Here is a 107,875-nt window from a genome sequence, read left to right as displayed (position 1 = left end):
TTAGCATCAAAACAGCAGCTCTGGGAGGCTATTCTGACATCCTGCAAAGAAATTCAATCAGAAACTATCCAAAAACTCACAAGTTCAATGGATGCAAGAATTGTGAAGGTGATATCGAAGAAGGGGTCCTATGTTAACATGTAACTTGCCCTGTTAGGATGTTTTTGATTGAAATAGCTTTTGATTTCAGTAAATATGACCTCCTAATGCTGCAAATTCAACAAATGACCATTTTCAGTTTTTTACAACCTATGAAATGTTTTCAAACTCTGTTGTGCATAATAATTTGGAACAGTGCATTTTGAGTTTTTCATTTTTTAAATAAATACTGTTGTCAGTGGGAGGTTTGTTCAATAAAATTCCAAATGTACCCTAACTGTTGATTACTAGAAAATTATACTGACTGTCATTTGCATCGACAAATTAGGAAAACCAGAGAAAGATATCATTTGCATAATAATTTGGAACGCAGTGTACATATGTCATCAGGAAACTGTCATTTCAAATCACTGAAACATATCAAAATGATCCATGAAATTATTGTTTGTTAATATGAGTAGGCTATTATGGAGGACCGGAAGAGTCATGTGTAAAGTAATAAAGCATTTCATAGTTTTAAAGTAATTCTACAATAAAAATAGGCATTAATGCATTTTTTTACAACTTCATTTATCCAAATATTAATAAGCGAATTGATAAAGTCATTCATTATTTAAAGTTTTAATGGGCAATAAAAAGCGTGATTATAAAAATAATTGATAAATGAAATATTATTCCATCAATAAATAAAAAAAGTACTTCAAATTAAAAAGGGAATTAAAAAAAACTACATAAAAAACTCAATAATTACATTGTTTTAAAGTGCATTAATTAATTCCTAAATAAATAGTGGAATTTCAAAATGTATTTGAAAATGCGACTTAAAAAGAGGAATAAATAATTGGATTTACAAATTAAACTACTTTATTCCATCATTTAAAAGGCAATTTCTTTTACAATTTGCATTTCTTTTCCACGCTGCCTTTCCTTTTCCGATTTGCTATTCGATTAGCTTAGTCATTTAGCTTTTCCTTTTAGCCTCTCCATTTAGCATTTCCCTGACACTTTGGGCCGTGCATTGGTAAAACGAGGTTAAACAATGCAAATTAGCTTTGGCGAGAGAGATGTAACAAGCTCTCTGATTGGCTAGTTCCTTGTACGTCATGTTCAGAGGTATGTTAGATGAGCAATGGAGAAGAGGATAGACCTGTTGTTCACTGCACGTGTAACCAGTGCGTTATCAGCGCCTGCTTTTTCTCTAACAGAATCCAAGAGCAGCGCACCACACACCCCCTCGCATTCCGGTTTCCCCGGTCTGCTCATGCACTGCAGTGGTCCACCGGTGCTGAGGGAAACAACTGCATCATGCTGTCAATCGAAACTAAGCAAAGCCTTGTCTTTCATTGTAATCTTCAGAAAACCAACACTACATTTACACATCATGTTCATTGCTTATGTTATGTTATTGTATTTGTATTTAAGTTATTGTATGAGAGTAATGAGACTCATATACTATGAGTGAGGGGAAAACGATTGCATCACACTATCAATAATCTAAGCGAACTCTCCATCTCAATATAACATTCAGAGAAACAAATAAAACGGAATATACACAGCATGTGATATGCTTTATGTTGGAGGGGGAAATGATTGCATCGCACTGTCAATGATTTTCTTCTGCTGTGCTCATCATCATGTGTTTTACTAACATTTCCATGTAGCGTACTGTATGTCGTCTGCTAAAGTATGTCAGATAAGCATAGTTGTAATTTGCAGGTGGGATAGGTGGGACGTACATGTACACGTCCCCACCACTTTTAGAAAATAAATGCTTGTGGAAGGTGTGTCTTTTTATGGGCCATTAACATCTAAAACTCGTGGAAAATGCAGGATGCACCGCTTTCTCTACTTGCCAAAGCGCTCACCATCCGTTGCTCACACTCGCTGTGAACACGAGTTTTCTTTTCTTCAGGCGCGTTTGTATACTACTCTATCTTGAATGCCCTGGCCGCGCATCTGCATAAAAAAAATTTCTGTGCGAAATGATGCGAGTAGAAGTAGACCTGTTTGTTGTTTACTGCTTGTACCACTAGAACAGTGTGCTCGGATGTTGTTTAAAACACATGAATTAAAGCTTTTCCGGATTATATAGATAATACAACTGATTTTATCCGTGTACTGTGAATTATAGTCATCATCACATTTTTTCTGTTGCAATGAAAGACAAGGCTTTCCTTAGTTTCGATTGACAGCATGATGCAGTTGCTTCCCTCAGTACCGGCGGGCCACTGCACTGCATGAGCAGACCGGGGGAACCGGAACGCGAGGGGGTGTGTGGTGCGCTGCTCTTGGAGAAAATGTCCAGGGTCACTTTTTAATCCTGCCCTAGACAGTAGACAGTACACAGTAGCATCTGCTGCTTCCACGTGCAGTGTGAATGTTCTAACCTGGTCTAACAATATGTTTCCTTTTATATGATTTCTGTTAGAGAAAAAGCAGGCGCTGATAACGCACTGGTTACACGTGCAGTGAACAACAGGTCTATCCTCTTCTCCATTGCTCATCTAACATACCTCTGAACATGACGTACAAGGAACTAGCCAATCAGAGAGCTTGTTACATCTCTCTCTCCATAGCGAATTTGCATTGTTTAACCTCGTTTTACCAATGCACGGCCCCAGAGTGTCAGGGAAATGCTAAATGGAGAGGCTAGAAGGAAAAGCTAAATGACTAAGCTAATCAAATAGCAAATCGGAAAAGGAAAGGCAGTGTGGAAGTGGAAATGCAAATGGTAAAAGAAATCGCCTTTTAAATGATGGAATAAAGTAGTTTAATTTGTAAATTCAATTATTTGTTCCTCTTTTTAAATCGCATTTTCAAATACATTTTGAAATTCCACTGTTTATTTAGAACGATGTACTTATTGAGTGTTTTATGTGCACTGCAAAACAAGCACACTCTTGGTCATCCATACTCCATAGGCTATAGGGGTAGAATGGAAAATATCTATAATGATGTCATTAAGTCTAGCTAGAGTGTAAGGATTTATTCAGTGTATGGATAATATTGTTGAGTTAATCCTTGTATCATTCAAAATTTTAATAACAATAGTTAAAAAATGGTTTCAGATCAGCTGACTTCTTCTCTGATAAGTATCTCAAATCATGCATTTATGTAATTACTACCTTATTACACTTTTATATACGTGACCCTGGACGACAAAACCAGTCTTTAGGGTCAATTTTTTGAAATTGAGATTTTTACATCATCTGAAAGCTGAAGAAATAAGCTTTTGTCATGGCTCTGCTTCATTTAGTCATGTTTTTCTTGGTCCTGTAGCAGAGTCATGACAAAGCCTTTGGTTATGTGTGGAGAGAAACATATTATTGTCCTTTTGACAATACGTTCTCTCCAGTGTCTCGTCTCTGTTCCCGCCATCTCGTTTCCTCGTTATCTTTCCCTGAGTGTTTAATTACCCACACCTGCCCCGTGTCGTTATCCTTTGTCTGTCTTCCCTATATAATACCCTCATGTTTCATTGTCCTGTGTCGGTCATTACGTATGTTATGTGCTGCTTCGTGTCATCGTCTTGCCTTGTCCTGTCATCTGTTCCTCAAGAGTGAGTTTGTTTGTTCTACCCTGTATTGTTTGTATTAGATGTTTGGTGGTGTCATTTAAGTTTAGTTTTGCTGTTCTTGTTTTCATTTTGCCCCCTCGTGGGAAGTCTTTGTTTTCTGTTTGTTTCTTAGTTTAGTTCCTGATTTATACCCACTCGTGGGTTTTTGTTTTGTGTTTTTTGTCAAATAAAGTCATTTGTTAACCCCTTCATCCCCGCTGCCTGCAATTGGGTTCTTTCCTGCGTTTTCGTGACAGAATGACCGACCCCAATCAGAACCCAGCGGGCAGCAAGATGGAAGGCACGGCGTCGTCCTCACGGTCCGCTCAAGCCCGCTTGCTGCTAGGTTTCCGCCAGGGGAACTACGGGAATCGGGAGTTCGCCGGGGCATTCTCGGCGGTGGCTGAGACGGCTGAGTTCAACGAGGCAGAGTTGAAGACGATCTTCAACTGCTGCCTCACTCAGCGCCTCACCCCGTCTGAGAAGAGGCTGCTGGGTCCCCTAGGGTTCACGGCAATGGTCAGGTTCGTGGCCAACCGGGACGATCCCGGGGGTGGGGTTCCACGTGGGACTTCCACCTCGCGTCGATCACGCCGGAGGGCCTTGACCTGACTGCCGCTGCCCGGGGGGACTCGGTACCCTCCGGCTTGAGCTCCACGGTCCCCGTTCACTCTGGTGGCGCCGGGAGCGAGCGGAAGGGAGGGGATCCGGGGATGACGTCAGCTGATTCCTCCACTGCGGAACTCCCTCCGGTCCCCACGGATTCGCCAAGGTCTATGGATCCGGTGGTGCGGAGAAGGAGGGAGAGGCGCAGCGGAGGAGCGTCCAGACCGGTGCAGCCGGCATCCAGTCCGGTGCAGCCGGCATCCAGTCCGGTGCAGCCGGCATCCGGTCCGGTGGTGCAGCCGGCGTCCAGTCCGGTGGTGCTGCCGATGTCCTGTCCTGTGTCCAGTCCGGTGCAGCCGGCGTCCAGCCCGGTGCAGCCGGCGTCCAGTCTTGTGTCCCGTCTTGTGTCCAGTCTTGTGTCTAGTCTTGTGTCCAGTCATGCGTCCAGTCCGGTGGTCCAGCCGGCGTCCAGTCGGCATCCGGTCCGGTGGTCCAGCCGGCGTCCCGTCCAGTGGTCCAGCCGGCGTCCCGTCCGGTGATCCAGCCGGCGTCCAGTCCGGTGATCCAGCCGGCGTCCAGTCCGGTGATCCAGCCGGCGTCAAGCCCTGCCCAGCCGGCGTCAAGTCAGTTCCAGCCGGCCTCCAGTCCGGCAGCCAAGCCGATCCCTGGGAAACCCCCAGGGCCAAAGACTGTCCCCCCCAGGACTCCCCCTAAGTCCCCCAGGACTCCGCGCCCTCGAGCGCAGCCGGGGACTGGGACTGTTCCCCCTTCTCCCCTCCCCCATGGACTGCCTCCTATGGGCCCTGGTTTGGCCCCTCCCCCCTCCCTTGTTTGTTATTTTTGTTAAGTCACCCCAATCCCTTAGTCTTGTTGTCTTGTCTGCCCCTTGTCTTGTTCACAATGTTTGTCTGGTTTTTGTCACTGTCTCAGTCGTCTTGTCTCGTCCGTCTACCCCTTGGTGAGCACCTGGAGGTGCTCATTAAAGGGGGGGCTTTGTCATGGCTCTGCTTCATTTAGTCATGTTTTTCTTGGTCCTGTAGCAGAGTCATGACAAAGCCTTTGGTTATGTGTGGAGAGAAACATATTATTGTCCTTTTGACAATACGTTCTCTCCAGTGTCTCGTCTCTGTTCCCGCCATCTCGTTTCCTCGTTATCTTTCCCTGAGTGTTTAATTACCCACACCTGCCCCGTGTCGTTATCCTTTGTCTGTCTTCCCTATATAATACCCTCATGTTTCATTGTCCTGTGTCGGTCATTACGTATGTTATGTGCTGCTTCGTGTCATCGTCTTGCCTTGTCCTGTCATCTGTTCCTCAAGAGTGAGTTTGTTTGTTCTACCCTGTATTGTTTGTATTAGATGTTTGGTGGTGTCTTTTAAGTTTAGTTTTGCTGTTCTTGTTTTCATTTTGCCCCCTCGTGGGAAGTCTTTGTTTTCTGTTTGTTTCTTAGTTTAGTTCCTGATTTATACCCTCTCGTGGGTTTTTGTTTTGTGTTTTTTGTCAAATAAAGTCATTTGTTAACCCCTTCATCCCCGCTGCCTGCAATTGGGTTCTTTCCTGCGTTTTCGTGACAGCTTTCTATTGATTTATGGTTTGTTAGGATAGGACACTATCTGGCGGAACAACAACTATTTACAAAGCTGGAATCTGAGTTTGCAAAAAAATCAAAATATTGAGAAAATTGCCTTTGAAGTTGTTAATCTGAGGCACTGTAGCAGGCCATCCACTCACAAAAATAAAGTTTTATACACATACAGTAGGAAATTTATAAAATATCTTCATGGAACATGATCTTTACTTAATATCCTAATGATTTTTGGCATAAAAGAAAATCGTAAATTTTTACCCATACCATGTATTTTTGCCGATTACTAAAAATGTTCCCGTGCTACTTAAGACTGGTTTTGTTGTCCAGGGTAACATATTATTTAATTTCTGTGTAGTAACAATTTAATCGAGTTAATGTTTTTTAATCAATGGACTTAATAAGCATAAACCCAGTAAACCCTTATAACATTGTCAATCGTGTTACTCTCTGTCAGCTGTGTTACACTTGATGGGTAACATAGTTGACAAGTAACATAGTTGACATTTCCTCCATTTTAGGCCCTACAGACCTTAAATATGTCACCATATGACCTTGATCAACTTATATTTCTATGTACTTTCTTTACATTTTGTTGATTATAACATCTAAGGTAAATACACAAGAAAATGTTGATAACATAGTTGATGAACAATTAATCCACTCCATATGCAGACAATCATTTTGATTAAATATTGAAGAGGAGGAGTTGAAACTTACCACACTGTCTTCAGAATTCCTGCCAAAAAGGGCGTGGCATCACACATTGTTGATTATTTGAATTTGGAGCAATACATTGCTGATTTATAGGGGTTATATAAATGGGTAACATAGTTGACAAAGATTTCTCGGACACACACAAAGTGAATAATTTTATGTTTATTAAGGATTCAAATAGTTTTAAAAACACCTTTATCATGTTTTAATGATTATTTTGAACAAATAATGCTGAAAATAATATACACAAACATGTCTTCTAGGGTTAATTTTGAAGAGCAAACTTGAAATGTATGAAATCAGACAGCACAAAAACTGCAAATTCCAGTATATAATAAAGCAATAAGCCCCGCGAAGCAGTGGGTTACAGTGCATTTTATAACAGCTAAGGGTGTTGTGGCACGACGCGAACCCACTGCTTCGCAGGGCTTATTGCTTTTATAAAACGGTTATTCCATATGCTTAGCAAGGTTTCATAAAATAAAGTAAATAGAATGATATTTAGGCTATGTGGTGCGGTCAGCCGTTATATATTGAGGTATTTTATAACGGCTTAGAACTCCGCTCAGCCAATCAGAATCAAGGACCAGAACTGACCGTTTTATAATTTGCATTTTTTGCTAAATAAATTAAAGAACTTGCTAACTTTCTTTATTAAAAGAAAGAAATATCACCTAATATAAAATTGGTGATTGCTTGAAATGAATATTTAGTCAAATTGATAAATACACCCATGGACGTGGTATGTACCCGTAATTATAGAATCACTCATAAGCACCATAAGCAATAGGTCCGTTTTTTTACGTAAACCTAAAATTACAAGGATAAGCTTTTTCTTTCTTTGAAAACATCTTGGAGCTTATAAAAATATCAAATATAATCAAATATGTATAATTTTGTTATACATAGTTTTAGCTTAATCAGTTTTTACGCATATAAAGCATTCATTTTAAACACCTTCCAGTCAATCTTCTATTCTGAAGTTCTTATCTCTCCATTCTTTCGGGCTCTTGTCAACAATTGTCAATTGTTTTGTTGTCCTTTTTCTCAAAATAATTTATCCAAGTCAAGATGACTCGCTGTTGCTGTGACGCTTATGAGTTCTGGTTCTTAGTTTCCCATTGTTTATGGCCATGTTCTTGGGGGTTTATGTTAGCATTAATTAAAAATGTTTTTACATCTAAAACCTTATTTGACGTCTGTTTTTATGTTATTGTTTTATTATTTGTTCATTACTATATATTTTGCTAATTTATTACATTAATAGGAATACATAGTATAGTAATATATTAATTTATACTTTTACCTTGTACTACTGTCTCTATTTGACACTATAAATGTTTAAGTTATAAACAGTATAATGTTGACTGTTAGCTCAGATGTATTTTTATGTAAACACTGCATGATTCAGATTCTTAGAAAGTTGTCTACAGTGTCAACTTGGGGAGAGTTAAAAAATAATAATAATGTAAAATAGAAATAAAGAATCATGGCCCCGGATCCTTTTGGATATTCCCCTGTCGGACATATTAAACGTAAATGAATCCAAACTAAATGACAACCAGGAGATTTAGAGAGGGGGAAGGGTTTGAGAGGTTAGTCATCTGAACACCTAAACTGTATTCAAATGTTAGACAAATGCGGTTGAGAAATGGAAAACTTTTAAGTTCTGTTTAGTTTCCAACACACATGCACGCGCTCCAGGTTTGTTTTTAATCAGCTTTTCTGCATGTATTGTGGCAATTCCATTCCAGCATCTGTTAAATTTGAACAGAAACAAACCGCATGAAAGTCTGACAGAATGCAAAGATACCTGAAAGGCTTATTCCATCACACATTTTTTTTATATATCGTCGCTGTCGGGCGGAAACCTCCTATGTCCAAATTTGGTCAATTTCATATTTTTTCACAAATCGTTGCTATTGGTCAGTCCCCATGTGGGTCTGTTGTTTTTACAAATTATTAACCAATCTAAAGTGTTGAAAATAGTTTAAGAGCAAATCTCTTAACTCCATTGGACACGTCAACTGTCTGAGAAGACTCGTAACTCCACCTCTTCTTCACTCCGCGGGAGATTCTCGGCATTACGTCTCCTGATTGAAAGTTTTTTAGACAATAACGAGTGAAAATAGTTAGGTTAGATACATTTGAATAGGTCTGTTTTGTTAAAAATCGATAGCTGTAATGCTTCAGTGCAGAAGGAACCCCGTGAGCCACGAAGGTAAATTTGCGAGCAGATTTGGCTAATTTCCGCCTATTAGACAGCCTAGTCAACTCATCGTTTTTTGTATTACATCACTTATAGTTCTTAAACCTTTAAAATAAAGTTTAGGAAGATGTATGTAACCACAGTCGTTAGCTTTGATTAACAATTGAAGCCTTTTCTCTTGTCAAGAGGCTCAACGCGACCGCCGACTTTATTTGCGTGCAGATTAATTTCCGCCTATATTAAACAGCATGTTTAACGTTTCATTTTGGTATTTCATCACTCATAGCTCTAACGTTTAAAATAGAGTTTAGGAAGATGTATGTAACCACAATCATTAGCTTTCATTAGCTCTTAAAGCCTCGTCTCTTGTCAAAAGGCTCAACGCGACCGCAGACTTTGATGAACACTGCTGGCAGCAGCGACGTCTGTGTCCGTACCATTCTTATCAATGACAGCGTAATCTCGTATCTCCCTGCTCCCAAGTTATAAACCTTGTATCTCCGATTAAACATGGTTTTGGGGAAATGTTGTGTTAATGTTGGTACACAACAGTATATGATAGCAATATAAGGTATAATACCAACTTTAACGATACAATGTTTAATAACTCAAAAAATATGCAGTTTTTTTAATTTCCTGAAAAATAATGGTTTTGGAGATACGAGGATTCTGCCCGACAGCGACGATATGTAAAAACATTAGTATTGTGTTGTTTAAACATGAACATGAACTTGTTTTCTTTGCAGTATTTGAGATCTGCAAACATTGTATCTTTTTGATTTTAAATTTTCTGCAAACAATTAAAGATTTTCATTTACAATGTGGCAGGAATGTCTGTATTTCACAGAATGAAACAAAAATAAGTATTTTACCTAAACATGTTATCGGTCAAAAGTTTGGATCACTTACTCCATTTTAAAACAATGCAAAAATCAGTTAAGGAGCTATTGGTTTGGTTTCCCTCTCATAGGTTTTGCTCACATAAAGTTGTTTTTCAAGTTGTTTTTCCTCAAAAGCAAGGCCATGCGGAATCTGCAGACTTTTCATGTTAATTCTGCACTAAAATTTGGTAAAAATCTGCAGAATTCTGTGGAATAGTATCAAATGTGTTTACATTTGTCCACAAATATAATTGTGTGTAAATGTGTTCAAATAGTCTTAAAATGCTGCCTGTCTATACTGTATATTTTAATGCAGTTGATAGCAGATTTGGTTCTGCTTATTTAAAAAGAGACAGAGAAGCCCCAGCAAGCAATAGCCGTCATTTCAACGTCTCGGATAAGTATAGACCATATATAGTCCGGCTATGAGTAACCCATTTCTAGCCCTTCTTACCTTGAATTTGGTCGGGGAAAAAAAGCGAATGATGTATGATATTCCATTATGTAAACCAACAGTGTTTAAGGCGTTTGGTTTAATTTCTTTGTCATGTTTTGTGCGTAGCCACGATTTATCTCCAATTCAGACCGGCTATTTGTAGCCCACGTATAGTCAAGACTGGTTCATTTTCATTCTTTGGCCAGTTAGCGCAGAGATTGTTGATGTATCTTATCATGTTCTATATTTAAAAAATATCAGCAAGATGTAGTGTCATTACATGGTGGATCTGTAGTCACTGTAGGAAATAAAAAAAAGTTGTTGTTGCTGTTGTTGAATAAAGAAGAAAGGAAAGTTCGAACCAAGTCGTCTTTTCAGACAGAACAATTGGCGACGAGGATGGCTGATGATGTTCCCATGCTGTCGTTATCTCCCCCGAGCCCTTTTTTGCCCCATCCTGGCGAGCCTACGGCCCCATGGGAACAATGGAAAACGTCCTTTGAAACATACCTGTTGGCAATGGGCCTCGACGCTGTCCTGACAATGCGGAATATAGCCATACTTCTTCACTGTCTTGGCGCCAAAGGACAGCGTGTCTTTCGCACGCTCGGAGACTGCGGATAATTACGCTGCTGCAATGACATTGTTGGATCACCACTTTGAGAAAAGCAGAGTCTTCTGCTGAAACAGCTGCAGTTCCGACTGCACAGACAGCGTGCTGGTGAGTCGATTGCTAAATATGTTGCTGATTTAAGGGGTCTGGCAAAACTGTGCTGTTTTGGTACTTTATCGGACGAGATGATACAAGATCAATTAATTGAAAAAACAAACAATACACTCGTTCGGTAGCAGCTGTTATTGGAGGATGATGACCTCACTTTGGAGAAAGCAGTAATTCTCGCCTCACAAATCGAGTCTGCAGCACAGTGCGCTGCTAAATTAAACACAGTAACATTATATGAATCAAGTGTAAACAGTGGGGGCGTGATACAATAATGCACACGGGGCATGGGGCAGAGGCAAAGTCCATTGGGCAGAGGCAGATTTATCTTCCAGTGCTGATGTACAATATGCACGTTCAGAAGTTCCACTAGACACTCAACATGTGCCTTTTACTCTCCTGCATGGTGGCAAACATGTCGCTGTCAAAAGTTGAACCACTTTGCAAAATGGTATCGGGCTGCTCCAGATCAAGTTCCTACACACCAAAACCCACGTGCTAAATTGGGAAGCCCTACCATTATTCATTCAATTAACACAAACTCTGCAAGTTTTTCCACATGCGCTGTCAATATAGCTGACTCTTGTATCCCCCTGGTTCTGGACACAGGTGCTAAAGTCTCGCTCCTCAGTATGGCCACTTACGAACGTTTTCTGTCACACTTGCCCCTTCAGCCACCCTCTCTGAATCTGTTTGGATATGGGAGTTCTGCAATCGATGTTATTGGTCTTATACATGCGCCTGTCCAGTATGGCAACAAGAACCTGCCCAACTTCCCATTTCACATTACACGCCACGACAGCAACATCCTTGGACTTGACCTATTCATGAACCTAAATTTTTCTCTGGCAACAGGAATGGCCAACACTGTTTAAAGGCCTTGGCTGCTTAGTTGCATTTGCTAACCAGCCTCTTGAGGATCCTACGGTGAAACCAGTCATTCAACCTCTTTGCCGCATTCCGTGGCATTACGTGATGAAGTCACAGCAGAGCTAGGCAGACTGCAAGCAGAGGGCGTCATTGAACCTGTCGATGCCTCCCCATGGGTGTCCAACTTGACTGTAACCAAGAAAAAATCCGGCGGTCTGTTTGCATGGATTTAAGGTTCGTCAATAAAGCAGTAATTCCAGATCGTTACCCTCTGCCGTCAATTGAAGAGCTGACTACACACTTTCATGGGTCAACAGTCTTTTCCAAACTTGACCTTCGCCAAGGCTATCTCCAGGTTCCCCTCCATCCGGATAGCAGAAATCTTACTGCTTTCATTACACATGTTGGTGTCTTTCGCTATACAAGAATGCCTTTTGGACTCAGTTCGGCTCCTAGCTGTTTCCAGAAAATAATGTCCACCATCTTGGCTAGCATCCCTGGTATCGCCATCTACCTTGATGACGTCATTGTCCATGCTCCGAATGCAGTGATTCACGAACAGCGCTTGAGAGCCACTTTTGCTGCCCTCAGCCAACATAATCTAACACTCAATGTGGATAAATGCCTATTCGTTGTACCAGAGGTTGACTTTGTTGGCTTTCACGTCTCAGCCATGGGCCTTTCGCCATTGCACTCCAATGTCAAGGCTATACATCAGGTGCCGGAGCCTTCATCTGCAGCCCAAGTCGCATCGTTTCTGGGGATGACAACATACTATATGCGTTTCCTACCTCAGTATTCCACTGTGACATACCCTCTTCGCCAGCTGCAAAAAAAGATGCTCCCTGGAACTGGTCTCCGGCTTCTGCGCACACTTAAGGAGCTGTTGACCAGGCCCCCTGTCTTGGCCCATTTCAGTCTTGACTGCCCCACACTGGTAACTTGTGATGCTTCAGCCACCGCTGCTGGCGCTGTTCTTTCCCAACTCCAGAATGGCATTGAACGGCCAGTTGCTTTCGCTTCTCGTGCATTCAACCTGACAGAACAGAAGTACTCAGCTGGAGAGAGGGAAGCGCTGGCTTGTGTATGGGCCTGCGAGCGCTGGCATGTGTACCTTTATGGACGGAAATTCACCCTTCTAACTGACCACCAAGCCCTCAGCGCACTTATGTCTCCTTGTGGGTCGGGCCACAAACCCCTGCGCCTGTACCGTTGAACGGACCGTCTTCAACAGTATGACTTTACCGTACAGTACACATCAGGCAAGGATAATGCAGTTGCTGACTTGCTGTCCCGTTCTGTGTCATCACCCACTTACTTCCTTATAGCTGAGGAAAATGACCTTATTCAACTGGTGCATACACCCCTCACCGCTTTTGTGTCCTTGGAGGAACTCACAGAGGAGTCAGCTGCTGACTCCACCCTCTCGGCTGTCCGCGAGTATGTCCTGAGGGGCTGGCCGGCTCAAGTGGCGACAGATATCCAGCCACGAATTGTCATGCTGGAATGATACATGCGTGGCCCATGGACACTGTGCAATTATTCCTGCTAAACTCAGAGGACGAGTGCTGACCATGGCTCATGAGGGCCATCTCGGTGTAGTTAAACTGAAGCAGCGTTGTAGGGACCTCATATGGTGGCCAGGGTTGGACAAAGACATCGAACAGCTCGTTCGGGACTGTACTCCATGTCTTCTCAGTGGGAAAACTGGCCCACCACCCTCGCTGCCCCTGGGGTCTTTGCCCTGGCCTACTCAACCTTGGGACCACATTCAGTTGGATATCTGCGGTGAACTCCATGATGTGCCCCACCATTTGCGTTTCCTTGTAGTTGTCTATGATCTACACTCAGAGTGGCCGGAGGTTGCACCTGTGGGCTCTGTCACATCCAGTTCCATCATTGCGTTTCTGGTAGGGATGTAACGGTATTGTAAATATCGAAGTATCGCGATAGCATTTTTTTTCGATACTATCGTGGTCGCATGACGATAGATCTTCCAGGCAAAGTGTAGTTTTTTCAGCCGAATGGAGCGAGTTGAGGGAAGCGGGAACTACAATTCCCATCAACCCATGCGTGCCCATCATCCTCTGTGCTCTGCTGCCGCCCGCTACAGATCAAGTTGAGCGAAAATGGCGGATGCCGCTAGTGGCATAGAAACGGATTTACAAATTGTTGAAGCTAGGGCTGGGCGGAATGACGGAATATTCTGTTACCGCGGAATAAAATGTCAACCGTAAGAGTTTTTTCTATTCCATGTATTCCGCGGAATGTAAATAAGTGGGCGTGGTTAACTCGGCGCTCTGCAAATTAAGCGCTATTCTGAAAAAAACTAATGAATCAATCCACCCGTAACAAATGAACGTATCAAACATTCTTTTGACCTTCTTTCAGTCAATAGTTTAGTGATCCGCTCCAGTCCGGCGCGTTCTCTCTCACCCGCAGTGCTCGTGCAGCGATCTGCGCCAGCATTTAAAAAACCTCATTCTCAACACGTATTTCAGAAGTCAAGTTGTTTTGAAAAGCTGTTAATAGTTTTATAAAGTTTAACTTCAGGTGAGCCAAGGTAAAACTTGCGTTGAAATGCGCGATGATGCGCGTGAGCGCTTTGATGTGACGCGCTTCTACCTCCAGTTTTGGGAGATGCGTGAGGAGTCACCAGAGACTCGCAGTGCAAAAACAAGCCCCAGAATAAACTAACCTAAAGACAGAGAGTCGCAACACACTAAAAGTGCTCATCTAATAGAGAGTGAAGAGCGATAAAGACCTACAGTACAGACCCCATGAACATCAGTTTAGTCATATACTGTACTCTCATTGTTTGTGCATATTCATACTTTATTGTTATATATGTTGTCTATCTTCCTACTGTATACATATGATATAGCCAGAAGATAAATATGAATAAATAATACATCTGATTATCAGAACTTAATTTGATATCTTTAGTACATTTTCATAACTTACCTACATTTTAACTATGGTGAGCATTTAAATGAACTGTAATAAATAAATTAGTTAAATCAATCTAAGAAAAATGAGGTATAAAATATAAAATTATAATGGGAGATTGTTTCATGAAATATATCGTTACCGTGAAATAAAATTACTCATTCCTTGAAATAGATTTTTGGCCATTCCTCCCACCTCTAGTTGAAGCTAAAGCGAATTATAAATCGCATGTGTGGAAGCATTTCGGTTTTCCCGTAACAAGAAACGAGAAAAGGTGACGGACAGACAAAAAACAATATGCAGACACTGCCAGACTGCGGTGAAGTACAATTCGAGGAATACGACTAATATGAAGAGCCATTTGTTACATCACCCCGAAAAGTTTCATGATGATACGAGGAGAAAAAAATAGCAGTGAGTGAAGCAGTGAATGAGGTGAGTGTGTGAGTGAAGCAGTGAATGAGGCGAGTACCTGACTGGTTGTGAGTTGTTAAAAGTTGACAAACAACTCAAACTTTTTTCATTTTAATTTTTTCATGTTTCATGTTCTCAATTTTTATGTTATTAATTTTTATACTATTATATTACTGTTCTTTGCACTTTAAAATGACCTAATCTAAAAATAATAAATGTGATCTTTGTTCAGTCATAGTTTAATAAACACTTATACCACATTTTCCCAAGTCTTCATTTGTTTTTGTTTTTTTCCTGCACAACATTCAATAAATACCGTACCGTAGTCTTCATATCGAGGTACTATCGTATCGTGAAATGTTGATACCGTTACATCCCTAGTTTCTGGAGTAACTGTTTGCTCGCTGGGGCCTGCCAAGCACCCTGATGACAGACAATGGCCCTCAACTGGTGTCTGCTGAGTTTGCTAGTTTCATCCAAAGCAAGGGGATCAAACACATTTGAACATCTTATTTTCACCCACAGTCAAATGGGGGCGTAGAGAGATTCAACCAGTCACTGAAAAACGGTTTGAGAGCCCATTTGGCACAAGGGTGCTCTTTCAACGAGGCCTTGTCTCAGACTCTTCTACACTACAGAGCAGCTCAGCATGCCACCACGGGGGTATCACCAGCAAAACCGATGCTAGGGCGGGAGCTGAAGTTACCCTTACATAGACTTTGCCCTCCTACTTCTCACGGTGGAAACCCTGTGGTGAAAGCCAGGGTGCATGGCCAACAGCTCAAAGCGCAGGAAAGATACAATACAAAAAATAGGCCAGAGTTCCCCAAATCTTCCCGTTGGACTGGGTGTGAGTTCTGCGGTCGCACCGGAGTAACAAACTCCACACTTTCTGGTCACTGCCACAACAAGTAAAAAGGTCTGATGGTTCCCGTTGGCATGCCAATCGACTTCGGAAAGTCCAATGCCCTTCTGGTACGGATCAAGCTCCAGGCACTAGGCTCTCCCACTCCCTGCTTAGTCCACCATGCCCTCTGTGTCATGGCTCTGCTTCATTTAGTCATGTTTTTCTTGGTCCTGTAGCAGAGTCATGGCAAAGCCTTTGGTTATGTGTGGAGAGAAACATATTATTGTCCTTTTGACAATAATATACGTTCTCTCCAGTGTCTCGTCTCTGTTCCCGCCATCTCGTTATCTTTCCCTGAGTGTTTAATTACCCACACCTGCCCCGTGTCATTATCCTTTGTCTGTCTTCCCTATATAATACCCTCATGTTTCATTGTCCTGTGTCGGTCATTGTTCCTGTGATCCTGTTTATAGAACCCAGTCCTGTCTTAGTAAGTGTTAGTTTAGTTTCTGTCAAAATATTGTCTAGTTTATTGTTAAGTTAGTCTTGGTCCTGTTGCTCGTTGTATTATTTCGTTACTTTTTGTTTACCCCCTCGTGGGTGTTTAGTTTCTGTTTTTTGTTAAAAATAAAGTCTTGTCTGTTAACCCCTTCACTGCCTGCCTGCGCTTGGGTTCTTCACCTCGTACTCATGACACTCTGCCCCTGGCGCAGTATCAAGTGCTTCCGCAAGGAACAACTCTCCCAGCATCTGCAGCACTGCAAGGCAGACCCACAAGATCGCTCAACCGGCCTGCACGTTTTCAGGACTATTTAACATCTTTTCATACTTAGTTCAATGGGAGGGGAGGGGTAATGTTGCATGACTAATAATCCGATGTTTGAGTAAAGTTATTTGGTTGTTATGTCATAAAGAGAATGAACGTCGGTCACTTTAAGAGGTATGTTAAATAGGAAATGACGTTGACGCTGTAATGTTAGAAACACAGTTGAGAAAATAAATAATATAAGAATAAAGAAGAAAGGAAAGTTCGAACCAAGTCGTCTTTTCAGACAGAAAACACTCTCGTTCTGCGTTTGGGGGTAAAACGAAGCTCGAAAACGTTGCGAGATGGTATAGTGTTTTTGAACAATCCAACACCCCTTTGTTTCTGGAGGCAGGGTTTACATGACATATGCAAATAGCCTCTGCGCACTTGGCCACACAAACAACACACCCACCTGTTACGTAATGGCCATGGACCAATGGTGGCTCGAGAATGTTTACCGGCTGACACAAACTTTCCCGGAGAGTTCTGTTTGGTTTGCTGCAGCGAACTAGTGAAACGAATTGTCGTTTGGACCAGATTTTGTTCGAAAACACTTTTAAATAGTGTGTATTTTATGGAAGTAAAATAAAGACAAATGTGTTTGAAGCAAAAAGACGTGCTGAATGGCACTAACTGAAAAAAATGCATTGTATAAACAGTGCTTGCATTTTAAGGTTCTGCAATTCAACATGGTTGCATATTTAAGGTGTGATTTTTTTTCAAATGTAAAAATTTCACAAACAGTTTCACCGTTTAAAAATTCAATAATCAAAATTCACCTTTTAAATTTCGTTAAAAAAATTCAATTTGTTTTAAAATACAACCTTTAATATTCGACAGACAAATTTCAGTTCATATTATTTCGGTTTAAAAATTCGCTTCCACAAATTCAATGGTTCAAATTCGGCTTGAAATTCAAAGTTTCACATCCGGGAATCCCAGGAGAAGCAATAGAGCGCCGATTCCGCCAATGCATGATCTCTACCTGCTGCCTGACCGCTTCACCAGCAGCAGGTGGTGCAAGTCGCTTCTGACGAAGACCAAAGCAAGAAATGCAGATACTTTTTATATGTTTGCAGCACAGTCCACTCATCTGCTCAATTAAGTGAATTTATTTGATCTCATAGATCTCTTCTTATGCATCATCAACATCAGAAATGTTAGGTTTCCTGCTCTGGCTCGAAGGAATTAAGTTATTTTTACTTCAGCAGATCGTGTTCACATAAATACATCATCAGCATTTACAGGACATGTATTGTGTTTGAAGCGGTCAAATAACTGAGATCTCAACTAGGAGCTTATTGACAAATGCTCTGATTTTAACGCGTACTCTCCCATGTGCTTCTGTTTATATGACGTAGCTGCAATCTCAATAAACATTCTTTTTATTTTCCTCGCATGATCTTGTTTTAATTTGGGACTCTCAGAAAATGCTGAATGTTGTGGAATTGTGGAAACGTTCGTTTGTTAATACGAGACAGAAAAGCTGATATTTTAGCCAAGCGAACTTCTTGAGCAGGCCAGCTAGACCAGATAAAAATAGACAGCACTTTCTTTAGAACCCGACTAGACCTGAAACGTCTTGTGCAGCCAAGCAAGATACCTCACGGCGTTATGGATCTATACAGCTGTAAGAGTGCAAAGATAAAAACTTTTGTTGCATGCCTTGTGCGTTTCCCAATAATGTGCCACACACGAACATGCGAGTATGACTACACGCCAATTGCTTGAGTTGCTGTCTGTTCATTAAATGCTAAAATGTCAATCACTCACGGTATATTACCTAAGTATGTCTTGTAAAGTTTGGCGTAACAAATATTTGTTGTTTACCTAACCATAAAATGTATTTAATTTGTGTCTTTCGGGGCGATTGGTAAAAGCACATTCATTATAAATTACCAGAGACCCGATGCCATATCGGACACGACCTGTGCCCAAGGCATATTTTGTCAACGTTTTAGACCCGAAGCCGCAGGGACACATGAGGACCTCTCTAACATACACCTCAATGCAAGTCAGTTTGCATGGCCGAGCAGTGAAAAAATATATTTAATTACTGTTCAGAAAACAATATGAGTGCTCCATGGCAATATACACAACTATCTGTAGATGTTGCTGTTTGGCTCATTGTATTTCGTATACTTTTATATTAGGCTATAGCCTTTCTTTTTAATTAGCTTACCCAATACTAATATAACATATCAAAACGAAATTACGATTTAGTATAATAATTTTTAATCTATATGCTCACATAATAAGTCAACATATTGTTAAATTTATGCATTTTAAATGACAGAAATACACTGAAACCACGTTGGAGAAAGCACGTAATGTACGTGTCTCATGTGTACAGTTTAGTTAAATGATCAAATTTACCCTCTTTGAACTTATGCTAAACATTTAGCTGAATATCCACAACATGTATGGTGGCATGGTGGAACAAAAACGTTATAAGCTTGGAAGATTTGCTAAGTGCCTTTAGCCTATGTCGTGGCGAAAAGTCGATCAGCCAATGTAGAAAGAATTCACGAAGACCAGAGAGCCAGGTTTCAAGAGGTTTCCATCTTTATTTGCTCGAGCAAGCAAAGTGAGACATACGGAGTTCATCTGTAGATGCCCAACGAATACATGTCTGACTCCATCTTTTATACATTGTTCTCAAGTTGTTATCACAGTTCAAACCAATCATGTTTTACCTGACCTCATCTTCTACCAACCAGTTTTTACATGACATCACTTATTTTTATTAGTCCATCCCCTTATGCCTCGTTACAGTTATATTTCATCCTGCACTTGCTACAGTTATATTTCCGGCCTACCACATTAAGATCTCCGGCCTACCATATTAGGATTTAATTGTAGGGAGCACTCTCAATAACACATACGTATATCATGTGCAATAACACATACGTATATCATGTGCTCTTTATCTTGACACCTTTCGGGATTTCCAGCCTACCATACTAGGATTTCCGTCCTACCATTTTAGGATTTAATCGTATGGAGTGCCTCTCAATAACACATACGTATATCATGTGCTCTTTATCTTGACACCTTTCCGGGGGCTTTCGGACGATACATGATTTAACATTGGTTTTATTAAAAATGAACTCATGGTTTAGCGTGATAATGATAAACAACCCAGCGTTCTTAATTAAACTTCTCTACAAAAGTGTGTGTGGTGTACGTGCAGTTCCTGTCTTAGTTTGATAAGATATTTGGTGTGTACGCAGGTGTTCAAGTGTTCAAACTCATACATGAGGCCCATAGCCCTTGTTACGATCAGATAAGTACATGAGCTCCAATAACTACCTTTAAATGTATTATATTATAAGAAAACTATTTTATATAAGAAAACTCGGTAATATATTTAGAATATAAAAAGTCAATAATATGTCTAGAAAAACCACCATACCTACTGTTAAGAGTTGTAATAAGTGTGCTCCCATATGTGCATGTCATTTGAGTAAATGAAACGTGATGTACCTTATATGGTTATATGCAAATAAAAGAAGGAAAAAGATTTTTTTCTTCTTCCGGTTCAAGTGAAACTGATGTGTGTGAGCGTGTTTGTTACCTCCGTATAATATTAAGTTATTGCCGGTTACCATACGCAAAAATGTCTGCGCTAACAGGTTATGGGCCCAGGAGAGAAGTAGGTAACCGATGGAATAGACTTTGTTTTGACGGGGATGAAAAGAATTACGAACTTTGGGAGACTAAGTTTTTGGGCCATCTGCGACTGCTAGGGCTAAAACAGATTATTTTGCGAGCACCTCATGCAGATGATGAAGAGGACGATGATGATAAAAACGAGGAAGCATATGCTGAATTGATTCAATTTTTGGACGACAAAAGTTTGTCTCTTGTAATGAGAGAAGCGGTGGATGACGGAAGAAAAGCTCTGCAGATCTTGAGAGACTACTATGCGGGTAATGGAAAACCACGTGTAGTAAATTTGTACACAGAGTTAACGTCATTGCAGAAAGCTGCAAATGAAACTGTTACAGATTACATTCTTCGAGCAGAGACCGCGATTACAGCACTGAGAAATGCTGGAGAAACTCTTAGTGATGGGCTGTTAATTGCGATGATTTTGAAAGGATTACCCGATTCATTTAAACCATTTGCCATTTACGTCACACAATGTGATGCAGACCTAACTTTCGCACAATTCAAAACTAAGTTGAGAAGTTTCGAGAGTACTGAAAAGTTCCATACTAGCTCGAGTGATGACAACGTGATGCGAGCAAGCGCCTCAGCTCCAGATATCAGGGGGAGAGAACGAGTCGCTGATGGCGACATAACCTGCTACAGCTGCGGTCAAAGAGGACACAAATCCCGTGCATGTCCAAACCAGCGTCGCAAGAGACAGTGGTGCAGTTACTGCAAAAGTCCAACTCACAAAGATACATCTTGCAGGCGCAAAAAAGAGAGACAACGTGAAACAAGCCACAGATAAAGATGAAGATGATCACGCGTTTGCATTTAAAATAAGTGACTGCCAGATCTACGGATTGCAACGGAAAGGACTAATGGTTGACACGGGAGCGACTTCGCATATTATCACCGACATTCGGAATTTTAAGGAGTTTGATGACAAGTTCCATGCGGAGAAATATTGCATCGAGTTAGCAGATGGAACCAGAGCAAATGGAGTGGCGCTGAAACGAGGTGATGCCGAGGTGTATCTGATTGATAGAGAAGGTCGTCAGGTGAGGACGACTCTCAAGAAAGCCCTATACATCCCATCGTATCCTCAGAACATTTTTTCTGTCAAGGCAGCGACCGCGAACGGAGCCTCAATTAACTTCAGGGAAGGATGTGACGAACTCATTCACAAAGACGGTACCAAGTTCGACATACAACAGTACAATAGACTTTACTATTTGAACACTGTAAATGAAGAAAATGATAGTTGTACTGTGTGTTATGATATTCAAACTTGGCACGAGATTCTTGGTCACTGTAATTATGATGATGTTTCCAAATTGCAGAATGTTGTTGAGGGAATGAAAATCAAGGGCAAAGTTGAAAAGTCCAATCTAGAGTGTGAAATTTGCACACAGGGGAAATTTGTGCGGAGCAGAAATAGAGAACCTGATGCACGGGCTAAAGCAGCACTTGAACTAGTGCATACTGATTTAGCTGGTCCTATTGAACCAGAGGCTAAAGATGATTTTAGGTATGCTCTCGCATTTACTGATGACTATTCAGGTGCAGTGTTTGTGTACTTCCTTAAAGCTAAGAGTGACACTATGAAAGCTACTGAAAAATTCATTGCGGATGTGGCACCATATGGAACCATAAAGTGCATTAGATCAGATAACGGTACAGAATTCATGGCAAAAGAGTTTCAGTCACTGCTCAGCAGAAATTGCATAAGACATGAGACCTCAGCACCTTACTCGCCCCATCAAAATGGAACTGCTGAGAGAAATTGGCGAACCCTGTTTGAAATGGCAAGATGTATGCTCTTAGAGAGCAATTTGCCCAAGTTACTGTGGACATATGCACTAATGACAGCTGCAGCAATCAGAAACAGGTGCTATAACAGTCGAACGCAGCAAACCCCATACTATATGCTAACAGGGAGAAAACCAAACCTCTCTAGAATGAGAACATTTGGTTCAGTGTGCTATGCATACAAACATGATAAGAAAAAGCTAGAGTCGAGGTGTGAAAAGGGGATTTTTATAGGTTATGACAAAAACAGCCCTGCCTACCTAGTCTATTATCCAGACACTGGAAAAGTACTCAAGCACAGGCTTGTTAAATTCTTCACTAAGTGTGTTACAGAACACCAGACACAAACTGATTTTTCAGATGAGAATTTCTGTAGGGAGGACTATATACCCACAGAGCCAAAAATAGTTGCTACTGCTCAGAGTCCAAAGACTACTGAAGAGTGTAGACTTGATGGTCAAGGGAGTGCTAGGAAAGAGAGAAGCGACCATGATGTACGTTACCCAAAAAGAAATAGGAGAGCTCCTCAGTATTTGTCAGACTATGTGTCGGATGTTGATTCTAATGACCAGATTCTAACCAATGTTGATTATTGTTACAGGGTGTGTAATGTACCACAGACTTACACAGAAGCTATGAGTTCAGACAAATCGTGTGTTTGGGCTAATGCCATGAAAGAAGAAATGGACTCTCTTAAGGAGAATGACACATTCACCTTAACTAAGCTACCAGAGGGTAAACATGCAGTGGGGGGTAGGTGGGTTTATGCCATCAAAAACAATGCAGATGAGTCTGAAATTTACAAAGCCAGATATGTTGCTAAGGGTTATAGCCAGGTAATGGGAGTAGACTATAACGAGACTTTTTCTCCCACTGCAAACATTACTTCAGTACGTGCTTTGATGCAAATAGCGGCACAATATGACCTTGATCTCCATCAGATGGATGTAAAGACTGCCTACTTACATGCTCCAATTGACTGTGAGATATACATGGAACAACCAGAAGGATTTGAGGTTAAATCAGACACAAGTGAAAAACTAGTCTGTAAATTAAACAAATCGCTGTATGGTTTAAAGCAGTCAGGAAGAAATTGGAACAAAGTGCTACATGACTATCTTACTGAGAATGATTTTGTGCAAAATCCTGCCGATAATTGTGTGTACACCAAACAAACTGCAAAAGGCAGAGTAATACTGATAATCTGGGTTGATGATTTGATCATTGCTGTCAGTAGCGATGATTTGCTGAAGAATGTGAAAGCAATGTTGTCCGCAAAATTCAAAATGAAGGACCTGGGAAAACTAAAACATTTTCTAGGTATTGACTTTCAACAGGCTGAGGGAGTTGTAAAAATGAACCAAAAAAGGTATACTACCAGAATACTGGAGAGATTTAATATGTCAGATTGTAAACCTAAATCAACACCATGTGAACAAAAACTGGATTATAGCAGTGATGCTGATCCTGTTGATCCCAAAAGGTATCGTGAGGCAGTAGGAAGCCTGATCTATTTGATGACATGTAGTAGACCTGATCTAAGTTGGGTTGTTAGTAAGCTATCTCAGTTCATGTCTGACCCAAATGTACAGCACTGGACTACAGTCAAACAGGTAATGAGATACCTAAAAGGGACAATCAGTTATGAACTATGTTACAAAAAGAGTGATGAAAAACTCAAACTTGTGACATACAGTGATGCTGACTGGGCGTCAGACCTAAATGACAGGCGAAGTACAACTGGGTACTGTTTTAGCCTTACTGAAAACGGTCCACTGATTTCCTGGAGATCAAAGAAGCAGCCAACCGTAGCTTTATCTACATGTGAAGCAGAATACATGGCACTGGCTGCGACAGCACAGGAAAGCATGTATCTTGTACAGTTGTTGGATAATTTGGAAGGTGATTGTCAATACACGCCAGTTAAAATCTGGGAAGATAACCAAGGTGCAATTGCTCTCTCCAAGAACCCAGTATGCCGTCAGAGATGTAAACATGTTGACATACGGTATCATTTCATTCGATCAGCACTCCGTGATGGCAGAGTTGCAATTGAGTACTGTCCCACAGAAAGAATGGTGGCAGATGTTATGACCAAACCAATGTCAAAAGTCAAACTAGAGAAATTTAAAAGGTTTCTGTTCGGTATGGAAACCTAATTGTAATAGTCAATAGTGGGTTATTTATGCCATATTGAGTATATTGTGTTCACTGTACAGCATGTTGTATTCCTATGTTATGTTACAGAAATATATATACAGTGTTTGAACACTCAAACATGAACAAAATACAGATAATCAACTGTTACGACTCGGATTGCTAAATATTAGATCTCTCTCTAATAAAGCACTTTTTGTTAACGATATGATAACAGATCATAAAATAGACATGCTCTGTTTGACAGAAACATGGCTAAAACCAGATGATTATATTGCTTTAAATGAATCTGTCCCCCAAGATTATTATTATAAACACGAGCCTCGTCTAAAAGGCAGAGGGGGAGGTGTCGCAGCACTTTACAATAACTCTCTTAGCATTTCCCAGAAGTCGAACTCTAAATATAATTCTTTTGAAGTCATGGTTCTTCATGTTTCAACACCTAATACTAAAGATAAAACTCTTTTTAAATTGATTCTAGCTATTGTATATAGGCCTCCAGGGCACCACACAGATTTTATTAAAGAATTTGGTGGGTTCTTATCAGAACTAGTACTGGCCGCAGATAGACTCCTTGTCGTTGGTGACTTTAACATCCACGTAGATAACGTTACAGATGCCTTAGGAATGGCTTTCAAAGACACTCTTAACTCCATGGGCATTAGTCAACATGTGTCAGGACCCACTCACCTTCGTAATCATACTTTAGATTTAATACTGTCTTACGGTATAAATGTGGACGACGTTAAAATCCTTCAGCAGAGTGAAGACATTTCGGATCATTATCTGGTATTATGTTTGCTTCACTGGCCTACGGCTGCAAATAAAACTCATTGTTACAAATATGGTAGAACAATAACTTCAACTACCAAAGATGCGTTTCTCGATAATCTGCCCGAATTGTCTCAAATCATGAGAAATAACGTTGAAGATCTTGACATTACCACTGAAAATTTTAATTCCACCTTCTCGGTAACGCTAGACAAAGTTGCTCCACTACGGTTTAAAGAAGATTAAAAATGGCAGCCCCACACCGTGGTATAATGAACACACTCAGCTCTAAAGAAAGCGGCCCGAAAAATGGAGCGCAACTTTAAGAAAACTAAATTAGAGGTATTTCGTACAGCATGGAAGGATGAGTATTCGAAAATACAGGAAAGCCCTAAAAACTTCTAGATCCGCCTACTTTTCATCACTAATAGAAGAAAACAGCACAACCCTAGGTTTTTATTTAACACGGTGGCTAAATTAACAAAAAATAAATCGTCAGTGACTTCTGATCCTGTATATCAGCATAGCAGTGATGAATTTATGAACTACTTCACATATAAAATCCAAGATATTAGAGAAAAAATTATAACAATGCAATCAGAAGTGAAACCCGCTGAACAAACTAACTACAGCGCCCTTAAGGAGAAAATGCAATTATTTTATACCGTAGATCAAGATGAGCTGTCTAAAATTATTAGATCATCTAAATCAACAACATGCATACTAGACCCTATACCTACAAATCTACTGAAAGAGATGCTCCCAGAAATTATAGATCCTCTTCTTGGTATTATTAACTCATCTCTGACATTAGGACATGTGCCTAAAGCATATAAGGTGGCTGTTATAAGGCCCCTTGTCAAAAAAACCCCAACTCGACCCTAGAGAACTAAGGAACTACAGGCCTATATCGAATCTACCTTTCATATCTAAAGTTCTGGAAAAAGTAGTTTCAACTCAATTATGCTCCTTCCTCCAAAGGAATGACATCAATGAAGAATTCCAGTCTGGATTTAGAGCATGTCACAGTACAGAGACTGCTTTGATCAGAGTTACAAATGATCTGCTATTGGCGTCTGACCGAGGTTGTATCTCGTTATTGGTGCTGCTAGACCTTAGTGCTGCATTCGAAACCATTGACCACAGCACACTCCTACATAGACTCGAAAATTATGTCGGCATTAAGGGAATAGCTTTGAAATGGTTTAAATCTTATTTATCCGACCGTTTTCAATTTGTAGCAATAAACAATGAGGTGTCACGCAAATCGCAAGTCCAGTACGGTGTACCACAGGGCTCAGTCTTAGGGCCTCTGCTCTTCGCATTATACATGCTACCTCTAGGAGATATAATAAAGCGACACGGAGTTAGCTTTCACTGTTATGCTGATGATACTCAACTTTATATTTCCTCGAAGCCTCATGAAACACAGCAGTTCCATCGAATAATGGAATGCATAGTCGATATAAAAAACTGGATGAGTAACACTTTTTATTACTGAACTCGGACAAAACGGAAGTGTTACTTATTGGACCGAAAACTGCTATAAGTAACAACCAAGAATACTGTTTAACTATTGACGGATGTTCCATAAAACCCTCGTCGTCAGCAAAGAATCTTGGCGTTCTATTCGATAGTAATCTGTCATTTGAGAGCCACGTCGCCAACACCTGTAAAATTGCGTTTTTCCATCTTTAAGAATATATCTAAACTACGTCATATGCTGTCAATGTCAGATGCAGAGAAGTTAATTCATGCATTCATGACATCAAGACTAGACTACTGTAATGCACTGTTAGGTGGTTGCCCTGCAGGCTTATTACAAAAACTCCAATTGGTCCAAAACGCGGCAGCTCGAGTTCTTACACGTACAAAAAAGTATGAACATATTAGCCCGGTTCTGTCAACCTTGCACTGGTTACCTATAAAGCATCGCGTTAACTTTAAAATCTTGCTTATTACCTATAAAGCCTTACATGGTTTAGCTCCTCAGTACTTGAATGAACTCCTTTTGTATTACAGTCCTTCACGTGCATTACGCTCTCAGGCGTCCTGTCAGTTGGTAATACCTAGAATTTCAAAATCAAGTGCAGGTGGTAGATCCTTTTCCTATCTAGCGCCTAAACTTTGGAATAGTCTTCCCTGCACTGTCCGGGAGGCAGACACACTCTGTCAGTTTAAATCTAGACTAAAGACGCATCTTTTTAATCTTGCATACACTACTCTTCCATAATATAAATCTTCGAGGGTTTAGGCTGCATTAGTTAGATCAACCGGAACCAAAAACACAACTGATGTACTTGTTGCATCAAAGAGTACAGAACAGTACTCTACTCTCAGCCAGTCTTGTCTCATTGTTCCAAGGTTACCACAGCGAGCAGGATGCAGTTCATGGCCTGACCTGATGGTAGAGCGGAGAATGGGAAGTGGGACCTGACAAGAGCTGAGATGATAGAGCTGGATCAAAGAAGGACGCGGTCTCTTGACATGTCTTCACCACAAAATTTCAAATGCTATTAGATTATTAATGATAATCTTAAACTATAATTTATTTTATTATTAAGTTTATTTATTTTATTTAGCCTTGTTGTGCAAGTTCTCTGGAGCTTGTGCAGAGGCAGCAGCTTTTGCCAGAGGGGAACTGGAATCCCCTGGTTGGGCCTGGGTTCTCCTGAGGTTTTTTTTCTCGATTAGAGTTTTGGGTTCCTCGCCACCGTTTGCATACTGTTTTGCACTATCTGCCTGACCGGGGGGCTGCTTTAGAATTTTAAAGTTTTACTTAATTAATATTGCATATAGGAATTTATAGTCTGTTATATTTGACCTGTGCTTCTCTCTTCCTTTATCCTAAATGTGTGCTCTCACTGAGCGTGTGTGTCTGTGTGCTGTGCGGTCTTGTCGTGTGTGTGACGTGTCGTGTTGTGTGTGTGCGTACTTGTCTGTGTACGTGTGTGTGTGGTGCGTCTGTGTGCTGCGCATCCGTGTGTGTGTTCTATGTCTATGTGTGTTAGTACGTGTGCATATTGTGTGTGTGGAGTGTTTTGTATGTGGGTATGTTGTCTTCTGTGTTTTCACCTTTTTCTTGTTTTTACAGGTACAACTTTAATTATTTTGCTTACAGTCAATATGTCTCATGTACAGCTGCTTTGTAACAATGAAAATAGTAAAAGCGCTATATAAATAAAGTTGAGTTGAGTTGAGATGTGTAAAGAGAGCAAGTGGGGGTGTTAAGAGTTGTAATAAGTGTGCTCCCATATGTGCATGTCATTTGAGTAAATGAAACGTGATGTACCTTATATGGTTATATGCAAATAAAAGAAGGAAAAAGATTTTTTTCTTCTTCCGGTTCAAGTGAAACTGATGTGTGTGAGCGTGTTTGTTACCTCCGTATAATATTAAGTTATTGCCGGTTACCATACGCAAAAATGTCGGCGCTAACACCTACTCTGTCCCTTTAGCGTCCACGGACCACGCCATCACGGCCGGTGTACCGTGCTAAAACGCTTAATGTTGCTTAATCTTCAGACCAGATGACTAAAATTAGTATAGCCTACACCTTTTTAATAACCGTAGGCTATACAGAAATGCGGAAGAGCCCTAAATATGAATGCAAAAAGCACAAAATGACACAATAAGAATTCTAGCATGTCCCGCCGTATTTCTCACATAATACCAGAACTAATAGGTATAGGTGTCTTTATTGTTGCAGTATTTCAGTTTGTTTTTTTATTCATTCGTTCATACAATAGGCTATAATTGGCTTTATTTTGTTTGCGTTCTGAGAGTTCAGATGAAAAGTATAGGCATAATTATTTCCATTGATATTTTTCTTTTAAGTGGTGTAGTTATTCGTTTAAATTACATTTATATCCTACATGTACTACATATTTTACAATTACGTTTTTAAGAAAATACTTTTTTATATTGATATATTATATTGAAGATTTATATTGTAGATTATTTTACGTTCTGATGAAAAATTGTTCATGGCTTGTTCTTACATCTGTTTACACTACTATTTTAGTTAGCCTACTACTATTGACTGTTTAAAATGTATAAATATTGCTATTTTTCATATTTAGTTTTAAACCGAAATAAAATGTTTTATTTGAATTTAAATGTTAAGTTTATTGTGATGGTGTTATGTAACTAATGTAATGCTTTAAAATCTTGTCTTGTTTTCTGGCACATTTATTCAGATACCATTGCATGTGTCATTCAAATAGCTTCATGCAATTAGCTTATTTCATTTAAAAAACTCAGTCAAACTCAATCAAACACAGTATGATTCAGTAATTCACTGTAACATATACAATTTTCCTCATCCCCGAAACTCAAATCATTATTTGATGACTTAAGATCCTGCTTATCAAAAGCATGATTTTATGTTTGTATTTAGCGAGCTACAGAAATGACCTTTTGCGTGCATATGATATGCATGTGTTTTGCGTGCACTTTTTATGTACATACCGACTTAACCCACACCATCTTAACCAAGGGGGTAATCATAAGCACGTAAAAAGTAATGAATGCGTATAAATAGCAAGCCAAATACAAACATAAACTCTTACTATAGATAGGCAGTACTAGTAGATCGGGTAGGATATTTAAATAATTAAATTAATATTATAAATGTATGACTAGTCCACTAATTCCAGGCCACCTGGAATTGTCCCCCTGCTCCATGTCCGTTCCAGGGCTGATAGTGGTGAGCTAAGCTGCCAGTACGAAACAATACATTTTTTCTTGATGATGCATAAGAAGAGATCTATGAGATCAAATAAATTCACTTAATGGAGCAGATGAGTGGACTGTGCTGCAAACATATAAAAAGTATCTGCATTTCTTGCTTTGGTCTTCGTCAGAAGCGACTTGCACCACCTGCTGGTGAAGCGGTCAGGCAGCAGGTAGAGATCATGCATTGGCGGAATCGGCGCTCTATTGCTTCTCCTGGGATTCCCGGATGTGAAACTTTGAATTTCAAGCCGAATTTGAACTTCAAGCCGAATTTGAACCATTGAATTTGTGGAAGCGAATTTTTAAACCGAAATAATATGAACTGAAATTTGTCTGTCGAATATTAAAGGTTGTATTTTAAAACAAGTTGAATTTTTTTAACGAAATTTAAAAGGTGAATTTTGATTATTGAATTTTTAAACGGTGAAACTGTTTGTGAAATTTTTACATTTGAAAAAAATCACACCTTAAATATGCAACCATGTTGAATTGCAGAACCTTAAAATGCAAGCACTGTTTATACAATGCATTTGTTTTCAGTTAGTGCTATTCAGCACGTCTTTTTGCTTCAAACACATTTGTCTCTATTTTACTTCCATATGCATATACATCCAGGTAATATTTGGAGGTTTTAATAAACCTATTTCAAAGTATATACATTATTCAACATGAATACATAAAGCCTAAATTAGTTTAATAATAACAGCTTACATTATTTTATTTAAAGATTATTTCATTTTAAAAGGTTACATAATAAAATTAGTTGTGAATGCTGAATTGCAATGGGTGAGATTGGAAATGCAATTGTAATATTGCTGTAAAATTATAATAATATACGAAATCTGTGCTTCCACGTCCACTTGACGCTCATCGAAAAGTGCACATGCTCGCACAACCCCTGAAACTCTGGAGCAGGTTATCTTCAGAGAGTGAGTTGCTACTTACACACTCTGAAAGTAATCTGTTTTTGGATCCTAAATTTGAGGTTATCAGATAATCTACCCTTAAATTTACCCGGGTATGTCACATAACCATCTATCTGGAATACCCCTCAGGAGTGAGAAGATTTAGAGAGGGGGAAGGGTTTGAGGGGTTAGTCATCTGAATACCTAAAATTTATTCAAATATTTGACAAATGCGGTTGAGAAACAGGGGAAGCTTTTAAATTCTGTTTAGTTTCCAACACACATGCATGCGCTCCAGGTTTGTTTTTAATGACAGAATGCAAAGATACATGAAAGGCTTATTCTATCACATATTAATTTTAAATACATGTAAAAACATTAGTATTGTGTTGTTTAAACATGAACATGAACTTGTTTTCTTTGCAGAATTTGAGATCTGCAAACATTGTATCTTTTTGATTTTAACCAGTTTGTCCCATTTAAATTTTCTTCAAACAATTAAAGATTTTCATTTACAATGTGGGAGAAATGTCAGTATTTCACAGAATTAAATAAAAAGGAGTATTTTACCTAAACATGTACACTACCTTTCAAAAGTTTAGGATCACTAACTCATTCTTTATATATTTTTCACATTTTAAAATAATGGTAACTTTATCAAATCCATGGAATAACACTATTGTATCTGGGAACTACGTTGTAACTAAAAGCATCAAAAATTAAAGAAATCTATATTTTATCATCTTCAAATCAGACACCATTTGCCTTGAATTTGCAAAATCGTACACTTGCCATTTTATCATCCAGCTTCATAAGGTCTTAACCTGGGAAGCTTTGCAAACAGTATTGAAGCAATTTCCATATACACTGGGCCTATTTTGGCTGCATTTTATTTATTATTTGGTCCAAGAAATGCATTTAAAAAAAGTGAGTGCGCGCACATGTGTTCACTTCATTCCAGAGGCAAGACGTACTTAATTTCAGAGCTAGTCTTAAAGCGAACAGTGCTTCTAAGCTGCATTTTATTTTCTTTGGCATGGCTACATAAAGATTCATATAGAGTGTTAAGATAAGAGCTTGCATTTGCAGTATGTGGATCTTTGTTGTAATAAGTGAAAACGTAATAAACATCAAAGAATTTTATAATCTTAAAAATCAGCAATGCATATCAGCACAATTTAAATAAGACCTTATCTTAATACAGAATGCAAGCAGAAGAATACAGAAGACGATCCATGTCTTATCATCTGGACTAAAACAGAAATGAATATTTCTGAAAACTGAATCATGAGGGTGACCATGTCCATTTTTTGAAAAATATTTTTAAGAAATAAATGGGAAATAAGAAAATAGACACAAAACAAATATTTTTACACTCTAAGATCTGTTGCCTAATATAAGCATATCTGTCTACAGTATCTGTTAAACTCCTCAGTCATAAGTACACTACATTAGACGTTTAGGGTCGATCTTCTCCAGATGCACTAGAGGTTTCAGCTGCTCTGCAAAGCTTTTCATATCCTCAGACACAGTGTCCTGTCCTGCTGGTGCCAGCACACTCAGCTCAACCAGATATGACAAAGACAGGGGCTCTGTGTTCTCCAAGTTACCTGGCACATGCACACGGGAGAGTTTGCTCACCACTATTTTCATCTGCCCCTTGCGGAACAGGTGGCCCTTGGCCGCAAACTCGTGGTCCATGCGGAAACCCATCTCATTGAGAAAGTCTGGTAAACTGTGTGATGCAGCCACATCCACACAGTTTCGAACCAGGGCGTGGCGGCTCTTGTCACCAACCTCGGGCTGGCCCAGATAGCGCAGGTGCCAAGGGGAGGTAGGTTTAAGGAGAGAACGACGGGCACGCAGGATGAATGGGTTGCCCTGCTGGCCCCTCAGTAGATAGACCAACTCATGGTCGGCAAAGCTCTCGGGCTCCATGTCATCACACAGACCTCTCAGTCTATGTAGGAGACTCTCCAGGGACTGATCCAATACACTGCCTGTGCCCCAGTGGAGAAATCAACATAAGAAATACAGTAAAACTACAAACACATGTCTAATCCTTACTTGAAAAGAGTGTTTTTTAATTCTTACAAGACACTTAAGTACATTCACAACTGAATCACCAGCACTAGTTACATTACAGCACATAAGCATGTTAAAAAATGAAATATGTTTTATTAAATAGACATAGTTTTGTTTTACTATAGTACACCCTGACCAAATAGAAACACACAGAAACTGGAATGGATTTCATGGTTATTATAGGAATTGTATTGGTGGGAAACTATATTTGTCTCCTTGGGACTCTGCTGGTAGTGTTGTTGGATTTCCATTGATGGGATGTTATCTTGCGGAGTGGAGCAAATAAAATGCCAATTAAATCCTACTGAATTAAAACCCAAAACATAATACATCAATCTGAATTGTTTTAATCGGTATTTGTGATATTAACGTTATACCATCAGATTTTTCTCAGCAGTACAGCAGCGGAATCAGATATCCAAAACCGTGGTACTTTTTATGTAGATCTGGATATAACTATGTGCATAATATACTGTAATAGTGCAGTTGTGATAATGATTTAGTTTACCTTGCAGCAGGTACTCCATCATATTGATTGCGCCACCCGTCACGGGCATCACAGTGACCGGTGGAGCCTCCATGATTTTGTATTTCTCTGATCGAATTTATCAACTCCAGCCTTTTTACATGTGTGATAAAAAGATCGGCGGATAAAAATCAAACTTGAAGACCAGGTACAGTAACTGTTAGATTAACTGCAATGTGGACAAAATAGCACTGCTGGAGGAAACTTACAATAAAGACAATTTGTTGATATAAAGAATAATTAGAATAATAGTAAAACAGCCTATCGATATATTTACAATTGTGAAAACGGTAAAGAAATATTACTCCGACTAAATTGCGGTTAGCATACAATTCAACATTCATGGCGCGCGTCAGACCGCGCATGCGCAGTATTTCTCTCTGTTTTAATGGTGGTTCTCAACCAACATGTTTAGGTGCATATCGCCACCTATTGTACTGGGGTCAGTAACATCCGTTATGGCTTGAAGGGGTATCCCTTCAAGTGCAAGTACATCTCGCTGCGACCTGCGGTGGACGTCCAACCCATCCCACATCCAAGTGTGACGTCATAAGCCACGCCTATGTCCAAACGTCACAACAAGTGTTCCGCCGCTGTAGCAGTATATATTCCTCTATTCAAATAGAAAATGTCAAAAAGAACTTCAGATCATATTTCTGTATTTACTGCAGAACTAATAGCAATAGTATTGGCACTTCAGTGGATAGAAGAAATACAACCAATAAAGACAGTAATATGCACAGATTCTCTTTCAGCAATAAATAGTTTGTCAAGTGGAAAATCATTAGCAAGACAAGATATGATAAGTGAAGTAATGCAAAGTCTTTTTAGAATAAGACAGTATGGACTTCTAGTAAATGTTGTGTGGGTACCATCACATATGGGTGTGAAAGGAAATGAGGAGGCTGATCATCTGGCTAAACAGGCTTTAAATCATTCTCAAATAGACATTGAAGTGACATTAAGTAAAACAGAAATAAAAGTGATAATAGCGAAAAAAGTACAAGAAATATGGCAGAAGGAATGGGAAGAAGGAACAAAAGGTAGACATTTATATGGCATACAAGAGAAAGTTGGTTCAGAGAGAAGAAGATTTGGAAACAGGAAAGAGGACGTATTAATAACAAGAATGCGTATTGGACATTGTTTATTAAATCAATGCTTACATAGAATAGGAAAACATGAGAATGGAAATTGTGACAAATGTGGGTTAACAGAAAATGTAGAACATGTACTGATAAAATGTGAGGCTTATGAAAGATAACGTTTCCAACTAAGTCAAATTTGGAAATAAATGATTTGTCAATCCAGGTTTTGTTAGGTGATGGACAAAAACAATCAAGAATATATACAGAATTAGTTGTTTATTTAAAAGAAACAGGATTGATTAATAGGATATAGGATACCATTTAAAAAAAAAAAGAAATAAGTAGCTTTTGTTGCTAAACTTCCTAGTCATTGGGCGCTTCATACTCCTTTCTAGTAGGTGGCGGGAATGCACCTTTTAAGTTGGTTTGCCAACTGCCATTAAATCCTAAAAGAAGAAAGAAGAAGAAGAAGAAAGGCCCTGTCCCAAATGGCGCACTCCGGTCTTGTGGACCTCCTCCGAGTCCACACTTGGTGACGTCAGGAAGTGCAGACCTATAGGGCACTAGGCACGAGTCCACAAGGGTACATGGGAGTGCATTTTGGGACAGACTTGAGGTCATCACACCGGAAAGAGCAAGCAGTGCTTTCTAATCACTCTCGCGGTACTTTGTTGTCATACACTGATCAGTCTGCGCAGCACCTCGTGAAGTCGACCACACTTGTTGTCCCATTGTAGTTATTTGGGACTGGAGCTGCAGGTTTTTATTGTTCAGTATTTCATATGTTGATATACCTCCCGAGCATTATACAATAGATACTTATGTTTGTAATGCATTAATTTGTCATAATGTCATGAATGTATATTTATTAATTTGTTTACACTATACTTAATGTGCATAATGTGTTCTTAATATGCATATATGTTGTTATTTAATATTTCTCTATAATACAGAAGCTGTGTTGTTCAGCCTTACAGAGCCCAGAGACAACTAGATATACTGTAAATCTACAACAAAACATGGCTTATTACCTTAAGTAAGAAAATGCACTGCATTAAAATATTTTATTCTTTAATAGTTGGCTTAATAGAAAATAAATTAGCAATAATACGAATAAGTAACTAATTAATAAATTAAATAAAAAATGTATCCGTCATGTTTATGTATGCTGACATCCACGACACTCCTCCCATCCGTTCTGTGATTGGGCGCTCGCAAGGATTCCTGGGTAGGGGACTTCAGTGGAGTCTGCATCATCGAGGGCACAAAGGAGGCGCTCGCGAGCAGACTTCTGGGCGCTAAAAAGACAAATGGGACACTCTACGGACTCGTAGACTTGGCGAGAACGCGCAATTTAAGTCCACGAGACCGCAAGTGCGCCATTTGGAACAGGACCAAAGTGTTCCGCCCCAGAAACCCGATTAAACGTACGCATGTGCAAAATGGCGCTACTTCCTGCCGGCAGTCTGGGATTTTATATGAAATAATGCTCTTTCGTTTTACTAATAGACGATGTCACGTTTGTAAATGATGTCTAGGGTAAATAAATTAAATCCAGGCCAACCCTAATTTCGTCAGGAATGTCTAATATACGGAGCTGATTTTCGTCATCAAAATAGCCCGTATAACACTCGTATTGGTTAAAGTTATAAAAATTGTTAATAAAAACCATAATACTTTTCCTCATTCATTTATTTAAAGAGATCAATTCATAATTTTAGGATGTTTGATACTACCCTACCCAAAAATGGTTCAAATTTAAATAAACAATTACATCTTGGTATGGTAAAAGTCACTCTTAACATTTTTCTTTAATTCATAATATTGATTAAATTTCCTAAACATGTCCCACTTATAAGAGCCCAAACAAATGAGCTTGACGGTTCTCTATGCAGCATACATAACTGTAATAGACAAATAGTTTGTTTTGATAGATTTATATGAATTTTGTAACATGGCATTGATCTTATGGCCTTCTTTATCAACACAGTCTGATTAGGATATGTATCCAGGTCTTCAGATACTTAAAATGGTTAAAAAAAGACATGCTTCACCAGGTAATTTTGTATTTATTATTCGACAAAACAATTACATTTGAACAAATCAGATTAAATTATTATTTTATCATGGCATGGACCTTTAGCCCTTGCTTTTCATTACAATTAGAAATGAATGTGTCCAGGTCCTCTGCACATTCAAATTCAAATAGGAAGGCATCTCTTGCTTTTAAATCGCCCCGCAGGTATTCTTCGAACAGTCTTTGTTGGTTTTCATCATCCATCTCGAGGTTCCATCACCTCCCCACGGAAAAATGCACAGCGAGTCTGTACCCAGGACCATGCAGGACCGATGTCCTGTACAAACCTACACTTTACGTTCTTTTCACAGACCTGTTAAAAATAGAGAATAAGTCTGTGTTTGATGTTTGGGGTATTGTTGTGGGAGAAGATATGCATGTCCACTAAAAAATTACCTCATCATTGTCCTCTTGTTGACAGACCACAGGGTGCCTAGGGGGTGACTCTTTTGTGGTGGTAGACTCTGACACACTGGAGACAGACTCAAGGGTTAGGTAAATGGGATATTTGTATAGCATCTCTCATCTTTCAAAGCATTCAGAATCAGAAAGAGCTTTATTGCCAAGTGTGCTTAGGACACGTAAGGAATTTGTCTTCAGCACTTTATTCAACAACATTCTGTGTCCTCTCTGAAGACAGTACAGATTAAAATTCTAGAAGGAAACATTTACAGTTTGAATGTATATGATTTCATTTCAGTAACCAGTTGTGTGTACCTTGCAGGTGACATGCTTTCCAAAATCAATCGACACCACCACCTTCGGAGCTGAGGGATGTTCTCCTAACAGATAAAACACAAAGCTAAGAGTGCAGTTGAAAAACTTATTGGAAAAAAGAAACTGAGAATTTGAGGTTGTCACCTGACTGAAGTCAACAGTCCAGTCCAGGGCCATATACACACTGTATTCCCCAACAGTATAATCTACTCATCAAAAATAAGCACGTAACCACGTAACCAACCACGTAACAACATTGATAGCAAAAGATTACGTGTGCCACGACACAATCCATGTGAATTTACTGATGCCATTTCTATCAAGTACATAATATTTAATATAAATACTTACACGATTATTAATATTAAAAATTACACGATTATTTTACTTACCGACATAGCAATAGTTATTAATTCACCTCACTTTCTGGACGCTTCTGCTTCCTTTTTGTCTTCTTCTTTTTGGTTTTATTTCAGGTAACACAAACAATAATGTGTATTATCGCCACCTACTGTGTTGGCGTCTTACTGCTTCAATGTTAATGAGAATGTGACGTATTTTGACATTATGACATCACACTTGGATGTGGGACGGGTTGGACATCCACCGCAGATACAACTACCTCCACTTGGCATGCGCACTTCAATCCCGCATCATTTTTAGGCTCGTTTGAGATGGCCAAATTCTGCGCAGAACCGATCACCGGTGATCAGCGCGAGATGCATGCCGGTAAGAAATGTGTCCGAGTTACGTCCGCCTTGCTCTGATTCATACGGAGCCCGTCTGATCACCCCTCGGAGAAAAAAAAACAAGACCCGCAAATCTGTCGCCACAGTTTTGTAATTCGTTCCATCAGTTTAAAAATCCGTACTCACAGATTCTAAAACTGTTCCCACAGTTTACAAAACCGTGCTCTCGGATGAATAAACTGTACCCACGAGTTTACAATCCGTGCTCTCGGTTTTGTAAACCGTCCCCTCAGTTTTTGAAATCTGTACCCACGAATTCATAATCTGTGCCCACGCTTTCGCAATCCGTTCGCACAGTTTTGCAGACTAGCCTACTCGCGGAATTGAAGCCTCTGTCTGTCAACAGAACAAGCTCCTTCCTACAGGAACATTAACGAATACTGTTTTATTTTAGATTCTATTATAAATTGTCTTAATGTGTTTACACACGAGCGCGTGGCGCATATAAAGCATGTTCACGTTCAGCAGGCACGTTCATTGCCGCGTTTCACTGGTGTAAAGTTGGTTTGACATTAAACTTTCGATATTCGTGAATTTAGGGACCATCTCTAAAGTTACATACACATTAAAATACATTTTTCCAACTTCAAAAGCATATAAAGGGAATGATTTATAGCCACAAGACTAACTGTACAGTGTTCATGTGTGTGTCAGCTATTATGCACAACTTTTAGATGATTGAGTATTAAAATAAACCTTCAAATCATATGCACACTTTCCTATACGTATTGCTATTGAGCTTTAAATAATGGTATATTTGTGTATGAGACCATTATACACATAGGAATGTTTGACGGTTTATTTTAATACATATCAATAATCTAAAAGGTGTGCATTCTGTCTGGCAGACACATGAACACTTTACAGTTAGTCAGGGAAGTCATTCCCTTTAAATACTATTGAGCTTTAAAATTTGTATATTTATGTATGAGCCCATACAGCAGTGAAACACAGGAATATTTGCATTTGATTTAACAGTTTATTACAATAAATATAAAAGGTGTGCATTATATCTGACACACACATAAACACTGTAGCCTACAGTTAGTCTTGTGGGTATAAGTCATTCCCTTTAAATGCCATTAAAGTTGGAAACATGTATTTTAATGTGTATGTAACTTTAGAGACGGTCCCTAAATTCACGAATATCGAACGTTTAGTGTCAAACCAACTTTATGCCAGTGAAACGGTGCAATGAACGCATGCTTTATTTGCGCCACGTGCTCGTGTGTAAACCCATTAAGACAATTTATAATATAATCTAAAATAAAACAGTATACAATATTCGTTAATGTTCCTGTAGGAGCTACTTCTGTTGACAGACAGAGGCTTCAATTCCGCGAGTAGGCTACAGTTTGCAAAACTGTGCGAACGGATTGCGAAAGGGTTGCGATTGGGCACAGATTATGAATTCGTGGGTACAGATTTCAAAAATTGAGGGGACGGTTTACAAAACCGAGAGCACGGATTGTAAACTCGTGGGTACAGTTTATTAATCCGAGAGCACGGTTTTGTAAACGTGGGAACAGTTTTAGAATCTGTGAGTACGGATTTTTAAACTGAGGGAACGAATTACAAAACTGTGGCCACACATTTGCGGGTCTTGTTTTTTTTCTCCGAGGGGTGAGCAGACGGGCTCCGCAGATTCATACTGACGTGTGTCAAAAAACTCTCGCGACGGCCAGGCGGCTGTATCGGATTCTTCAGTCGGGCACAGTTGCTCTCCACCGACTGCGCTGATGAAAAGAACTTGCTGACGACACAGCTTAAATGCTCATTGGGAGAGAATGTCCATTAACTGAAGTAGGTTTTGAGATTTATATGTGGAAAAAACACACCTAAATATATAGTCCTCATAACCACCTTGATGTAAAAGCAGTGGCAATTCAGTTGCATAGATTTCCTCTGCCATAAAAAGCGCTTTTTATTAAATTATAACAAAAACATTACAAAACAAGATGGTATACAGTTTACATTCAAAAACAGACGAGAAAAAATAATAAAAGATAATACAAACCAAACAACAATGACAAAAAAGAAAGAAAAAAATCAAAATGTTCAATCCATCCTAATTAATAAATTAAAAACAAGAAATATTATTTATATTATCGAAAAAGTCTAACAAAATTCCAGCTTTTTATTATTTGCTTTTGACAGCATTTTTAAATATTGTCCCAAATAATTCTTAAATAGGCTACTACAAACAATTAAAAAAATACATTTGGGAATTAAGTTCTTAGCTAACAAAAGTAAGTTGTTAATATAAAAAAAGTTTGACCTCCTTTTTCACAGTTTCCATATTACATTTTTTATAAACGACATGTTAAATTCACAACATTTTTTCTAATTTAACCACAATTATTGCACTTTGTCCAGGAATTAAAGAAAATATGCTCTGAAAAAATAGGGTCTGTGTTTTCTGGAAATGAGTTACAGAATTTACACAATATAGGAACTCCCCAGAAGTATAAATATCAAATACAATTTAATTTTTTTTAATTTTTGGGGGGATAAACTGGAAACTTGAAATAGGAGGTTCTAAGTTTAAGCATTCGTTTGTCAAATAACATATCTAAATTATTTCGTACAGCCTTGGCATGGTTGAGAGTTTGTCTAATATACGATTTAGAACATTTCACACTTTTAAACTCAGTTGGCCCAAGAAAAATGCGATAAAAAACTTGAACGCGATCTATTGCTGACGTTTCCAGTCGACTCGACAGCGCGATTTGGGAAGTGTCCGTCTTGCCTGCGCTATTTTCACTCCTCCTCTTACTGCAGCCGCCTACTCTCTTCTTCTTTTCAGGCGAGGCAAGGTGCATCTCAAACAAGCCTATTATCACGCTGACAACAATTAATATGGCCCGGTTTCACAGAAAAGGCTTATCTTAAAACGGGACTAGACCTTAGTTAAATTAGGATATTTTAGGCACTTTTATAAAAATGCCTTAGAAAAAAACATTACTGGTGTGCCTCTTGAAACAAAACAATGGCATACATTTTTATTATTGTAAGGTTAGGTTTAGCGTTGTGGTAGGTGTAGGCGTTAGCTAACATAATTTATTATAATTTGATGGCGAGATTTTGCATCACTTCCGGCCGTAACTGTATCCCTTCTATCCGTCCCGGAAACACGATTTGTTCCGCGCATGCGCGAAACTGACGTCACTTCCTGTCCGAAATAAATCGAAACACTTTACGGCAGTTTCGGGTATGTAGGCTATACCGTTACTGCTGTTGTTTTACACTCGGAGTTTAATATATATATTTTTTATTACATTTATTAATAAATGTATTTATTATATCTGTATAAGTTTCTTTTTTCTTAATTTGTTTCTTACAATGCTTTGAGATATTTCCTGGCTTGTTAAATTGTTGCTGAATTATAATGCATGTTTGTTTTAAGGTGGTCATAAAAAATAACTACCCGATCCATTTCGGTTAAAATTTGGTTAATATGTGGCACAAATTAACTTGATTGAATTAAATAAATGGTCAAATTTGCTAGACACAATTTGGAAAATACAGATGTTCATACAGATGTGTTTTCTTTCTATTCATTTTCTAAAGATAGGTTCTACATAACTGTTCTAGATATTTAACTGCATTTAAGAAACACACAGAATACAGTTATATATATATTCTTTCAATTTATTTATACATTTGTTCCATTCCTCACAGGCTCGCACACACACACACACAAACGCACGCACATGCACACTCTCACGCGCTCTCTCTCTCTCTCTCTCTCGCTCTCTCTCTCTCACGCACACTCACTCACTCACACACGCGCACACACACTACATTTCTCTTTGTAGAACATAGCATTGACCTTCAGGCCTTGGTCATCAACACAGTACGACAAAAATGTTTCCATGTCTTCTTGGTAATGAAATATAAACAAAAAGGCATCCTTCGCCTCAGAGAATTGACCCCCCAAGAGGTTCTTGATGGCATTTTGTTGATCACCCCTGTTCATCTGCAAAAAGGCAGGCTCTGTCACCTCCCCACGGAATAAGTGTCTGTGATTCTGTACCCAGTACCACGCTGTATTTAGGTCTCGGACAATGGTTGGCTGCTGCACCTATTGAAGTAAATGAAGTTTATGCTTCATTCTAATTGGTTGACTAATTAAATGGCCTATAGTCATTTATTCCTTACATAGTAAAATGGCACAACAGTTATACTATTTATTCAGCAATCATGCAAATGCTTCATGTATAACCACTACTGTATAATCATTAACCTTATCAATGTCCTTGTCATCCACAACTCTTCTGCTGGGTGACAGTTTGGTGGTGGTGAATTTCGACACCCTAAACACAGGCTCAACGATCCCCTGAAGGAGTTGGGATGCTTCTTCGGTCCAGTATGCAAACCTCTGTCCATGCCTTTGAAAATATATGTAAATGTATATGAACTCTATGTAATAGCTTTAGCTAACTTAATACAGCCAAGATACTGAAATTATATCTGTAGAATCTATCATACCCTTCTAGGCAAAATCTTTCCATGAGGTTAATGCACCACCACTGGCGAATCAATGGCACCTCCTCCTAAAACACACAAACACACAAAAAAAATGCACACATACCAGTAGTTCAATGACATACTTGTGTGAAAATCCAGCTTACCTCTGTGAATGTTAAGGGACATGATGTGCAGATGCTGAGAGCATACTGTGAAACACAAATAACACTGTAAGACTTTGGTTTTATTATCTAACAGCTTTGATAAATTAAACATTCTTACCATCAGCATGTAGACACCACAAGAATCCCCACTGGACTGTTGAGGAAAAAACTGGAAAAGGAAAAGTGCATCCACAGTTAGTTTAAAAAACAACTGCAATTTTTAGGTAAGGGATGATGTACAGGCAGCAGGTTGTTATCGCAGAATAAAGCCTGACAGTGTGATAAAGACTGGGTTACCATGTGTTATTAGTTTTGTGTGCTTGTTATCTGGGAATATCAAACCTTGGAATGTTGCAACTGGCCAATCAGAATCAAGTATTCCAGAGCACAGTCGAATAAACATGTTTAGTTATATACATACATTTGCTTGACACAATTCCATCATTTAAAACATACCTCAAGGTCTCTTCCTGTTTTTTCAGTCCAGGATCCTGGGTCAATGAAGCTTGCAATGTGTCTGGGATTCCAAAGAGAACACAAAATTACATAACGTGCAATTAAATTATCAGGTGTGCAGCCTGAGAACTAGGCTCTTTGATGAACTTGAAGCCTGTGAACGAGGCTCTATACAAACTTGAAGCCTGAGAACGAGGCTCCTTTTGGAAACTGTAACCAAATAACATGCCTGGAACAAGGCCAGTAAATTATCTTAAGTCTAAACCTAAATATGGTTCTGTAAGTCTTATCTCCAAAACCATCAGGTTGTCTTCCTCGGACAGGACAACTAGCCGCATGTACTGTTTAATTGGGCCGGTGTAGAAGAGTCTGTCGCCTGTTTGAAGAAGAAAAAAAGCATGAAAAAGTTGCAGTTAAAAGAAATATCATATTATCTGATATCTGACTAAAATTAAACTCCATAAAGGTCAATAAAAACATCACATAAATTTAACCAATTTTATATATAAATTGATTTTATAATTAATATATAAAATAATGCACAAATCACACTACAAAGAAAGAAATTTGTAATGGTTTTAATGGTAAAAGCTAATGGTTCATAGTAGTATTTTAATGTAAACCATTAGCATCTCTGTGAAGGGTTCTATCGTTTTCTTATTCTATACGGGAATTTAACAAGTACAGTTAATGTAGCTCGATATTTTAAATATAACTTTGTAAATTAAGCACATGACCCAGGTTGTAACAGATTGTCAGTTCTCCTTTTAATTATAAAATCGCTTAACGCAATTTAATTACCTTTGATGATAAAATTCGAAGACGCCCGGAACAGGTGTAATGCCGAGAAATGCACCCCTGCCAGATTCCGAGCGGGTCCCAGGTCGAGAAGACTGTCGTAAAACGTCGCCGATAACAGGAAGTGACGTCAGTTTCGCGCATGCGCAGAACAAATCGTGTTTCCGGGACGGATCGGGTAGCCACAGCCACATAGCCACAACGTTTTAAGCATATACGCCCCACTGTCGCTGGATCGTACGTCAATGCCGCCGCCATATTGGTCAGGGCAAAAGCCGACTACACATACAAGTAAATGGTGAAGCTAGGGGTTTTCTGCGTATAAACACAATAACGTGTTCATTTCTCAACTAATTATAAAACTTTATTACTTACGTGGAGTACAGAAACGTTATGGCTCTAGTTAAAGATGGTTAGACTTGAAAAAATATTTATTGTCAAACTGAACTGTTAAAATCCAAGCTTGTCAAGCATTCATTTAGGCATAATAATTGTGTACACATCGCTAAAGTGATATAATTTAAGGTAGATGAAATGCACATGATAAGAACTCAGCTCGTTCACTTTAAAATCTTGGGAAAAACTATTTTGGGTTATATATTAATCTTCGGTCTTTACTATTTTACCATATACTGCTATTTCATACTTATTTCATATTTATAATGCACAACATTTGTTTTACTATCTCACATACATGTTTTACTGCTGTAATTGTTTTACCGGATTTACAAAATAACATATTTTATTTTTGAAAATACAAAATTATGACAGAAAAAGCCATTTCCCCAGTTAAAAATATTTTTAGACAATATGTAAATTAAATAATTTTACCCTGGGTGGTCGATTTGATCGATAATCTCAACATGTTTGTGTTTTATTCTCGGCTGATACTGCACCGTGTGGTTATTGTATTCTGTTGCTTGTCTTGCATATCCGTAACATATCACTAGACATTGTGCCATCTAGTGGATTCTCATGAATAACAGGCACAATTAATGTAGGCTATATTTCACAATTCCTTATGACAACGATTATTTTAAAGTATTACTATGGATATATTAAGTAAGTAGAGATATGATACATTTGTCCTCTACGTATATCGTAAACCATTGAAATGTAAACGCGATTGTGCTTTTAATGCCAAAAAAGCGCAACCCCCCGTTCACTTGTATGGGTTTAGAGGGCTTTTGCCTTATCCACTGGCGCTGTTGCCCCGTGCGGCTCTCACTAAATCCTTGATGTTTCGAGTCAGATCCGTGGGCGTGGCTTGTTGGTTTTGACTAAATTCTTGGTGTTTCAAGTCTTACGAAACCTTTACCCTAACCCTAACCTAACTCTAACCATCTAAACTACTTATGATTGTTAAACTTGCCAAAAATCAGGATTTAGTCAAAAAAGGATTTAGTGAGAGCCTTAGTAACCCAATTGGCGGCTGCTCCGCTGCTGCATTGTAGCACCAATGCCGGGTCTGGGTATTATATTATGTCTATGCCAGTATGCCGCCAACACAATGTTTCACTAATTTATAGAATATAAGATAGCCTACTTTATAGTAGCGAGGTTATGTACATTTTAATAATACAATAGTATGGAAGCACTTTATTAACCGCTGATATGATTGCAAGTAGTGTCGTAGTCCTGGATAAAACTGTCCAATTTTATTTTGAAACGTGCTGAGACTTTTATTGTGAAGGTGGCTGCTATCGAAGGTTGTTGTTGGAGTTCGGAAGTGATCTCAAGTGCGATTATATGTTTTCTGTCTGTGTAATCATTGTTAGTAAACAGTGGGTAATGAATTTGTTACAACATGACTTTTGTGATAGTTACAAAGGAATCTTAAGGAATACGAACAATGATCAAAATACACATTTATATGTGGCTATTTTAATGTCTTTAAATTAAAGGCTATCAGTGTTTTCTGCATTTACAATGCCCTTAATACTAACAGCTGTTTAATGTAAGCAGATATAGTTTGATGTAACCTTAAATAAATCTGATTAGATTTGCGTAAACTCGCAGTTTATGTTGGTTGGTTGGTTCATTTCCTCTTGTCAATTTATTGCATTAGTGTGTTAGGCGTAAGTTTCTGTTGGTGTTTAGTAACTTTAATCTGTTTTCAAATATTATGCTGATGCTATCAAATACCAGCTCACTGTCTGTGTCCTCAACAGATCCATAACTCATTAAGGCCTTGTATGTGTCACCTGGAGAAAGCAGATTATGGCAGATGACAAGGACGTGCTGAGAGATGTTTGGTTTGGGAGGATACCGGCCTGTTTCACATTGTCTCCTGAAGAGATTACAGAGAGAGAAGCAGAACCTTACTATGTAAGCTAAGACCAAAAACACTTCATTTCTACAATTATTGGTTTTATTTTGTTTGACCCGTGTTAATCTTCTTTCAGCTTCTACTCCCACGCGTCAGCTACCTGACACTAGTTACTGATAAAGTCAAGAAACATTTTCTCAAAGTAATGAAGACAGAGGACGTTGAGGAGATTTGGTTTGAGTATGAAGGATCACCACTTAAATGGTATGTGGTATTAAGTGCTGTGAGTTACACACTTTTAAAACATTTGATCTGAAAAGTGTCGGAAATTTGTGACCATTTGAGTGACATCAACTTTGGCTTTCCATGCTAAATTGACAAATTCATTTATTAATGTATTTATAGAAAATAAAATGTGTCAAGTAAATGTTTAAAGGTATACTTCACCCAAAAATGAAAATTCTGTCATCATTTACACACCTTCGAGTTGATCCAAATCTGTATACATTTCTTTGTTCTGATGAACATAGAGAAAGATATTTGGAAGAATGCTCATAACCAGACAGATCTGTCCCCCATTGACTCCCATAGTAGGAAAAATACTTTTTTTTGTTCTGTTGAACAGAAAATAAGACATTTTGAAGAATGTAGGATAGCAAACAGTTCTGGGGCACTTTTGACTACCATTGTATTTTTTCCTACTATGGTAGTCAATGGGGGACAAAATGTGTCTGGTTATAAGCATTCTTCCAAATATCTTTCTCTGTGTTGATCAGAACAAAGAAATTTATACAGATTTGGAACAACTCGAAGGTGAGTAAATGATGACAGAATTTTCATTTTTGGGTGAAGTATCCTTTTAAAACAGTAGTTTTGTAGGCTTTACTCAGTTCAGTGTTGCTACAAGTGTGATTTCTTAGAACACCAATGATACTCCCTGGGCACCCATACTGATAAAGTGTGTATCTTGAATGCTGTGTAAATTGCTGTGGATAGAAGTGTCTGCCAAATGTATATGGAAATGTAAGTGCAAATCTTGTCAGGTAGTAGCAACTTGTGTGCGTTATTCCAAAGAAAACACATCACTCCTAGTACATTCAATAAGATATTTTTATTTAATTGATTTATTTTACATTTATACATTTGGCAGATGCTTTCATCCAAAGCGACATACAGTGCACTCAAAGTACATTTTTATCACATATATCAATATGTGTGCTCCCAGAACCCAGAAAACTTTCAGGTGTGAGTAGTGTATTGCTGTGTTGCATCACTAGGTGGCAGACAAGTGTCTGACTTTTAATTTGTGCTGTATATGCTCTGTGGTACTTGCATCAACCATATGAGGCATACATTGTTTTGCTGATGCTGTAGTGTTTTACTTTATGGACTGTAAATATGATCTTGTCATTTTTAAGGCACTACCCCACTGGTGTGTTGTTTGACCTTCATGCTTCAAACACAGCTCTCCCTTGGAATATCACAGTGCACTTTAAGGTGTGTGGACTGCGTTATTCATTTTACCCTAGTCATGAGAGAATTAATATGTAGTCAGCTGCAAATATGACTTGACCCCAAAAAAATCTAACAAAAGGTTTCTCAGTGGTTTACAGTAGTATCAGATGTACTTAAAAACACTAAAAGTTTACCAAAGTTTGACTCCAAGAAAGGCCCCATTTTCAAAATGGTGGCCCTCAGGTCCTTAAAATTACCATTACTCCTTTGTATTCCTCCTAGACCAGGAATACTGGTGCCTGATACATGTTTTGGCCATGTACTATTCTCATTGGCATATTTGCATGATAGATAAGTGATTACAAGTACAACTATACGTATATTAAAGCAATTGGTTACAAGCATATTTATGCGAAAAATAAGTACAATTTCCCTTAAGTAATTGCATATTTCTCCTTTCTCATATCGTTTTGCCTAGTGTTGGTGATTTCTGTGGTTCATAAGTTTAACCATTCTTTTGATTCCAATAAAGAATAAATTCATTAGAACTGTGTGGTACTGTAAAATTTGTCAAAACAGGGCTGCCACGTGAGGGCTCAGTTCCGCTAACCCCTTTTATTTTTTGTGTTTTATTTTTTCGTATATTTTTATAATGCTTTTTTTGCCTTTTGTTTTTTATATATTTTTTAATACTATTCTTATTTATACATAACTTTTTCTATTTTCTTCAGTTGTTTCCTCTTATTCTGGTTTATTTTTTATACTTTTTTGAACTGTGACCTTCACTAGATTTACCATTAGTCGTCACACTCTTCCTCCCATAGAGATTGATTATAGTGATTCTCACAATTCCCAACTTGACATGGTCCACAAGCAGGCATGCATGGTAGTCCATATACCCGTTGTGTTCGGCAGGCAGTTGTGCATCTGTCCACCAGGTGGTGCCTAATGATGCCTTCCATCAGTGTGCCTATTGCACCAAGTAGGTTCATAAAAGTATGAAAACCTCCAAGCATTAAGACTATGCTTTTAAGAATCAGAATCAGAATCAGAATCAGAAGAGCTTTATTGCCAAGTGTGCTTGCACACACAAGGAATTTTCTTTGGTGTTGGAAGCTTCTAGTACAGACATTCAATACAATGACAATACAATATAATACGATTTACAGTCTAAAATATTCTAAATTGTGCATATATAAAATAAAGACTATTTTACAGAAAATGGGGGATAATAACATATAAGAGACATTGTACAGGGTAGTATATAGTAGAATAAACATATTAACAGATTGTATGTACACTTGTGCAAATGGATAATTTAGTAAGTAGAGGTAGTGTTATATACATGTATACATAAGATGTAGATATAATAAGGCACTATAGTGCACACTATAGGAGTAGTGGAAGTGGAATATTGCTCTTAAGGAGCAGTTATCTGTTTAGGAGGGAGATTGCCTGGGGGAAGAAGCTGCTTCTGTGTCTGGAAGTCCTGGTGTTCGGTGCTCTAAAGCGCCGGCCAGAGGGCAGCAGATCAAAGAGTTTGTGTGCTGGGTGTGTGGAGTCAATGATGATTTTTCTTGCCCTGTTTTTCACTCTGGAATCGTACAGGTCCTGAAGTGTGGGAAGAGGAGCACCAATAATATTCTCAGCACTACGAACAGTCCGTTGTAGTCTTCGAAGGTCTGATTTGGTGGCCGAGCCATACCAAACAGTAATTGAAGTGCACAGAACAGATTCGATGACCACTGAGTAGAACTGGGTCAGTAGCTCCTGTGGTAGGTTGAACTTCCTCAATTGACGGAGGAAGTATAACCTCTGCTGGGCCTTCTTTACAATGGAGTCTATGTGGGACTCCCACTTCAGGTCCTGAGAGATGGTGGAGCCCAGGAACCTGAATGACTCCACAGTATCCACAGTGCTGTCCAGGATGGTGAGGGGAGGAAGTGATGGAAGGTTCCTTCTGAAATCCACTATCATCTCCACTGTCTTGAATGCATTCAGCTCTAGGTTGTTTTGACTACACCAGGCAGCCAGCTGAGCAACCTCCTTTCTGTAGGCAGATTCATCACCGTCTTGAATAAGGCCAATGACTGTGCTGTCATCATTTAAGGGGACTACTCTGTGGTGCATCTATGATCATCTCTGCTGCTTTCCAATGATTGACCTGTACTCTGGAGACAAAACGTGTATTTTGTCCACCTTGGATTTTGTTTGTGACCTGGCTATCAAACACAATGCTCCACCCGTTATTACGTTTGATCAGCCACTGTACTGGAAAGCAGCAGAGATGATCATGGATGCACCACAGAGTAGTCCCCTTAAAAGCGTAGTCTTAATGCTTGGAGGTTTTCATACTTTTATGAACCTACTTGGTGCAATAGGCACACTGATGGAAGGAACAGGACTGAGGAACATTATGGAAGTTGTCTATGGATCAAATGCCGTCCAGCACATGATGACTGGAAAGTCAGTGCAAAGAGCTTTTCGTGGACATTTGCTGGTGGACAGATGTCTCAATCACCTGGTTGTGTACGTCATCGCCTCTTTGTACACTTTGTTTATTCCATCAGCTCCCTTCTGATGAATCTCAACCACATCAGAGCCATCTCTTAAGTTTTTACAGCAAATAGGGCAAGTTTCTTGGTTTACAACAACATGACTCATGGTCAAAATTGCATTTGGAGTGTACTTTTTCCTCAAGCTAATTCAACAGTGTCATCCTCTCTTAACACACTTATATTGTTGGCCTTTTTCATGTGTTACAAATCTGGGTGGGGGGATGGGAGGTTTAAGTAGTCAAGGATGAATTTTGTTTGAGCAAAATTGTATACACTGCTGCCAACAACATTTCAATGAGGCAAGCAATATCAAATGTCAGTATTCTCTTCCACCATCTTCTGAATTGCTGAAAATTGTAAATTTAGTTTTCTTGGGTTTAGTGTAATGCCACCTTTATACTAACAACATCTATAGAGGATGCATTACATATGTATTACCTTATTCAAATTTAAATGAGTGACCATTTTAGAGGGTCCATACACAGGCCTCTGTTCGGGCTAATTCAGAGTTGTTTATGATCAAAGTTATACAACTCCAATTTAAGTTACTTTTGGGTGCAATAACTTTTACATTGAATGTCAAGTCTGTGTTTAAGCAAAAAATGTGTCCAAAAACACGTACTGAGTAGGAGTTACATGACATAGGCTAAATCGTTTACATCTCTGGTTCACCCCAAACAAAGAAAAAACTAGGGCTGCAACTAACGATTATTTTGATAATCGATTAGTTGGGCGATTATTTTTCAGATTAATCAATTAATCGGATAAAAATGTAATTACATATTTTGCTTATAATAAGTAAATCAGATATGGGAAAAGTATACACAACTGAACTCATTAGCCTTCTCCCAAAATGTTGTGAATGTCTCCATAATTAATACACCTGGTGAGTTGATTCAGGTGTGTCATATTAGAAGCAACTGACAATAGTCTCTCCCAAACGTGGGAGCGAGGGGAGGGTCGGCCAAGGAAATCATTTTTTTGTGCCATGAAAAGTGAGTTCCCTATCGATACTTCACTCGTACTGCATGGCAGGACGCTATGGGGGGAAAACTCCTTTTTCTCCAATGACTGAAGCTTTACAATAACGCAGTGAATACTGCACGGCCATTGGTGCTTGCAAAGTAAAACTTTGAGCCAATGGCAGCGAAGCTGCACGGACCTATGGCGATGGTGCCCGCCAAAATGGGCGGGGCTTATGGCTATATAAGCAGACACATCACCGTAGGGTCCTCAGATTTCTTCTCCTTCAGCGACGACTTCTACCTCGCTACTCGGACTGATAGCTTCGCCGTCGGAAAAAGCACTGTAGCGGACTGGACCTCTCTGCTCAGCGATTCGCTGGTCTCAGCAGCGCCGGTTCCTGTTCTCTGCCGCCATCCGGCGAACTCTAAAAGAGCAATTTTTCTATGAGCAAATTTCCTGCGGCGTTGTTGCAAATGCGGCGCCGTCACTGTCATTCGTGTGGGATATCCCTGCACGCCGCTGATGGTCACGGCGAGTGCGTCTCATGTTTGGGAGTTTCCCATGCTCAAGACGCACTCAGAGAGACGGAATGCCCTCATTGCGAGAACATGAGTCTCTCCTCTCTGCGCTCGCGGATAGCTTTCTTCTCAGAGAGCGAATCCGCTTCTCGATCCCTCCCGCTTCACTCTACGGAGACGAAGCAGCGGGGTAGAGGAACTAAGCGCTCGGGGAAGCGCGAGCTCACCTCCCCTCGGCGTGCCTCGCCTTCTCCACAGAGAGAAAATTCGCCTGTTTGTTTCTCCCAAGCCGACCAGCGTCCACCGGCGTCTGCCGGCGGCATGGTCTCGTTTGGCGGAAGCGAATTCGAAGAAGACGACAGCATGTCGTTAGCGGCTTCAGACGGGGAGGAGCTGTCGGGCTCGGCTTTCGACCCCGCCCCCCTGCCGTCTATAGAGCACAGCGAACCCGCGCCGGGTCTGGATTCCGAGCTTTTTCGGGTCCTTACTAAGGCTGTGGAGGAGCTGGGCTTAGAGTGGTCCTCTCCGGAGGAACCCGCTCGCAGCCGCCTGGACGAATGGTTCCTGCCAGGGCGCCGCCAAGCCCCTCGTCAACGAACTTCACCGTTCTTCCCGGAGGTTCATGATGAACTCACCAGGTCATGGCGCGCTCCCTACTCAGCCCGTCTACGACCCTCTTCTTCCTCCGCTCTCACCTCGGTCGATGGCGCGGAAGAAAAAGGATATCAGAAGCTACCTCCCCTGGATGAGTCGGAGGCCGCACATCTGTGTCCGCCCTCGGCCATCGGTTGGACGGCAAAAGCGACCCATCCCTCCAAGCCATGCAAAACCACCTCGGCCCTCGCTGGACACGCATTCTCGTCCGCCGGCCAGGCGGCTTCAGCACTACATTCCATGGCAGTGCTTCAAGTGTACCAGGCCAAAGTCCTCCAGGGCATGGACGGGTCCGGTACAGATATCGCGCCCTTCAAAGAGCTGCGGAGCGCGACGGATCTCGCCCTACGCGCTACCAAGGCCACGGCCCAGGCGATAGGCAGATCGATGGCCAGTCTCGTGGTGCTCGAGCGCCATCTGTGGCTGACGCTTACAGAGATCAAGGAAGCAGACAAGGTCCCCTTCCTCGATGCTCCAATATCCGCTACCGGCCTCTTCGGACCAGCAGTGGAGGGTTTTGCGGAACGCTTCACCGCAGCGCAGAAATCTTCGCAGGCCATGAAGCACTTCCTGCCCAAGAGACCCGGGTCCAGACCTGCGTCGGCTCGCCCCAAGCCAGCACCAACTCAGCAGCCGGTGAAGGCCACGCCCCCCGCTGCCCAGAAGGTAACAGGAGATGAGACGCGTCAACGATCTCGCTCCGGGAGACGTTTCCCCCACCCTCAGAGTCAGGGACCCCGGCCAAAAATCACGCTGGACCCTGCGCCTCAGGCACCATCCTGAGACCGAGGAAAGGAAGAGGAAGGGACCGTGTCTCGCTGCGGCTGGACCTCCTTCAAAGAAGGCTCTTTTGTTCGCCCAAACACCCCGTTCTGTTCCAGGTGCCGGCGAAAATGTGTTTTTGTTTCAAAATGTGAATACCGGGTCTGTTCTAACGCCCGCACAACCCACCGCTGTTATAGCGGGCACTTATATAAAACACAAACATTGTCAGAAAAAGAGCAACCTTCCTCTTCCACTCTCCACAGGAGTCAAGCCCCCGAAAGGCGGCATACCTCCCCAATGCATTCAACCCCTTGCCATACGGGCCGAGGCCTGGCGGGCCATCCCCGGGATATCGGATTGGGTAATGGGAATAATATCTCAAGGATATTCACTCCAGTTCGCTCGCAGACCCCCGCGTTTCCGCGGGATGATCACCACCCGAGTCCAGAGCGCGAGTTCACACGTTCTGCGCACGGAGTTGGTGAACTTACTGGACAAAGGAGCCATAGAACCGGTTCCTCCAGACCAAACCGAGTCGGGCTTTTACAGCCGCTACTTCCTCGTACCCAAAAAGGATGGCGGTCTCCGCCCCATCCTCGATCTCAGACATCTGAACCGCGCCCTTATGAAACGGCGTTTCAGAATGATTACACTGAAACAGATCCTCTCGCAGATATACCCAGGGGACTGGTTCTTCTCCCTGGATCTGAAAGACGCATACTTCCACATCCAGATAGCCCCCCATCACAGACGATTCTTGAGATTCGCCTACGAAGGGGTTGCATATCAATACATGGTCCTTCCATTTGGACTGTCTCTAGCTCCCCGCACTTTCACGAAGTGCATGGACGCGGCTCTATCCCCTCTCAGGCAGACGGGAATCCGCATTCTGAACTACCTCGACGACTGGCTTGTTCTAGCACAGTCAGAGGAAGAGCTAAGGTCCCACAGGTCCCTCCTCCTCAGTCACCTGGAATGCCTGGGACTCAGAATCAACCTCGCCAAAAGCGCTCTGTCCCCCAGCCAACGGATTTCGTTCCTGGGGGCGGTTTTCGATTCGAACCGTCTGACAGCCAGAATCACGCCAGACCGTGCCCTAGCCATTCAGCAGCTCGCGGCCTCTTTTACGCCCGGAGCGTCACGCTCCCTCAAGGCGTTTCAGAAGATGCTGGGTCTCATGGCCTCCGCATCTCAAGTACTGCAGTTGGGTGTTCTTCGGATGCGTCCTCTGCAGTACTGGCTGAAACCGAGAGTTCCGCCTCACGCTTGGCGTCTCGGACGCCTACGCATCTGGGTGGATCAGGTCTGCGTAACAGCTCTAGCCCCATGGAGGGATCCTCTTTGGTTGGAGCAGGGTGTGCCCCTGGGCACCACATGCAGACGAAAGGTGGTCACAACAGACGCCTCCAAAACGGGTTGGGGGGCTCTGTGCGATGGCACACCGGCCTTCGGCCACTGGTCGATTCAGGAAAAGGGCCTGCACATCAACTGCCTAGAAATGCAGGCAGTATGGCTGGCTCTTCGCCACTTCCTGCCGGTCTTACGGGACCGCCACGTCTTAGTCCGATCAGACAGCATGACAGTGGTGTCCTACATAAATCACCAGGGAGGCCTCTCCTCAAGACGCCTTTTCTCCCTGGTACTTTGCCTCTTGGAATGGGCTCAGTGCAATCTGCGCTCACTAAGGGCAACTCATGTGCCAGGCAGACTGAACCAGGGAGCAGATATGCTATCTCGGAACAACGTCCCTTCAGAGGAATGGACGCTCCACCCCAAGTCGGTTCAGAAAATTTGGGAAGTCTTCGGCAAGGCAGAAATCGACCTTTTTGCCTCCAAAGACAACACTCATTGCCCAACCTATTTTTCGAAGGACAGGGATGCCTTGGCCCACAACTGGCCCAACCGGCTCCTCTATGCCTTCCCCCCGATCGCTCTCATACCACAGACGATCAGGAGGATCAGAGAACAGGCGCACAAGGTGCTGTTCGTAGCCCCACTCTGGAAGAACCAGCCCTGGGTTGCGCAACTGTCTCAGCTGCTCGTAGCAGCCCCGTGGCCTATTCCCCTGAGACGGGACCTCCTCTCTCAGGCAGGCAACACGATTTGGCACCCCCAGCCAGAGCTGTGGGCTCTGCACCTTTGGCCTCTCGACGGGAGCCTACGGTCCTCCCCGAGAGTGTCATGAACACAATATCACAGGCTAGAGCTCCGTCTACTAGACGACTCTATAACCTCAAGTGGTCTGTCTTCTCCACCTGGTGTACAACCCGCGGCGCAGACCCAGAATCCTGTGACATATCACTAATTCTGTCCTTCCTGCAAGAGCTGTTGGATAAGGGCCGCTCCCCTTCCACGCTCAAGGTCTATGTGGCAGCAATTGCAGCCTCTCATGCCCCCATAGCGGGCCAAGGAGTGGGAAAGAATGACTTGGTCATTCGTTTCTTGAAGGGTTCCAGGCGGCTACGCCCCCCTCGCCCCCTCACCGTTCCCATATGGGATCTGCCCACGGTGTTGAGAGCTCTGAAGGGCCCTTCCTTCGAGCCTCTACAGTCTGCGGACCTCCGTCCCTTAACACTTAAAACCGCTCTGCTGCTAGCATTAGCATCGGTAAAACGTGTGGGCAATCTACAGGCGCTCTCTGTGAGCCCCTCCTGTCTTGAGTTTGGGCCTGACAACTCTAAGGTAGTCCTCAAACCTAGACATGGTTACGTACCTAAGGTGCTCTCTACTCCATTTAGAGCACAGGTAGTGACACTTTCCGCGCTCCCCTCCTCCGAGCAGGACCCGGAGCTGAATCTGCTCTGTCCAGTCAGAGCGCTTAAGATCTACATTGAGCGTTCCGCCCCATTCAGGCAGTCGGAACAGCTTTTTGTCTGCTTTGGCAACCGCACCAGAGGGTCTCCGGTCACGAAGCATAGACTATCTAAATGGATAATTGAGGCTATCGCGCTGGCATACTCTTCCTTGGGCCTTCTATGCCCCACAGGAGTTAGAGCCCATTCTACTAGAGGTGTCGCCTCTTCCTGGGCATGGTCTAGCGGAGTCTCCATAGTGGATATTTGTGCGGCGGCCTGCTGGGCTTCGCCTTCCACATTTACCAGATTCTACAGTCTGGACGTTCCGGCCTTACAGGCCCGGGTCCTTTCTGCTTAAGACTACTGCTGGGCTGGGGTTGCCCCCAACCACACCAGCACCTAGCACACTACTGGGACGATTAACCGGATTAGGCCACCTATTAGCTTGGCTTTTCCGCCTTCCACAGGATTCCCTGCCCCATACCTATCCTCGAGCCACGGCTTCGGGATTATATGATGTTTTCGTTCCACTTGTAGCACGGCGGGATTACACTGGTTCCCCATAGCGTCCTGCTACGCAGTACGAGTGAAGTATCGATAGGGAACGTACTCGGTTACTAACGTAACCTCGGTTCCCTGAGATACGGGAACGAGTACTGCGTTCCTGGCCGTGCTTACAAGCTGCATATGGTCGTCGCTTCAGTCGAAGTAACCTGAGGACCCTACGGTGATGTGTCTGCTTATATAGACTGCATTTATTTATTTATTTATTCATTTATTTATTAGATATTACTTATTATAATGATCTTGCTTGGTCTATAAACACCATGCACTGTGCTGTGTTTTACCTTTCTGTGTTTTTCTTATTTGCTCCTGTAAAGCTGCTTTGGAACAATGCACATTGTGAAAAGCGCTATATAAATAAAATTGAATTGAATAGCCATAAGCCCCGCCCATTTTGGCGGGCACCATCGCCATAGGTCCGTGCAGCTTCGCTGCCATTGGCTCAAAGTTTTACTTTGCAAGCACCAATGGCCGTGCAGTATTCACTGCGTTATTGTAAAGCTTCAGTCATCGGAGAAAAAGGAGTTTTCCCCCCATAGCGTCCTGCTACGCAGTACTCGTTCCCGTATCTCAGGGAACCGAGGTTACGTTAGTAACCGAGTACGATATTTGTCATTCAAATGTAGTGAAGTACAGTAAAAAGTAAACAGAAAAAGTAATACTTAAGTACAAATACTCAAAAAGTGTACTTAAGTACAGTTCTCAAGTAAATGTACTTCCTTACCCACCTCTGAACTAAATAAACCACCAAATCAGGGTATTTAGCCTATTATGTACTTTGCAAAGTGCAAACGCCACAAATTGGGTTTTACTAATATAATCTTTAATTTTGTCATTTAAAACACCTCTCCCCTTTAAACTTTAAAACTGCAGCTTGAAGAGATGCATGCAAAACACGTCTGACTTTAAAACAGCACAACTTGTGCCGCACAGAGAGATGCATCCACGGAGAGACACGTGTGACTTTAAAACTGCGTCACTCGTGCAGCACGGAGAGACAAGTGTGACTTTTAAACTGCGCATCTCGCGCAGCACGGAGAGACACGTGTGACTTTTAAACTGCGCATCTCGCGCTGCACGGAGAGACGCATCCACGGAGAACCACATCTGACTTTAAAACTGCGCAGCTCATGCTGCACGGACAGACACATCTAAAACGGTAATTTTAAAAGGGAAGAAGATGCGCTTGATTTATAACTGCGCAGCTCGCAAGTGACGTCACAGACCAACTAATCGATAATGAAATTCATTGCCAATGAATTTCATTATCGATTATTATCGATTTTATCGATTAGTTGTTGCAGCCCTAGATAAAACCTTACAGTAATCTCACAAAAGCATGTATTCCATAAGTTTGTAATCATGTCAGTGCAATTTAGACAAGTCCAATGGATTCATAGACCCAGACAACATAGGGTTAGACACCAAGATTACTTGGCTAGGTCAAATAATGAAGGAGTTAGGATATTTTAAGGGCTTCCTGCCCATCTTGGACGCCATCTTGAAAATTATACATTTCTAGTGGTCAAACTTTGGTAAACTTTTAGTATGTTATTAAGGACACCTAATACTACAAAAAACTGCTGAGAAACCTTTTGTTAGAATATTTTTAGGGTTAGGTGTTTTTTTTCATATACAGTGGCTTGCAAAAGTATTCATACCCCTTCATTTTATTCACATTTTGTTATGCTGCTGCCTTATCTTAAACTACTTTAAATGATTATTTTTTTACATTAATCTACACTCCATGCACAATAATGACAAAACAAAAAACTGATTTTTGACAGCTTTGCAAATTTATTAAAAGTAAAAAACAAAAATAAGTACATTGCATAAGTATTCATACCCTTTTCTGGGACACTTGAAATTTAGCTCAGAAGCATTAGTTATGCTTGTTGATGTTTATACACTTCGAGTGGAGTTAACCTGTGCCAAATCCAATTGAATAAGTATGATTTGGAGCGGCACATACCTCTCTATAAAGGGTGCAACAGCTGAAAATGCATATCAAAGTAAAAACCAAGACATGAGGTCAAAAGAACTGCCAGTAGAGCTTTGAGACAGGATTGTATCAAGGCACAGATCTGGGGAAGACTTCTGAAAAAAACTGCTGTATTGAAGGTTCACAGAAGCATGTAGCCTCCATTTATCCTCAATGAAAGAGGTTTGGAACCACCAGATCTCGTACTTGAGCTGACCTCCTGTCCAAACTGAGCCATCGATGGAGAAGGGTCTTGGTTAGAGCGGTGACCAAGAAGCTGATGATTACTCTGGTTGAGCTCCATGATCATATATGGAGATGGGAGAAACTTACAGAAGGACAAACATCAACACTCCACCAATCTGGGCTTTATGGCTTAGTGGCCAGACTCAAGCCTTTGCTCAGTGAAGACACATGGAAACTTGAAATATGCAAAAACATACTTCAACGAATCTTTCAAACTGTCAGAAACAAGATATTCTGGTCTGATGAATCTCAGATTCATGCATCATGTCTGGAGAAAACCAAGCACTGCTCAACACCTGTACAATACCGTCTTAACAGTAAAGTGTAGTGGAAACAGCATCATGATGTGGGGGTGTTTTTCAGCTTCAGGTACTGTACACAAAATACGGAGATAATGATCATGAAAACCTAGCCCAGAACATTCAGAACCTTGGAAAGGGCAGAAGGTTCATTCTCCAACATGACAATGATCCTAAGCACACAACTAAAACAATGCAAGAGTGGCTTATGGACAACTCTGTCTATGTCCTTGAGTGGCCCAGCTAGTGCTTGAACCCAACTGAACATCTCTGTAGAAACCTGAAAATGTCTGTCTACTGATGATCTCCATCCAACCTGAGTTTGAAAGGATCTGAGGAGAAGAATGACAGAAAATTGCCAAATGCAGATGTGTAAAGCTTTTCACATCATACCCAAAAAGATTTGAGACTGTAAAGGCGCTATAACCATTTACTGAGTTGAGGGTATGAATACTTATGCAATGTACTTATTTTTGTTTTTTATTTTTAATAAATTTGCAAAGCTGTCAAAAATCAGTTTTTTGTTTTGTCATTATTGTGCATGGAGTGTAGATTAATGTAAAAAAAATAATCATTTAAAGTAGTTTAAGATAAGGCAGCAGCATAACAAAATGTGAATAAAATGAAGGGGGATGAATACTTTTGCAAGCCACTGTATGCAGCCGCCTAATGCTACAGTTGTATTTTGCTTTGTTTTGTAGAACTTCCCAGAACATGAATTGCTTCACTGCGCATCAAACTCTGTGATAGAAGCACATTTTATGTCTTGCATTAAAGAGGCTGATGCACTTAAACACAAGAGTCAGGTCATCAATGACATGCAGAAGAAAGACCATAAACAGCTGTGGATGGGTCTTCAGAATGGTGAGAACTCATGAACTCTTTAAAGCTAACCCATCAAAACCATAGGCTTTGTCTGCTCATTGTGAATGTCAAAATTAGTATGTGAGTTGTGACATACAGTTAGTGGTTTCAGGAGTTAATTTGAAGGTGAAAATGTGAAGCTCTGGAGATAAATTGATGAAGTTGTGACTTCAGAACCAAATGTTTTTGTGGTTACATCTGGTGCTTTGATGAGAGGAGAGAAAACAACAATTTCTAAAAGGAGACAAACACGCATAGACGTTGGATAACTCGATGCAACAAACTGCTTAATAAACCCTATGAAATAATTGTAGGGACACAAGATTCTGAATAAAGACATTCTGTAACTATGAAATACTGTCTTAAATACTTTTTAAATTCTTTAGGTGAGGGACAAACCCATGAAAAATGTATTTTGAATTTAAATTATTTGAGGCGTTCGCATGTCCCTATTTGAAAACACCGAAGAGAACTGGTGACAGAACCCTCATGCCTATTCCTGTACATCTGATGAATTATATTATATAAGTAATAATAATATATATTATATAAATCATATTTATAGATTTTACCATAACAACTTAGCTAACCTAGAGGAAATTGTAATATAGTTAACAAGTTAATGATGTAAAGATGTACATTTTGCATTTTCTGGTTCACAAAGACTCGTGTGCTCTGCGAGTTACCATATTGTGTGCTTTGATAGGCAGTTGGTCTTAAGTAATAGCTACAGGACTGTTAATGTTTACAAGAGGACATGTATTCTGAGTTATTGTCGTTGATTAAATGTTTGTTTATAAATGTGTATCTCTTAAGATAAATTTGACCAGTTCTGGGCAATGAATCGTAAACTCATGGAGTACCCCACTGAAGAAGGAGGCTTCCGCTACATTCCTTTCAGAATATATCAGGTATTTCATTGTTTTTTTCCCTTGATGTAACATTGTAGACAATAAAGAAAGAACTGTAGACTTCAAATCCCATCTTATCAAAATTAAGATTGATGAGGATGTATTATAAATTATTATCAGCCAGTATTACTGATAGCTTCGTTAATTACTTATTACTGCTATCATGTTGAGATGAATGTGTTTATTTTTTGTAGGTCGAACAGACTTTCACCTGCGTGGTCTAATAAATTATAAGTTACTCAGAAATGTTTGCAAACATGAATATCTTGAACCTTTAATTTGGTGACAGTTTCAAATGTTAAATTTCACACTTTGAATGTCTGAACTGACTATGTGGTGTATTTATTTGTCATTGTATATATATACTTTTTTCCGTTTTGACAAAAAATATGAAAAACTCTTAATACCTGGATTAAGAGGAGGCACAAGGGTACCACTTGCCCTACAATAAGAATTTTGTGTGAAACACAAAATAAAAACTACAGCACAGTTTTGTCCATACTCTGAAGTGTAGCCTCTAATCATGGGCGAGACTTGAGAATGTATCTTCTCTGGCTTTTTGCTTCTGGAGAAAGGCTAATGATGTCTGTTCTGCGGTTCATGTGCTGCTTTGCCAGCTAGGGTGTCAGGGGAGTTGAAAAGAAAGTGTCGGCAGCCAGCGTATCACACTTCTCATCAGTATCAGAGGCCTTTTGGATAATGCTGGGGTCAATAATTAATGATGCCTTTTAAAAATGCAATGAAGTTGCTGTCACTTGTCACACTCTCTCCTCTCTGACTCTGGAAATCAGCCTGGTGCAAGTGATCAGTGAGTCAGTTTTTCTGGTAATGTGATCGCAGCGTCCTGAGACACCTTCTTTTCCTGAGACCTGACAGGGCCGGTGTCAGCTGCTCTACCTGAGCCGTTGTGTTCACAGCACCAAGATTGACTCCTATTGTCATGCTGCTGTTAGGCACTGTGGTCCAGATCTAAAAGAATGATACCTTGTGTTACCGACCGCTTGCAAGTTGTGTGTGAAAACTGGCTCCTGTCCAGCATTCGACACCTCAGCTGCTTGTTCAAGGTTAAAGGAAAGACAACGCTGTGACTGCCAGCTGTTAATTTACTTACTATCTCATCCAGTTATTTTGAACATTACATCCCACTATGCAGGTTTAAAATGCTGACACCTTTATGTTATTTATTTTTAGTAATTGTTACTAAGAGATGTGTTTGTCTAGAATAGTAACACTGAACTTGAATGTGCTTTGGTGATTTTAGTAACGTTTTGGTCGTAAAAAGAAACCAGGTTGTTTCCAAAAGACAAGAAGGACAGAGGTCTTGGTCAGAACACTGAGATGCAGTTGCTATTAAGTGGGTCATCGAAACCACTGAAACATCATGGCAGTAAAGAGTTTAATTATAAAACATACAATACGGTAACACATAATATTATCATAATAAAGATAATTGTGTTCTCTACCTTGGACAAAACATAATGTTGACATAGGAACGTATTATGTATTTTATTACTTTTTCTACTGAAATTCTTATTACCGTAACGTGTCCTGATTTGTCTGAGTGCATTATATGTTGTAATTTAAACAGAGTAAAAATAAAACATTCTGAAAAAAAACAATTAGATGTTCTACTAGATGTTCTCAAATGATCAAAAAATGATTGACAGTATATTCATGTGTAATAAAAATTAAGAAATAGTGGAAGAAACAAGTGTCCATGACTGATATTCTCATCCTCCATAACATTGTTTAAACACACATAAATATATTTACATTATATTTGATTTAATGTGAAGAAACGCATACTACCAGTACCCTTCAAATGGCTAACATGTTAACAGATAAAATATGTTTCTAGTTAAAAACGTAATATTCACTTGTTACGCTCTGTACACGACTCATTCTCATTACCCAAGCAGGTAGTTTTCCACATTTAAAAAATGTTACATGTATAATTTTCTGTTAAAATGTAATTCATTTTCTTATTATGTAGGATTAATAAAAACTTGGTTATGCATCATGGCTTCACTTTTTTAAGTTTCAAATGGTTACGGTAATAAGAATTTTTAAGGCTTTTTTGTAAAAAAAATCTAAAACTGTGTTAAACTGTCAGTAAAAGTTTTTAAATGAATCCCTTTAAACGTCATACCTTGTTTTAAATTAATATAAAGGAAATTTGTTGATACAAGGGTTTTTAAGAAAAGCATGTTTGACATCTTGAAACGTCCTGGTTACGTATGTAACCTCAGTTCCCTGATGGAGGGACAAGACGTTGTGTCGAACCTATCATCTCTGATTGTACTTTTAAAAGGCCAATGAACTTGGCAAATGGCATGGCATGCCAGTCTCCGCCCCGTACATACGGGTATAAAAGGAAGATGGCGTGCCCATTCATTCACCTTGGGCTGAGGAACCTGAGAGGCGTTCTCGGTCGCTGCAGCAGACGGCGAAGCGTTGTGGCATGGAGGACACAAAGTCTCGTTCCCTCCATCAAGGAACTGAGGTTACATATGTAACCAATACGTTCCCTTTCTGTCTGTCTCTCAACGTTGTGTCGAACCGACAGAATGGGGTTCCTATACGAAATTCCACGGCACTGCACCGTGTCACGACTTCCAGCGGAGTGAAACTGACTGGCCTGGGTGAGTCACAAGTGAGCGTAACCGCGAACCATAACCTTCCAGTGGTGTGGTATCACATCAATTGCGTGAATCACGATGAGAGGCTCTTACTAACGGGCTCAGTACTAACTACAGGCGGTGGCCTTTGCTACTCTACACTGTAAAAAATGATTCTGTGTCGTAGTAGATTTCATGAAATGAATTGAGTAAACTTTACTTAATACAATTGTGTCCTTATTTTTTTAACCAACATTTAAGTTAAAATTATATAAATATCGGAATTCTAAATGCGCAGATATAAAGTATGTACACGTATAAAGGATCTTTACTTAATTATTTTGTGGTGGGACTACATTAATTATTTAAGTTAATTTCCCTAACTGAGCAGTGAATTTAGAGTTCCCAGCATGCTTTGCATGTGACAGCATTAGTAGAATCATTTTTGTGAAAAAGTGCTATTTTATGTGCTTTACAATAAAATGAAAGACTTGATAGTGTTTATTGTTCAGTTGTCTTTAAGATTTAGAAGAGATTCTGTTAGTGGTTACCATCGTTCAGCAGAGTGGTGCTTGTGCTTAGGTCATGGGAGAGCTCGTGATGTTTGTTTTTTCACTCATTGAGCAGTTATGCTGCTAATGCCAGTACTGAGACAACTATCAGCTTACTTGTACATCATATACAGTATGTTGTAAACTATAAATGTTAAACTGAAGTTAAACAAGATCAAGAAGTTAACTCCAATGCTCAAATTAGTACTTCTTGATTTTTTAAAGTTTATCATGTGACATGTGCTTAAATAATTAAGGTAATTTTACTTGATTTATTCATGGAATATTGCGTTAAAAATATGCTTTAAAGTACTTAAAAATATTTTGTGTAATACTGTTACCTTATTTTTTTTAACTGAATATCCGTCACATTTTGTACAGTGTAGGGGCGAGATAGCCGCCCGACACCGTAAGGAACACTGGGAAGCACTACCCCCTCGCTCGAGGGGGGATGCTACGGAGACCACATCTGCCGTAGGGAGATAATAGGTGGAATATCTACATGGTCTCACCAGTGGGGAGATCTCATGGGAGTAGTAGTGCGGGGCCCCAAACAGGGGTGCACAGAGCGGTGGAGTCCGCCGAGGGGAGGTCACAGGTTCACCGACAGGGGAACCAAGAGTGAGGAAACGTCAGACGGGACTACCCAAGGAGGAGGAGTCACTAAGTGTGGAGCACTAGCTCAGGTATAGGGGTTCACCTCATGAGGGAAACTCACCTATACTTGGCTTGGAATACGAGCCGCTCCGTTGGGCCCGTAAGCTCTAAAGTGCTGATGGATGGAATGCTTATACTTCATCCAGTGGAGGAAGTAGGGAAGCTGGAATAGCGCACTGACTCACCTGATGAAGTGGAGAAGGCACTGATGAAGTCAATGACTCGTTTGTTTTTTCCTCAAAAATTTGTGCTGCCAGACTGAGAATCTGTGGTTTCCTTTGAGTCGCTGAGCGCTTTGTTTTCCTCCAACTTTGCTCGCTCTTTGATATTCTGGCCAAAAACAAACGAGTCAAATGAAGTGGAGCAGGCGTACGCCCAGCCGGCCGTCGGTCTTACTTGGTGTGCAAGACACGGGCAGACACCGGCTCTACACGAAGTTTGTAGAACATCCCAAATGTATTGGGTGTAGCCCAACCCGCAGCTCTGCAGATATTTGCCAGAGAGGCATCCTGAGCCAGTGCCCATGAAGAGGCTACACCCTGGGTGGAGTGAGCTCTCACTGCCAGTGGGCATGGAGGATCTTGGGATCAGTACGCCAAGGTGATGGCGTCCACGATCCAGTGCGCCAATCTCTGTTTGGAGACAGCTCTCCCCTTCTGCTGTCCTCTAAAACAGACAAAGAGCTGCTCAGAGCTTCTGAAGCTCCGCGTGCGGTCCTAGTAGAGGCGCAGTGCGCGTACTAGACACAACACTTAAGGGGTTGGGCCTTCCTCCCCAGGGGGGAGCACCTGCAAGTTCACCACCTGGTCCCTGAAGGGAGTGGTGGGAACTTTGGGCACATAGACAGGCTGGAGTCTCAGCACCACGTGGGCGTCACCCGGCCCGAACTCTAGGCACTCGTTGGAGTGTGGAGTACAGAGAGTGCATGCAGATCCCCTACCCTCTTGACGGAAGCAAGCGCCACTAGGAGAACCGTCTTCATCGTGAGATGAGATGGTGCAGCTTCCCTTAGGGGATCCAACGGGGTCCCAAGAGGGTACGGAGCACGCTCGGGGAGGATTCACCCCCCTCGCGCCCCTCAGGAATCTGATGACCAGGTCGTGCTGCCCGAGAGACTTATCTGCCACAAGAGTGTGATGTCCAGCAATGGCGGCGACATATACCTTGAGCGTGGAGGGAGAGAGGTTGCTCTCTAACCTTTCTTGAAGGAAGGACAGCACAACACTGATCGCACAATTCTGTGGGTCTTCCCTACGGGAAGAACACCAAGACGAGAAGAGGCGCCACTTGTAGAGGTACAGTCACCTAGTAGCTGCTCTTGCCTGAGTGATTGTACTCACGACTGTGGGAGGCAGGTCACTCAGGATCTCCTCGTCCCGTCCAGGTGCCAGACGGAGCCCCCCCACCTTTCTTGCAGCCCCCCACCTTTCTTGGGGACGATGAAGACATCTCAGCCAGAGGGACAGGCTCGGTCGCTCCCTTCACCAGAAGGGTGGCGACCTCAATCCGAAACAAGGGAGCATTTTTGCCTCGATCCAAGGTGCAGAATGTCCCGAAACTTGGGCGGGCGCCTGGCGAACTGGAACATGTAGCCGAGACGGATCGTCCTTACTAGCCACCGCGACGGGCTGGGGAGCTGTGACCAAGCCCCAGACACCTCGACAGAGGAACTAGCGGGGAGATCTGCAAGATCTGCCTCACCAGGGACAGAACCCTGGGGAGGCGAGCGGGTCTGCTGACTTACCTGACTTAAGTCTTCACTGCATGACGCAACGTCGAGTAAAGAGTGCTGAGGGCTGCAGAATTGGCATGACGCAACGTTGAGTTGAGGCTGCTGCATGCTGGAACACCCAGGGAGAAAGGAAGCTCTTTTAGAGACAGAGTGGGCATCCAGGCCCTGAAACGTGGCAGGGCCGTCCCAGTGCGGCTCGACAGCGGTGGTATGGCTGGAGCCACGCCCGATGTCCTAGTTCTCCCTGGGCTGTCCCCGTCAGGGCCGCTTCTTGTTTGGGTGTCGACGGGGAGTTGATGCTCTCCTCCGCGATGACCTCCATCCACGGGGGGGCACCGGTGCGGAGGGGCGGGGCTGCTGGGGAGCAGACGCCGTCCGGGACCTCGACGCCCTGAAGGGGGCCAGGTCACGGCGAGGACCGTCTGCTTCTTCACTGCCAAAAACTGAAAAAATCTTCAAAGGTGTAACCAAACAGCCCAGCTTGCGTGATGGGCGCATCAAGAAAGCGAACTTCCTCGGCGCCTTGCATCTGCGCAAGGTTGGGCCAAAAGTGTCGCTCTTGGACCACCAGAGTAGACATCGTTCGAGCCAGCACCAGCCACCATGCAGCCACCTTGGTCGCCCAGAGAGCGAGGTCAGTGGCGGTGCGCAGTTCCTGCATAAACACTGGGTCGCGCTTTCCCTCGTCCAGCTCCTTCAATGCCTTAGCCTGCAGGATGGCCGTGGCATGAAGTGCGGCGGCAGCTTGACCCGCAGCAGTGTAAGCCTTCGACACCAGAGATGAAGAAAATTTACACGCTTTGGAAGGGAGCCTTGGTCGGTCCCTCCAAGGGGCGGCTATCTGCAGGCACAGACGGCACGCTCAACCTGGGGTACATCGACGTAGCCCTTAGCTGCTCCGGTGTCAAGGGAAATCAGAGCAACCGAGCTCGTTTGCCGCAAACGCGCCGAAAAGAGGGCATATCTCTGTGCACTTCTGGGAAAAAGGTATCAGGCGGAATCCAGGTACCAAGAATCCAGCCATGAGCGCTGCGGGAAGGCAGTGCGGTGTACTGCAACCCGAGGCTTGCGGCGGCTCGGGCATGCACGGCTGACATATGTATTAGTGAATGCTGAAATTACTATGACGTAAGATAAATAAACTCTTTAGATCGTTAGTATGTGTTAGCCAACACATTAACAATTTTTTATGGTGATATGTGGGTTCCCATGGATGTTAACCCGTCACAGCAATGCCGCGGACCGTCCAGGCTCCGTTACGCTCACCTAGCCTGTCTCCGATGGGCGGCACTTGACCGTCCCATAGCGGTCAACTGCCGCCCATCGGAGATGGGTTAACGTCCATGGGAACCCCAAATATCACCATCGCCGCTCGCCGCTCCAGACATCTTGGCAGCCATTGCGGAACAGGAAGCAGACGATGTTGTGGCTGTGTCTGCGTCGTAGAATCCAGTAGATAATCAGGAGATAATGCGCTCAGCATTTAAGCTTAGCAGGTTCCGAAGAACAAAAGGTGAATGAATGCCATGCCATTCGCGAAGTTCATTGGCCTTTTAAAAGTATAATCAGAGATGATAGGTTCTCAAGATCAAACCCCATTCTGTCGGTTCGACACAACATCGAGAGACCGACAGAGAGGGAACCAAGATTTTGTGAGAATGTAGTATTATTGTGGGCTTCGCTGGTGGTGCTCTTTATTTTAGTGGATTGCAGCTTTTCGTTTACTTTACATCTTCTTTTTTGACACTTTTTCATGTGTGAAATACATTTCTGGGTGAAATCCTGTGAAGGAAGTGTTAGGGTGACATAATTGTTTAGTTTGCTTATCTTTTTCTATGTTATACATTTTGTGTAAAATACTGTATAGCCTATCCCGTCAAACTAATGTTTGTAATGAACGCGTTACTGTGAATGCAACTGTTCATCTAGAATCTTATAGATAGTTTGTGTTTGTAATTGGTTTTTAACAGATATGTACTTTAGTTTTCTAACAGATAAAGATATTATTGTCAGATATTCTTGTACTAAAATGTTGTCTGCACAGCTCCTGTGAAATCATAGAAATGGACTATACGATAATTTTTACACATAAAATGCTTTTTAAAATCTAAGTATGACTAAACACTTCCAGAGGTGGACGGTAGTGAAGTGTTTTTGCTTTCAATTACATTTTCAAGAATCTTTGTCTTTGTAAAAAGTTTGTTATAAAAAAATAGTTAATGCGTTGGCTAACACATACTAACAATCTACAGAGTTTATTTATCTTAGGTCATGGTAATTTCAGCATTTTCTAATACATAACAAATACAACCTTCTTATAAGGTGTTACCATTTTACTTAAATACATGCATAATATATAGGCCTACTTTATAAAGTAGTTATGAAATGAGGTGGATTAAAAAGTGTTTTTCACCTTTTATACTTAACTACATGAAAAAGCAAGTATTTTATTACAATTACAAGTATCTTTACTTCGCGTAGGAAAGTACTAGATTTTAATGTCAGTATTTAAGATAAAGAAAAAAGTAAAAACTATCCAACTCTGAACTCTACTAATTTTAATAGCTTGACATTGTGACTGTATTTAATAGGTTTCATATCTGTCTCATTTTAGACAATGAGTGAGAGGCCATTTATTCAAAAGCTTTTCCGCCCCGTGTCTCCAGAGGGTAACCCGCTCACGCTAGGTGACCTGCTAAAGGAGCTGTTTCCTGCTGCCATATGTGTGGAGGGTAAGTTGTAGTCTCTTAATAAAAGCAAATCATCTTTCAAACAAACATGATTTGAAAAAAACATTAGCAGTACTAACTTATCTCTCTCAGGAGTAAGGCATATAAAGATGAAAGACATTAACACATTTTTACAGATTAAAATGAGAGATGAAGAAAGGGAATCAAAATAACAAAATATCAGGGTTGTGTGAATGAAATCCACAGTCAAAACAGGGACCATCCCGAGAGGAAGTAGATAAGCTGACAATAGCAGAAACAAATGGAGCACCTGCTTGTGGAGCTACCTGCATGGCAGAGCACATCTGTGCGGCTACCAACCTGACTCGATAACTGCTTGCTTTGTCTGAAGACCTGGTGGTACGATTAAGGAGAAAGTGGCACTTTGTCTTCCTCCAGTATGTGCTGTTCCTCTGTTTTCATACATGTGAGATATGCTTTGATAACAGAGGACAGCCTGAGATTACAGCGAAATAAGTTCTTTGGTCCCACATGTGAAAAGCTACTCTTAAAAATTGTCTCAAAAAATTCTTAATAATAATATTATGTTATTTCATTAACTCCCTGTTATCATATCATTCTACCACATTGTTTCTTTGCAGTAAAGTCTTTGGTTTTTGCCTCTGTACTGCCATATTGTTACTCTTAACTAGGTTAGGATACCTCTCCAGCACTCCTAAACCATTTAGGAGCTCAGACCTAGTCTTAACACTTAGGAACCTTTATGAATCACATTTTTGTCAGGATCACTATCGTCAAAAAAATGATTGACAACCATCATACAGTTTAGACTGTCGTTATGGTTCTGTTCTGGGAAAAACTCCCTGCCTATCCATGCAGCCAGCATGAAAAAGAGCAGGGAGCGCAGCGATAACCCCCCTTAGGGTAAACTGAACAGAACAAACAGATGTCATTAGTTCTTAATACAGAAACTACAGTAAGTGTGACACATAATTGAGATTCATGAAAAGGAATAACGGAAAGACAAGTCTTGATTGTAAATATGAGGTGGAGTTGGGGACAGAGGAGGGTAATTTGCTTCTGAGCAGTGCGATAAGCTACTGATAGCTGAATGGATTTTAAACGGAAGCTGCAATAGCGTCATATTTCTATAGGTAGATGAGGATCAGCTGATGCAAGCTTGACTAACTTGACCTGCCAGAACGTCTTGGTTACGGATGTAACCTCGGTTCCCTGATGGAGGGAACGAGACGTTGTGTCGAACCGACAGAATGGGGTTTGTCTTGAGAACCTATCATCTTCTGAGTATTTAGAAAAGGCCAATGAAAATTGGCGAATGAAATTTGCATGCTCAATTCAATTCGCCAGGGGGAGCGGCCAGGGGGGAGTTGTTGTCAGAGCCTTAGCTCCGAGAACCAAGTCCTGGTTAGGGGCATAACTAGTACCACTTGATGCTCCTCTTCCCTGGCCTTGCACAGGACCTGTGCAATGAGGCTCACTGGGGGGAAGCGTACTTCCGCTTGTCCCGCGGCCAGCTGTGCGCAAGGGCATCCTTGCCAAGGGTTGGGACAATGGGTGGAGTCTGGGGAGGCAACAGGACCACCTGTGCCTGGCCGAACTGCTCCCAAATGAGCCGGCTGCGCGAGGATGGAGTCGCCACTCTCGACGAGGCGTCGACTGACGAGAGAGCGCATCGGCTGTCTGGTTCAGGATGCCTGGGATGTGTGTGGCTCGCAGGGAACTGATCACCTGCTGACTCCAGAGGAGGAGGCGCCGGGCGAGTCATGTTAGCTGCCGTGAGCGAATGCCACCAATGATATAAGCCACAGCAGCTGTGCTGTCCGACCGGACCAGCACGTGCTTGCCCTGCACGAGAGGTAGTAGACTCCTCAATGCAAGTAGCACAACCAACAACTCTAGGCAGTTGAAATGCCAACGCAGGAGGGGGCCCGTCCACCGCCCCGACACTGCGTGCCTGTTGCACACGGCACCCCAACCCTACAGGGAGGCATCCCTAAGGGGACCCCTGTCCGCAAGAAGGTCATGGGAGACCAGGGGATTAGGGTGTGTCGGCAGAAAAGCGTGATGACCATACGCCTGCTGCCAGTGTGCCACGCTCTCCAAGGAACTTGACTCTGTAGCCAGTGTTGGAGCGGTCGTATGTGCATCGACCCGAGGGGGACCACCCCCGCCGAGGATGCCATGTATCCCAGGAGCCTCTGAAATGTTTCAGGGGGACCGCTGACTGCCTGAGAGCTTCAGGCAGTTCAACACTGATCGGCGCGCTCTGTAGTCAGTCGCACTGCCTCTGGGAGGCCGCGAGGGTGCGGGTTTCCTCATCGCGGGTCTCGCGCCCCCCCGCGGGAGGTGAGCGGGGCCGCTCATGAGGACAGAGTTGAGTTCCATACCGAGAAAGAGGACGCTCTGCACCGGGGAGAGCTTGCTCTTCTCAGTTGACCTGTAGCCCCACCGATCTAGGTGCCGGAGCACCAGGTCCCTGTGTGTACACAACAGATCTCGAGAGTGCGCCAAGCTGAGCCAGTCGTCGAGATAGTTTAGTACCCGCACACCTCCTTCCCTAAGGGGAAGGAGGGCGGCTTCCACGACCTTCGTAAAGACTCGTGGAGACAGGGACAGACTGAAGGGGAGGACCCTGTACTGATATGCTCGTCCCTCAAACGCGAACCGTAGGAACGGCCGATGTCGAGGGAGGATCGAGACATGAAGTACGCGTCCTTCAGGTCGATTGCCATGAAATAGTCCTGACACCTGACAGACGTCAGGATGCACTTCTGCGTGATCAACCTGAAAGGCAGCTATTGAGTAGGTGCCTGTTCAGAACACACAGACCCAAGATAGGGCGCAACCCCCTGCCTTTCTTGGGGACAATGAAGTACAGGCTGTAAAACCCGTTGAACATCTCGGCTGGTGAGACGGGCTCGATCACTCCCTTCACCAGAAGGGTGGCGACCTCGGCCCGAAATACGGGAACATCCTAGCCTCTGACTTAGGTATATCGGATGCCCTGAAACTTGACGGGCGTGAGGCAACTGGATCGCGTAGCCGAGACAGATCGTCTTCCATAGCCAGCCTGGCAGTCTGGGAAGCCGGACAGGCTCCCAGAATGAAACAGGGGGACTAAAGATACGATCTTTTTCATCGTCCCCCGGGGGGTGGTTCGATGGCTAGCTGTACGGATTCCTTGCTGGGGGAGGTCCCCCGGGGAGGAGATCGGCTCTGCTGTTTTTCCTGCCTGGCGACTGTGCAGCTCAACGCACTGTCTGACTGAGAGTGCTGAGGGCTGGTGTTTATACTCGACATTGCGCTTCGCCATGACGCAACGTCGAGTTTGCCGTTCACCGTCGTGCAGAGGGTGGGAGCGGCTGTGATAACCCAGAGAGAGAGGAAACTCTCTTTTTGAGAGTAAGTGGGCGCTAGCCCCCCGGAGGGGGCCAGCAGATGGAGAGACGGGGCAGGATCCGTCCCTATCCGACTTCCCAGCGATGTGGCAGTTCCCACCAATGGTAGCCTCGATCCCCCTGAGGTCTTCCCATGAGGGCCGCTTCGCCGCGGCTGCTGATGGGGCGATGGTCTCCTCTTCGCTGTCTCCTCCAGGGGGGCCCGCCTGAGTGGGGGCGCCAGAGCTAGAGGGCGTCGAAGAGGACCAGGGCTGCTGGGAAGCAGACAGTGCACGGGACTCGACGGCCGAGTCGCGGCACAGAGGACTGCTTCTTTACTTCTTTACCCGATGGGCGGGGGGTGAGCGGGGCCGCTGCGGCTCGACAGTAACACCAACCAGCCCCTGTAACCCCCTTGCGAGACGGGTGTGTCGAGAAAGCGGACCTTCTCGGCGTTACTCATCTGCGCAAGGATCGGCCAGAGGAGTTTCTCATGGACCACAAGTGTGGACATCGTCCAACCCAGGGCCCGCGTGGTCACCTTGGTCGCCCGTAGAGCGAGGTTGGTGGCGGCGCGGAGTTCCTGCATAAGCGCTGGGTCGGTCTTACCCTCGTGGAGCTCTCTCAATGCCCTGGCCTGGCAGGAGCCATAGCGTGGAGAGAGGAGGCAGCTTGGTCCGCCGCATTGTAAGCTCTCGACACCAGAGATGCCGAGACCCCACATGCTTTGGACGGGAGTCTAGGTCGAGCACCCCCCCCAGGTGGCCGCCGCCTACGGGCACGAGTGCACTGCGGCGGCATACTCCACCTGGGGGAGAACGACGTATCCTCCAGCTGTCTCAACCTCGAGGGAAGAGAGGGTGACAGAACTTTGTTTGACGTGAAACGTGCCGGAAAGGGGGCGTTCCAGGCCTTACTAAGTTCCTCATGCACTTCCGGTAAACACGGCAATGGGGGCGGGCGTGGCTTGGAGCCGCGCTCAAACCCGAGGCGCCATGTAGCCAGCCGCGAGCACCAGGAGAGGCAGTGCCACTGCAACCCAACACTCACGGCGGCCCGGGAAAGCATGGCTGACATTTCGACATCCGCTTCTTCCTGGGCTTGACCCCCGAGGGAGGGAGCCCGAGGAATCGTCGGAGTCGGATGGCAGTACGTCACCCCCCGATGCTGCAAGAGACATCTCATCATCACGCATCGTGTCCGAATATGTGATTGAGGAATAAGACGGCGGACCGTCTCCTGGGGAACGGTCAGATGTATTGCACAAAAAAACCCCACCCATCAGCTCTTCATGTCAACCCACACTACTAGGGAGGAAACCTTCAGCTAGCCCACCCACACCACTACTCAACTCTTTTGGGTTGACTTTCAGGTGACTTTTACTTTTGCTGTGAATGTGGGAAAGATGCTGTGATTTACATATGGTTAGACTCCCCGATTTAGAATATAAAACCTAGGTTTAAGTTTATGTTTTTTTAAACCTTTTTTTCTCAAAATGTAGCAGACTGTTAATTAGCTACACATAATGGTTCCATTATTTCTTTGATTTAGATTTGAATGTTGTGTGTCAGGGCTGGGTTGAAAGACACACAGATTCAAGTGCGAGTAACAAGACGTTTTATTATTTCAGGACACTCAGGTGAGAAACGTAATAGTTCGTGAAAGACAGGATCCTTCCGGAGTCCTGGAGGGAAACGGCTAACTGCAAGGCCAACCGGGTAACCCCGGTGTACGGCAGTGTCAGCCGGAGAAGTGGGAAGATGTCCTTAGGGCCACACCGTAGGCAGGATCAGTGGTAGGAGAGTTCGGGGGTAGATGCGGAGAAAACGACTGGTAGACAGGAGATTCAGTAGAATCCGAGGTGTGGGTGGCGCTGGGGAACTGGGAAAAACAACCCCTGCAAAAACTAACCCATAGGGGGGAAAGGAGAAAACAGCTAGGCAAACGGGGGTCGCCTGGGCAAAAAGTAAAGAAACAAAAAGGTAAATCCTACTGAAAAGAGTGATCTCTTCAGGGAGAAAATCCAAAGTAAAAAAACACATGAAACACTTCCTTCCACATGACAAGACTAGGCAGGACAAAAAAAAACAAGGTCTAGATGAATAATCCTTAGGCAAGACAAGACTTTAGGTACAGAGTGACTAATGTCAACGATCGCACAAGGGACAGTGATAAAAGTGGCAGTGGCTTTAAAGAGGTGAGGTTGATAGACACCAGGTGATAACACTGAGGCTAATGAGGAGGAGATCAGTAGCGGCTGATGGGGAACACTTAGACATGGACAGTGAACACATGAGGTTGTCAGACAGCCTCCACGTGCTAGGACATTCACCCATACACACATGATAAGATACGCAACAAAACACGTGCTAATCCCAAAACCCAACAGTCGTGGGTTTAGAGCAAAGCCTTCAAATGCAAATGACACATGTGAAATCAACTCCAGGCATTTTATATGCTTATTTAATGTAACAATGATGGTATGGGAATAGCCCACATTAAACAGTGCCTGTGTTACAGTGTAATTATACATTTAAGTACTGAGTAATAAAAATGAACTACATGTACTTACTATAGGGTCAAGTTAAGTTTAGTGTCAGTTACATGTAATTATGCATAATGTATAGGAAATAGTATAGGAAATACATGTAACGTGTAACAAGGGTACCATAAAATAAAGTGTTACCGAAACGTATTATTATTATTTTTTAAACCCTTACTACACTGTAAAACTTTTACTACAGTATGTTTTCAAATTTAAACATTGGGACTGAATAGTTCTATACATATTGGACCAGAAATATTTCCAGTATTTTTAACAGATATTGGAGTTTTCTGTCACCTTTTAGTCTCTTATATGGGTCATAATGTTAAATTATCTCTCTATTTAAACCAATTTTTCAGATAAAGATGGACTCCTCAGTGTTGAAGCTGGAACCTTGAAATGTAAATCGGTTTGAAATGTTTGTCAGTTATTGGATTGTAGCAGTGATATTTTGCACTAATGAAATAATGTACTGTAGGAAATGCTTATAATAGTAACCTATGCTAGGACCTTTGGGCGTCTGTCATAACTGAAGAAAAAGAGTTCTGTTGTTGATTGAATTCCCCTTGCATCATTCTGAGAGTGATGCTGGGGACGCACCCACCCTACACCCTTACAGAGGCAGATACAAACACATGAGGGAATGAGTTCTGTGCATTGTATTATTCTTATCCGTTGGTTTCACTTTAATGTAGTGTAATTGTGTAGTTCTGTCTTTGACTTTGTGTCCAACTCAGCTGTTGTTATTATACATCCATCTTTCATTATGGCCCTGCAGCTAGTTAAAGGCCATTCAAACTGTTATAATGTTAATGGATGTGTGTGCGCTTGTGTTTGGATTGAAATGGTTGGTGAGTGTAGTCATATTAGCCTCCATTCTGTGCTTTTTACTGCCGTGGTTTTTCGGGGAGGCGATGTGAATAGACCAGTCAAACTTTAATTGACACATACATTTTTTGTTTCTGGTAAAAAATGTTTTTGTCAATATTACACTTTATACATAAGGCATATAAGAAAATAACAAAACTCAAAACATACAGACAGCTATACAGTGGGCAAATAAAACAGGGGCTGTATGTATAACGCATCTTCCATCTTTCCATTTCAAAATGCAACGGCTGTTTTTATACATCCAATCAAATCGCAGTGTAAAAAAACAAGCCACGCCCACTGTTTTTCTAATTCAAAATACCAGTTTACTCGGAAATGCATCAAAATACGGTAGTAAAAACGATCGCAACATCTGGTTCACGGGGTGTCACGAACGGGGTGAGATACAAGGACAGCGGACCCAGGTGCATACAGCGGGTAAGGGGTTAACAAGACGTTTAATAATAACAAAGACAAAACCAAAAACCCACGAGGGGGTAAAATAACAAAACGGGAATATAATACATGACAAGACAGGACTAAGACTAACTACACTTAAACAAGACTAAAGTTACATATGAAATGACCTACAAATAACTAAACTAGACTAGACTTTGACAAGGCACAGGAACTCACCATACAATCACAATGAACCAGCACAGGACAGAAAACACAAGGGCATTATAAAGGGATCAAATCAAGAGGGGGACAGCTGTGGGGCATGAAACAATAAACGAGCAATAATGAGGAGAGGAGAGGGCAATAAAATTGAGGTAACAATTTGCAGAATTTGCCTATATTTTAGAGTAAATGGTAACTTCATTTATAAGCTATGACACACTAAAATAAATTAGATAAAGTCCTAACCTAATACACAACTAATTACTTATGAAAATTGAGTATTAATAATTATATAAAGTGACGAAGTGAATGCGCGTTGGAAACTAACACGGACGTCAGGACATTGTTGAATATAGTAGTTATTTTTGTTTGTTTGCGCACAAAATGTATCCTTGTTGCTTTATATAATTAAGGCTGAACCACTGGAGTAACGAGCTATTTCAACTGTCTTTATTCACTTTCTGCGCTTTGAAAGTTGGGTGGGTTACAGTCTATGGGGGACTCAGAAAGCTCCCGGACCTAAACAAATCTTATTTTGTGTTCTGAAGATCAATGTTAATTTCGTTGACGAAAACTATGACGAAAATTATTCGACGACAATATGTTTTCACTGACGAAACAAGACGACAACTAAATACAAATTAATGCATGATAACGAAAACTGTAATAAAAATATACTGACATTTTCATCAACTAATGAAAACAAGATGAAAATATTCTTGTCCCACGGACTCCCACCCAGCGGACATCAGCTAGCGCACATGTGCTGCTTATGTCATATAAGCAGTAGAGAGAAGTGTCTGGGTAAAGGGGAAGCATGTATTCTATTTCTCCAAGCGATTTATAAAGCGTCATATTTTCCTTCACAATCGCTGGTAAAACACGGCAAATTTGAAGCATGACTGCTGGCGCGTCAACCCGAAACTCATTAAAGGCATGCACAAAAGTTTTTATATGCCAATGTTAACTAATCCGCTAACGCGAGCTGCTGCATAACGTTAAATGCAACATAAAGTAAGCCAAAAGAAACCACTGCTGTGCTGATTAGAGAAGTGATGAAGTGAGTCGTACTGTACATTAAAAGATTGGATGACATATGAGGGGCCGTTTAGGCCTAAATGACTGAAATGACTCTTACGAACACTAGTGAAATAAAAATATAGATCAACCTTAGTGAAATTCTTTCATACGTATTACTGAAATACCTTTTACAAACACTAGTGAAATAAAAACATTGATCGAACTTGGTGAAATTCATTCATATGTATCACTGAAATACTTCTTATAACCACTAGTGAAACAAACACATCGATCTGCAAAAGTGAAATTCATTCACATGTGTTAATGAAATACATCTTACAAACACTAGTGAATTCATTCATATGTATTACTGTAATCTTTTACAAACACTGGCGAATATCATTCACATGTATTACTGAAAAGTCTTTTAAAAAGACCAGTGAAAATCATTCACGTGTATTACTAAATAACCTTTTACAAACACTAGTGAAAATTTAGTTTTAAGAGTTCGTTAGCGCACAATGTGGTTGTTTAAACTTACAATCTGAGGTCGAATTATAAAGGCGTGACTGTTTAAAAATGTGCCCCGTCGTTTTCGGAGATGCGAGGCTGTCAGTGGTCACGAGTCACGACACGCTGAGAAAAGTCATATCTGCCAGCTACTGTAACTTGTCGCTGGTTCTGATGTTTTGACAGATTATGTATTCATTATCTTTCGTTTTAGGTATAATGGGGGTGTTTGTAAGATTTATTTCATTAATACGTATGAATGAATTTCACTCTTGCAGATTGATGTGTTTGTTTTACTAGTGTTGGTCAGAGGTATTTCAGTAATTTATTTGAATGAATTTCACCATGGTCGATCAGTGTTTTTATTTCACTACAGTGTTTGTAAGATGTATTTCATTAATACATATGAATGAATTTCACTAAGTTCGATCAATGTTTTTATTTTACTAGTGTTTGTATGAGGTATTTCAGTAATACGTATGAATGAATTTCACTAAGGTCGATCAATATTTTTATTTCACTAGTGTTTGCAAGAGTCATTTCAATAATTAAGGCCTAAACGGCCCCTCATAGTGACATGCTAAATATCAAACTAAGTATGTCATGTTTGCATGATTAAAGAAATGTAATACAGTTTCTGTAATATGTCTTTTTGAAAGATATTTCTCATTCATTACTGTCTCAAGCTAAAAGAGTGCAGCTCTTTTCTTCAAAGAGACATGAGCCAATAACGTTTGAGTGTGAGCTCATTGGTTGAATGTACTGAATGAATATGCCGATCACTGAACTAAGTGAATTGAGTCAAAATGAGATTGAATGAATTGATCTAATGGTCTCATGGTCTAATATCCTCTGTGTTGCAACAATGCATATCTAAGAGTTACTGAACTGGTTTAGTTCAATTCTAAAGTAAATTGTCAAAACAGTCAAATCTTTGTATGAACATTTAATTACACCAAGTAAATAAGTTAAACCAGTTAGATTTTAGTAGACTAAATATAATTTAGATTTAGTCGACTAAAATATTTTAAATATTTTGTTGACTAAAACTAAAAGGATGGGGATGACTAAAATATGACTAAAACTAAATTGCATTTTCATCAAAAGACTACGACTAAAACTAAATTAAAATTAACACTGCTAAATAAACTGAATTTTCATTTTTCGGTGGAGTAACCCCTTAATATTATTGGTCATATTAACTAACCCCTAATGAAAACACAAATGATACATTTAAGTTCAATCTGGTCGAAGATAATTGTGCTGACAGTGTGCAGAGGGAAAGCTGAGGTCATGCCTTTTTAACCACTCATTTAATAAACAAAAGAATGCATTATTATGGGAAGTTCCTTCCTGCGCCCACATAATCAGTGTCCTCAACTCTCCAGCCCTGTGCTACAACCACTCAGACACATGATAAATGGAGCAAATTGAATAGACGTTATTTATGTGTGTGTGTGTGTGTGTGCGTGCGGGCGCGTGTGTGTGTGGTGCTATCCACATGCTTTAGCAAAATTTCAGTTAAGAGATACTTTGTTGCTAATCTGAAGGTTGAGAATATACAGATTTTCACCTTTTTTGAGAGTGATCCAGTAGGTCGTGATGTACTTCACAAGTGTGAGAAGGTCAGCCAGAGCAGATGCTGATGTCTAAATCATTACTTGCTGTCAACCGAAGCTTTTCCCTCCAACTGCATTAACCATTTAACCTCCATGGGCCATGTCATGCCTTCAGCATTTCCTTCTGTGTAACTAGCTGCACAGTTTGAACTTGGTAAATGATGAATTGCTTAATAATAGCAGTAATTATGCTGTGTTCCCTCCAACAATACAGCTACTCATTACTACATTTTGTAAAATGAATGGTTGAAAATGTCTATCTGATTTGGTTTAAACCATTCATTGTGCAAGTGATGATTTAGACATAATCATACGTATATAATAGCTGTTGAGATCATTTTGTCATTGTGTATTATAACAAGATAATCATGTTGAGAATATATTCTCAACATATATACAGTATATATATTTATTTTAGTGCTGGGCAACGATAAAAAACATTTAATCGCATAAATCGCATGACTTTTCTGTGATTAATCGAGATTAATTGTTCAGCGTAAAATTCAATAATGAATTCAAAAGTAGTGTATTGTGCACTTTTACTTTAAAACTACTGCTATATGAACAAAAGTGCAATAAGATTTGGTTTGAAAACACCTTTACATAGTAGCATTAACAATTTTAACTTAAAATATTTCTTGTAAATCTCAACTTAAACATTAATGTAATCAAATTAAATATAAAACCAAAGCTATCTGCCTCTGCCAGGGCATTAACGTTCTGTCTAGTTTGATATAGAAAAACAAGTTATAATGATCTATTTCTACACAAAGTGTAAAGTGTACTGTATTTAAAGTGTATTTAAAGCACATCTTTAAACAACTAAATTATTGCATGCTACTTTTTCTTTATCTTAACAATTCATATAAGGAGAACACAATTCTTTTAATATGAGTGAGTGTTTTGGGCCCGTCCTTTGTTGTATGATGAACAATATAAACAGAGATGGTTATTATGCTGCTGCCCCTTTAAGAGCGCTCTATACAATTATACGGATCTAATATACTGTGACATGTCTGTTTTTGTTTCCCAGCTGTTAACTTTCATAAAACGGACTACTTTTACATGGACCCTTTCTAATATGGGAATTTAGCCGTAATTTTGTGTTTATTTGTCCGTTTCAGAGCAAGAAGATGTGAAAGAGAACTCAGTTTAGTAGTTTGTGCTGTGACTCTCTAGTGTTTACTCTACTACCCTCTATGTTTTCTGCATTAGCCTCACACTGCATACAATACACGCAACACGATTCGTTATCATTGCTGTTTTGGATTCTGCAGGCTATTGATTTCCTTCCGCTTTATCATTAATAGTATTAAATAAGCCTTTTACACCCGCGCATATTACTTCTTTTTGGGCGAGGGCACTGATAGATAACCGCATGGCTGAAGGAGGGGAGACGAAATGGAGTGGGTTGTTCTATCAACTCCGCCGCTAGGAAAATATTTTTTATTTACGATGTCCGAAGTTCGGTACCTTTCCATTCAGTTCTGGTGTTCCTGGTTCATGTTCGCGCTGCAGCAGTCTTACGCCTACCCCAAATGCTCTCATTGGTTGAGACGCGTGGTGACACCATTCCCAAGCCAGTACCGGTCAACATCCCACCCCTTCTGTGACCCATGGTTTGTCTGTACGTTTCAGAGCCATTGAGCAACGGACTTTTGAAATAAAATAATACAAAAAAAAAAAACGCGTTAATGCATTATAAAATAATTGTCGGCGTTAATAAATTAATGCAATAACGCAATAACTTTCCCAGCCCTAACTTATTTTTTATAAAATTGCAAAGAAAATAAATAAAAACAGGTGCAAAATTTTTATACAATTTCATCTGTTTTTGGTTTTGTCATTATCGTGTATGGAGTGTAGATTAACGGAAAAAAAGTAATTTAATCTTTTTAAGGTTCGTTAATTGGTTAATTAGTGGTGCTTGTGAAACAAACTATTACTATCTTGCATACTTCTTCTTGTTCTGCCAAAACTTCGGTGCGTAACTTGTCCCGCAGCATGTGCCGTAGACCCATGAACAGGGGCGGACTTATGGCGCTTTTCCACTGCATAGTACTGCATGGTACGGTGCGGATTTGCAACACATGAATATGCATTTTAATACGTAATATTGGCATTCCATTACATGCTTTGTGACAGTAATATAGAGATTGAGACCCCTACACAATGTTGAATGCTACATTAGCTTACCCTCGTGCGCCGTCGAGCAAACCAAATGATCGTTGTCTGCTCTTTGCTGTAAGATTTCCCAAACTCTCTGGTATTTTAGCAGTATTTTGTTTTGCTGCCATCCGGCATCGATATGCTCCATTACTCCTGCATTCACAATGATGCTACGGCAGTAGAGGTGGCGCAACTATGACGATAAGTTTACAATCCCCACCCACTTTGAAGCGGTACTAAACAGCTGTCGAAAAGCAAACTGAGTCGAAGTGAAGTGAGCTGTACCGAGCCGAGTCGTACTAAACCTGATGGTACCATGCAGTGGAAAAGCACCATTTGTGATTTGGGGGCCCCAAGCAATTTCAGGCATGGGGGCCTCAACAGTCATAATATGCACGCTTTATAACCCTTATTGTAATCCCTATGTCGTTCTCAATACTTTTTTCTCTACATTTTTAAATAAACTGTGTCACATCTTACTGTCTGTAAATAATTTGTCTCAAAGTGAAATAAAAATGAATTCACAAATAAATAAATAAAAATCCACAAACAAACTATTTACAACATCTGTTTACACTTTGATATTATTATTTTTGTGGTCTTGAGAACTTTCATGAATTTTTAACTGAGAAGACAAATTTCTACAGTTATTATACCCATCTCCACTGAACAGATTGGACCAGTCACCAAATATTCGACAACAAAAGCAAACTACACTATCATTTTTTACACTTTACACCACGATCGGCTAATCTTTTCACAGTTTTTCTTATTAATGAAGTAGTTGCTGCATGTGAATTGACGGTCATCGCTGTTAATTGGGAAAGCCAAATCTTTGATTTGAACTGGCCCTCTGCTAATAAGCTCACAGTGCTCTTTATCTGATACATGTTTTGGCCAGAAAGCAAGATCATCACTCAATAAAACTGTCTGTCTGTGTGCTGTTTGCGTGCTGATCTTGTGCCAACAAGATCTCCGGGGACGGGAGAAAACACACCTCTGTGTCTGGCAGGACAGAGGCTGCTGCAGCACTCACTGTGTTAGCTATCGGTGGAGTTTAGTGTTTACCACAGAACTTAGTGAGACTATGGGAGCTAAACGTATTCCTCTAGGGGGGTCCGGGGGCAAGATTTTGCATATTTTAAAGGTAAATGCTGCAATATGGTGCATTTTAAGAACAAAATTAAGTGACTCAATCTATAAGAATACAATAGCTAGTAGTAATTTAATCATTGGCTCCATATATAAATGGGGATAATAGGGCACAACACATGGTAAAATGGGAGTTCACAAACAGTCAAAACATGTAGAGCATGAGCCATCAAAAAATGAAGCAAAAAACTGTTTAACAGTTGAACTAATTTATTTATTACCATATGTTAAAACGCGGGCCGGGCATCGGGCCTTTTTCACAGTGCCATTGTCACAATCCCCGCATAGCAGTATCACTGTACTATCTGGAACAGAGCATGCATACATTATTATGATGCGGCAACTGTTTTGAGTTAACCCGTAAGAAAAGCGTACACTCTCTCAGCACAACAGAGTAATGTTAAGTTTGTGATTTATTATTATGTATTATGTGCGCAGACCTATCAGTTTATATGAAAGTAACATGAGAGCAATTAATGACAGACGCTTTCTCCTGCGGTACACGGCGATCGGTCTGAGCAGCACTGCTTGATGTCCAACAAACCAAATATATTGACAAGTTTGGGACACAGTGACACAGAGTAGCATGTAATCATGTGTCGTGCACCCGTATATATTTTTTCTTACGGGGACAGCCGAAGCTAAAGGAGTAATTTAAGCAGACTCATGCCCATCATGCATTCAAATCATTAAATTTGGCGCTGTTGGCAATCAAACTACGTTCTGTGCCTGAGCAACAAACAAAAATGCTCAAAACATTTTTCAAAGATAACCTAATAAAGAAACAAAACAAAATATAATTTACCATTAAAAACAAAACTAAAGTATTTTAATACTTTTTAACTATTTATTAATTCTAAACTATTTTAACAGTTTAAACAGTGTCATTCACATCATACAGTAATTCAAATTTGTGTTCCAGCACAGTTGGCAATCAAACTATGCATTCTGCACCTGAGCCACAAAAAATTAACTTAATATCGAAATTAAACGAAATATGAATAATTTGCCATTAAAAACAAAACTAAACTATTTTAATGGCTGCAGCAGTTTCAACAGTATCATTCACATCATTCATTCAAATCAGCGCTCCAGCACTGTTAGCAATCAGACGTTCTGCGTTCTGCACCTGGCTGAGCCACAAACAAAAAATACTCCAAACATTTTTCTAAATTAACTTTAAAAAATTTGAATAATTTGCCATTAAAAACAAAACTGAATTATTTTAATCTTTGCAACAGCCTGTGTAATGCGGAGGTACAAAAAACACGACGGGCTTCAGTCGGACTCGAATTAAGCTCCATTGTGTAGACGCGCTGCTCATTTTAAATGACAGAAATGGTGTTTGTCAAAGGTCAAATATGCAGACTGCTATTTTAGCTGGAAATAATATGGAAGCTGAACATGATGATGCTAACGCCATGAGGTAATGTTATCTGTTTGCTCAGTCGTACACTGATAAAATCATGTTTGTACTGGTGGAAAACTGCAGTGAATACTGAAACATTAGTTATATTTTACTTATACCTCAAACGATTCAGTATGGCTTGGCGACGTCTCAAATCCTGGCCAGTTCGCGTGTCTGCGTTTCAACCGTGAAAGCTGAAACAGTAGCGAGTGATCATGCATTTGTACGTACAGTATGTGTTTGTGTGTGTGTGTGTGCTGCCCACATTGCGCTGTAGCATTAGAGAGGGGGACGCATTTCGTCTAGCTGTGAACAATGGCACAGCAACGAAACAATGGTGCAGAATTCAATGAAATTCAAAGAAATATTTGTTATTATAAGAATTTTTTTTTACTCGTTTTAAGACTGTGGCGGAACAAAGGAGACTATGGCGGGCCGCCATAGTCTCGTCAATGAATGGGAAACACTGGAGTATGTTTGAAAAAAGAAGAAACTTGGAAGTTTGGCCAAATTTTTTCTCTCTTCTTTTTTCGGCTCCGCTGAGGTATATGCGTTTCATTATCTGCCGCTGGCAATTTTTCTCTCGCTTTTTTAAGTTCTAAGCGTCTCTGCCTCTCCTCCCGTCTGCCGTAATGTTCTCTCACTCTGGCCACTGAGCTGCTGACATAGGTGCATAACTAATAAGTTGTTCCACTAATCCATGATGCGAGAAGGGAAATTCATGCAGATGTAATAATAACATTACATTTTTATGGTTGTATCATCCTTATCATACAAAAAAATGATAGAAAACTAATATGTTATACATGCTTTAAATAAACTTCTGGGTATTTGTTGGGGCCCCCTGGTTTCCTGGGGTCCCAAGCGGCCGCTTGCCTCGCTTATTGGTTAAGTCTGCCCCTGCCCATGAATGAGGGCTCAAATCGACAGGCTTATTGCGCAGAGGTGTGCTATGAGTTTTATAAGCGATCGGGCGGAGGGTGTTCGATAGTGCGGAAAAAAATCACCTGAAAAATCCCATTGACATAACATTGAGCTGAACTTTGACGGGTCATAGCTCCGAACGAGGATTTCATAGAAACATACGGCTTACCACATTTGAAGAGGCTGGCAGCCTCTAAAAGAACATGCCTCACAATGGGGTGTGAGTTGTACCCTTGGGGCGTAAGAGCCACCCGAAATTCCCCATAGACTTATAATGGGAAAGGAAATATGCCCATATAAGGGAATTATAAGAGGCCCGGATGGGCTATCTTCGCAGTACAGCGTCATAGAGACAAGGGGGTGGGCTCATTTAACACAGGCAACCAATCAGTCTTGGTCTGTTTTACTCGCAGCTTATAGTATCATCAATTGGCAGATGCCAAGCCACGCCCATAGCAAACAGATTAGCCTAGCCAACCATTTAGCAAGGCCAACCAATGAGCCAATCATTTAGCAAGGCCTATATCTCTGCATCAGAACATCGTAGAGACACGGGGGTTGTGTCGCTTCACTTGTGACTCAGAGCATCATCAGTTGGCATCTGCCAAGCCACTCCCATAACAACCAAACAGATTAGCTTAGTAACTGTTTAGCCAGACTTATATATCTGCATCAGACCGTTGTAGAGACATGGCGGTTGGTTAGATTCATTCTTGGCTTAAAGTGTCATCTACCTAGTGGCTGCCCAGTGCCGAGTTTTGCCACGGCATGCACCACTCACATTGGTTTTTACCTGTTTTTTGTCCTCTCAGTGCTAGATTGGTGTGCACAGACCACCTCTGGGGCAGGGGCACAGGGACCAAAAAAGGGCACTTGATACATTTGTTTATGTTGTAGAAATACTTTTTTTGCAGTGTCTAAACGGGTGCAGTAAGTTTTTGATAAATATCAAATCAAACCAAAAAGGGCTGAGCTTTTGAGCCTCCCGTGCACATGACCAAGAGGCTACATTACATACACTTCTCTGCTGAAGCTTTGTGATTCAGATGTCACTGAAAAAAATCAGCATCTGTGTCCACTAGTGTTGTCAAAAGTCCCGGTACTTCGGGTCCAAGTCGGTACCTAAAAATAAAAAAGTTGTCGGTACCTAATTTTCATAAGACCCGGTAGCACCGACGTACTGATGCTCTGTCTGACAGGTTGTCAGTCGGAAACTTTTTATAGACGCAATAAGACGTGATGAGCGGATAAGCGCGGCTCCGATCCACAAGAGATGCGCACAGAAATACTTCAGATTAAAGTCATATCACAAAGAAAACGAACAGAGTTTTGTGGTGAAAGGAGGAAGCATCCGGATTAAAGTTAACAAGTTCAAGCGGTAAGTTTCAAATTCTGTTCGCGTTTGCATTATGAATGTTGTAGCATATGTTAAGTTAAAGGTTACGTTAAAATACACGTCCCTGTTTGCGTGTTAATTTGTTAGCGCCAATGCTAATGCAGTCAAGTGTCTTTATTAACCATTTAATGCTTTTATAACTATAATGGGGTAAAATAAATGGGAGGACAGGATGGGGTTTACAGTACCTATTTTATATAGGCTTATCTGAAATCTATGTGCTAGAAAACTATCATACTAACTGTATGACTAGCAATGTGTATATCTTGGATAGATAACTCTATTAGGTTTAAAAAGCCACATTTAAACTAAAGAAAATATATATGTTGCATTTATTATTTTAATATACAGTTACCTTAATGTAAGTAATCTTGCGTAAATGCAGTATACAAACTGAGGTTTCTTTTAATATTGCATATGCATGTTTGTTCAGTCAGTTGACTTACTGAAGTTTATACTATTTGTCTTCTACAGCAGCAGACTGAGGAGGATGTTCATCAGCATGAAAGACCCCAGTGAGCACACAACCGTTTCAGGAACAATTAACTTGTATACTTCATGTATACAAAATGGCATTGATTTCTATACATTTATATTAACAATGAGCTTTATTAATAAAATTGTGTTTCAATTAGCATGTACTGGTGTTTTGCTTTGGTACCGAAATTGGTACCGAGAACCGTGGAATTTTACTGGTATTGGTACCGACTACTGGAATTTTGGTACCGTGATAACACTAGTGTCCGCTAACACTTCTCATCAAAGTGAGAGTTCAAGAATATATAACTAAATAGCACAGAGTAAACTTGTGGTATTCCATTGAGTGTTTTAGTTGAGACAGTATTAAAATAAGCTCTTTTGCTCTGTTGCATGAGGAAAAACTCCAATTCAACTGCAATAAAAGCACTTCAAGTATGTTTTCTTAATAAGTGCCATTTTAATGTTTTAATACTTCAAGTACATTTGGAAACTCAATTTAATTTATTGAAGTGTGCACATAGCACTAGGAAATATAATAGGGACTCTATCTGTACATACTCAGAATAAAATGTCTTGGATTAGGGGCACAAACAATGTGAATGAATGTGAAAAAATGCATAATTCTATTAATTGTTTTATGATTTGGATAAGAAATGAGAAGGTGTGTGTATATTTTTTTTATAATTTATAAATGCCTTTTTTGTGTAGAAAAAATCTCTCTATGGAGAAAAATTCTCCATAGAATTTTGGAGAATGTCTGTACACGAAAAGTATGAGTTCCTATGTGATTTGGAAATATCTCAAGAGACCTATTCACATGGGATTAGTATTAAATTGCTAAAGTTGTCCATGATCTCAATCTCGTTTTTTTATCCATCTTTCGTGAAGAATTGAGGCTGCATTGGAGTGTTTTGGTAGTATTTTGGGTGCTGGGTTATATCGCCATACAGGGGTTGTTCTGGGGGATATCCAGGGCTTAGCCCAGAGACATCCATACATGTCAGAATACACGTTATACTCTTGAAAAAACTATGGGGCCGTTCACATTTTGCTTCTAAAAATGCATGGGAAATGTGGGCGGTGCCATTTTCTTTCAAAGCGCTCGGGAGCTTGCTCTTGTGGTGTCTGCCATTCCTGAGTAACCGTGAGCCGCACTCGCTGTGAAGACGAGAAGGATAAACAGATTTTCTGAATCGCATGAATGGCAGGCGTGTCACGATTTTTAGATAAAAGTCAGTAAATTCGAGTAAAATCACAGGCTTCGCTTATCCCGTGTGAATGCGCAACAAGAAATTCATGTGTGTGGGTCACACGAGGTCCCCAGAGAATCCCGTGCGAATAGGGTTGAGGACATGCAATGGTCTCTTGCAAAAGAAAGTCTTCACAAGATCCCTTATGTGGGAGAAAAAGTAAAAGCTTTTGTATTTACTGACATGTCTGTAAAAGTCAGTTATGATTTATGTGATAACCAACTGTGTCTTTTCTCTCACTCACTCTAGATGAGCCAAAGAGATATCAGGTTATAATTCATGGCATTGAACCCCTGCTGGAGACACCCATCCAGTGGTTGAGCGAACACTTAAGCCATCCGGACAACTTTCTCCACATCAGCGTCATCCCAGCACCGAGTGACTGAATTCAGACAATCCATTTGAACGATGATTTAGAATTTCCTCAGAGGCGGTCTGATGGCACTACCCATAATCTCATTCTCACCGCTGCAGTGGCCTTATAGAGCAGTGGCCATCAAACAGCAGAATCATGTGCACAGATAAAGATGCTTTCCCAACAATATGTTATTATTTCATTTTAAAGCTCTCAAATGAGCGTCCTGTGTATTTACTGCCTTGAAATTTTTCCATTCATATGTTTCCACAAGCTTAATTGTACCCCCTTCACACTGCATTCCCAGCCTCAGGCTATGAAATGTTTTCATTTTTAGTTGCAGTTACATTTGATATTTTTTAACTGCGATGGCGCTTTATTATTAACGTTTTATCATGTGTCAGATGATGAGGAGGGGATTCTGTGTTTAAATTTAATGCCGTGATGACTTCAGGATTTGTGGGCTAGCAAGTATGTCGTCATATAGGCACTTTGTGGGTATGATGCGTCACTGTGTCTGGTTCTGGCATACATTTGGTGGTGCTTCCACAGTCTGATTAGTCATAGACTGAATCAAGTTGGTGTTTGTCTGATAAAGAGGGGTTTCAGTTTTTCTCATTTTTGTAAGGGTTTTTCCATCTACTTGGAAATTAGTTTTCATTTATGTGGACTTCAAATATAATCTTTGATGTGGACACAGTGTCTAAATAATACACCAGAGGTCATTCTAATTCACACATCTCACCGTTTCTGACAAAAGAAGCATTTTTTGTTCCATGCAGCCTGTAGGCTGAGTGGCTGTCTGTGTTAAGGGGGATGTGGGGACTGCAGACAAAATACAGATGAGAGTGATTATTCCTTTAGATGAATCAGTGAGTGTTTTACCCCATTTAGACAGAACGGGGGGTAAAACCACAGAGCTGACACCACCATCAGACGTCTTCTCAACAGACTTTTCCTGAAACTAACATTTAAACAGCACCATTTTGTTTCTATGACACTGAATAACTTACAGAAATGAAGACGCTGCAACTTTTCAATTCTCATAACATGCTTTAAAGGATGCTTTAGCATGGTTGAACTATACATTTTCTTGTTTGATTTTCATTCAGTGTTTGCTTTTCTGTCTTTGTTAGGTTAACTCAAAACACAGTTAAATAAAACAATAATTTATAGCTCTCTTCTCTACAAATAATATTATAAGTAATATTGCAGTTTTATCAGTTGCTTCAGTTCATTTTCAGACTACGAATTACATTGTCAAAACACCTTCCACATCATGTAGTCACTTGTGCAAAGCAATTTCTTGTTGTTTTGCACAAATTGTAAATGCCTGTACATGTATGCAGTTGGTTATTGACAATTGTCTACTGATTTTTTACATTATCATTTGATTGTCATGTCGATCAAAACATTTTGTACTGGTTCTGTGTTTTACCCCCAAAACAACTTGGCACAAATTCATTGAATAAGTTATTAAATGCAGAATGGTCATAATCTGTCAAGAAAATTTTCTATTCATTTCTATTAGGCTTTTAATTTGTCGGATCCAAATATGACTACATTTACTTTGCTCACAGGTTTCTTTTACTGTAAAAAAACTTCAGTCTCCTGAAGAGACTCTCTACAAGGATCTCATCCTTGATGATAAGAGGGGTCCATTTCGAAATCATTTACCTGTCAATTTGGTAAAATGTGGTAAACTAAACATTTTTTTTGTGCTGCGTTGCAATGGTAAGATATCCTGGCAGGCTATAGACAATCTGCTCTTTGATTCTTCACACCGTACTGCATGTACAGTTCTGCCTGAGGGCTTTTTTACGTTTACATTTAAATTTTCCAGTTGTGCTGTAATATTGTCTTTTCTTTATCATTAGTTTGTATTGTAATTTGTTGACAGACCAACATACAAGTGCAATATGAACCCTGTCCAATCTTAGCCATAGTTTATAGCTGGAAATTTAGCAGTGTACTGGTCTCTTAATTTGTTTTTTTGTCAATATATTCATATAATTATTGTCATATATGATATATTACCATATATCATACAGATAGGCATATTTATATTTACTTATCTATTGAATTGCATAGTCAAGATGACTCCAGTACACGAATGAGCCAGTTGGTTTTAACATATTTTGGAATGTCAAGACTAACCTATCAGGGTCAAGTATTTCAGTTCGCTGTATAATAATAGCATGTGAAATGCAACAGTTAACATTTCAAACTCAAAACAAAAGTACAGTGTTGTTATGCTCAAGCATATGATTTTATATAATGGATGCAGGGCTGGGAAGGTTACTTTTAAAATGAGTTTCACAACAGATTACAAAATACATGCTTTAAAAAGTAATTTGTAACGTATTTTGTTAGATTACACAAATTCTGGAACTTAATCTAAATACTTTAGAATACTTTGGAATACTAATAAGGTACATAACACAAAAGGACCACCAAACAGAGGATTTGGTTTTCCTCTGCATATTATTTTAAACAACATCAATTTTCCACAATATATCTTATAGCAAAAAAGCAGACAATCTTAGAAAAAAGAAAAGGAAAAAATGCTGATGCTCAAAAAGGCAACACAATGTATTATGAGCTGGGGTTTGTAGACTTTTTTTAATAGGAGGCTAAATTGTACTTATTTTGTCTTCTGGGAAACATGTGGTTATACATGTGAAGGGCAGTACTAAATGAAAAAAATATTATCTATAAACAAAATAAAAAATCTTTACACCTCATCCTGTTTAAACATTTTCACCCCCTTCTCTGAATGCATTGTGTTTCATGGAAACTTGTTTCCATCACTTGTCATTTTGTCAGAATTGTGAGATGTAAACTAGCAGTTGCAAGTTATGAAATCAGAATTGCATGAAAAACTCACAGTTGCGAGATTTTTCTAGTGAGTTTATTTCATGCAATTCTAATTTTATTCAGAATTTTTTTTCTCAAGCTCGCAATTCTGAGAAAAAAAGTCAGTGTTTTTTCTTTCATTGGACATTAGTCTATAGTTCGCAATTGTGAGTGTATATCTCTTACAATTCTAAGAAAAGAAAGCAGATTTGTGAGTCATAAACTCGCAATTGTGAGAAAAAGTCAGAACTGTGAGATAAAAGAACTCTGAGATAAAAAGTCGTAATTACTTAAACAAGGGACTCGCAAAATATCAAAACACTCGTTGATCATTCAGGTAACCACAGACATTAAAAGATTCAAGGGTATGTACATTTTTTAATGTGGTAATTTGTATAAATTCACCTACTTTGTGTTATGGAGTATATGTAAACTTTTATTGCCTGAAATAGCTTATTCAGAACAGTACTAAATAAAATGAATATCGTCGCTGTCGGGTGGAATCCTCGTATCTCCAAAACCATTGTTTTTAGGAAGTTAAAAAACTGCATTTTTTTAGTTATTAAACATTGTATCGTTAAAGTTGGCATATACTATAATCATATACTGTTGTGTACCAACATTAACACAACATTTCCCCAAAACCATGTTTAATCGGAGATACAAGGTTTATGATTTGGGAGCAGGGAGATACGAGATTATGCTGTCATTGATAAGAATGGACACAGACGTCGCTGCTGCCATCAGTGTTCGTCAAAGTCTGCGGTCGCGTTGAGCTTTTTGACAAGAGACGAGGCTTTAAGAGCTAATGAAAGCTAATGATTGTGGTTACATACATCTTCCTAAACTCTATTTTAAACGTTAGAGCTATGAGTGATGCAATACCAAAATAAAACGTTAAACAAGGTGTCTAATATAGGCGGAAATTAATCTGCACGCAAATAAAGTCGGCGGTCGCGTTGAGCCTCTTGACAAGAGAAAAGGCTTCAATTGTTAACCAAAGCTAACGACTGTGGTTACATACATCTTCCTAAACTCTATTTTAAAGGTTTAAGAACTATAAGTGATGTAATACAAAAAACGATGAGCTGACTAGGCTGTCTAATAGGCGGAAATTAGCCGAATCTGCTCGCAAATTTACCTTCGTGACTCACGGGCTTCCTTCTGCACCGAAGCATTACAGCTATCGATTTTTAACAAAACAGACCTACTCAGATGTATCTAACCATTTTCACTCGTTATTGTCTAAAAAACTTTCAATCAGGAGACGTAATGCCGAGAAGCTCCCGCGGAGTGAAGAAGAGGTGGAGTTACGAGACTTCTCAGACAGTTGAAGTGTCCAATGGAGTTAAGAGATTTGCTCTCAAGCTATTTTCAACACTTTAGATTGGTTAATAATTTGTAAAAATAACAGACCCACATGGGGACTGACCAATAGCATCGATTTGTGAAAAAATATGAAATTGACCAAATTTAGATATAAGAGGTTTCCGCCCGACAGCGACGATATGCAATTTCTATGAACCCAGATACCTCTTATTTTGATCAAAATTTTACAATTTTACATATTCTGCAAGGGGTGTGAAACCTATGTGCAGAATTGTAGTTTAGCATGCTTTTGCAGATTGTCAGAGTCAGAGAATCACCGATTGCTGTTTACATTAATTGCCCTTTACAGTTAATATAAAGTTTAAATGAAATAAATGCCAAGTTATCATTTTGGTAATATAAAATACGTTTGGATGTACAAAGTAACTGTAATTTGATTACCACCCATCTAAAAGTAACTGTAATGAAATACTGTTACTCAAATTTTGTATTTTAAATATGTTATGTATTTTGTTACTCCCCAGCTCTGTATGGGAGTTAAATATGTGATTTCCCCCCCTGTATATTCAGTTATAATTAGTCATCAGGCATATACAGCTCAAGTGACTGGCTTATTAAACATACGAACAAGACCTGCATGGAACTAGGAATTTGCAAACTTCTAAGGTATTATGTTTCAGTTGATTAAGTGCCATTAAAATAATAAATTAATGATTAAAATAATAAAGACTGCTAATGGAAAGCTTCTCCTTGGTGGCATCAGAATAATAGCACTGAAAATATAATTTGGCAAAGTATATTTTTCATCCAGTCGTCTAAATATGTCAAATAATGAATTGGTACAAAAAATATCGAAGTTGAATGTCTTTAATTAATCAAATGTCTTTCATTAATCAGTGCTTTCCCGAACAATGACATAACTCGCTGGTTAACCACCACAGCAGGATGCATCGTTGGGGAAATTAACGATGTAGTTACGACTGTTTCCCGAAACCGTAGTAACTCTGTCGGAGATCAATCGTTTGAACCAAGTTGGTTCATTAATCTAGTTGATGATGCCACACAGGTGGTGGAGTAATGACGTCTACTAATAAATATGTTCAGATCGAATTAATGTCAAATTCTTGCAGTAAATAACATACGCATTTAAGGACTACTTTTATATTTTTGTTATCTGTTGTTTTATTTTATAATATTTAATTAATTTATAAATGTCCTCCTATGTCATTCTGCCCAGGGATTCCCCAGGGTCATAGAGCATGGAGGTCATGCTCATGCCCACTTTTCAAACAACAGTGCTTCTATTTTCTTGACAAACTAAAAGATGTAAAATTAAATTTGTATATATTTAGAGTGATGGATATGGAATGCACTGCGTGTTGCTTGCTTACTCCGATCAAAAACTTAATGCATGTAAGTCTACTCTACATGTCATAATAATAAGGAACGATTCTTCTTCTAACCACAGCTCTAGACCTGTAGTTCTAACCACGCAACTTTGCGATGCTTCTTTCGATTGATCGTTGGCACGATGGTTTTGGGAAACACTTAAATCGTTGAACTATGCTGGAACGACGGAACTTGCGACCATTGTTGGCTAACGATGCTTTTGGGAAACGGAGGTCAATCAATCAAGTTCTTTATTGTCATTGTTTTATAACAACAAGATAACATCAGAGCAACCTACAATGTAAAATTGCTTAAAGTGCAATCACTTACCCTGTACCATTAGTTATACCAGAGTGAAGTGCAATAGACTCCACAAAGTGCCATACCTCACCATTTAGCTCAGCAACTTGTTACCAACAGCAGAGGCTTGGAAAACGTATTGTTCATATGTGAAAAATAAAACACCAACACAAACAATACAGTTCATCACGCAGAGGGCTCTGTTGTATACTACACATTTTGGCCATGTGAGTATTTCATGCACACAAAATACATTTACATTTATGCATTTGGCAGATGCTTTTATTCAAAGCGGCTTACATTGCATTGTATTATACATTTGTTTCTGACTACATTTTTGTCATTCTATTTAAATTTCATATTTTTGCAATATAAATGTCAATCTTTATCAAAGATTTTAGATTATGGACATGTCTTGGGTGTGGTGTTCTTATGCTGCGGACATCAAAGTGAAGGATAGCACTTTTAAAGCACTCATTTCAGTAAACTAGTCACTAAAATGTCAGTGTGGACACTAGCCTTCATCTATCGTCTCTCCTTCAAACGTGTTCTAATGAAGGTACAGACACATTTTCTTGTGTCCTCTGTTTCTAGGAAAATTGATGAGAAGGTATCTGTTTAAAGCAGCAAGCACTCTTTGAAGTTGATGTAATGAGGAAAAGGACATGGTTCACATCTTTTTCAATTCTTTCATGCGTTTTCCACTCAGTTTTACATACTCTACCCACTCTACCCTTACTCTCTCCTACACTTATACTCACCCACTCCCCTACATTTGGTGATTGGGATATAAAAGTAAAACTCGACGGCCTAAATTTAGCCGAGTCCTTTGAAGTTGTACGAGCTGTCTGAAGTCAGCGTTCCCCTCAAATTGGGCAGAACATCCCTCTCATATCTGAGTACACCTGGAACAAACCTGTGGATGGAGAAAGGCAAACAAAAAAACACTCTATCTTTCCCTGCAGGAGGTCCCGTCTAATTTTTGTCTGACCTCCCCCCTCTGTCACATTCATATAGTCAACCTGTCATTAACATCGGCCCCTAATGGACAGGTGCTGAGGGACTGCAAGATGCTCTGATTATTTAGGGGATGATGATGATGACCCCCACACAACATTTTTTTTCTTACTTGGTAATATCTTAAAAATAAATTATTTTCTGAATGGTGTTTCCAGTAGCTTTAGTTATTTAGTGTTCAGCAAGAAATAATGACAGCCAATTACCATATAGCATCCACAGGCTCACATGAGGCCTATAAATGTATGAAAGGAATTCCATCTGATATAGTCACTCTTCTCAGAACTGGATCAGAAAGAGAACATGCATGACTGAGCCACATACGCATTACGTTACCATCATCTGCTAAACAATGCAAATACAAAAAATCTACAGTTGCATGTCAGTAGATTTTTTAATGATTATTTATGAGCTGTATATGTATGTACAGTATATATATATATATATATATATATATACTGTATATATACACTGTTAAAAAAAATCTGTAAAAAGACGGTAAAAAGTCTGACAGCAGAGTTTCCAGACATTTTCCGTAAAATTACGGGAAAAAACTGTTTCACAAAATTACATGAAATAAACTGTAAAAATACAGAGCCAATTTTATGGTCAAAATTGGTTAAATTACAGTATAGCACTGTTGATAATTGCTCATTAAACAGTGTAAAAACAGATAAATTATATCAAAATACATTAAAAAGCAATTTCTTTTCAGGGTAATCTCAAAATATCATTTTGATATTGGTCATCATGGTCATTTGCGGTAGATTAGCAAAAGCAGTAGTTCACAGAACCTGAAAATAAAATATTTAAAATAAGTTGTATTACATCCACACGTACAAGGTAGATTTTAGATTATAAACAGTCCAATTGTTTCCATACCTGGATTGTCATGGTCATCTGCTGTAGATTATCACAAGCATTAGATCCCCAGAACCTGAAAATAAAATATTAAAATTAAATTGTTTGTATTAACATGTACACATACAAAGCACAAGTGCCACAGATAGACATACAAAACATCAACAAGAAAAATATAGCTGCAAGCAGCAATCATCGGGTTTGAGCAGTTTAAGGCCTCTAAGGCACGTCTGCCGTTGTCGACTAGGCTCAGGAATCGCACCATAACACATCCACGATGGACGACGCTCTCCCACACCAAGAAATATGACAGAAAAGGTCAGTAACATTTAATACAGACTACGCATGCTTACACTCGTATGCAAAAACAGGTGTAAACTGATAATACCTAAGGGAGGAGTGAAATGAACCAATTCTCATGTCTCTATGATGTTCTGTTGCTGAGATATAGATCTTGCTAAACGGTTGCTAAGGTAATTGTCACCTGTCATATTATAATACACTTATCCACGAGTAAAACGAACCAACTCCTGTGTCTCTATGACATTCTTTTGCAGAGATATAGGTCTAGCTTAATGGTTGCTAAATTAACTTGTTTAGTTGCTATGGGTGTGGCATGGCACCTGCCAATTGATAACACACTAAGCCACAAGTGAAACGAACGAAGCCCCTGTGTCTCTATGACATTCTATTGCAGATATATAGGTATTTTTGTTAATACAATGGACATTCTTCAAAATAGCCTCTTTTTTGTCCTGAAGAATTAATATTGAATATATCCAATCTAGGACCTTCTCAAATAGATACATTGACTCACATTCATATTATTCTAGAAGGCCGTGCCATTTAAATGATGCTTATTTGGCGCACACACCTCACATTATACAGTATATCCCATTTTGATGTTCGGTTTGTTATGTTTAGGAAGTCATGTTTACCATGTCTAAATGCCTAAATGCATTGAGTTGCTGCCATGTGACTGGCTGAGTAGCAATTTGTGTTTATATGTATTACACACACAGAAACGAGATCTTTCTGGTGGTATAAATGTAATTTATTTTCCTTGTCACAGCCTGCAAAATAAATAAACACAACAAGAAAGTAGTCAATTTCAAAAGAGTGTGTTTCCAAGTGGCAATGTGACTTCTTCATGCATGAGTGCTACTCCCTTTGGCTCACCATCGCCTCCTAGCATCACCCGCCAGTGTACGCCGGTCTAACTGACGTTATAATAGGCATATAGTTTACACACATTTAGTTTGTTAAAGCACCAGCATGTTCACTAAAGAAAAATACATGTAATACATATATAGCTATTTGAATCCATATACCTACACATGCAATTAAACTGGCGTACCTAATAAAGGTGTGTGATGTATAGCAATAAAGCATCTTACAACCAGCCAGACATGTGCTTTATTTATAGATGTGTAAATATGGAGCAACGTTTAATGTATAATACATTTTATTTCTAACACTGTCGTCCTGTGAGACACATTTCATTCCACACACATGCACAGTCTCATTCACACGCGACACACAGAATTATACACTGCACGCACACTCTTATGATACAGAGAGAAATAATATGCATAAATACACAAACACACACACAATATGTAATACAGACGCACGTATGCACATATAATACACACTGCAAGGCCCTACAGTGGACAGTGAACACGGCTGCAAAAATCATCTGTTTCCCTTTCCCCTTTATCCTGGACATATTTATCGTTCCGTTGCGGCCAGGTGACTGGCTGATTAGCAATTTGATTAGCAAATTATATATTTATTATAGACATGTATAAAAAAAGCCATTTAAATGAATGATATTTCACCTCTTTGACTGTTAGTATTTTGCATGCTTGTTTTGTGTCATAAAATGTATAATAGTACTTAATGGCAAGTCAGTTGGATTATTCCTTAAAGAGTAGCGAGCTTTCAGGAACACATTTCACGTTAATATAATAAAGGTCCCTGTTATGGTCACACAAATAAAAAAACTAAACATGTTTTTGATAATTATTGATCTAGAGAGTCCAGAGAATTGTACTGTGGTGGAAATTTTGAAATTTCTTGAAAGACCTAGGACTAGTTTGCAAAAGTAGGATTTTAACATCATCACCCATAACTCACGAACCGTTCGATCAACATCAATGGTTCAGAATCAGAATCAGAATCAGAATCAGAAGAGCTTTATTGCCAAGTGTGCTTGCACACACAAGGAATTTTCTTTGGTGTTGGAAGCTTCTAGTACAGACATTCAACACAATGACAATACAATATAATATGATTTACAGTCTAAAAGATTCTAAATTGTGCATATATAAAATAAAGACTATTTTACAGAAAATGGGGGATAATAACATATAAGAGACATTGTACAGGGTAGTATATAGTAGAATAAACATATTGTATGTACACTTGTGCAAATGGATAATTTAGTAAGTAGAGGTAGTGTTATATGCATGTATACATAAGATGTAGATATAATAAGGCACTATAGTGCACACTATAGGAGTAGTGGAAGTGGAATATTGCTCTTAAGGAGCAGTTATCTGTTTAGGAGGGAGATTGCCTGGGGGAAGAAGCTGCTTCTGTGTCTGGAAGTCCTGGTGTTTGGTGCTCTAAAGCGCCGGCCAGAGGGCAGCAGATCAAAGAGTTTGTGTGCTGGGTGTGTGGAGTCAATGATGATTTTTCTTGCCCTGTTTTTCACTCTGGAAAATATAGCTGCAAGCAGCAATCATCGGGTTCGAGCAGTCAAAGCCTCTAAGGTAGGTTTGACGTAGTCGACTGGGCTCAGGAATCGCACCATAACACATCTACTCAGCAAATCCGAGGGGTTTCAACACAGAATCAATCAACCACGGCAGATTTCACAATGTCCACAATCACATATCATCCGGTTCAATATCATCAACCATCACGCTAATATTACTCAAATAACATTGATACAAGTTTTACACCTTTACATAATACATTATTCATGCATTTTAAACAAGGATGGTTGTTATATTTGCCTTTTAATCCAACTGCACACACGGAGCGCCTGCTATCCGCTATCATGTATCTCACTCCAGTGACGTCATACAAGCGCCAATTTCAAAGTAAAAGTCACTCGGGCTATTTGAATTATTTTAAAATCCGTGATGAACAATGATTTAGCTTACAAAGTATATTATTGCTTTTATGTTTTCAGCGAAAATATAATTATTGCAAATTGTGTATATAAAGAGTTTGGTTACAAAATCAGATAACTCCGTTTTTAGAATTTTCAAAACTCATGTTTTTTTTATTGTGCATTCCAATTAATATCAATGATATGGCAGTTAGTTTGTTTTGATTTAAGCCATAATAACTCATCAAATACAGCTAACTAACACAATAAAAAATAGTTAAAACATGATAACATAATAAAAAACATGAGTTTTGAAAATTTAAAAACAGACTGCACTATAAGCCAAACATTAAATTTATAAAAGGAAATTGAGAAGAATAAAGAAAACAAACACACTCCAAATTTACATACAGAGCACAAAAAAAATATATGAGTCACACATTAACACATGCAATCACATACGCTAATATTCTCAAACAGGACACAAGCATGAAATACAGCCACATCAGTTTCTATAATGTCTTTTAATTATTTGTTATTTTGCCTCAGAGGCCAAAGCGATTGTGAACCCTGTGTGTTAAAACTTGTCACTTGGCGCCATCTTGTGGACTGCATCTTAGTTCATTAGATAATTTCTTTTCTCAGACAATGCAAGTCTATGGGATTTTCTTAAACCAACGTAATTACAAAATGATCAAATAAAGCATGTTTTGTTATCCTTGGACATTTATTTAATAAAACATCAAATGTTCAATGTTAACATTATAGACAGAGTATACAATTTCAATCAATACTTCCATCCATCCATTCATCAATGTATACATTTTGCACTTATTTACGGAAGGTCACAGGAGAGTTGGAGGCTATTCCAACATCTCAGGCAACATCTTTCAACCAGCCGGGCATGTGTAATATTTATAGTTTGTAAATATGGAGAAACGTTTAAATGTATAATACATTTGTACATTACATGTGTGACACTGTGGTCCTGTGAGTCACATTTTATTCATCTTGGTGCATATAGAATAAAACACAGACACACACACATGCAGACTCTCATTCACACACGACACACAAAATAAACAGTCCACAAACACTCACATAACGTAGAGGGACATACATGTACACGCACACACGCTCACACTCAAAGCGCACATGGCTGAAAAACAGGATATATAATACTCAGTGAAAACAAACAATTGCGCACAGAACACGGACACACACATATGCATAGAACAATCTGTGCTTTGGCTGCCACTGAGCCAGAGACAGATGGAATCAATCCTGTCACAACCCTGCCGTGCTTTCAATCACATAATGTTTATTTATGGCTTCATACATTAAAATACATGTGCATTCAAGTGGAAAATACATTTAAAGTATGCAAAATACATATCTATGACAACGGCTATAACAATCCATTCAATTTGATGGATCTGTTTTGTTCACATCAGATGCACAGCAGTGTGAGCAAATGTAAAGCTTTTGCTATTCTTCTCCATGGCCGGTCCATAGAAGGGCAAATACATTAACAAACGCACAATCACAGACACAAACACTTACAAAGTAATTAAGTGACTGCATGTTTTAAACTGGTGCACTCATTTAAAACTATAAGTTTTAACATGCAGATGATGATTATTTGCTTGTCAAAAGAATAGTCAAATAAGACTTCACACAGATGCGTTGATAAACGTCCAAAGTCATATTAATCAATTAAATAAGCCAAAGAACAGTCCTCTACTGCCATCTTGTGGTTGTAACAGACGTGTACAAAAAAAGCCATTTAAATGAATGATATTTCACCTTTTTCACTGTTATGAAGGCATGCCTCTTCCGATGAGCCTCACATTTTGCATGCTTGTTTTGAGTCATAATATGTATAATAGTACTTAATGGCAAGTCAGTTGGATTATTCGTTAAGGAGTAGCGAACTTTAAGGTACTTTATTCAAGTTAATATAATAAAAGACTGTGTTATGGTCACACAAATTAAAAAGTTCAACATGTTTTTGATATTGATTGACCTAGAGAGTCCAGAGAATTGTCCTGTGGTGGAAAATGTGAAATTGATGGAAAAACCTAGGACTAGTTTGCAAAAGTATGTTTTCTACATCACCACCGATAACTCACGAACCGTTCGATCGACATCAATGGTTCAAGAGGCAAAGTTGTTCGTAATTAGGAGAGCTATCATATGATGTCAATTGTTTGTGTAAATATCAAATATCACGTGATACTCAATTGTTTAGGCAACAAAAGACGCATCAATTTTGCCATTTTTACTGTTATAGCGCCATCTAGTGTCCAAACGCAGCGGGAGTTTGTAAGTCACCTCGGAGTGATGCTATACACACGTTCCAAGCCCCATGATAATATGTTAAGCCGTTCTCGAGTTATGGCCATTTTAATTTGATAGGCTCCGCCCATTTTATATTATATTTTCGTTTAAGCAAATGTGAAAGGAAATTTCAACTTTTTTTCGATAATTATTAACTTTCACTCTGCAAAGAAGTCATCTGCATTGGTTTGGTTCCGATCGGTCAAAAATCCTAGGACTAGTTCGCGAAGGTAGGTTTTAGATATCATCAGCGATAACTCACGAACCGTTGGATCGACAGAAGTGTTTCAAGAGGCAAAATTGTTCAGAATGAGAAGAGCCATCATATGATATGAATAGTTTGGGTATATGTCAAATGTCACGTGATACACAATTGTTTATGCACTCTTAAAACATTATTTCGCCCCCCGGTGGCCGAATGAGTTCATATTTCTTACAGACCTTCATGATCATGAGTAAAATAAGCCCAATGAGTGTCGTTCCAGGGACTAGTTCGAAAAAAAAATTCTGCACATTATGTAAATTAGCAAAAAAAAGCCAGGCGGAAATGAAATCGGAGATATACATTTTTTAAGTTTTGAGCCAAGGATTCCAATGATATAAAACACTTGGGTGTGCGACAAACGGTTTAGGAGTTACGTGCGAAAACACGTTTTTTTGCTGTAGCGCCACCTATGGGCCAATTGGGGTCAAAATTTGATAGCCTCTCCCCAAATTGAGGGCTACCATCTGACCAAGTCTCAAGTCTCTACGACTTACGGTTTGGGCTGCAGTATCAGTTTTACGGCAGAATAATAATAATAAAAATCTTAACAAATACAATAGGTTTCTAGAGATTCGCTCTCGAACCCTAATAATAGGCACTTTCTGTGTGCGCTCAGCTGTGCGTTACAGTATTCTTGTCACTTGACTCACCTTGGCTTACTCCTGGCCTACACCCAGGAAACATTTTTTGCAGGAGCTTCCCTAGATGATAAACATTTGTCGTTTTGCCCTCAAACGCTGCCTTGCCTTTGACCTCAGGTGGCCAGTAATCATATGCTCCTGTAACAAAGACGTTATCAGAGTTGAGTGAATCTGTATAAGGGTCACATGACAAATACGATTCCAGACCGTGCCACAAGAACCCAAAATGCCAGCTCACCTCTATATTTATGGTTGGGGTAGGGTTTGCCCGTGTATTCCAAAGCACAGCCGAAGTCTATTAACTTGATGTTGAAGGTTCTGGTGTTGACCAGGATGTTGCCTGTGTTACGGGTCCCGTCTGTGGAACTCGTAGGCAGATTAAAAACCTGAAATTTCAGGAGAAATATAAACCAAAACGGTTTGTGGCTTTCCTCAGATGCGGCTGGCAGCGTCTGAGGTAAACACACGCGCCTCACCATGACAACCCCTAGGCGCCCCCTTTTGGCAGAGGCCGGCATTGCACGGGTTTTTTTTTTAAACTCAGTGTGCTACAGTAATAATTTAAACAGGCTCAGAACACACATTAATAAAACATAAATAATTACAAATACACATTACAATGTGGATACATGTATGTATATCACACCTGTGTGGATGTCGTTATGAAAGACGCCGTGGTCAAGGCAGTGGTTCACAGCTTGTACTGCCTGACGCATGATGACTCTGACTCTTTGTTCGTTCAGTGCTTGACGACTAATCAATGTTATCAGTTCCAAGCAGGGAGCAGGATATTCCATAACAATTTTTATGTGGTCACGGTAGTCAAACCACTCAAACATCCGAATGACGTAAGGACTTGTGGGAGGTTGTTGAAGCTTAATCAACATTGCCACATCAGTCATCACTGGTTTCGTATAGCCAGCCTAGAGTATAGAAAAGTAGTATAAGAAAGGGTTACTTAGCTATGGTTAACTCTTTAGATTTAAAGAACAAATATTGTTATATTCAATAACATTTGATCTATGTAGATACGATCACATGAGCGAGACCTGCTCAAAACTCTGTGGGGACTCAGGCAATGTTGTCTATTTCATGTCTATTTTGTTATTCATATTAATTATATTGTACCATATACAATTAAATAACTACATATAAATGTATTAATCAACTTACAACACTAATAGTAATGTCGTTTTTAAGCCTTTGTAGGGATTTGACAGCAACCTGTAAATGAAAAAACACAATGATTATACAAAGATGATTATATGACAATCTGCAGTCTGTTAAATGCGTACATGTCTTGTCAAGATTTGAACATGAACCTTTAGGCACATAAGGAGTAAAATGTTGCTCAATTCTGTAAAAGGGTGCTGCTACCTCTTGGCCATCAGATTTGTGGATTGCCATGAAGACCTTGCTGAAGGAACCGCTTCCTAAAAAAAACATCTTTTCAGAGACGGAATCAAATATTTCTGAAAACGCACAGACACAAAGAACATAGTAATGCAATGTCGCTCAAGCAGTCGTGTGATATGGCTCTATATACTGTATATTATGTTGCCAATTCATGTGATGGTCTAGTCATGTTTGTGTTTAGTTTCATTGGGGTGAAATTACAAATATAACTGCAGGCGATAATACACAGACAGACAGAGATCCTACCGGGAGGGGTCAGCAAACATTTATATACGATCCTGACATACATGGAGAACATAGTGCAACTCGAGATAGCAACCATAGACAGGAACCAGACACCATTCTGACCCAGACAAGCGACAGGGAATTACGGCCAGGCCCAAGTCGGGAGGGAGATACAGGACATTCTGATCACGATGTTGCTACTGATGAGCTTGGTTAAGACCATACCACAGACCCAGGGGTACCCAGCCCAGAATTATCCCTTGAACAACTACTGGCAGAAGACTTCCCAACAAACGATGTGTCAGACCTCAGTTGGTCACCCCCAGACTTCAACTTGTGATGAACTACCACAGTATGAGAGACTTTGGGACATTGCCATTCACAATGAGTGGTATAGGTGGGCACGTTTTACAGTGGATCAGTCATACATGGACAGTTGTGTGTTTTGCACCCCCTTACCATTGAGCAAACTCATCGTTGTGCCAAACCCATATGACTATAGACACTGTACTGGACATTACACAAAACAGTGTAATACGAAGAGAAATGCTGTTCCTTTTTGCCATGCAGAATGCTTAGCCCTGGCAGGACGTGAAAACAGGGAAGTATACTATACTCACCCATTATAGGGAGAGGAATGTATGGACATTGATGTAAACCTGCCAGCAAACATAATTGAAGTTCCAGCTGTTTATGACATAGATTACACATTACAATATGAATGCTTTAATGGTACAAAGAAGGTGGAAATAATGTGGGAGTGTTTGAAGGGAATTGTATAACTATTTGGCATTTGGATAATAGCATGCGTGGTTAGAAGAGTATTAAAAGACATTGTAGTAATAAGTTTGCTTCAGCCACATTCACAGATAACTTCACAGTGATAGGTCAAGAAAACTGCCAAAATATGACAACAGGATGGCCATTAATTGAATCTTACCAAACCCAAGCAAATGCTATTGCAGACTATTTCTGGTTATGTGGAGGAAGCAAACTAAGGTCAACATTGCCAGAAAAATGGCTAGGTTTATGTGCAAGAGTAAAACTAATACAAGATGTCACTATCATTACTTGGGACCCAAATGAACATTTAGAAAGCAAGCCCAAACATAATATAATGAAAAGAGCCTACCAAAGTGACCCAAATGTTTATTTGGATGCCATTGGTCAGCCTAGTAATATTTTGCACCAATTCAAAGCAAGAGATGAGGTTAAATCTGGATTTGAATATATCCTTGTGTGGATAACCCCAAATAAGAACACAGAATTGGATTAACCGTCTGTATTACAATGAGCAGAGATGTATTACATTTACAACTTATGGACTTGAAGCTCTTGGAGAACAATTAGCCCCAACAAGTAAAATGGCCTGGCAAAATAGACAAGCCCTAAACTGGTTATTAGCTGAAAAAGGAGGGCTTTGTGTAATGTTTGGAGAAGATTGTTGTACATACATTCCTAATAATACTTCCCCTGATGGGTCTTTCACTCATGCTATGGAAAAACTGAAAAATCTAAGGGATGAACGGCCAATGCTGGAACTGATAGGGCATTTGGAACATGGTTTGAGTCAATGTTTGGGTCCTGGAGAGAATGGCTAACTCAAGTGGGAATGATAATTGTTGCTCTTCTAATGATTTCTGCAATATTACTTTGTTGTGTTATCCCTATGATAAGATCTTTATTGGTTAGAGCTACAGCAAAACAAATGTCAGTGCATGCAAAGTTAAATGTGCGAAATGACCCAGAGGCATTTATGTTAACTATGGTCACTGCAATGGAAAAATGTGAAGAGTATGATGAAAATTCCATAGATGCCTAACACAAAGTCAAGACAAGGGGTGCCATTTTGTTTTACAATTATATATTCGTTTTGAATAGTAAGGGAGATAGCATATTGTTTTTCTTTTGGGGTATGCAGCATAGTTATATTGTTTTAAGACACTAATAGGCAGGAAGATAGCTTTTGTTTTGTTTGTTATTTTGGCAGTTAACCCCTCCCCTTCAGAAACAATGAGAACAGCAAGTTTATTTGTTTGTTTATGACCCTAAGAGAACTAAAAGAGAGGGCTATGTATTATGTGCTCTCTCTCTCTCTCTCGCTCTCTCTCATTTCTCTCCATTTTTCTTTCTCTACCTCAATCTTAACACAACCTTTAAGCAGGACTGCAGATTCTCAGAAGCAACAGGGTTTTCTGTTCAGTGTGGCATCACAGCCATTACACGACACAATCTTTTGCATAGTGTCATCATCATATCATGTATTTAGCTCTTCAGACTGAGGCACAGAGAACATTGAAAAAGCAAATGATCCTCTATCAACATAATTATCCAGGTTTATTTCTTCTCACCTTGTGGCTCTGTGCCTTCTCCTGAAGAATCTGACAGCGCAGAGGAACCACTGACACAAGACGGCTGAGAACTGATCTGTTCTCGGTCAGGAGTTTGCTGGAGATCAGAGACAACTGGGACATACGTGTCCGGCAGCAGCGGAGGATCAATGAACTCCACTCTGGTCTCGTGGCAGCAGCAAACCTTTACTGCATCATCACATTCTTTCTTGAAGAAGCCACATTTTCTACATGTGCCTCTGGCATGTTGATCTACAACACACAAAACAACAAACAGTAAACTATTAAAACATCTCAGACCAAACATAAGCGATGAACATGTTACTTAATAAAACAGCATAAGGAAATGATTGTGTATTTGGCTCATAAGACAAAAGAGAACCTTTGACAGTGACCTGATATATTATAAACCACAGGTAATGCTAGTTTTTAATGTCGTCTTTAATAAATATCTAGACATATACTGTAAGGTTAGAGATTTAACTTCATAGAAACAGTTTTCAATCTAACATTTTTCATATTTAATGTTCAATTTTCTCATTATATTGACTTGCAGAAATGTGCATTTACTAGAGATGTATATTTTCAGGAATATTTATCGATTATTGACAAAGTATTTGTTAAATAATTGATAAATCATAAAACGAATATGAACATTTTAATGCCACATAAAAGTAACAGCTGCAGTGTATCGTACTGATGTAAACAGACACAGCTTTCGGTACACTACACACAATCACACAAATACACGTTTATACATGTTGTCATGCGTGGGGGGAAACATTTACGCATAAATTCCTCTGTTTGTCGCACGTTTATGGAAATTAAAACATGTAAAACACTTTCTAGTGTTATTTTTAGACTTTGACTTAAAACGATGCACAAATCTCTAAAAATAAAGTTTAACGCTGTTTGTCTAAATACCGATAGAGTTTGAAAGATGGTTACATACCGTTTGTAGTCACTTCGGACATTGTGAACTTGACCTGTACTGGTTCCACGGTGACAATTCCTGTGACCGCAACGTTCCCAGGCAAGTGCGCGAGAGATAAAACTGTGAACTACTCTCAACAGCTGCTCGATTTCTCAC

The 107,875-nt window shown here is 40.3% G+C and overlaps 4 protein-coding genes across 10 annotated transcripts; 1 reads left to right on the top strand and 3 right to left on the bottom strand.

Annotated features, from left to right (window-relative positions):
- Positions 1 to 30,525: 30,525 nt before the first annotated feature.
- Positions 30,526 to 33,718, bottom strand: med18 (mediator of RNA polymerase II transcription, subunit 18 homolog (yeast)). Its single transcript, XM_057340203.1, has 2 exons — positions 33,328 to 33,718; positions 30,526 to 32,734 (listed from the first exon to the last, which is right to left on the bottom strand). The coding sequence occupies exons 1-2, from the start codon at positions 33,398 to 33,400 to the stop codon at positions 32,181 to 32,183; spliced, it is 627 nt and encodes a 208-aa protein (XP_057196186.1). The 5' UTR covers positions 33,401 to 33,718; the 3' UTR covers positions 30,526 to 32,180.
- Positions 33,719 to 41,647: 7,929 nt separating this feature from the next.
- LOC130557646 (uncharacterized) lies at positions 41,648 to 44,073 on the bottom strand. Its single transcript, XM_057339606.1, has 7 exons — positions 43,868 to 44,073; positions 43,067 to 43,127; positions 42,729 to 42,779; positions 42,611 to 42,655; positions 42,468 to 42,532; positions 42,223 to 42,367; positions 41,648 to 42,060 (listed from the first exon to the last, which is right to left on the bottom strand). The coding sequence occupies exons 1-7, from the start codon at positions 44,056 to 44,058 to the stop codon at positions 41,758 to 41,760; spliced, it is 861 nt and encodes a 286-aa protein (XP_057195589.1). The 5' UTR covers positions 44,059 to 44,073; the 3' UTR covers positions 41,648 to 41,757.
- A 1,482-nt stretch (positions 44,074 to 45,555) lies between these two features.
- Positions 45,556 to 90,190, top strand: atg5 (ATG5 autophagy related 5 homolog (S. cerevisiae)). Of its 6 annotated transcripts, none has more exons than XM_057339609.1 (8): positions 45,556 to 45,603; positions 46,036 to 46,192; positions 46,270 to 46,397; positions 47,552 to 47,630; positions 59,636 to 59,798; positions 60,615 to 60,709; positions 68,882 to 68,999; positions 88,569 to 90,190. In XM_057339609.1, exons 2-8 carry the CDS (start codon positions 46,085 to 46,087, stop codon positions 88,703 to 88,705), a joined length of 828 nt encoding a protein of 275 aa, XP_057195592.1. In that variant the 5' UTR covers positions 45,556 to 45,603; positions 46,036 to 46,084; the 3' UTR covers positions 88,706 to 90,190. The 6 variants fall into 6 exon arrangements, with proteins under 6 accessions (XP_057195592.1, XP_057195593.1, XP_057195590.1 ...); XM_057339610.1 differs by having other exon boundaries at positions 45,562 to 45,648; XM_057339607.1 differs by having other exon boundaries at positions 45,583 to 45,652.
- Positions 90,191 to 102,578: 12,388 nt separating this feature from the next.
- LOC130558101 (serine/threonine-protein kinase pim-3-like) lies at positions 102,579 to 107,186 on the bottom strand. 2 transcript variants are annotated; one of them, XR_008963393.1, is made up of 4 exons: positions 104,171 to 107,186; positions 103,440 to 104,017; positions 103,032 to 103,133; positions 102,808 to 102,931 (listed from the first exon to the last, which is right to left on the bottom strand). XR_008963393.1 is itself a non-coding variant. In XM_057340338.1 (3 exons), the coding sequence occupies exons 1-3, from the start codon at positions 103,693 to 103,695 to the stop codon at positions 102,765 to 102,767; spliced, it is 525 nt and encodes a 174-aa protein (XP_057196321.1). In that variant the 5' UTR covers positions 103,696 to 107,186; the 3' UTR covers positions 102,579 to 102,764. The 2 variants fall into 2 exon arrangements, 1 of the variants encoding a protein (XP_057196321.1); XM_057340338.1 differs by having other exon boundaries at positions 102,579 to 102,931; positions 103,440 to 107,186.
- Between the last annotated feature and the right edge of the window lie 689 nt (positions 107,187 to 107,875).

The sequence above is a fragment of the Triplophysa rosa genome, linkage group LG8 (genome assembly GCF_024868665.1).
Source record: "Triplophysa rosa linkage group LG8, Trosa_1v2, whole genome shotgun sequence".
NCBI lineage: Eukaryota > Metazoa > Chordata > Actinopteri > Cypriniformes > Nemacheilidae > Triplophysa > Triplophysa rosa.
This window is presented reverse-complemented; position numbering and strand designations above follow the sequence as displayed.

Coding starts and splice junctions, on each gene's coding strand:
- LOC130557646 (XM_057339606.1), bottom strand. CDS start 44,058: ATGTGGCTGTGGCTACCCGATCCGTCCCGGAAACACGATTTGTTCTGC. Junction 43,128..43,867: donor TTCGAATTTTATCATCAAAG/GTAATTAAATTG, acceptor TTGGAATCCCAG/ACACATTGCAAGCTTCATTG. Junction 42,061..42,222: donor ATGACAAGGACATTGATAAG/GTTAATGATTAT, acceptor TTACTTCAATAG/GTGCAGCAGCCAACCATTGT.
- atg5 (XM_057339609.1), top strand. CDS start 46,085: ATGGCAGATGACAAGGACGTGCTGAGAGATGTTTGGTTTGGGAGGATA. Junction 47,631..59,635: donor ATATCACAGTGCACTTTAAG/GTGTGTGGACTG, acceptor TTTGTTTTGTAG/AACTTCCCAGAACATGAATT. Junction 69,000..88,568: donor TGCTGCCATATGTGTGGAGG/GTAAGTTGTAGT, acceptor CACTCACTCTAG/ATGAGCCAAAGAGATATCAG.
- LOC130558101 (XM_057340338.1), bottom strand. CDS start 103,695: ATGACTGATGTGGCAATGTTGATTAAGCTTCAACAACCTCCCACAAGT. Junction 103,134..103,439: donor TCATAACGACATCCACACAG/GTGTGATATACA, acceptor CCCGTAACACAG/GCAACATCCTGGTCAACACC. Junction 102,932..103,031: donor CCCCAACCATAAATATAGAG/GTGAGCTGGCAT, acceptor TCTTTGTTACAG/GAGCATATGATTACTGGCCA.
- med18 (XM_057340203.1), bottom strand. CDS start 33,400: ATGGAGGCTCCACCGGTCACTGTGATGCCCGTGACGGGTGGCGCAATC. Junction 32,735..33,327: donor GATGGAGTACCTGCTGCAAG/GTAAACTAAATC, acceptor ACTGGGGCACAG/GCAGTGTATTGGATCAGTCC.